This window comes from Vigna angularis, chromosome 8 (assembly GCF_016808095.1).
Source record: "Vigna angularis cultivar LongXiaoDou No.4 chromosome 8, ASM1680809v1, whole genome shotgun sequence".
Lineage (NCBI taxonomy): Eukaryota > Viridiplantae > Streptophyta > Magnoliopsida > Fabales > Fabaceae > Vigna > Vigna angularis.
In genome coordinates this window covers 12,180,888-12,314,564 of record NC_068977.1, presented here as the reverse complement: position 1 = coordinate 12,314,564, position 133,677 = coordinate 12,180,888, and the positions used below count along the sequence as shown (strand labels likewise).

Below are 133,677 nucleotides of genomic sequence, written 5' to 3'. Positions count from 1 at the left end.
TTTATTAGATTCATCAAATATCAGTATTTGCTTAACGGTGGCAAAACTGCAAGTTTTTAACCGATTACATTATGTGGATAATCGATTAAAACTCGTGTCTTTGCCTATACTTATTTGCTGAGTGCATTGATGAGTTTTGGAATGAAAAAATTTTCAAATTTGCTTAAGTGTTGTACTTAACTGATTACACTCTTTTCGTAATCGATTAAAATGCACAGTAATTGAAAACTTATTTTTTGATAAGTCATAACTACCTTAACGGCCGGTCATATTTTTAAATGCTATGACTTGCATTCATTACTTAATCGATTACATGTTATGCTTAATTTGTTAAATGCATTAAATGTAATTTTGTTAGAACAGTATTAATTGCTTAGCTGATTACATTAATAACGTAATCGATTAAATTGCGTTAGTACTGTCATATCTATAAATTGACGCATAGCTCTTTGCATAAAAACAACTTTTTGAATATATCTTTCATATCTGATAAAGTTTGTTGATTTTATAATTGCAGGACCGTCTGTTCTCCAAGAATCAAGAACCATTTCATTTGGAAAGAAATCAAATCCAGGATTCTTGAAGAGTTGTTGAAATTTCAAAGTCTGATCAATCTACACTGTGAGGTGTTCTACTGGAAGATCAGAATCGTTTGCAATCAACTGTGATTGTGGGTTCCCTGTTGCTGCTGACCAGGAAGAGAACTTGTGAAGTTCTAGTTACCTTTTTTTGTTTTTCTTTTATTAAAAAAACATATAATCATTTTTTTTGCTAGCTTATTCTTGTTTGTTTGTGTTTGTGTGATGATTGTATAACTCGTGATGTTATACAAGAGCGAATATTGTTATAGATGATGCTACAAATGCTTAAAGTGAGGATGCGCGCTGGGAAATCTTTTGACGAGTTTTGAAAAGTTATTTGGAACCACAATTTATTTTAAATTTTAATATTCGATCAATATCTTAAGTTTTAAAATTGGAATAAGGTTTTTGTTTCCAAATGGTTTTAATTTCATTTATGATGATTAAATAAAGTTTTTCTAGGTTCACTATTTCGTGATGGTATCAAAGATTGTGTTTCTTTAAGTTAATGGATGTTTGATAAACTACACGTGACATCTTGAAAGGGATGTTACAGTAGAGCACTGAGTGATGATTACATATTTATGCCATCATTTAGCCTTTAATATTTAATTCTTAATTGGGTTTTGTACTTTAAATAATATTTTAATTAGGATTTATTATTATTGGGTTTATTAAGAAACGAGATACAAAAATAAGATAAAATTAGTTTTTAGTTACACAAATGTTCTTTGGATATTTTGAGTTCTGTTAATATAGCTATAGCTAAGTTGAGCTCATCGAGGTGTAGAAATAATTTGGTTAAATTTTTATGACACCTTAAAGATAAATCCAAGAATAAAAAATAATCAAAACCACAAGAAGTCAAGTCAAGCATTGCATGAAGAAGCCATAAATGTATGAAAAAAAAGAGTGAAGAAATTTGGCTAAAACAAGAACAGGAACAGGCAACAAAAATTAGATCTTGTATTTTTCTCTATTTTTCTACAAAAAGGACTTTGATAATTAATAAATTTTTATGATAAAAGATAATTTAGGAAAATATATCTTAAGATATTTTATTTGATATTGTTAAATAATTATATTATTTAACTATATCAGTAAATATCAAAAGATAATATTTGACAAATCATTTTAATCTAGGAAATATTTTCTTAAATATTTTAAGATCTCCACAACAATCAAATATAGTTTGAAGATATGGAATTATTTACAAGATAATTGAAGGAGAGTACATTACCATACAACTCAATCTAATCTCTATATAAAGAAACTTAGGGAAACACATTAGGGGAGCTTAGGAACCCATTAGGGGGCCTAATTTTGTCCTCTCTCTCTTCTCTCATGTTCTTCACCCTCTCTTCTATTTTCATGTTATTTTTACATTCCATGGAGTGTTAATCCTCTAGCTTGATGTTGCTACAATTTTCTAACTAGATTATGAGGTTAGATGAATAAATTTGTTTGTTCTTTTGATTATTGTTAAATCTACAAAACATATCAATTATATGAGTCAAAGGATTTTTAATATTAATTGAGAATTTACTTTGATTAACGTCAGAAACTTTCATGTGATTGAATGACTTTTTGTCAATAATTGAGAATATATTGTTGGAAGTCCCACATCGACTAGAGATAAGGCCAATTTACAATATATAAGTGAGGTGCAAATTTCACCTTACAAGCCGGTTTTGTGGGGTTGAGTTAGGCTTAAAAATCACTTTCTAATATATACTTTGATTAAAGCTGAAAACTTTAACAAAAGTTAATCAAGAATGCACTTTGGTTAATTAGTTTTTTATTCGATATAAGAGCTAAAAGAATAAACATCATTAGGCATATAATAATATTTAATTTAGAATGTACTTTGGTTAAATTTACTATGATTAATCTACAATTTTATTGATTTTAATTGAGAATGTACTTTAGTTAATAGTTAGAACACCAACAAATTAATTGATAATTTACATTGATTAATTTGAAAATCTAAGACAATAATTAATTGAACAATAATCTTTAAATAACCAATGATGAATCCTATTTTGAAAAGGCAATGAATTCAACTTATTTTCTTTATCATTGTTTGTATATTTCTAAATATTTTTATAAATTTATTTATTTCTATCTGTTGTTATTTTGTTCTTTAATCTTTTATTTATCTTTATCTTCTTTATTATTTTTATTTTACTAACCCTTTTGTATAGTTTTTATAAGAACTAATTTGTTAAGAATCAATTTCGTGTTTGTTGGGAGACAATTTAAGGTTGAATTTACCTTTTCTATTTTGTTGGCTACTATCTTAACAATACTAAAGTTGCTATAGTTTAGTAGTATTAATTTGATTGCGTCAACGATAACGTTATCACTGAGATAGTTTTATTTTTTCATAAAAGTTATGTGATCATCAATTATCACTATTGATAAGCGATTATCAAATTAAAATCAAGTTTTTCATAAGAGTCTCTATGATAATCGATTATCATTGTTGGTAATCGATTATCACATTGGAAAAAAATTGAGAAAAGTTTCTATGATAATCGATTATCACTTAAGATAATCTACTATTACCAATAGTTGCGACTTGACTCTTCAGTTTCTTGACCTAATTTTGAAATGTAAGAGTCTATATATTTTGGCTAAACCTAGTTTCTAAAACTATTTTTCACTTAGAGGTTTAGAGTTGTCACTACTAGAGAAACTCTCTGTTTTTTGTGTAAAGGAACTTTGAAAAACTTAGTGTGGGTAGAGCGATAACTTTCATCAAGTGGGTTCTTGGATAATTGAATGATGGTGGTGTTGTTATTTGAAGTTGTTCATCTTTTTGTATGATTTAAAGGAGGTCTTTTCCAAACCAAAATTGTCTTTTAGATGATTGTATGTTCTGGTTTATTTTTAGTGATTGGTTAATCCCTTTCTAGATAGATTAATAATTGGATGTAAAGTTTTTTTATTCGAACTAATATAAAATTACCTGTGTAAAACTCTTTTTTCCAATACTCTTTATTTATTTGATATTATTTTAAAAGGAATCAAGTTTAATTGTAAAGACAATTTATAAAAGGGAAATTTTTTTAAAAGCATAGTTTTATTAAAGAAACTAATTTATTCCTCCTCATGATTTTTATCCAAACACAACTATTTGGCTACACAATTCTACCCTATGAGTCTAAATTAGTTAAAAATACCAATTTATTAATTTGATATCCTATACTTAGATTGAGACTCTTACCCAATCTCATTTCTATCAAATAGTTTAATCAAACAAACATACATGTCTACTATACAAAGGAGTTAACTTCCCACTCATTTATCACACTTTTATCATCTTTGTGATTAATTTGATTCAACAATAAAACTTACTTTATAAACAATTTAATATCGCAAACACTTATCACATTCTTATCATCACCATAAATTAGAATAATAGTATTCTAAATTTTTACTATCTTTCGTTACTTTAAACAGTTTTCCCTAAAACTAAAACTCCAAAACTAAATAGATTGGCCTTAGACATAGCACATAATATCCGAAAAAGACATAAATTTAGTATAAGGTAAATTGAGCTTAGAGAACCACTTTTCTCAATTATTTTGAATAAAATTGATGACTAAAACATTGTAAAAAAAAATAATTTTATTTTTATAAAAAATATAAATTTACTCTATTTTAAAATCTAATGTATTTAAATGGTTTCTTAGTTCTTCTCAATGTTAAGCGATCAATTTCTGAAAAAAAAAATGAAAAATTAAAGAAGAATTTAAAAGAATGAAGGAAGAATGAGATGAGCTATTACAGGGTGAGAAAAAAAAGTTGAACATGAAACTAATTGTTATTTTTATAAATTTTTTGTGTTTATATCTCCTTTTTTATGTGATGGGAAGCTAATACTTCCTCATTTTCAAAATTTGAAAATTTTATTTTCTATAGATGAGATTATACCAACTAATTCACTAGTTAAATTTTTTTCATATTTTTTCATCAATTTTGATAATATTTTAATGCAATTTATCTCGACAATTTTATTCAAACCATCTAAAATTAACGAAAAATGTATTGAAGTTATAGGATTACTGATATATACCATAAATTTTCTCTCTACTCATTTGTTTAGGTCCTCTTTGCCATCATTCCAATTTGCGCTTAGCCATTAGCCATTCCTGCACTGCTGCCACCATTCACGTGAACCATTTCATCCTTGTCAGCATTGTCCCATTTCACCGCCGTTACTGTCAAATAAAAAAGGTACGTCTTTTTCATCTGGAAAATGATACTTCAACAACTATTTTTGACAACATTTTGACACGGAACAGGTGTCAAAATGCTATTGGTCTAGATGGAAAATGGTTTCAGATTTTTTAATGACGTGGAAAGAGATTTCAGTCGCAGAGAGGTTTCAAATTTGAGGGTTTCATTTTCAGTTTTGAAATTTGAATTTGGGGCATTGGTAGAGAGAGAAGAGAAGCTTGAGAGAGAGCGGGAACCCTAGAGTGAGAGTGCCGCCGGAGTCCGTCTTCCTCCGACCAGCCACGATTGCCGCCGAAGTTCGTGTTCCTCCGACCAGCCACGAGTGCCGCCGGAGTCCGTCTTCGTCGGACCAGCCACGAGTGTCGTCGTTCTGCCCGAAGGTTCCGCCATTTCGAAGCACCGTTCAGCGCCGAAACCACCATTGACATGGGTTTTAAAGCTTCCCGTCGTTTGTTTCGCTACAACCTCCGTTTGAAAGCACTGTCGTAGGTGAAAACCACCATTGAAGACGAAAAAACATAGTTTGTAAGTTTCCGTGGTTCGTTTTGATTTTCTTTTCTTGTTGTTGTTCGGTGATTTTCACTTATTTTAATTATTTGAATTTTTTTATCATTTCGGGATTGTTGTATTTTTTGGGTGCAAAGTTACAAAAATTTTACACGCGAAATACTTTTAATTGTTATGCAGGTGATGTCAATGAAACATATTTTATAGGAAATGTTGAAGAAGATTCTCGCCAAGTAGTAAAATACACTTATGAGTTCTTAGAGAAGGAAATATTCATTGGTATATATCCATTTGATATCAATTATAGCAGTGATAAATTTCTTGCTTGTTATGTCTGATGTGTATCATAAATTTTCTTATTCATAAATAAAAACTACATATGATCTTAAAATTGTTGATTTGGCCATTCTCTTCAATCCCAAATTTTAAGGTAATAAAGCACCCTGTCACTAACATAATAAATTAGGACATAAGAACATGTTGAGTAAGTAGTGAATCATACCATATGAGCTACTCGGTATGTTGTAGATAAGCATGTATTGAAGCTATTAATAGTTGATGTTTATGGATGACCATACAAGTATGCATTTTGCATTCGGATTATATTGTGCTTAATTGGTTTGAAATACTTTATAATTAAAATGTATATATATTCACTTCAAATTGAAGCTCAAGTGAAGAGGAAGAAAAGGAAATATCAAAAAGTTTGAGGCACAATGGAAGCCACAAAGCTGATTCTGACTACATAGCTGCTTCTTGGGAAGAAGAGCAGAAGACCAAGTGTTGTTTAAGGTAACACACACAACCTTTCTGTATATTGTATCTCTAACACATTCTTTGTAAACCATTTTCCAAATTATAAACAAGTGAACTGAATATTGAAATGCATAAGTAAATTTGTGATTTCTAATAAATTTGTTAATATTATCTTTATGTTGTTTACATCTGATAATGTGTGTGTAGGTATCATATAGAAGAAGCAAAAATCTGAGCTTGAGTAAACCTCCAAAGTGCTAAAGCAGAGGCCAGGTCAAGAAAGCTCGAGGTATTTCATTGTCATTGATAAACTATACTTTGTGTAACAAATTTGTACAGTTTCTTGCACAATAAAAGAAATAGGTAGAAAAGAGGAATGTGATATAAAATTAATGGATAATAAAAAAGGATGAAGAGAAAAAAATACTATAAAAAGTGTTTAATTAATAAATAACTAGTATGAAAATGATATTCTAAGCCATAGATGTACTACTACCATAATATAAGTAGTATGAAAAAGGTATCTTAAGTCATAGCTGTAATAGCCGTAATTGTTGAATCCTAAACCAAATGAGTTTAATTCCACTCCTCCTAAACTTTATCGGCTGTTGTTACATGGATTAATGAAGAAGCACATGAGCAAACTTTATCTACTGCTGTTACATGCACGATATTGGCAACTGCAGGACCTCGACGATCTCGTGTTCTTCCTACTCTATACAAGGTGATTGCTTCACTCATTAAATATTTTAAAAGTCATGTTTGCAAAGGTCAAATTTCATCAACAATGCTCAAAGTTGAAGATTTATCCAATATTGCAGAAGGTATTTGTTGGAAGTTGGACTACTACTTCAACAACAATGAAGAATGAAACAAGCAGAAGCCATTTTCATGTTCAAGGATGTGCTTACCTGTTGCATGTAGATGTTTGTTATGTAATTGTTAATGAAAGACAATGATTTGTTATTGTTTTTTTTTATCATTTTTTATGTGAATGTTGTATGAATTTAAACTTGCAAGTTTGGTTTTGTCACCATTTTGTGACATCAAACTCAACGTACAACACCCGGGTAACAAAATTCTCAAAGTTGTTGAATTGGATTGATATCAATATCGGGAGAAGTTCATCAGAAGTGCTTTGGCTAAGGCATCGGTGAGTTGTTGGTGATTTGATGAATGTGTTAGTGCCATGTATTTTATATTTGGTGTTTTATGTAATGAAATTTGTTAATGACATTGCAGGTTGTTGTTGATGTTGATGTGTCCAAAGAAGAGCTTTGTTATGGTATGGTGACAGACGTTGTTTAGAAATATGGTGTTCCATTTAACAAACAAAATAAAGGAGTTAAGGAGAAATTAATTCGTGTTGTAGAAGAACAAACACGGGTTATTTCGGACATGCAAAGTAGTATTCATGATTTAAGAAAGTTGGTTGAAGAGGGTGAAGATTTTATGGAGGAACCGTTTTGGGGAAGTGAAGATCCTTGTCAAAGCACAATGTACCATCGTATGAAGGCTGAACCACAAAGACAGATTAAGAGTCATGCAAAAAGAACTCCATTTACTATAGATGGTAGAAGAAAAAAATGAGTAGTTCAAAAAATTGTTGTCGAATAGGAAATGTAAATGTTAGTTAATATCATGATGTTTGGTATCCTGTTGAAAAATTTAGTTGATTTGAAAACATTGGTAAAATATTATGAAGGTCATAATGTGACTTAAGGTGTATGTTATTGTTGATGATAGAGCAAGGTTGTTGAAATGACGTTTGTATGGACATGATACATACTTATTTGATAGCTATGTCCGGATGGTGGATTTGAAACATGTTTTGTTGATCTTAGAGAATGGTTGTTGAAATGAATAGATTGTCGATTTGGTACTTCATTTTTGAAGAGCGCAATTGATTACAAAGGCATTAAATTGGATTAAATTATTCGTGATACAACATCATTGCATGACCAAGGAACAATATTTAGTAAAACTCATGGTGAAAAAACAACAAAGGTAGAAAAGGGAAAATAAGTGGGTACTTCAAGCAAAGATTTTGTACAAGGAGGTCAACTACGAAGATGACACTCACTTTGAAGTGCCTAATTCATTTCTAATCATTTTTTTCAACTTAAAACTGATGCAGAACAAATTCCTATGCCATTTAAACAGAGTTGCATGGCCAAGGAACAATATTTATTAAAACTTATGCTGCAAAAACAACAATGGTAGCAAAGGAAAAATAAGTGGGTACTTCAAACAAATATTTTGCACTAGGAAATCAACTACAAAGATGACACTCACTTTGGAATGCCTAATTCATTTCTAATAATCTTTTCAACTTAAAACTGATGTGGAACCAATTACTATACCATTTATGTAGAGTTGCATGGCCAAGGAACAATATTTATTAAAACTCATGCTGTAGAAACAATAATGGTAGCAAAGACAAAATAAGTGGGTACTTCAGGGAAAGATTTTGTACAAGGAGGTCAACTACGAAGATGACACTCACTTTGGAGTGCCTAATTCATTTCTAATAATCTTTTCAACTTAAAACTGATGTGGAACCAATTACCATACCATTTATGTAGAGTTGCATGGCCAAGGAACAATATTTATTAAAACTCATGTTGCAGAAACAACAATGGTAGCAAAGACAAAATAAGTGGGTACTTCAGGCAAAGATTTTGCACAAGGAGATCGACTCTGAAGATGACACTCACTTTGGAGTGCCTAATTCATTTCTAATCATCTTTTCAACTTAAAACTGATGTGAAACCAATTACTATACCATTTATGTAGAGTTGCATGGCCAAGGAACAATATTTATTAAAACTCATGCTGCAGAAACAACAATGGTAGCGAAGACAAAATAAGTGGGTACTTCAGGCAAAGATTTTGCACAAAGAGATCAACTACGAAGATGACACTCACTTTGGAGTGCCTAATTCATTTCTAATAATCTTTTCAACTTAAAACTGATGTAGAACAAATTACTATGTCATTTATATAGAGTTTCATGGCCAAGGAACAATATTTATTAAAACTCATGGTGCAAAAACAACAATGGTAGCAAAGGCAAAATAAGTGGGTACTTCTAACAAATATTTTGCATAAGGAGATCAACTCTGAAGATGACACTCACTTTGGAGTGCCTAATTCATTTCTAATAATCTTTTCAACTTAAAACTGATGTGGAACCAATTACTATACCATTTATATAGAGTTGCATGGCTAAGGAAAAATATTTATTAAAACTCATGGTGTAGAAACAACAATGGGAGCAAAGGCAAAATAAGTGGGTACTTCAGACAAATATTTTGCACAGGGAGGTGAACTATGAAGATGACACTCATTTTGGAGTGCCTAATTTATATCTAATCATTTTTGCAACTTAAAACTGATGTGGAATCAATTATTATTTCAGGCAAAGGTTTATTCTTCAAACTTAATGGACATCCAACTCATGTTAATGCATTCATTGACATTTAACCCAATTTATTTTCATCATTTTTTTCTACATAAAACCTGTGCATAAAAGATTTCATAAATATTCACATCCAAATTTAGTGGGGATTACAATACAAACATTTAAAACATTGATCATTTTGATCTTCAAATTTCATGAACAATAAATGTAAGCACTCATTTTCTTTCAACATTTTTAACAACAAATATGTACATTCAATCCTCATTAATACATATCGAAAAAGTTCTAAACAAACCATTAATAAAGTTGCAAAAATCCCTATTCAACAACATCTACTCAATGCCTAAATCCTGCAACACTTCATCCCTCCGCACATTGTGCACACCCAAAATCTAATCACAAACATATTTCTCCCTAACCTGTTATAGTTCCTCCTGTAAAGAAAAAAATGCACAACATATCAATAAAATGCACAATTTCAATCAAAGCTCCAAAACATTATCATTTTTAAAATGTGATCCATCACTGCCAAACCAAACATAATACAAAACCATAGTAAAATTAACCCAACAACAACTCAAAAAACCAAACATAATACAAAACCATAGTCTAAATAACCCAATATCAACGACAAACCCAATGAATTCCTACTTTCCAACAAAAAACCGCATCAACCATTAAATGGTCTATACACCTTCATGTCACACTAAACCATACGAGGAAAAACACTCAAATAATACAACAATCCATAAATGCCCAAAATAATTTAAACACCAAACACAAAAAATGCATTACCCAAAAGAACAGAGCCAACCTTCAAAAAACACCTCCAATGGCGGTTTCCAACTTTGATGGTTCCTTGACGCGTAAAGGCGGCGCCTACAAAGTTGCCTTCACCAATTACAGTCCGACCACACTTCAATGAAGACGAACGCTTCTAGGTGGCTGAGACAGAAAACGCTACAACAAACACGTGAACAATGACACTCCGACAAACAAAGGACTGTGACACTTCATTGAAGGTTGCTCTAAAGCAATAGAACAGACAAATGAATTAAACAATATGGTCCTCAAAGATACAATAGCAAGAAACTATACAAATTTACACAAAAATATAGTTTATTAATGACAATTAAATACCTCGAGCTTTCTTGATCTGGCCTCTACTTTAGCACTTTGGAGGTTTACTCAAGTTCGAATTTTTGCTTCTTCTGTCTAATACCTACAAACACATTATCATATGTAAACAACATAAAGAAAATATTAACAAATTTATTAGAAATAAAAAAATTTACTTATGCATTTCAATATTTAGTTCACTTGTTCATAATTTGCTCCCAAAAAATACAACAATCCCGAAATGATAAAAAAAATTCAAATAATTAAAATAAGTGAAAATCACCGAACAACAACAAGAAAAGAAAATCAAAACGAACCACGGAAACTTACAAACTATGTTTTTTCGTCTTCAGTGGTGGTTTTCACCTACGACAGTGCTTCCAAACGGAGGTTGTAGCGAAACAAACGACGAGAAGCTTTAAAACCCATGTCAATGGTGGTTTCGGCGCTGAACGGTGCTTCGAAATGGCGGAACCTTCGGGCAGAACAACGACACTCGTGGCTGGTCCGACGAAGACGAACTCCGGCGGCACTCGTGGCTGGTCGGAGGAACACGAACTCCGACGGCAATCGTGGCTGGTCGGAGGAAGACGGACTCCGACGGCACTCTCACTCTAGGGTTCCCGCTCTCTCTCAAGCTTCTCTTCTCTCTCTCTACCAATGCCCCAAATTCAAATTCCAAAACTGAAAATAAAACCCTCAAATTTGAAACCTCTCTACGACTGAAATCTCTTTCCACGTCATTAAAAAATCTGAAACCATTTTCCATCTGGACCAATAGCATTTTGACACCTGTTCCATGTCAAAATGTTGTCAAAAATGGTTGTTGAAGTATCATTTTCCTTTTCATTTCGTCACACCAGTGTTTTCTAATTTTTTATATTTTATTTATATATATTGTGCTAATTTAACGAAATATTATAATTATAAATTTTATAACTTTGTATTATAACATGTTAAATTTAATTTTAGAATTTTAGTTCTCAAGTAATTTTCAAATTATTACATAGTAAGATATATATTATAGAAAATATTAATAACTTTTTATAAAATATTACAAAATTATATTTGTGCTAAAGACGTAATCCCATTTTAAATGGTCATGGGAATTCTGAACATAGAGCTCTCAAGTTAGAATTCGTGTGTCATCCAGTCCATCATGAGTTCGAGTTGATTGTATTTTTTTTTATGTGGGTCAGATTTTAATCTGGCTCATTTAAACTCGATTCATGCGGGTTAAATCTGTAGTTGATCAGATTAACCCATCTACCTGATTTTATTTTATTAAAATTTAATTTTAATTTTATAAAAAAATATTTATTCTTTTTTTTGTTTGAAAAAATTATTTAAATTTTTTATTTTCAAAGTTAATTAAAACTCATGTTAGGAGTAAAATTTGGAAGTGAAATTTGTTTAGATTTGAATTATAGAAAGTTTGTAAACTTTTTTTATTTAAAAAAAGTTGTAATTAAGTGAGTCAACCCGTTTATTCATCAGTCTGTAGTGGATTGGACCGTGTTTAAATTTTTTTGACTCGCTAATAAATAAATCGGATTGAATTGACTCATTAAATAACCAACCCAGAATCGAATCGGACCGAATAACCTTTTTGATGTTTTGAGAGCTCTATCCGAAGTGAATAGATCTTTGAGCTTCAGATATTATATTCCAGGTAACACATGACATCTAAAGCAGTGACTGTTTATTGTGCAACATACCTATTTATTTACAAGGTAATGCTATATTTAAATAAGTAGGGACCCCTTCATTATCGTGGAATTATCAAGGCCACAGATGTTCCAGGATCAATCTTTATATTTACGGGATATGGTATTTGAAATAATGACTAAACGACGCACCTAATTATTGCATGTACACCTGTATCTATCACTATAGCCCAATTTTATTGGAAAGAAATCATTAATAAAATAAATTTTCCAAATGCATTTTAAGTTTTAGTTAAAATCCTCTTTTCGTACCGATTTTCATTTTAATTATTTAATTTAATTCTTTTTACTTTTTTATTAGTGTTAACGTGGTCTTTATACATTTTATACATGTATGTGTCAAATGGTTATGTTATCAATTTTTTTATTTTAATTGATTTTTCTTAAAAAGTATTGTTATGTAATAGACTGTATGCATCATGTGATAGTGTTAATATCATACTATATTATTAGTTATACATGTTAATATGAGTGTCATACATTAACCTTTTCGTATGAGAGTACTTTGAATTTAATTTAGTTTTTATATTTGAAATTTTAATTCAACGAGTCTTAAATTTTTTAAAATGGAAAATGTTGTTATTTTCAAAAGAGGACCAAATTAGTAATTGAATCTAATCACAATGTTAAAATATTTTTTATAATTTATATATCAAATCACTCCTTCTATGAAATTAATTTATTCATTAATTTAAATTTAAAAGATATCTATTTCAAATTTGTATTTTTTTAAATATTAAAAATGTAAATATAAAATGATACTAGTAATTTTTAAATTTTCATATTTGAAATAATTTAAAAAATATTTTTTTTTCTTAGCTTATTTATAAATTTAATGTGGCAAATACATTTACATCTTTTAACTTAATATATTTTACATTTCTTAACTTATAAATTACATGGGTCATTTTTCATTTTTGATATTTTAAAAACATTATATGTTTATAACTAGAGCTATCAAAATGGGTCACAACCCGCGGGTCAACCCTGCCCACTACGGGTTCGGGTCGGGTTGGGTTTGAAAAAATTGTATTTTTTTTATGCAGGTCAGATTTCAACCCGGCTCATGCGGGTTGAACCCGTGGTAGGTCGGGTTGGCCCACCAACCCACCTACCTAATTTAAATTTATTAAAATTTAATTTTAATTTTATAAAAAAATATTTATTATTTTTTTTGCTTGAAAAAATTATTTAAGTTCCTTATTTTTAAAATTAATTAAATACCCATGTTAGTGAAATTTGTTTAGATTTAAATTATAGAAAGTTTGTAATTTCTTTTAATTAAAAAAAATTATAATTAAGTGAGCTAGTGAGCCAACCCGTGGTGGGTCGGGTCGGGTTCGAATTTTTCTGACTCGCTAATAAATAAGCCGGATTGGGTTGGCTCACTAAGTGACCAACCCGTGGTGGGCCGGGTCGGACCGGGTGACCCGTTTTAACAGCTCTATTTAAAACATGTATTTTATTAAATTTAAATTAAAAAATAAAATTAATTTCAATATGTAGGTAGAGTGATTTGATGTATCAAGAGGATTTTTCAAAGGTTGTAATGTGGCTAAAACAAATGTAGAAAAAATTAAGGATATAAAAACTTAAAAAGGTTCAGAAAAACCAATTAAGTAGCAAAAATTTTGAAAAACAAATATATTATTTTCTCTGTGTTTTTTCATACATTTTGTTTTCCACTTTTACTTTTTCTTATTTTTTTCCCTTTCATCCTATTTTGTTTTCCACTTTTACTTTTTCTTATCTTTTTTTCCTTTCACCCTCTTTTTCCATGAAATTTTTTTCTTCCTTTTGTCATTTTTATTATTTTTTTTGGATGAGTACTCACCCATACACTTTTTTCATTACTCATTCCTAACAGAATCTATCAATTCCTTCTTTCATCCTATGGTAAGGGGAAACATGGTTTTTTTTCTTTTTAAGGTTTTGTAGTGGCTTAAAACAAGAAAAAGAAGTTTAAGGCTCAATGGGGCTACCAATGAATTAATATAAAGGTGGACTTATTTGGTCAAGTAGCTAAAAACAATAAATGTCTATTTCATATCAAATAATGAATATCTACCTAAATTGCAAAACAAAAGAATTAAGATAAATATTATAACATAAACAAAACATGAACAAGTTAGTCAAGAAAGATAAGAATGACACATGGTGGTTCATCCATCACAATTAGAGTCAAAACTCACAAGGCTAAAAACTCATTCACAAAAGACTCAACAAGTAATTCTCAAATTAACTCAATTAATAATTTATAATTATGAATTAATTAGGCTAGCTTATAATTAATTCAACACTCCATTCAACATAAAACATTAATATTATTTCAAGATTATAATCGTTCCAATCAATAAATCAAATCCTAAAATCCAATGTCAATATATTTTATTGAAAACAAGAAAATATTTTTGGGTGAACTTCTTACTAGACATATTGTGTAAAAGTTTTACCAAGTAGAAAGTTAATACTTTTACAATTTTCTAAAAAGGAAATCATAATTTTTTTTATGGAAATAAAACAAAATCTGAAAAACAGAAAGCAAAAAGAAAAAAGAATCCTAATTACTAGTCATCTCTGTTATACTTATTTCAAAATTTGTTTTTTATAGACTTATTTTAGGAAGGAGACAATATTTTGTGACATTTGGCTCAATATGCTCATATGTCAAAATTTATTTACTTTAATTTTATGAAGTACATGTCACCTTGTAAAAGTTTATTAATTTTTAAATTTTTCGTTTTAATAAAAACAAATATTTTTAAAATTTTAATAAATTATTTTCTATATATGCTAAAAATAGAATATAAAAATGCATACAATTTAATTCTTTTATCAACAATGATATCAAACGAATTGAAATCTAACTTATTTTTGTATTGTAAAAACTTTTCTTTTTTTCCACAACTAAGTCAACAAATATGAACACTAGAAATTTCTTTTCATTGTTCACATCAACAAACTTGATGTGTGGAGCATGAATCTTAAACTCAATTTTATCACCATCAAGTGCATTAGGATGGTTAACAAGATCATCAATAATCTTCATAATCTCATCTTGTGAGCAAACATCTACACTTGAAGTAGTTAACTCTATTGCTACATCATTAAGAGGTTTAATAACACCTTTAGTAAAATGTCCATTAATAGACATATAAGCGTGGTGTGATTCTATAGTTGATTATTGATTTGATATTTTTTAATCTTGATGTCATTCACATCAACTATCTGATTCTGCAATTTATGATCCATGTCCTCTCTCATTTTCTTAATTTCAATATTTTGTTCAACCATTATCTTCAAAAAAGTTTCTAACTTGGACTCCTTAACTTTGTCATTCATTAGTTAACTTAAATCATCAGACATTTGTTATGCTTTAATAGCCAACTTTAAAAGCATATCTTCTATGTCACGACGAAGTATTTTAATTTTGTAGTTTCAGAAAATCAATTGAATGGTGGAATTAACATTTAGAAGTAATTCTAAAAAGTTGTTGTTACCTACACCCTCCATCATGTTACATAATATTCTGTCATTTTCATACCACTTATGCACAATATTTTTTCATCGTTGATCAGCTCGCAACCCTTTCATTTATAACTTTTAGTTTCTCTCTCATTCCATCTATTAATAAATCAACTCCCTATAGGATGGTCCATTGGTTGTTTCAACTTGTTGTGGCAGTGCATGTCATTACTCTTGAAAACCAAATGGAACAAATGATGATTGGCGATATAGAATATGCTTGTTGCTCATATTTAATAAAAGTTGATATAGGATATAGATAATTTTGTTGACATATACTTAACTTACTTATATTAGGTGCAGTAGTAGGTGTGACAACTTGTTATTGAAAACCATATGAATCATGTGGTTGTTGTGGATAGTAATCATAATTAATTTGAAAATCACATTGTTGATTATTTTAATACAAAAAATTATTTTGTATTTTTGAAAGAGGATTTCTAAAAAGAAATAAGTTGAAAGCTTGTTTAGTAGACTTCCAAGAAAGAGAGATGTGTCTCAATGGAAAACCTAAGTATCTTATCTTTCCTCAGCCAAAGTGTTCTCCAACTAGTTTCACAAATTTCTCAACAAAAGTCCTGAAACAAAAATTATGATAAAAAGTCTAAAAAGCCTAAATTAAAATAACTAGATAAAATAAAATAAATGATAGAAAAAAATAAAGAAAAAGAAAATGTTAGTGATTCTAGAATCAAAATAAAAAAATAAAGTAAGAACCAAAATGATAAAAATTATAACCGTGTTCCTGGGAAACGACACACAATTTGATTATGTTGTCATTGACGCGATCAAATTAATACTACTAAGATAGTAGCCAACAAAGTAGAAAAGGTAAATTCAACCTTAAGTCATCTCTCAACAAACATGATGGAATAAGCTTTGAGAAGATCACCAAGCGAACACGAATAAAGCTCCTCGAAGCTTCCTTCAATGAATATGACGCAACAGAATGATGAGGAATTCGAGATCAAGAGAGATTTTGCAAAAACCTAAGTGTGATAACTTTTGCAGAATCCCTAGGCTCTAACGGAAGAGAGAATCCGAAAAAGAACGAACCAAATCTGAGAGAGAACTCATAGAAACCCTAGGAAAGGGGAGAAACTCTAAAAACGGAGAAGATTCGACACGAATAACCCTAGAACCCTAGGAGGTCCGAAAGAAGCGAACACAAACGGTGAAAATCCCTAAACCAAGAAGAAACCCTAGAGGAACCGAATAATCAGTGGAAACATGAGTTTAATCAGTGAGAATGGTGAATTTAAAGAAGGGTGATATAGGTGTGGATGACATTATTTAAATTAATAAATAATAATTTATACCAAAGTAAAGCATAGCATAACTAGTTAGAGCTCTATCTTATGGGTTGGAGGTCATTGAGTGGTGAAATGTAGCTTAGGGTTTTCGTGGTAATGGTTAGATTTGGAATGTGCAATTTGAAAAAAAAAAAAGAAAGAAATAAGGCACTAGGTAGAGGAAACTAACATAAGAGTGGAAAAACAAAGCATGGTCCTGTGTTGTAGTGTTTCTTTTATACTAAGACAGTTTTGAAGTGGAAAAATAAACATGAGAGCATTAGTAGTGTACTCCTTTAGTAGAGTTTTTTTTTTTGTGGGTGAATTAATGGAGAAGCTTTGTAGAAGGAAAGTGATTAAGAGCAAGGCCAAAACATAATTTGTCACATGAAATTAAGGTAAGGAGAGCTAACCTTTCTCTTTTTACGTGATTCTTTGTAGAGAAAAGTTTGATATCTTATTTGAATGGTAAAACTTGTTTTGGTGGTTCTTTTAAGATGATAATTTGTTTAATTATTGAATTCATGGAGGAAGCGTGACAGACATTTTTGGTTAAAAATTGATGTTGTGTATGTAACGCTCCAATTTCAGGTGTTAAATGAATCCAAATTCATAGTTAATACTACATTGCCTAAAAAGATATTATTAAAAAAAAATTAACAAAATTCCTTTTTTAATCTTCCCCATCCTCTCATCACTCCTACATAACATCCTCTCGTCACTCCTACATAACACTTGTAATATCTGATCATAGCGAAATAAAAACACGCAAACAAAATAATAAAGTAATAACTCCTCCAATAACAATTAGTGACTAAAACAGGATCACTACCGGTAGTCTGCCCTGAGTGGGCTATCCTTAACTTTTTTAAACCCCACTAATACCTCCAACAGGATGGTCGAGTCGTCCCACCATCGTAGTAGGATCTGTCTTCCCTATTTTTCAATGATTTACACGTAAAAACTTCGGTGAATCTCATACTGAATACTATACTCAGCAACAAGTTAAAATTATAGGTCGAAACATCTTTCCTCTTTCCAATGCATCACATAAGCTAGAGGATACGACACTTGAAACTATCATCCTCCACTGTCTCTTGCACAGGCAAGAGGACCTTTTTTTCACTACGAAAGTAACACACTCAAGATATATTGCGGTTCAAAAATCACTCACCCCAACCAATTATATTGACACAAAAAAATAACCTTGAACACGGACAACTCCTACTACCATTCACCATGCATAAGTAGACCAAACCGAAACTATCAATTAATTTTACAATCTCAACCAGTCAATAATAGTACAACAACGTCAAATTGAAGATATCATTGATCCATACATACAAGGCAGCAACATAAGCTATTCAGACCAAGGACAAGACAATAAAACATCATATAATTATACAACAAGATCAATGATGAACTCATTTTAACGTGTAACAGTGCAGCAACTTTTTAAATTTAAAACAGCACTAACAACATGCCCAACATGGTTTAACAAAATCCATGTTTCTTATACATACATGTGCCTATTAATGCTTAAAGACTCACAATAAGTAACACCAATCACCATGTGAATAATTTGATATAAGTGAACCGGTCCTCGAACATCAACGAATCGAATCGAGCACACATACAACCAACCGTAACCACTAGGCTATCTCATTTGTTTTTATTACTATGTCATTTAATATGTACTTAATTAATACTTTAAAGCATATGTAAAAAATAAAACCTTCATAACACAAATCCAACATTAGTCGCACCATTTAGGATTAAAATCCGTGACCACTCACCACCACAATCTTTTACCAATTAAATCACATATTATTTGTGAAAAAAAAATATTTTTTTATAAAAATATCCAAAAACTACCTCTAATTCTTATATTTATAATACATATTTTCCCCCTATGTGTGAATAGAGATATCTTTATTAGAGTTTTGTTAGTTGTTTTTTTTATATATACACGTATTGTGGATATGTGGAACAGTTCAATCATAGTTTTAATGGTGTTTGTGGAAATCAAATCAGTGTTATCTTCTCCTTGATTTGTATCTCTTTTGTTTACTGTTTTTTACATGTGTTTTTCTTGCATAATTGAAAAAAAAGCATAAATGGAAAAACATAAAAGCCATATAACAGAAAAGTCAAATTGTAATCTTAAATAAGACGATAATAGTTCGAACATGGTAGCTGAGGAAAATATGATGCTTGCAATTCTCAAACAAGCAATTATTCAAATCATCTCACCAACAATTTGCAGGGAAAGAAAACTAAGAAGCTTTCAACCATAAGCAACCGTCCCTGATTACCCCTTAGAACAACTCATCCATGGCACCACAGTAAGGAAAAAGGAGAATCGAATTTTCTCTTTTTCTCTCTTTCCCTCACTCAACCACCATAACAAAACTGTTGAACCAAAATCCCGAATAAACTCATTTTCCAACTAAAAGAATCTTTCTCTGATATACTAAACATCATTGTCTGGTTTGTTGAACCAAAAAATAAGGTAAAGAAAAGAAAAGCTGTGATGGGGATTTGGGCTGATTCAAAAGGGGGTGGTGGAAACGGAGGAAAGAATCCATGGAGTTTTGTAACCAGGAGGAAAAGGGTGGATTCTGCAGTTGAGAGCAATTCCCACGGTCAACTTGCCAAGGAGTTAACCGTGCCACATCTCATGGCAATTGGTAGTTCAAAACCTTTTCTTCTCTTCTCTTTCTTTCTGGTGTTTTATTTTATTTTCAATCACTTTTTTCATCTGGGTATGGATGTGACAAGGTTTTAGATTGACGATCTTTCATATTCTGAGAAATTGGTTCTTTTGAGGGTGCCAGATACCCAAAAACCTTAAAGTTGCAGCTGAAATCAGACTTTCCAACAGTTTTTCATAACTTGCGGCTGTGGATCCGCTCATGTCTTAGTTTCAAGATTCGAGTTTCAACTTCACAATTCCAGAATTTTAGTGTTTTCTTTTTTAACTCTGGCTGAGTGCTTTTTTCACAGAAAAAGAGAGTATAAATGAACAGTTTTTTTTCAATTTTTTAATCTTCCAATACATATATGCTATTGTTATTTAATTTGGCCATAAACTGCTCTTGCAATATTTAATTTCTTTGGCGGTTTGACTCAGGTGTTGGTGCAACAATTGGTGCTGGTGTTTATGTGCTGGTTGGAACTGTGGCTCGAGAACACTCTGGACCTGCTTTGCCACTCTCTTTTCTGGTGGCTGGTTTTGCTGCTGCGCTTTCTGCTCTTTGCTATGCAGAGTTGGCTAGCCGTTGTCCTTCTGCTGGAAGTGCATATCACTACTCATACATATGTGTTGGAGAAGGGTATTCATTAAGTCACCTTATTAGTGGTTTTGTCTTCCTATTTATTTCCTTGGACCTTCCAATACACTCACTAAGAAGAATATTGGAGAATTCTCCATGCTCCCTTGCAGAAAAATAAATGAGTCCTGAACTAAGTGAGAGGGTTTCTAGTTTATCTATAACTTAGTTTTAAATTATAAAACAATTTATTGATTTTTCTCCTAAAAATGTTTTTGAAAAAGCTTGTTCAATTCAAACATCTCCTAGACATATTGAAGATTGAGAAGTGACTTTAGTCATTATGATAATGGGTTGGCTTATGATAAAACTGTTTTTCTGAAATACTCAAGGGGGTTTGATACTGTCCAGTGAAATCTCAACCGTTTAATATAGAATAAGAGGGATAAAATTTGAGTTATAAACAAGAAAGGAAAAATAAGGATGTGTTTTTGTTCTGTTTTCAATATTGAACATGGAGCATTCTAGTTAGAATTGATATTGTCTAAGCTCTTGTGACATGTGTTCTTCTATACACAGAACTTGAGATAGTTTAAGGTTCTCTTATTAGACTAAGTAAAAAGTTACATGAGTGCCGATTGAGGGTCTAGTGTATGTTGATTAATAGAGAATGATTACTTTGTTTTGAAGAGTTGCTTGGTTGATTGGTTGGGCCTTGATATTAGAATACACAATTGGTGGAGCTGCAGTTGCTCGTGGCATAACGCCCAATTTGGTATGGTGTTGTTTCATCTTTTTGTTCAGTATTTGTTTCTTTAAGAGGGTGTTGATTATACCATTTGTTTCACTTTTAACCTTTTAAAAAAATTATGTTACAATTTATGTTTTTGAGTGACTTAGTGCACATGAATAAGGCTTTTGTTATGAGATATTAGTTCAAATAGTATTTTCTCTTGATGATTTCTTTGTAATGGTGTATGAATCATGTGAAGCAATTGTTGATTCAAAGTGGGTATTTCTCTGATTAGGCTGCACTTATTGGAGGAATGGAAAATTTGCCAAGCTTTCTGTCGTGGCATAGCATTCCTGGGACTAATATCGTTGTTGACCCTTGTTCAGCAATTGTAGTATTCATTGTAACTGGACTTCTTTGTGCTGGGATCAGAGAGGTATATTTCCACCTAAAAGATCTCCAATAGTTTAGGAGTGTAGCTGAATGATATTATAAACACATTTCTTTATTGAAAAATATACTTTTGACACACATAATTCTTTTACATTCATTTTACACTACCCTCCTTACTTTTTACTTTTTACTTTCTTCTTTTTCAAAAAACTACAAAATTTTACTCTTTTAAAACTATTTTACAGATGTGTTAAATGAATGTCAGTGTGTGTGATATTACTCTTACTCTTTCTTTCTTACCAAAACTTTTCTTTTAAAATGAATAAATGAATGATTGATGTATGCAGAGCACAGTGGTGCAAAGTGTAGTGACAACAGTGAACATATTTGCATTGATTTTTGTCATAATTGGTGGAGGTTACTTAGGGTTCAAATCTGGATGGGTTGGATATCAGCTTCCCACAGGGTATACTATAAATAAATAGAACCATGATTTTCATTTCCTTTGATCTATTCTAGTTACTGAATTAGTGATGAATAAATTGGTGTTGATTTAATAGGTACTTTCCCTTTGGGGTAGATGGGATGCTAGCTGGTTCTGCAACGGTGTTTTTCGCATATATAGGTTTCGATGCAGTTGCAAGCACAGCTGAAGAGGTATAATTTTGTTGTTAGTCTATATGTAGTTCTATCACTGTAAAACTTACAAAGTGTTTGATATAAAATGATTTTAATGGGGTTGGAAAAATAGGTTAGTTAAGCTTTTAATGGATTACGAAAAGTGGTTAGTTATGTTTGATTCTTAGTTTTATTTTTAAAAACTAACATTTGCTAAAATAAGATTATACAATCTAAAATACAAAAGTATTTTGTTATGTATAATCCAAAATATAAATTTTGTATTTCAAAATGTGCGTTTTGGAATTTAAAATGAAAATCTAAACTAAAGGTAAAAGTGGAATTTTCAAATGTATGGGGTGCAGCTTGAAACTGTAGAGGTGCAACAAGAAGCTATCAAAAGTGGAAAGCTAAAATAAAAATTTTACTGAATTTATTTTATCTTTTTTTATTAAATTATTTAATTTGGTAATAAATGACATATTTTAATAAATATAACGAATTTCTTCATTTCTAAAAAGGTTATGTGAATACTTCATGAAATACTTTTCACCCATAAAAAAACTCAGTCATTCTTAAAAAATTTATTATTTCAAGAATCATATTTCTAAAAAAGGAAATTTCTACCAAACGTTGTCTTAAGTTAAAACGTATGACATGAATGTTGCTGAAATTTGTGTCAAGGTTCTGAATATGTATAAAACATAAGAGATTTTATTAAGAACATTTTCAATGAATGAATTCTTATCGATTTGTTTGAATGAATTTTTAGTAAGGTTGTACTTCATTTGAAGTTTGATTGTTTTTATTATTATTTTTCTCTATATAAGCATTTAACAAGTTGTTTAGAATAGTTTCATCCACACATCTCAATAATAATGTTAAATTTAACAATATTTTGTTTATTGTTTAAGATTGATTTAAGACTGGTTATGTAAGCATTATCGTATCATAGACTTCAATAAAAAAAAAATATCATTGAACACTTATTTTTAAATGAATGATAATTATAAAAGAGTGGCACAAGTGTTTGATAAAATTCTAAAACTACCTTTTGCAGTTCAGAAAGTCCTACACCCCACACATTTTGTGATTTATCGTATTCCGAAATTTGATGAAGGATTTTTTATCTTTTTTATTAGATTTTGAAATCTGATTAAAGAAAAATATAACTCCTAAGGCTATTTTTAGAAATTGGAGATACATGTTTAAATGTTTAGAGGTTCAGGGTGAAACAGTCATGTTCAGTTAGTCTTTATTTTTAGACAAACTTATTTTTTATTGTTCAATTTCTTAAACATGGTAAACTTACATTTTAAATAATTTAATTAAAGGTTATGTATGTTTATAGTCGTTAAATTTTGACATAAAATTATAATTTATTTTAAATTTTAAAAATAAATAGATATATTCTTCTTAATCTAATAGTATTAAAAAAAAAATTTATGTGTCAAACGGTGTTTCAGGTTGGTATTTGAGTTGTTCACATTATCTAACTTAAATGTTAGTCTGAAACATCATTTAACACATAGAAAAAGTTAATGTTGTTAAGTTAAGAAGACTAAATTTATTTATTTTTTAAATTCAAGAACCAAAATGTCTCAATAAAAAAGAATTATAATTTTGCATCCAAAACTACAAGTTTAATCCTTTAATTAAACAATTAAACATCTAAAATATAATATTATCTATCAAAGTTCTAAATATTTTGAGCAAATTTTTCAAAATTAAACTTGTTTCAATCAATGTGATTTTTATTTACTTTTATCTGTTCCTTAACTTCTTTAAATCAACATTCCATTTACACATACCAAAATTCTTTCTTTTACCGTACAAATTATTTATTATTCAAAATAGCAGTTCATATCTTCATAATCTTAAACAATGGACATATATATTTCTCTTCTAAAATGATTTCCAAAGTAGTACTACTTATACTTGATTAAGAAACTTAGTCTCTTTCCACTTGTTGAAGTTACTCTAAATATTATCTAAATGTTTATTGTTATCAAAGCATAATTGTTACTTTATTCATTATTACATCTTTAATAAATGCTTAATTATGAACAGGTGAAAAATCCTCAAAGAGATTTGCCACTTGGAATTGGTGCTTCTTTGTTTCTATGTTGTGGATTGTACATGTTGGTATCCATTGTTATAGTGGGTTTAGTGCCTTATTATGCTATCAATGCTGACACCCCAATATCATCAGCATTTGCAGACAATGGAATGCAATGGGCAGCGTAAGTATTTCAAGTTTAAGCAACTCAACATGATTATGAGACTTTTTCATCTAGCACCTATGCTGATAAAAATTTTCCTAAAAAAAAGAAAAAAGGAGTGTTCCTTCAATCATATTTAATTGAATTAGGTTGGATTTCATTTACTATTAATCTCAATCCAATTTAAATTAACCCACTCTTATATGAATTAGGTCATATTGTTGGATACCAGAGATAAAGCCAATTTAAAATATGTGCAATTTTCATCTTATAAGTCGATTTTGTAAGATTGAATTAAGTTTAAAGTTTATTTATTAATATTTAGTCTCACATTTAACATATATATACATTGACGTGAAGGGGTGAGGTAGGCTTAAAGTCCAATTTTTAACACATATATTTAGTGTAGGTGATTCAAGAGTCACTTTTATGTTAGTATAATGAGTAAATTAGTTTGATCTAAGTTATTATGTCATAATTTATTATCTTACTTGAAGTTTTAAATTAATTTTTATAAATGTTATATTATATTTTTAATTAGATGGATATTTAAAAATTATAATTATTAATAAAAAAATGTATTTTGAAATCTTGATCCAATTAACTCCATCTAACCCCGTTTCATAGAGAGTTGTTGGATTGAGTTTCACATGAAAAAAATATAGAAACTTAATCTAATCCAACTTAATAATATTTTGGTGGATTAGATTAAATAGTAAATTTGTTTCAAATCCTATCTAACTATCACACTCATACCAAAAAACACTTTTATTTTTATTTACCACAACATCACATTCTTATTTTTATTTACCCCAATAATACCATTTACTATTTAAAATTTACTTTTTCTTTTCAAGAAACCAAATGCTGACAATTATTTTGATTATGCTCGATTGGAGAAAAAGGTCAGACTTTTTTTAGAAATTAAATTATGACATTTTTGTTAGCTATTGTGATGAATAATTTTTATTAGCATACGTGTTTCTTGAAAAAAAAGAAAATATATATATATATATATATATATATATATATATATATATATATATATATATATATATATATATATATATATGCACTTTTCACGTTGAAGAATATTATTATGCAGCTGGTAGAAGTAATGCTTAAGAAATTTAAGTTAAAAGGATGGAAAATGTCTAATGTATATGTTTTATTTTTTAGCAGAAGAAAAATGGAGACAAAATATAGATGTGATGAGAGATAAAACTGAAATTGTTTAGCTTATTTGAAATATAATAGAATTAGACGGTCTCATAAAAGTAAATTTATGTAATTAGAAAACATTATAGTAACGATTTAAAAATATATAATTGTATCATTTCACACGTTTTTGAAATTGTGGTTTGCAGGTATGTTATAAACGCTGGGGCTTTCACAGCTTTATGTGCATCTTTATTGGGTGCAATATTACCTCAGGTAAACAAGTTTATTTATGCTTGTATTAACAGTGACATAAAATATCCATTATCTTTGTTAGAGATTTTTTTTAATTAATTTTAATTTTATTATTTTTCTTGTAAAATAATATTATTATATAGGAATGGTAAAAAAATCGTAGGACCCATTTAGTTTCATCTTTCAAAAATAAGTAGGTAGGACTAACCCATAAATTGAAAATTTTAATTTATTCTGTCAAATTATTTTAATTTATTTATAGATGTAAATATTAAAAATATATTTAATAATATAAATGTTTTAAAATTTTAATTAATAATCCATCACATCTATACTTTTATTTCGATATCTTAATAAAAAATTCAACCTCAATTTTCAAAATGCATTTTCCCTTACTTTTTATTAGATGAAAATGACCTATTATCAAGTTGTCGGTAACAAAAAGTTAAAAATCGCAGGCAACAAAACTCAGTTTGTTAGGCAGAGTGGTCCCACATTTATATATGATTGGAGAAAACTGAATATTTGAAAAATAAAAAGATTCTTTCTGTATATTACATTATCTAAATTGACAAAATAAATATTTTTTAAAATTCTGAAGTTAATAAGATATAATTTTTTATTTTTTGACTTTTCTAAAATTGAAAATAGTTGCATTTAATCTATACTATTATATGATTTCTTCTTCAGTTGGATCTTTTACTTTCCTCTTCATTCTCTTTCTCTTCGCCATTATTTTTTTTCTCTCTGACCACTTTTTTATAAGATTTTGAATGTCTGAGTTGGCTTAATTATTATCCTTTTGCATTTTTAATGAAAAAATGGGAATAACAAAACACCCAGATACAAATTTATCCATAACTCTGCTAGAACGTAATAGGTTAGGTTCGTATTTTTCTATATAAATATGTTCATGTTGTCATATCTCAGCCTGCTAAGAGGTGGTGGTGTGTTGGTATACCTGTTTTCGTTTTTTTTTTTCAAATTAAAAGTAAAAATAAAATAATTTAAAAAATTAAATTTTTTATATTATATTACTGAAAATATATAAATTCAAAATAAAATTATATTTAAATTATTAACTCTGGTAAGAAATGGATTTAAGCTTAATTTAACTTTAACAAAACAAACTTATAAGGTGAAGTTTGCACTCATTTATATATTACAACAAGGCTTTACAAAGACCAACTGTCAAAATGTAAATATATTCTCTAACTCAACAATCTAATATAGGAAACACGCAATATAGAAGAACAATCATCTTCACTACAGTAATACTTTGAGACCCTTCTCAAAGTACCAAGAACCCCACGTTCTTCTTCCTGGCAACACGCACAAGGAAAAAACAATCCTTTAATTGCAAAACAAAGTCTAATCAGTAAAGAATACACCTTAATTGTGCAGAAAAAGATCAGTCAGTAAACGTTCATATTTGTCCTTCAAGAATCCTTAAAGAATATCAACTTCTTAGTATCTTGATTCTTGAAGCAATTAAGCACACCTGCAAATACTTTCTAAACTCTCTCATATCATATATGAAAATTCTCAAATGATCAAAGTCTTTAAAATCTTGTGCAACGTGTCATTATATAGATTTTCTCATATCAGACACACTTTAATCGATTACGAAAATAATGTAATCGGTTACGCTTATAATAGAGTTATATCAGGATTACATCAAAACAACTTTAATTGATTAAGAAATTGATGTAATCAATTGCATGTTAACAGTAAGTCAAAATATTTAAAAATATGATCGTTATTACAGTTAGACTTAGCTTGAAAACAGTTTTCAAAGTATACCAGACTTAACTGTAATCGGTTAAGTTATACACTTATACATTTTTGAAAACTTTTTCTTCTCAAACACATCACTGCACATTTCAAATAGGTGTATGCAAAGGCACAAGTTTTAATCGATTAAATATTTAATGTAATCGGTTAAAACTTTGTTGTTTGCTACAATTTTAAGTATAAGCTATCTGATGAACGTAATTGATTACTAAACAGTGTAATCGATTACTTCCTACATATATGTACAATGCAAGTGGTTTTAACATATGAAAACATGAGAATGCATACAATGGATGTAAACACAATTATGATCATATTAAGTATGCAAACCAATCATGTAGCAACATATGTTCAAAAACATTTAAGAAATATTTATGTTGTTTGTCATGAAAACATATATGTGTTGTCATCATCAAATTTTGTTACCATGGAAACATGTATATGTTGTCATCATAAAAAACCAAACACATAAGGGATTGGATTTAACATTTATACTGCTCCCCTTATAACCAACTATCTTCATAACTATATCAATCATTTCAACTACAGACACATATATCAATTCAGATTTGAAATTTACAACAGTTTTATAAACAAATATATAGTTTCCCTTACCTATTGAGAATTCTAACCGTTCTACTAGACCAAAATTACTCCTCCAGCTTAGGGAACTCAATTATGTACCTATATACCACAGAAACACGATCAGGGTATGTGGTTAAAACGACTGATCAACAAGAAACATACCAGAAGACTGAGAAGGCACATGCTACAGAGTTGTTCACATGCATGAAAAGAAACGTGCAGCTCAAAAAAAAAGTAAAAACTAACTTACTCTTTTTAAGAAACTGATCGGAGGTCAAGGGAGATCTTGCTGCCATGATCACAAAGGTACTTCTTGATCTTCAAAAGGATAACCCAGGAGTTATAACTAAAATAGAGAAAGGAGAGAATACTCGATGAACGAGTTCTAGAGAGATAGTAGGTATTCTAAGTAATAAGACCTTTTAACCAAATTTCTATTTTACCTTTGGTTTTATTTTGTTATTAAAATAACACGGTCTCATTATTTAAAACATTTTATCAACTCCTAAAACTTTATTTCTAGTTTCTTACACCTCATGATGACGATTCTTGCTGTAGTGACTCTCCTAGTGGCGTCGCTTGTGGTGACGCCTCTTGTCGTGATGCCTCTTGTTGCCTCGCTCAGCGATGAGGGAGAAGAAGTTGACATGCCTTGTGACTGCGACACCTCTTTTGGTGGCACCTTGTGGTGGCAACTAGCACGACATCAACGTTCCTAAGGTGGCAGACCTTGAAGGTAGTCTTGTGCATATGAAAGATAGGAGATCATTTCTCCCTACATCTCCAATTTTTTTTTAAATTCCAAATTATCTTCTACAATTCAAAAAACCTTACACTCTCATCTTTTTTCTTCAACGAATTTCAAAGTTCGTTGAAATTTTTTTTCTTTAACAGATTTCGAAATTCATTAAAGGATTTTTCCAAGGCTTCAATGAATTTCAAAATTCATTTTGAATTTTTTTTTCTCTAACGAATTTCAAAATTTTTTGAAGGATTTTTTCTTCAACAAATTTCAAAATTCGTTAAATAATTTTTCTAAAGCTTAAACGGATTTCGAAGTCTCTTAAAGGATTTTTTCTCCAATGGATTTTGAAATCTGTTGAAAGATTTTTTCTTCAATAGATTTTGAAATCCCTTAAAGAAAAACGTAATCTCAAATTATTTTTGGAAACATTTGGAGGTGTAGAAAGAAACATTTGGAGGTAAGGGAGAAACAACCAAGATAGGAAACCATAGGGTTTTCAGTGGGTTAAAATTGGGCTCATTTTAACAAATTGTGGAAGTTACTCCCTTCATCACCCCATCTTCTCCCTACACCTTCCCAATTTCTTTTTAAATTTTAATTTTACCTTTTTTATTTTTATCTGTGCCTATTTTACTTTTTATTTTTTAAAACCCTAATCCCCTTTCACTTTCTCTCAGCCGCAAGCTACCCTCACTTTCACTCATTCTCCATTTCCAAAAATAATTTGAGATTACGTTTTTCTTTAAGGGATTTCAAAATTTATTGAAGAAAAAATCTTTCAACAGATTTCGAAATCCATTAGAAGAAAAATCTTTCAACAGACTTCGAAATTCGTTGAAGCTTTTGAAAAATTCTTTAACAAATTTTGAAATTTGTTGAAGAAAAAATCCTTCAAAAAATTATGAAATTCGTTAGAGAAAAAAAATTCAAAATGGATTTTAAAATTTATTGAAGCCTTGGAAAAATCCTTTAATGAATTTCGAAATCTTTTAAAGAAAAAAATTTCAACGAACTTTGAAATTTGTTGAAGAAAAGAGACGAGAGCGTAAGGTTTTTTGGATTCCAGAAAATAATTTGGAATTTTAAAAAAATTTGGAAATGCAGGAAGAAATGATCTCCTATCTTTCATATGCACAAGAATACCTTCAAGGTCGTTTCCATTCTATTTTAACACAAGACTACCTTCAAGGTCGTTTCCTTTAAGGTCTCCTATTTTAACACACCATTATCCATTTCCGTCGTTTCTTCTTTCTTTCTTCTCTGTGTTGGTAGTGTGTCGTTCATGGTGGCGGTGGTTCGTGGCGGTTTGTGGCGGTTCATGACAGTTTGTGGCGGTGATGGTTCGATCCAGTGGTGGTTCGTGTGTTTGCTTCCTTTTCTATCTATATTTCATCTGCAACTATCAGGAAAATTTTCACTGCATATAAGTATATTATGTTGGTGACAAGGGTTTCACTGCAAAAGATCCAACTGTTTGTGTTTAGGTTTCAAATGACCATGCTCTAATCAATTTGGAAAAGTACTGAAGCATTCTATTAAGGAAACGTTGGTAGTGTGCAGTGAAGGCGGACTTAAATCGTTTGTCTTTATGTTTATCAAAAAGGGATTTTACCAATATTAGTACACTTGTGGCAATGTTGTTTTGGTGTGCAGGAACAAATATTTAAGATGTATTTATTAAAATAATCAATCTTTAATTTGACTTGATGTGTTGGTGAACTTTGCAAAAAAAAATTGTTGATTCCCTCGAATTTGGAGTTTAAGATCTTAAGAATAGTGACAATCTGGGAAGCATATGAAAGGTTAGATCACATTAACAGAAGCATCAAACACTGGTTCAGTATCTTTAGTATTTTTATATATTATTGAGCATCAAGCCTATGTCAAAAGGATACCAGGAATGATGTGTGGTTGATGCAACGGATGTGAGTATCCACGGACGTGGGTATTCGTCTATGGATATTCACATCATTTTAAGAAAGTTAAAACCAGAAATTAAATATTATTGAAGGACAAAAAAGAAAAGAAGAAATGTAGGGAGACGGTGGAGGAAGTAACTCTCGTAAATTTTAGCCCATTTGTTTAAAACATTTTAAAATCCAATAAGTAATTGGTAACTTCCACTCAAGTCATTGCACCCTTGAAACAAAGTCACTAGAGTTACTGTTCCAACCAAGAAAAAAAAACTCTAAAATCTGTCAAAATATTGATGAACAATTCAAGATAAATCATGTCTCCGATACGTGATACAATTTACGATTCAACTACCTTAGTATTAAACTGTATTAAAATTTGAGGTAGGAATGAATTGTAATTGGGTGTTAAAAGTTTAGGAGTTAAAGCATGTTTAACCTTAAAATAACCAATAGAAAAACTGATGTTAAAACCTCATTAACATATGCCTACACTTAAAATGTTTGGGCAGCATAAGAACAAGATGGTGTAAGTTCAATTCAAATTGATGATAGTGTTCCAATTACTGTGATTGTGCATTGGAGTTATCATAGCTTTCCCCTTTTTTTCTTGAAGTTTTCTTTCTGTGAGGGAAAATTATGAATGTGTTTTGTTTAATGTGTCTCAGCCAAGAATATTGATGGCTATGGCTAGGGATGGGTTGCTGCCTCCTTTTTTTTCTGACATAAACAGCCATAGCCAGGTTCCTGTCAAGAGCACAATAGTTACTGGCCTTGTTGCTGCACTCTTGGCTTTTTTAATGGAAGTTTCTGAATTGGCTGGAATGGTAAGTCTACTTTTGCAACATAAAGGAATGAAAAACTTTAAAAAAAAATTAAAATTTAAGAATATTTAGAAAGTATTTTAAATAAAAAAATATAATAAAATTTGAAATTTGGCTGGTGTAGGTGAGTGTTGGTACACTTCTTGCATTCACAGTGGTGGCAATATCAGTGTTAATACTGAGATATATCCCACCAAATGAAATTCCATTGGCTCCCTCTGTCATGGAACCCTTTGTTTCAGCATCAACAGGGTATAGTTGGAGCAGGTTGGAAGCAAATGAAGATACAAAGGCTCATGCTGGTACTTCTCACACCACAATACCTCCAACTGTTAAAGAGGATGTACCAAATGATCCTCTTATTGCTAAAGATACTATCATAGCCAAATGTAAGTCAAATTCTATCTACCATCATACAAATTCTCCACATATTTATGTCAAATTGCTTGAAATAAGGAACAATATTCTCAAGATACTTTTTTCTTAATTAATATAAAAAGAAAGAATTAAATATATTTTTTTTCAAATTATTATAAAAATTTGTTGCGTTTTTAAACTAAATTTTAATGAAGTTAATTCATGTACTTTATTAAAGTAAAGTAATGTAAAACATCTTTTTCAACGAATTGTAAATGGAGATTATATTATACTTTACTATAAAACTCTATTTGCCACATGAAAAAACATTATGCATGTTGTTTGTTACCATTTATTGAAAATGATATTTTACTAACTACCTAGGAATGAAACACTTTTTTTAGAGTAATTTAAAATTAAAATCTATATTTAATTCCTATAAAAATTATTTTTTTTATTCTAATAACTTGTTTTTGCAACAAAATCAATGCTTCTTAAGTAACTTGCACCAGGAGACTAATATTATAATTTTGAGTAATGATAGAGTGATATAAATAAATATAAAAAAATTATGTGTGCTAAAATATATACTTTTATAATTTTTTTTCTTTTGACTTTCCTTTTACATCTACAGTTTTTTTCCTTGCTCGTATTTGTTTGTGATGCAGATGTACATGAAGGTAATAGGAGAAAACTTATTGGATGGGCAATAGCAGTCACATGCTTGGGGGTGTTTATCCTCACATTTGCAGCTTCAAATAACACTATAATCAGGTTGGTTTTAAATGTTTCAGTTTTCATGCACATGTACATCTGAAATTGTTAGAAGTCCTACAACAATTAAAAGTAAGACAAATTTATAGTATATAAGTGGATATAATTCATTTTATAAACTAATTTTGTGAGGTTGAGTTAAGCTTAAAATCTATTCTTAAAATCACTAGTTAAGTTGAGTTTATTTGAGTAACCTTCTTTTGCAAACTCTTTTAGCCTAACACAAAAAGTAAACTAAGCATTTCATGTTTTGCATTAGCAGTTCTATTCGTTTTGCACTATGTGGAGTTGGTGGCACTCTTCTTCTGTCTGGTTTTGTCTTCCTAAACTTCATGGATCAAGATGATGCAAGGCACAACTTTGGCCATTCTGGAGGTATGGTTAACAATATAAGCATCTCACGGTAATAAACTTTAGGTCTTGTGTGAGTTATTATCTTGTTCCTATGCAACTAACCTATATGTCTATGGATTTTCAGGAATGCAAGAATATATTTAAACTTAACTTTCAACTGTATTACAGAAAAATAAGTTATCATAAATATTTATTACGATTCTAGTTGGTCTCACATTATAAATGAATGAATTTGAAAAGGAGTATATAGGAAGGAAGATTCACACATCTATTAATACTATCTTGAGGTTTTCTTATATTATCTCTTGATTTTCTTTATATAAGAAAAAGATTCATACATCTAATATTATCTTAAGGATTTCTTATATTATTATCTCTTGATTTTTTTTTATATGGAATTCTTGTAGTTTATTAGTGTCCAATTTTTCTGACGTTTCCATTATGAAAAACCAAACCGTAAGGAAGTGTATGGTTTAAATACCACACCAATTAATTTATCATATTTTATATGGAATTCATAACCTTTTCTTCTAAATATGTCCTGAACGACTTTATTCTATCACACTCATGGTAGCCCAATACAAGAGAAAAAGGCAACCCAAAAGACTAGTCATTAATAATTTATCTTAGAACTCTTAATAGAAAGTTGTAGGAAGTTTCTATTGGAAGAAATCTATTTAATGAATGTCTACTTTGAATTAAAATAAAAAAAATTGAATTTTTTTAACATTTTTATTTAGTTAGCTAACATGTGTTGTGGTCCATTTTCAGGTTTCATTTGCCCATTTGTGCCTTTGTTGCCGATAGCTTGCATTCTTATCAACTCCTATTTACTAATTAATCTTGGGTAAGTATTTTATTTAGTTATGGAAATACGCATAACTTTTTCTTTAAATTGTTTAAAATTTAATGTTATTAAAATACTCAATTGCCCAAACTTTATCATTTAGTGTGAATTAGTTTACCCAACTTTCATCATAGATGTTACCAATATAGAATACACTTTTAATAATGATTAAAAGTTCTATTTAACGGGTTCAAAATCCATCGTTCTTACAAGTGTAGTTAAAAAATAGAGTTTTTAACAATGTTATGAATCATTGTTAAAAGTAGTTTTTCACGATTACATTTGCAACTATTGTTGTATGTGCAAGAAAATCCACGAAGATTATAGATTTAATCGTCGTTGTATGTACACACACCTGACCAATTAAAAACTCATTTAGGTGGTTTTCTAATAACAAATATTGACCTAACCTTCCTATGCCTATTTTCTAAAACTAAATATGCTTTCAAGATTTACCCTAAACCTACATTATTTCATAATTCCAAAACCAAAATGGTCAAACTATAATAGATAATAGAATGTTCCAAAACCCTTATATATATATATCGATTTATGGGATCGAAGTTAAGTGTGTTTATATAAATAATCTCCAAATTCTAAGCTTAAGTTAAAGTCTCAGTCTTCAGTCCTCTCTCTCCAATGTTCGGTCTGATTAGGTGAGGCAGATGCTATCTACAGGAAGCACTCCAATACTAAAGTTAATATTTGTCAGAATATTCTGATAATAAATGCGTAGTAAAAGTAATCAACTATCTGGATATCAAACCTATATTTATAGACTTTGGGATGAGCTTTTGATTATTGTCGGCCTAATTTGATAATGATTGGAATTTATGATTAACATGATTATTCTTATTATTAATCTTGTTTGTGATTCGATCGTCCGACAGAACAGAACCTTTCGTATTGAATCAAGAAGTATTGACTGTTCGGTCTGTGACTGATCGGATGGTCATATTGTACAATATATATATATATATATATATATATATATATATATATATATATATATATATATATATATATATATATATATATATATATATATATATATATATATATATATATATAATAGTTTAAGAAAAATCAGAGTCAACTAATTTCAACTGAAATTATTACAAACCTAGGCTTATTCAAAGTCATTGATGTAATTCTTTGAATGTGGATGGATGTATCAACAAAAAAAGTGTTGGAAAAACCTTGTTAATTAAAACTTGTTAAACAACATAGAATTGAAGCTGGGTTTTTGAGAGTTATATAATTGTTTCGTATTGTTGTTCCAGGGCTGCTACTTGGGCACGTGTTTCTATATGGCTGGCAATAGGAATTGTTGTTTATGTATTTTATGGCCGAAGCCATAGCACTCTGAAAGAAGCAGTTTATGTGCCAGCAACTCAAGTGGCTGATACTTAGTCTCCAGCAGCTTCAAATGGACCTTGCCTGCAACTATAACACTGCTCATTTACTAGGTGATTCAGTCACTAGGTATTTGTTACCACAGGCATGTACATATTGTATGAAAAACAAAATTATTAGGAGATACAATCCTTGAATTTAAAAGGTAAATTACGATCAAATAATATATATATATATATATATACATGTAATATTAAATTATTAAAATTTAATCTTACATTAAAAAGATGTTGTATTTGTTAAATTTTTTTTTCATTATAAAGCTTGTATAGAAATGTGACTTTTGTGTTGGATGGCTCGAATTGAAGCTCAAGTTTTACTTTGGTTGGAATGAGTGGATGTCACATCACAATGGATGTGTTATAGTTAAAAGTCTTCGTGATTACTCATTGGAAAATGTATTTTAACAATTTTTTTATAACAATATAAGTAGTAGTTTGTGTTTGGTCTGTTTTAAATATACGGATCAATGAAATAGTGATATATAATCTATTGTTAAAAAGTTATTAACATATTATAATTCTTACTAATTATATAATTTTTCTAAATAATTTGCTTTTATATCATTTTAATTTTTTAGTCTCTTATCTAATAAGATGAAAGAGATTAGAAAAAGTTTGGTATAGATTTTATATTGGGAGATAAAAGGTAAAATTTATTTATCTATAAAGATAAAATTAGTAATTTAATTTTGAGTATATAAATACAATGAGAAATTTGATGTTACATTTGCTTTAATAGTTCCAAAATAAGCTCTTTTCTTTTGACATAGAATTCATATTATTTAGACTTCATTGTAAAAAAATGAATATTGTAGAACTGGTCACTAGTTATCAATAATTATGTGATAAAAAATAAAAAATAAAAATTGAATTATAAATTTTAGCAAAAAAATTTGAGATTGAAAATTTTAGTAAAAAAAATTGAAATTTATAAATTTTAACAAGAAAAAGAAATTTATAATTTATAATGCAATTGACTTAACTTTATCTAACCTGGAATGAGTTAGATTGAGTCTAAATAAAAATAATGGAAAAACTCAACTCAACATTATTTTTCTTATTTCTTATTGGAAAAATTAAATGGTTAATTATATAGAAAAATTACTATAATATATTTAAATATTTTAATAAAACTTTTTAGAAAATTTTTAGTTAAATATATTTTGAAATTTTACCCTTTTATATAAAATTTATGTTATACATTGCTATCAACCATGGTATGTCAACTACGTTAATATCCAACATTCATTTATTATTTTCCATCACAAACATATAATTAAAAAGAAAAGAAAAAGTACAAAGAGACCAAACAACTCGTTCAAAAAATACATAACAAACTCCTTAAAAAGGAATTAAATAATTCAAAATATAAGAAGTTGACACATATTATAAAACAATTTAAACTAATAATGAGTCGAAGAGAGCTAAGCCACTTGAATTTTGAGTGTGTTCTTTGAGTTTAGCTATATATGGTTATTGTTCTTAAATATGTTTGTTGATAAAAAACCATCTAAAGGAATTGTATTGTCTAACCATCCATGTTTTGAAGTTTATCAAACAATATTTAACAAAATACTGATAACATATACAAAAGCATAATATTGAATGAAATATTTGTCTATCAGACATATCTAGTGTATTAAACAAGATAATCATGTAGAATGCAATGCTTGAAGTAAATTCTGTCTAAATAAAACAATATCTAATATAATAGAAACATAATCTATGCAAACCACTAGAAGAAAAATGCTTACTACCTATAGAAAAAATTCATAGATAAGACTAAAATTTCACAGGTAATATAATGTTACCTACGGATTATCTACAGACAAAAATCTGTAGGTAAAACAATTGTAGGTAACTATGGATAAATCCATAGATAATTACATACAAATTTATCTGTAAGTAATTACATACAGATTTATCCGTAAGTAATTACATACTGATTTATCCGTGAGTAATTACGTATAGATAAATATGTAGTTAATTACATTCAGATAAATTCGTAGTTAATTATATACAGATTTATCCTTATATCATTATTTGTGGATAAATCTGTATATAATTACCACGAATTTATCTATATATAACTCCTTTGATAAGATTGATCTTTCTTAGTAGTTATATGATTAATATAAAATCTTACACATAAAAATTTCTAATAAAGTTTTACATAACTACAACAAGGATACAAATGTAAGCAAATTATAATATATAATTATGCTTAAAACAAACAATTAAAATATGAAAATTTTATTAGATTGCTCGATAAATAAAAATCATAAAAACAAATACAACTCTTATTCTTTATCAAACTTTTAAACAAATACATTAGATACAAAAAATAATAAACATCTTACAATGTGTTACCTATTCAACAACTATAATTTTAATATATACTAGTAAACAAACTTAAGAATTTGAATTGGCACTATGCTAAAACCATTTATAGTGAAAGAGATAAAGGATTTTTCAAACTCAACCAACTCCAATGTCATGCAGGTAGCTACAAAAATTATAATAATAAATTGTGCTTAGTACTATTAACCATGAATACACATTTGATTCAGGCACCACTGCAAAAAAAAATTTTGACGTCTGTTATTTTGGACATTCAACGTCCAACCTAACCCCGACTTCATATTGGGAGACGTCAATTTGACGTAGGATTCCTCATTGAATGAGAAAATGGACATCGGACCACCTGAACCAACGTTGAGTTGCACTAAGCGCGCCTCTACCTTGCTGAACGAGAAAATCCTGGGGTGAGTCACTGGAAGCATTTAGACATCATATGTGCACTAATAGACCTCACTTGATGTCAGTTTTGACACTAACAGACATCCAACTTGTTTTTTCTTTAAATAAATTTTGTTTTTATAATAAAACCACACCTGAAATATAGAAAATGATCCCATCACATCACAAAATTATACATATTATGTGTTTGAAGTGATTATACTACTAAACAATCTAAAAAGAAATCCAAAACTTAAACTATCAAAATTAAGTTAATTAATGTATTCAACAATAATAAAATTGTTCCTAAAGGGATGACCATGGGTCCTAAGTCCATCTTTGCAGAAGATAAGCTGCTCACTCTTGTCGTATCTTCTTAATTGTGTCCTCTGATAAATGTGATGTATTCTTGAAGTGTTGCAAAATTAAGTCAAATTCGTTATGTTTGCATACAAATGTTCAAAGCTGAATTTGATTTATAATGTATGGAAGGTAAGTATCATTATCTCAATCCAGTCATCTGTAATGCCTACTCGAATGATGGTTTTAATCTGAGACATGACATATTACCCACATTCCCATGAATCTAGTTGCTTGTTACACTAAAATGACAAACTAAATAGTCACACATGTATGTGGTTTCCATTTCTCGTTTAAGGGTATGTGGTTTCCATTTTCAACTATATCCTACATGCCGATATGACAAGATTCAAGGAATGCAATCATTCTTTGTTTGCAATAATTAAATTTCTCTCCCTTAAAAAGATGAGGGTGGTTAAGTGCATAACCTTTGTTTTCCATCTACATGTAGGATCTTGTCCTCACATCCTATTAAGAACTAACCCTTAAGGTTAGCTCTAATACCAATTGAAACACAGGAAACACTAGAAAGGGGGTTGAATATTATTTTCAAAACTTTTCACAAATAGTGTTTAATACTACTTTGCAAGGGTTAGACGGTCTACAACAATAGTTAAAAACTTAGGTTTAAAGAAAGCGTTGAATGGAAAACTTGCTTAAACACAAAGGCAGTAAAGTATACTTTGATTTTATATTCGTTCGTTCCAAACTGAGCTACGTCCATTTTTCCCTTAAAATCCTTTAAAGGGTTCCAATAAAAACGAGTTTAACCACTCCTGGTTTACAAACTAATCAAACTAGTTAGACGAGTTTCACCACTCTTGGTATCAACACTAGATATATTGTCTAGAACGTTTAACTCTAGTAGTTAAACTTTAAAATTGTTTGAATTCACTTCTTAATCTAATACAACAAAGTGTTTTTGAAATATTACAAGACAGAAGATTACTCTCATAGAGAGGATATAAAACCAATACAATGAACTTTTAAAAACTTGTAAAAAGATCTTTTTGAAGATGAGTCTTAAGAGCTTAAAGAAAGATGCAGAAGACGTATATATATAATTTTGATAGCAAAAGTTCTTCTTACTCTTCATGCAAACTCCTTTATATAGACGTCTTCGAAAAATATTTGTTACTCAAAGCTTTTGACTTTCTTCTAGGGATGTCACCTTTAAGGTAAAGTTAGAAGCTATGTTGCATCTTGGTAGAGCAACTATGTTGATCGTACAAAAAGAGTAGGCAGAAAACATGTATGAGACATTCTTTGAATATCCTCTTATCTTTTAACGTTGTTCTGATTCTAAGCAAGCTTTTTGATAATGTTGATAATCTACACAGGAAAAGAGATCACAACAAAACAGACAAAAGAGTACTAGAACATACATGCATTAAAGCGTTAGACGACCTAGGCGTTTAGGCATGATATGTGTACTATCGTTTAGCGCTTATCTATTTTGAGTAACTTCTAAAGCGTTTAGGATATATATCATTTAGTATTGGGTTATATGTATCCTAGACTGTCTAACTTTTTATTAGACACTTTCACGATTAGACATTTTGTTATGAACTCTATAGTGTTTTATGTTTATCAAGCATACGTTAAACGCTCTTATGTTATTATATGCTCTTGTATCGTTTAAGCACTTAAAGAGTAGCGTTTAGTGCTTTCAATAAATTGTCCCAGACAATTAAGCACTATTTCTTTTTAGACATTATGTTAAACTTCAAAATAAGGTTTGCTTAGACGATCTTGTCTTAACAAACCTTTTGAAAGTGCAAGGAAAAACCTCCTTAATTCCATTTGACAATAACTAAGCCTTGTTCATTAATGTCACAACTCCATATAAAAATTCTAACCCATTTATCCACCTCTTTAAGAAGAATTCTAAAAACTATAGAAAATGACACCAACAATAACAAAATTTATCAGTTGGATTCCCATAATAGTTAGAGGAAGTTTTAAGCAGAGGAATATCTACATATGTCATCTCAGAAAATGCTTCCTATGATTGCTCCCTAAGGTTATTCTTCTCCTTCTCATGTTTTGTATTTTTGCAAAACTAATTAATGCACTCTCGATAGTCTTATGAATTTTCTTCCATATTAAAGTAATGACTCTTAGCAAAATTAAGTCATTGACTAGAAGCCAAACCATAAGATGGAAGAAAATTCATAAGACTATCGAGAGTGCACTAATTAACTCTTAAAAAAGCAAAGACATTATCATCATACAAAACATGAGAAGGAGAAGAATAACCTTATGGACCAACCATAAGAAGCATTCTGATATTGCATATATTCCTCTACTTAAAACTTCTTCAGCAATAAAAAAAATAACCAAGTTGTGATTCACCCTTATAGAGAGATATGAGTAGATTGCAGAATTTGAAAAATCCATGAGTTGAAAGTTTGATAAAAACTAAACTGTTGGAGCTCCTAAATTAAAAAAATCTCGTGTTAAAAGTTTTCTAGATATCAATTTTAAGCAACATTAACACCATTCACTATTTTAGATAACATAGATAATAAAAGGTAATACAAATACAAGTCTAGAAATAATTTTATTAACAACGAAAACAACTTTATCAGCAACTGCAATAGGACTAAAACTATTAACAAAGTGAACTCCAGGTAATTACGAATAAGAGAAACCACATTGTAATTCATCCGAAACAGACCAAGGCAGTTCCTGGCAGTGGCTCTCGAACCAAAATCACGAGTAGGAGTTTTTCATTAAAGATAGAAGTGCCATTTAACTATCCAATGGAGTGCAGATTGAAATCATGAGGGTGCATTAAGAAATGCCCTTAACTCAATGAAAGCCACTTCAAAATTATACAATTTAAAAAGAAAAATCTTTTAATTACAAAGTCATTTTTTTTCAAATAATACCTTGGAATTGTGTAATTCAAAATTGATTCTTGAAAATAATAACTTCTAGATTATACAACCTAAAAATGATTTAAAAATTCAAAACTCTATTCTAAATTTATTAATCTAGAAGTAACTTAAAAAAAAACTTTGAACCGAAAAATTTAGAAATGATTTCAGATTATATAATCCAAAAGTGATTTCTTGAAAGCCCATTTCAGATTGTACAAGTAGATTTCAACAATAGCGCAGAATGAAAGGAAAGGATATGAAAAGAAATTCCGGAAAAGAAAAACAAAACTCAGATTCCAACAATGAAAAATGATTGAGAACTTCTGAGAAAAACGATCATATCGATCCAATGTTAAAAAACGCTCAGTCCACACCGGACGACGACCTTGATAACCTAAACCATAACCATGCCTTTATCATAATTTTTATGTCAATAAATTAAAATATGCAATTCATCAAATCAAAGATTTAACTATCAAAAGATCACAGATTGGAGTCATTTCCATCTTAGTACTTTTCAGAAACGTTAAATCCCATAAAAATGAAATAAAATAGAAGAATGGCCTTTCAGATAAAAGTTACAAGCTTGAAAGACACGTAATCAAAGTTAGGGTTGTCTAATCTTAAAACAATGTTGTTTAGAACAACGTTAGATTGATTATATGATGCAACCAGAATTCCCTTCAAAGAAACCCTCATCAGAATTGGTTCCGAGTAGTCACAAAAGATGGAGACTATTTGTTCCAAAGCACTACTACTAAGATTCTATATACAAGGCAGCCACACAATCATATCACAGTACATTTTATAAAGTAGTCTAATTCTGCCCCTATCAGAATAGTTCAACATGATTCCATGTTCCCCATGCTTCTTATATCTTAGTTAGTACTATATGAGTTACTAACCCCTAGCCTTTTCCAAGTCAGGAAGATCTGCAAATGATAATTATTCATGTCAGGAGGGGAAGAGCACAATAAATATGGAAAATGATTATAAATAATTAAATATCAAATAAATAAAACCAAATGAAGTAGTTTTTAATTTACTACTAACAAATTGTCAATTGAGGAAATATAGACATTCATTTTACGGACTGATAGGGAGATATAGAGCTCGTGCCATGCATGTGCACACTATAACAGTAACCATATATTATGACTGTTGGGATAAATTTTTCAAGTAGTCATAGAAGAGAATGAGATAAAATGAACTGTGGAGTGTCAGTCTAACTAAGATATCATAGTTCATAGTGATGCATAACATGAGTTTTAATAAAAAGAAAAGTCAACTTATGTTGCATGCACTTCAACCTCAACAGAAATCTTCTCATCTAATTTCCCTATAAGTTGAGGTACACATGCTGATTTTACCTCTCCTACAAGTGTTTATTGAGAAGCTTTTCTTAAGTCTAAAGGATCTCATTATGCATATATTCCATACAGATATTAATATTACAACAAAGACATGTCACTAAGCAATTGAAAGAATCACTAAAATTTAATTAGAGATACAAGGGTATCGATCACTCACACAACATTCCATCATCATCACTGCTTCCCTCATCTTGACCAACAAACTGCAAAAGAACAAGATGCCATTGATTGAGATTAGGTACCGAGTTACTAAATTTTGTAACTATTACATTTGGCTCGTGAAAAAAATTATTTTACCCGAGAATCATCATCAGATACCAATTCAGCTGCAAAAGTCCCAACAAAAGCTTAATCAGATTACAGCAATTCTCACAAAAAGTAATAAACTCTATCGTAATCCTCAAGCAACTTAAACAAAGATCAGGATGCTACAATGGTGTGAAATGTGAATTGAGAATTGAGAATAAAAAATGATTTTGTAGAACTAGGTAAATCAGGATAAAATGAATAAGATAGGCAGCATCTTAAGAAAAAAGGAATTTTAGGAGGTTAATCAGGATGCCTGAAAGCAGTGGTACCGTAGCAATCACAACAGCTTACTTGTTCCCACCTAACATGGTGGTTGGGGAAAGGGGAAGACCAGACGAACACACAGGAAAAGTATAATATGTAAAGTACTGATGAAGCAGTAGAGGAAGGTATAGGTAAGTTGTCATCATGATTACTTCTGGTCAAGGGGGTAGAATGATGTAAAATACTGATCACATACTCAAACTTCTATCAATATACCAAGTTGAATAGAACTAATACAAACCCATCTCAGTAACAGTGCTATCATAATTAGATTCGAAACAATGTATTTCTAATACAACATAAGTACTTTATTTATATTGAGAAAAAATTAATAAAATAAAGATATGATTCGGGAATAAAAACAACAACATTCCAAATAATACATATATAATTTAGATATTCTTAGCTAAAAAGGATCTAAGCCTTATTTCTATAATTGTACTGCTTCTCTTAGTAACTTGCAGTAAATATGATTGATTATTGGTCCTCTTAGTGACTTAGGTGAATATGTCGGCCAACTGTTCACTAAAGTTGACAAATCTAGGAGTGACACTTCTAGACTCTACCTCTTCTCTTACAAAATGACAATCTACTTTAGTATGTTTGGTCTTCTCATGAAAGACAAAATTAAAGGCAATGTATAATGCTGTCTAGTTGTCACTGCATTTGGGAACTTGCTTCAAAATTTAAGCTCATTGAGGAGTTGTGCCATATGTGCTCACAACTAATAATATCATTACCCTTTATTGTGCTTTTGCACTTGATCTTTCCATAAAATTTATTTTTTACTTTTCCAAGATATTAACTTGATTCCAGCAAGTACACAGTACCTTGAAATAAAATGTCTATCGCTAATTGACCTTGAAATGAAACGTCTATTGCTTTGTGACCCTATCTAGGCTAGGCAGAGTCAAAATACCCAACAATTTCAGTACTTCCCTTGTCTTCATAAATGAAGCCTTTGCTAGGAGCATTCTAAATATACTTTAGGATCCGTATGACTACATCCCGATAATCTTGATAAAGAGAGTTTAAAAATTGACTTATTATGTTCACTGCAAATGTAATGGTAAAATGAGACCTAGTAAGGTACTCTCAAGGTTAGAATATGGTTCTTCTTTGTCAAGTACTAGTTTGACACCTAGATCCATTGGTGTGTCCACAAGTTTAGCATTTAATATTCATGTTTCTCTCATAATGCCTAGAGCATATTTTCTGAGATATGACCAAGCCATCCTTGGATTGTGCAACTTTTATAGCAAGGAAATATCTCATGTATCAAAGATTTTTTTGTCCAGAATTGTCCAAGATGTTGTTTTGTAAGGCCAATCAATATGTACTCTCTAGACGATACATAGCAATGACACATGGCAATCCTATCATTTACCATCCTTCCAGCCCTCTGAAGCCTTTCTTGCCTTCCACAAGGTACCATCATTATGGATGACCCACTTTCATGAGAAAGACCAGTTTACCCCAATCTTAGTAGGTTACCCGGAACCTTCCTACCCCATCTAGCTGCACAAAGGTTGATAAAGAATGAAATCTTAAATCTTTCTCTCAAGACATGGCGTGTTTGGACAAGAGAGTACTTTTGTCACTTGTTGCACCGAGTTTTTATGTCCCTTGGAGGGATATCTCATAGGGAATAGGCAACATCTTTGCACAACAATTCATTAAGGATCATACAATTGCTACCCCTTTCTCCATGTGAAACACTCCTCAAACGGTCTTCAAAACTCATTCGGACATTGTCTACCCGAGGTTGCCTACCCTCAATAATAGAAAGCTCAAAGAAGTTGCTCTACCTGCACCTTAAAGGTTTAAAGCTTCTACCTCCAAGATCATTTGTCGGGATGGGAGTTCGGAATTTCATAAGAAGAAAGGGTTTGCAAGAACCCTAGATGAAAAGGTTGTAGTAACTACAAACGAGAAAATGATGAACGATTTTGACATCTCTTATGTTAGATATATTGCATTTTATGTTAATTAGGAAATCATGTCGCTATGTTAATTATGTTATTTTTATATATTCATTTATATTTGGGCTTAGTCCACATTCTCTTTATTATATACATTACCCTATGTGTATTTTCTACACAAGGGAGATTAATCCTATACCTAGTTCTTCACTATATTCAATATGATATCTAGAGCTCAAGGTTTTTTAGGCAATTTTTTTCTATCGCCTCTACCACTACAACCATTGCCACCATTGTCACCATCAGTAGCCATCACAGTTGCCAGAGTTTCAGTTCAGACCAGCGACCACACGGTTTTGATTGTATCGGCCAGGCGACCTCCACGCTGCAAGAATCACCACCATCGGAGCAGCCACAATCCCTCACACACTGCTCAAAGTCGTGCCTCTGTCTATTTTGCCACCTTGCTTGGCAGCACATCGTGACCCCTCTCCGACAACCAACACCTGCGTCAAGATCACCTCTTCATCCTCTTTCTAGATCTGGTCTCATTGATCCAGTTGGACCTCTTTGGTGTTTTAGGGTTTCTCTCTCTTCCTCCATGGCATCTTCCACTACCTCTTCCTCTTCCAATCTCTCTTCTGTCACTAGTGTGTATGACCTGTCAGTCTTTACTAACTATGTCAATGTGCACTTGCACATTGATAAGTTAAATGACACTAATTATGTGACTTGGACATCAGACATTAAACTTTAGCTTGAGTGTTCAGGACATCTTGATTATCTTACTCAAAAAGTGACTGATATTACTCCCGATGACTTTTCCCGTTGGAAGAGAATTGATGCTCAGTTATGTATGGTTATGACACATGTTCTGAAGTCTAAGAATAAGCCAAATTATTATACACCAATGATACTTTGCATCTTTATGGTGTTTATCACGATCTTTTCAATGTTGTTGTTCCTCAAAATCAAGACTCTATAATTGATTATTTGGATAAGATTCATGCTCTTTTTTTATGAATTTAATGAGTTATTACCTCCTACCTCTACTCTTGCCCAAGAAATAAAGCAACAGTCAAAGTTTTTCATGGTATTAACTTTACACGGACTTGCTGATAAATATTCACATGTTTGTGTTTAGATTTGGGTTACCCTGTTATACCCAATTTTACTTCTACTTGTTGCACCCTTTTACGTAAGCCAAGTAAACTTATCAATGATACACCTTTTATGCTGATGATTCCTCTGCTTTGACATCTCAACGTAATGATCACATCCACTCTCGCAAGCCAGGAAAAGGGTGTCACAAGTGTGACCATTGTGGCAAACTAGGCCACAAGATTGACAGGTGTTATGCATTAGATGGTTGTCCTCCTCAATATGTTGTTGTCGTTGCTCAGACTGATTCTCCCTCACCATCATCTATTGTGGACCCTCTTCCATTTGATATCGCCAATAAATCTTAGTGCCGTCAAAATGGGTTGAAACCCGTGAACCAACCCGGCTCACCACGGGTTTGAGCCGGGTTGGGTTGGAAAAAAATACAAAATTTTTTATGCGAGCCAATTTTGACCTGGCTCACTAAGAACTCGGCTCACACGGGTTGAACCCGTGGTGGGTCGGGTTGGCTCACCAACCCACCTATTTTTTTTAATTAAATTAAATTAATTAAATGAATTATTCAAATCCTATATTTTTTTTATTGAAATCAAATTAATTAAATTAATTATTCAAAATGCACAACCTTTACTTAGCAATAGAGCCTTTCGCGCTGCTATCTTTCCAAAAGTTCCCCTCTGCAAATAAAACTCTAAGATTATAGATTGGATAATATTATAGATGGAGATAAAGAAGAAGATGCTTCAAGAGAGCATAATACCGTGGATTTATCCATTCAGGACTCCAATTTAATAGATGGATAATATTATAGATTGGATAATTCAGGAATATATCATTTGTTTTATCTTGTTTTTAGACCTATCTACAAGCATGACAGTTTTATCTTGTGCTATATATTTTTGTTAACAGCTATATGTAGTTTCTTGGTCAAACGGTTGTGTATGTCTCATTAAACTAAATTGGCCAAATTTTATGCCTGATAGCTTAGAATATATATAACAATATATTTCTTTTGTTTCATTTTCTTTTATATCAATTGGTCCAATTATTACTGTTTCAATTTGATCAATCAAAGTAACATATTATAAGAATATGAGAATTAGAGGGTGAAAAAAAAGTTAATTAAGTATGCCAATGAGCCAACCCGTTTAACCCACCAACCCGTGGTGGATTGGGTCGGGTTCGAATTTTTTCGGCTTGCTAATAAATGAGCCGGGTTGGGTTGGCTCACTAAGTGGCTAACCTATGGTGGGTCGGGTCGGGTCGGGCCGGGTTACCCGTTTTGACAACTCTAATAAATCTGCTCTCTTCAATGATTTTTTAAATTGTGTAAGGATCGTCGGCCCTCCAGTTCCACTACTTTTGTTGCACACACAGGTACATTTTTTGTTGGTCTAACTCAATCTTCGTCTATTAGTCCTTGGGTTCTCGATTAGGAGCCACAGCTCACATTACTGGTAACAAATCTTTGTTTTACTCTTTATCCTCTCCGGATAATTACCTTCTATTACAGTGGCTAATGGGTCTAGGGTTTCAACTCATGGTGTTAGTATTGTTTACCTTTTTCCTTTTCTATCCATTGATAATGTTTCGTATGTCCTTGGGTCTCATTTTAACTTATTATCCATTAGTTGTCTAACTCATTTCTTGATTGTGTTATTTCTTTCACCAAAACCTTTGTTTGTTTACATGACTTAAGTGATTGGCACCGAATGTGAGTCTCATGTTTTATCATCTCTACCCTTCTGCACATGTTAGCATAGTTATGGAGTCTCCATCTCTCCTTCATGCTCAGCTAGATCATCCCCGTCTAGCCAAATTGCATTAGCTTGTTCCCAGTTTGTCCAAGTTGTCTCATTTGGTGTGTGAATCATATCAATTAGGGAAAATAGTTGTAGTTTCTTCTCTAGTAGTGTCTCACAACATACTTCGTCCCCTTTTGCCTTAGTTCACTATGACATTTGGGGACTTGGTCGTGTTAAGTCTAATTTAGGTTTTCAATATTTTGTTACTTTTATTGATGCTTATTCCAAATGTACTTGGTTATTTTTAATGCAAAAATCATTCTGATTTATTTTATATCTTTCAAACCTTTTATAATGAAATTAAAACTCAGTTTGGTGTTTCAATTCAAACTTTGCAAAGTGATAATGGTCGTGAATATCTTTCAAGTTCTTTTAAGCAATTTATGACTTGTCATGGCATTCTCCATCAAACTTCATGCGCTCATACACCTCAACAAAATGGGGTGGCTAAGTGCAAGAATAGACATCTTATTGAAATAACTTATACTCTTTTAAATCATGGTGAGGTTCCTCAACATTTTTGGAGTGATGTTATTCTTAATGCATGTTATCTTATTAATCGTATGCCATCTTCGATTTTAGATAACAAAATTCCTCTTTCTATTTTATTCCTTATGAACCTCTCCATCTTTTGCCTTTGAAAATTTTTGGTCTACATGTTTTGTTCATAATTTTGGTCCTAGACTTGATAAGTTATCTCCTAGATTACACAAATGCGTTTTTCTAGGATTTACTCAATCACAAAAAGGGTGTTTTACTCCTTCTTTTAACCGTTATTTTGTTTCTGTAGATATCACCTTCAATGAGTTTTCTTTTTACTTTAAGGGTCTTTCTTCTTGTTAGGATATTTATCCTATTTTATCATCATTATAGTGTGTCAAGGGTTACCCTATTTATCATGATTATATTATGTCTAGGATTACCCTATTTATCATGTATTTGTGTATCAATTTATTCTTATAAATAGAAGATTGTGAGAGGGATCAATCAAGCCCTCTAGAATTATTTTACAGTTTCAATCTTAAGTTGGTATCAGAGCGGGTCGATCCCGCTCTGGTTTCTGTCTCGTAATATATATTTGTCCGGCGCCACAGTTCTTTGTCGCCCGCCGCTGCCCGCCGCCGGCCACCGTCAACCGTCGGCCACCGTCGGCCGTCGCCGGCCACCGTCTCCGGCCACCGTCTCCGGCCACCGTCCGGCCACCGTCACCGCCGGCCACCGTCGTCCATCACTGTCAAAGTTTCCTTCGTCTAAACCCTTAGGGTTTTCTTGTTCTTCGTTAGTACTATTCGTCTTCTTCAGAAATGGCGTCTGGCAGTACTCTTTCCTTCTCTGGAAGTCCATCAATTACCTCCGAGAAGCTAAATGGAAAAAATTATCTATCATGGTCTGCTGCTGTTGAAATGTGGTTCCTTGGCCAAGGGCATTATGACCACCTTGAGCGAGATGGAAGCCATGTGCCTACTGAAAAAGCTGATCAGTGGAAACAAGCAGATTTCCAGTTGTGTGCCCTGTTATGGCAATCAGTGGAACCCAAACTTTTTGTATCTTTGAGGGCTTTCAAAACTTGTCACTCCTTTTGGAAGAAAGCCCAAAACATTTATGCCAACGATATTCAACGTCTCTATGACACTACGAATAAACTTGCATCTCTTAAAATGGCAGACCATGATATGGTGTCCTTCATGACTGAAGCCCAATCTGCTGTCGAAGAACTTAGGATGTTTTTGGAAGTAGATCCATTAGAGGATATAAAAAAGAAACTAGACAAATTCTACATGGTGTTGATCCTTCGTGCCCTACATCCCGATTTTGATCATCTCAGAGATCAACTTCTAACTAGTCATGAGGTCCCCTCTATGGAAACATTGACCACTCGCCTTCTGCGTGTCCCGGTATCTCAAACTCAAGAAGCGCATGAACTAGTGGAACCATCTGTCATGGTTGCCACACGAGGAAGAGGAGGACGTGGCACTAGAGGAGGAGGACGAGGAGGTCGGGGACGTACTCAATGCACATATTGTAAAAGGATGGGTCATACTCAAGAGAATTGCTACTCCTTACATGGTTTCCCTTCCAAAACCGCCAATATTTCGAAGACTGAAACTTCCACTTTGAAAACTGAAACCTCTACTTCTATGTTTTCTGAGGATGAATATCAAGAGTATTTAAGGTTAAAGTCTAACAGCTTGGCACAACCATCTCAATCTCCCAATACATCAACAGCCTGCGTTTCTCAATCTATGGAATGTCAAAATTCATGGGTAATTGACTCAGGTGCTTCTGATCACATTTCTGGTAATACCTCTTTGTTCTCATCTATTTCCTTTCGAGAAAAACCTCATTTCATAACTCTTGCAAATGGATCTAAAACTTCTTCCAAAGGAGTCGGTCATGTTTCTTTGTCTCCCTCCCTCAATCTCAACTCAGTCCTTTTTGTCCCTAATTGTCCTTTTAATTTAATTTCCTTAAGCCAGTTGACTAAAATGTTAAATTGTTCAATAACCTTTGATCATAAATCTTTTGTTATACAGGAGCGTGGTTCGGGGAGACAGATTGGAGAAGGATATGAAGCTGGCGGATTATACCATTTTGGATCTCGTCCAAGGGTGTCTTGTGTTGCTGCTCTTAATCCTAAAGTGCTACATGATCGACTTGGCCATCCTCATTTGTCCAAATTAAAAAAGATGTGTCCTGAACTTAGTGGTCTCCAAACCTTAGAATGTGAGTCATGTCAATTAGGAAAACATGTTAGATCTTCCTTTCCTAAAAGGTCTCAATCAATATGTAATTCTAGTTTTTCCATCATCCATTCTGATATATGGGGACCTAGTCGTATCTCCTCCTTTGGTTATAGATATTTTGTTACCTTTATTGATGAATATTCAAGATGTACTTGGGTTTATCTTATGAAAAATCGTTCTGAATTGTTAGCTATCTTTACATCCTTTTTGAATGAAATCAAGAATCAATTTGGTCAAGTAATCAAAATATTAAGAAGTGATAATGCCAAAGAGTATTTTTCATCCTCCTTTTCTGCCATCTTGAGTTCCCATGGTATCTTACATCAGTCTACTTGTCCTCATACACCACAGCAAAATGGTATAGCAGAACGAAAAAATAGACACTTGGTTGAAACTGCTCGTACCCTTTTGCTTGGTGCCCATATTCCTGTCCATCACTGGGGGGATGCCATCTTAACTGCATGTTATCTTATTAATAGGATGCCCTCCTCCTCTCTTGATAATAAAGTCCCTTTCTCCATTTTGTTTCCTAATGATCCTCTCTTTCATACATCTCCCCGAGTGTTTGGCTGTGTATGTTTTGTTCATGACATGTCTCCAGGTCTAGACAAACTCTCCGCTCGCGCTCTCAAATGTGTCTTCTTAGGCTATTCTCGACTTCAAAAAGGATATCGGTGTTACTCTCCTGAAACTAAGAAGTATTACATGTCTGCCAATGTCACATTCTTTGAACAGACTCCTTACTTCTCTCCATCTGTTCAGGATGTTTCTATCCTCCAGCAGGTCCTTCCTATTCCAATGGTTGAGTCAAATAGCTCCACTGTTTCTGTCATTCCCAGTCATGATCACAATCCTTCTACACCTGTTTCTCCACATACTGAGATCATCCCACACAGGGCCCCAATGGATAGTCCACCTCCCCAAGACAATGGTGAATCTCCTACTTCAGATTCTTCTCCCTCGTCACCTCCTCCCACGCCTCCTGGTGCAAATGATTCAGCATGGCCTATTGCCCTCAGAAAAGGTACTCGTTCCACTCGGAACCCTCATCCCATTTATAATTTTCTAAGCTATCATCGATTGTCGCCCTCCTATTTTTCTCTTTTATCCTCAATGTCCTCTGTTGTTATACCCAAGAATGTGAAAGAAGCACTTGATCATCCTGGATGGCGACAAGCTATGATTGCAGAAATGCAGGCTCTTGACCACAGTAATACTTGGGAGCTGGTGCCCCTTCCCCCAGGAAAAAAGGCGGTTGGTTGTCGATGGGTGTATGCAGTTAAAGTTGGCCCTGATGGTGAAATTGATCGGCTCAAAGCTCGGCTTGTTGCAAAAGGTTACACTCAGGTTTATGGTCTTGATTATTGTGACACTTTCTCTCCTGTAGCCAAGATGACTACTATTCGTCTCTTCTTTGCCATGGCAGCCATTCGTCACTGGCCACTTCATCAATTGGATATCAAGAATGCCTTCCTACATGGTGATCTTGAGGAAGAAGTTTATATGGAGCAACCTCCAGGGTTTGTTGCTCAGGGGGAGTCTGGTATGGTATGCAAATTGCATCGATCTCTATATGGCCTCAAGCAATCCCCACGTGCTTGGTTTGGAAAGTTTAGCTCCATTGTTCAAAAATTTGGGCTAAAACGCAGTGAAGCAGACCATTCAGTTTTTTATTGTCATTCTTCTCTCGGGAAATGTGTTTACTTAATAGTATATGTTGATGATATTGTCATTACAGGAAATGATGCTGTTGGAATATCTCAACTAAAAGAGTACTTGTGTAGACATTTTCAAACCAAGGATCTTGGAAGTCTCAAATATTTCTTAGGCATTGAAGTAGCGCAATCAAAAGATGGAGTTGTAATCTCCCAAAGGAAGTATGCTCTTGATATATTACAAGAAACAGGCATGATTGATTGTAGACCGGTAGACAGTCCCATGGACCCAAACCAGAAATTAAGGATAGAAGAAGGTGAATTATTCTCCGATCCAGAGAGGTATAGGAGGCTGGTTGGCAAACTGATTTATCTCACTATTACAAGGCCAGATCTATCCTTTGCAGTTGGAGTGGTTAGTCAGTTCATGCAGGCTCCATGTATTGACCATTGGAATGCTCTCATTCGCATTCTAAGGTATGTAAAGAAGGCTCCCGGGCAAGGATTGTTATATGAAGATAAAGGAAGCATTCATGTCTCTGGGTATTGTGATGCAGATTGGGCAGGTTCACCTATTGATAGACGGTCTACAACAGGATATTGTGTTTTTCTGGGAGGAAACATTATTTCATGGAAAAGTAAGAAACAGAATGTAGTAGCTCGATCAACCGCGGAAGCCGAGTATAGGGCAATGGCATCACTAACATGTGAACTTATATGGGTGAAACAATTCCTTCAAGAGGTTAAATTTTGTGACATCCATACTATGAAGATGTATTGCGACAATCAAGCTGCTCTCCACATTGCATCAAATCCAGTGTTTCACGAGAGGACTAAACATATAGAAATTGATTGTCATTTTGTTCGTGAAAAGTTGTTGACCAAAGAAATATGTACTGAGTTTATTGGGTCAAACGATCAACTCGCAGATGTATTGACCAAGTCATTAAGGGGTCCTCGGATTGAGTTTATTTGTTCCAAGCTTGGTACATACAATTTGTATGCTCCAGCTTGAGGGGGAGTGTTAGGATATTTATCCTATTTTATCATCATTATAGTGTGTCAAGGGTTACCCTATTTATCATGATTATATTATGTCTAGGATTACCCTATTTATCATGTATTTGTGTATCAATTTATTCTTATAAATAGAAGATTGTGAGAGGGATCAATCAAGCCCTCTAGAATTATTTTACAGTTTCAATCTTAAGTCTTTTGATGTGTCTCTGCCTACTATAGTTAATATCCCTATTACTTGTGATCCTCCTGTTGTGCATAGTCCACCGTCAAATTCTCCTCCTCCACCACCCCTTTAGGTTTATAGTCAAAGACATCATTTCCAACAACCACCAAATGACTTACATCAATTACAAACTATTTTGTATCCTTCGACTCCGACAACTGAGTCTGACCTTACAATTGCCCTTCATAAAGGTATATGTTCTACTTGTAATCCCTCTCCACATTATATTGTTTTTAGTTACCATAGATTATCTTCACCTTTTTATACCTGTCTTTCATACATTTCTTTTGTGTCCATTCCTAAATCTGTCAGTGATGCCTTAGCTTATCTTGGTTGGCGGCCATGCTAGATAAACTAAGTGTTCTTCAAAATAGTGGAACTTGGGAGTTCGTCCCATTACCATTTGGAAAATCTTGTAGTTTTGCTATCAAAGTTGGTCCTGATGGTACTATTGATCGTCTCAAAGCTCAACTTGTAGCGAAAGGCTACACAAATTTTTGAATTGGATTATGGTGATTTTTTCTCTCCATTCGAAAAGATGGCTTCTGTTTATTTCTAGTCATGGTTGCTCTTCAACAATGGTCTCTTTATCAAATAGATGTAAAATATGTTTCTCTCAATGGAGATTTGCAAGAAGAAATTTATATAGAACAACCTCCTGCATTTGTTGCTCAAGGAGAGTCGTCTGGATTGGTATGTTGTCTTCGCAAATCTTTATATGGCCTAAAACACTATCCTAAGGCATGGTTTGGAAAATTTGGCAGCATTGTTCAACAATTTGGTATGACTCAAAGTGAGGCAGATCATTCAGTCTTTACTAGACACTCAAGTGTTGGATGTGTTTATTTGATAGCATATGTTGATTACATTGTTCTTACATGTAGTGACCACCATGGCATCTGCTAGATGAAACAACAACTTTGCCATCATTTTCAAACCAAAGATCTTGACAAACTCAGATATTTCTTGGGTATTGAGATAGCACAATCCAACGATGGTATTGTAATATCTCAAAAGAAAGTATGCATTAGATATTTTGGAGGAAATTGGGTTGATGAATTCAAAACCTGTTAACACACCCATGGATCCTAATACCAAACTCCTACCAAATCAAAGGGAGCATATTTCAAATCTTGAGTAGTTAGACTCATCCATCTTCTCAATATTAAAAATATGGTTAGAAAAATGGGTGAATATGTTATTAATGTTGATGAGGTGTTGGAAGACATTCTCTTTCTCAAAATATAGAAAAATAGTAATAAAATAATCTGAGAGAAAAAATTAGATCAAACCACTAGATGAACTGTCATGGAGCCGTCACTACACATGTAGGGTCGTACATGAGACACAACAAACTACATTAGGATTGTTGTAATTAGAGAAGATATCTTTAGAATCTTCCTAATTAGAGAAAATAGATATATAATCTTCTATTTTATTTTGTTTACCTAGTTTCCTATTTCCCTTTTTAGGAGAATTAGATTGTTACACATAGAGGATATGAGAATGTATTTTTTATGATTCAGAATATATTAAAATCAGTCCTTTTTTTCAACTAGGATTATACTGAAAAATGCCTTCTACTGAACACGAATTTAATCCATAGGATTACATAAGCATAAAGGTTAACATCTAAGAAAGAGAGAATATGAGCAAAAAAAAAACAACTCAATGAAACAAGATAGAAGGATGTGACATCTCAAGAAAATAAGAACTAAAGAATAGAAAAGAAAAGAGAAAGTGTAGATGACTTAGATGGAAGGAAGAGCACTAGTAGAGGATGAAGCTCCATGAAAAATTACCACTTGCCTCCTAAGAATTCAAGTTAAGATCCAAAGCAAGAATTCACTATCATAAATAGAGGTGACAAAGTGGGCTAGCCCAACCCATTTTTGCCCAACTTGCTGTTGGCCCACCAAAAATGGGGCGGGCCACTAACCTTCCATGGCAAAACAGGTCAAAAGTCTTGGTGGGTTGTGCCCCCCAGCCCACCAACTATGTTTCTAAATTTTTTTTTTCATATACATACATATATACAATATATATATATATATATATATATATATATATATATATATATATATATATATATATATTAAAAGCATAATCATATAAATGTTTTTTAAGTTTTTAATTGATTAATTGATGTCTCTAATCAGATAAATGAAAATAATTATTACCTTTATAATTATTCTATTCTATTATAATTAATAATTTGAAGTTAAATTGTAATAGTTAATAATTTAACTTACAATACTATTAGATATATGCATCCTTCAAGTAATATAATACAGAAAGATTAATCTTTTAAAAAAAAAAATCATTTTGACAGACAAGCAGGCCAGCCTTCAAGTAATATATGCATCCTTCAAGTAATATAATACAGAAAAATTCAACCCAACCTGCCAAAATTTGGCAGACAAGCAGGCCAGCCTACTATCCAGAGCCCACTTTGACACCCCTAATCACAAGTGTTCTCACAAGTCTAATTTCATTCAAAATTCAAGGTAAACATTACAAGACAAGGTATGGCTATTTATAACCAAATAGAATTGGAAATTTAAATGAAATTCAATCCCTAATTCTAGTGAAATGAAACGCAAATGTGACTTCTCAAGCACATTTGGCAATGCCTAAAAATTCAAATGGAAATGGACAGAAGAATTTAAATTTAAAATTAAAAAATTAAATCCTTGAAAATCCTTAATTGGTTGGATTTGAAGGAGGCATTTTCCATGCATTGTTTATGCATCTTGAATACATGTTTTCCTTGCTTGCTTTGAATCCTTGGATTACCAAATTTAACTCCAAGAATTGAATTCACATAGGCTTCAATTTGGGCCTGTTTTACCTCATGGCACACCTTGTTTGCTTATGTTGCGTTTGTCTTCATTATTGTACAGTAATTACATATATGCAAGTGGGCTTAGAAAAGATGCATCTAAACCTATTTACTAGAATTAAATTCACCACTTTTTTATAATTCAAGATACAAGCTTGGTTGCTATCTAGGTTTTTATGGATCTTTAATTATTGTGAAGGTTATCTTATCGGTAATATAAGAGATAGAAAAGCTAAGGATTCTGGATTGATAGCTATTCAAACTCTTAACCTATTATTCAAATCCCCTCTTACTCTGATAGCAACAATAGTCAAATTTAGTTTATATTTTATCTTTACCGGGGACCATGTTTCCAAATATTTTACCCAAAAATTGGTATAAGAAACAATAAAATTTCAAGTCTAAAGAACTTAGAACTGGAAGCTGTACAATGTACTAAGAAAGAAAAAATTAACAGAAGATGCTACAATCGCAATTATTGAACCGTTCATGCAAATATCCTTTCATAAAGAGGAAGATCCAGGAAAATAAAGTTTGCAATATCAAGATGATGAAGATGATGATGAAAATGATGATGAATAAAAGATTATGTCAATCACTCTTGTGGCATAAAGCTGAAAACAAAACTATCATCATTTTGTACAATTTGTGATTTTAACTCTTAAGTATAAACATGGCGAAAAGGTTTCTCTTCCAAATGAAAGCTAGAGCAAAATTGCAAGATGGTTCATTCTTGACACTAAATGCATTGATGGCCACGAAAATATGAATTCTCACATTTAATTTCAGAATAAAAATTTTAAATATAAAAATCTAGCTTCCAAGGGAAATTATGATTTATAGAAGCTTACAAGTTGACTCTTCATCTTCATCACACCATTTGTTCCAATCAACCTTCAGGTATGGAGCAGGTTTCTCTTCAGACTTCAATAGCCTCTTCCACCAACCTTTTTCTCCTTTCTGAATTGAGCATAGTATGTTTCTTAAACCAGATTTAGTTTTACAACCCTACACACCATAATAAAAAATTTAAGGATTTGACCATCAAACCTTTTCTTTTAAAAAGTTTGACATGGAAAAGAAAAAAATAAGAGGCAAAAAACTGTTGAGTCAAATTCTCTTGAGAAATTTATTTCACCACCAGGTCTCTAACTTTTAGCATAATATTTAAGTAGTTTCATATTTATTCAACTTCAATAGAACCTTAAACAAAACCGGTATTTATGTAAACATAAAAACATTGCATGCTTCATATATGCATATGAAGAAAAATCCACAAGCTGTTCCATATAGCATGACAATTTTTCTTGAGAGTGATAAAAGACTCAACAAAAGAAAAGACAATGGGACAGGTATGAAACAGCAGGTAAAAGAAACAAAGCAACAATGTGATGTAGGAGACGATTAGGGACAACACAAGGTGGCAATGATTGGTTTCAGTTGGAAGCATTGACCAAATTTTGGGAGATATTGGAGTATAATGAAGTCATAACAGTGAATCAATGACAAAGTACTGACTTCTCAAAAAAATAAATTGCCCACACTTCAGATGTAAATAATTCTTCCTATGTATCAAGGTTAAATGCTTAAGTTATTAGGTGAAGAAACGGAAATAGTTTAACATCTCTTATACTGTATATAATTATGTTAACTGAAAAGTGTACTAATACACAAGTTGCATGCATTGATGCTGCAGAAATATTCAAATCTCGCCAATGAAGGCAAGGCAAGGCTTGACAGACCATATTTCTTGCTAAAAATAATAATAGTAAACCCAAACAGACACACATACAAACATACATATGGAATAGTATTCAGGATTTACAAGCTTTCCACAATGCCTTAACCACAAATGACCATTGTCGACCAAATTACCAGAGATTTTGTACAGCTCAAGATGGGATTAGACAATAGGGAAACCCCAAACCCAAAGGTTGGAACAGTTTCAATATAACATAATTAAAAGGAATCATTTCATCAAATATTTCTTTTGAAAGCACAGCATCAGTTTCAAACCATAATATGTCCAACAATCCCAAAAGCTAAGAAGGGTACTTTCAGTCCAAGAGGTATTCAATGGACAAAAAGAAAATGAGAGATCAAATTCAAATGGAAGCACCAGAGAATTATATTTAGAAAACATATAGCCAGCCCCATATCCTTCAAAAATCATTATACACATCACTACAATCACAGTTATCATTACACAGTCACAAAACACGATTTCACACAAAACATGCACAAAATAAAGTAACAGTGTGGCATTTTTCTAATGCCAAGAATGTGATAAAACAAAAACATAATATCCCTCACCTCAGGTTCAATGGATCCATAAAGTTCCAAGCTAAAGCTGTAGGATTCATCTTGAACCCCCGAAGCAGAGAAACTAAACCAACCCTGAGGCTCACACTTCACAGAAACATCCTTGGCATCAGGTAGAGCAACAGTAAGGTAAACCTTATCAGAACGTTGAGCCCACAGAACTTCAGGATGGCGACTAAGCTCACAAAAAAAAAAAAAAGACACAATTTTTCAATGACATTACAAATAAATGGGTAAATTGCTCAGAATATTAAAATGTTACAAGTTACAGCTAAATGGGTCAACTGTATTACAATGTCTTTCCCACAAAAAGATGTGAAACAGAAGCGGCAAAGACAATATAGAAATGGAGTACTGGTAAAAATTAAGTTATCTTAAGAGTGATAAAGTTTTCTTTCTTGGCAGCAGAAACTAAAAAAAGCTTTAGAAAATTAATAGTAAGTGAAAGAATGAGATGAGAACAAAAAAAGAAGCAAACAAAGAACCTCATTTGTTGAGTGAGGAAGACGAATGCGAGATAAGAGTCTCCAAAAGAGAAATAAATTTGGTTATGATTACGATATTGTAATGACTTCAACACAACCTCAAGCTTCTTTCTTGATTCTTTGATCTCACCTTCCTTGTCAAGGTTACTCAACTGCAACCTACAAATATTCCTTAGTAGAGTTAACTTTTTATTCTTTTAATAGAGATATTTGCCTTCTATTTTTTAATAAATATTAATCATTTTTCATTTTTCAATCAATGTTTAAGATTAATAAATAAATATAGTTTTCAAATAAATTTAGAAATTTTGAATTTAACTACTGCCGTCAGTCTTCAAAAATTTAAATACACGATTTATAACAAAGTGATATAAGATTGTTATTTGTCCTATCATCTTTCTTAGTTTTCTATCTAATTTGACAACTTTATAATTTTATTATTTATTTATAATTTAGTTTTAAATTTTATAATTTATTATATAATTTTAAAATTTTTTATTTAATTATAAAATCTATAATTTTATAATATTATAATTTTATAATTTTATCATTTTATAATTTTAAATTATAAACTTTTATAATTTTAATATTTTTAAATTTTATACCATTATAGTTTTATAATTTTATATTCTATAATTTTATAATTTTATAATTTTTATCATTTTATAATTTTTAATTTTTAATTTTTTAATTGATTTAATTAAGTTTTAAGTCTTAAGTTGAAAACTTCCAATTGTGTTCCGCTAAAAAATTTATGATTATTGGGTCTTTCCAAATTTAAAACTTTTTAATTAAGTTTTTAATGTTAGATTTTTATGTTAATATGGTTCTAATCTTATCCGTCACTAATTTTGCACTACATTTAGTTGTAAAATTTATAATTTTATAATTTGTAATTTTATATATTTATAATTTATAGTTTATAATTTTATAACTTATAATTTTATATATTTATATTTTATAATTTAAAAATTCTATAATTTTATAATTATACTGTATAATTTATAATTTATAATTTTTTAATTTTTATAATTCTATAATTTTGTGATATTATAAATTTAGGATTTTATAAGTTTATGATTTTACAATTTTATAATGTTGTCATTTTATATTTTTATAGCTTTATAATTTTGGTCTTTTTTTCATTTTTTAATTTTCTAATTTAAAATTTTCATTATTTTATAATTTTATAACTTTACAATTTTAAAACTTTATAATTTTATAATCCTATGATTTTATATTTTATAATTTTTTAGTCTATAATTTTTTAATTTTTTGCATTTTGTAATTTTATATCTTTACAATTTTACAGTTTTATATTTTATAATTTTGTGATATGCTTAATTAAGTTTCAAGTTCCTAATAAACTTAAGATTTTGAATTAAGTTCTTTTTAAATTTTTATGATATATTGAGTTTTTGTTAGTTAGATAATATATATATATATATATATATATATATATATATATATATATATATTAAGTAATATGATTGTTATCATATTCTATATCACTAGTTTGTCTTGTATGTAATTTTGTAATTTTGTAATTTTATAAGATATTCAAATACAAAAAAATTATTATTTACATTTATTTAAAAGTAAATGAAACAATTAAAAGTATTTCTTAATTACAACTAAAGTAAATTCTATCCTACAAACAAGCATTTTATTAAAAGTAATAAACATTTCCTCTCTCACTGCAATAATTAGTATATCATTCAAAAGACTAATTTATTGATTAAGTCATTGTTCTTAAGAAATAAGATTCATCCTGATATAGACTTTTATATAACATACATTGAAGAAAAACACAAAACAAAGACATCACAATAAGAACCTATTTGACAAAAGAATCAACAAACTAAAATGAGATGTTTGACTATTGTACTTGAATAACATGGACATTCATTATGAGAAGTAGATGAGTTCTCTCACATCGTGAAGTTTTTTTTGTCTTGTCAAAAATAAATTTAGGAAAAAAAAATCTGAAGTTTAACTATAGTACTAAATATATGAATAACGAATTCTTTGAAATTTTGTTTCGTAACAGTATTATTCCTAAACTAACGTGTAAACTCCAAATCTAGGTTGTAGAAAGGAAAAATCATCATTTTCTAGAACTAGTTAAAGTTCTACTTTTTTTAGATGTTTATTCTAAAACCTATTGAGGAAAAATTTTGTTAACTCCCACTTACTTCATCAATAAAATACTCACTTGTATTTGTAAGTCAACTTCACACAATCAATTTATAAGTGAGTTTTACACTTAATTATAATTAGGTGGAAGTAGATATTTGTAAATGGTATGAGATATAATAGCAAGTAACATAATAAACTCAATAAATCTCACTAAAATGAATGTAAAGTGAAATTTACACCTAATTTTATATATTTTTACAAATAAAAATAATATTTAGTTTATTTTAATCTTGATATAAAAGCACTTTGTAAGTAAGTTTATGTATAACTCAACCTTGCAAAATCAACTTTAAGCTGAGGTTTGTACCCTACTTATATATTCTAACTTAACTTTATAACTTAGCTTTATAATTTAGCTTTATTCCTAGGTAATCAGGGGATCTTCAATCATATTCCTATGACATACTCCCTAGCCATGGTCAAACATATTCAAAAAGAGTTGGAGTTATTTGTGAAAGGTGAGCTCAAACTCTTATCATCATGGGTCATCAATGAGTTCTTAGTAAATTAGGTTTATTTTAGACCTTATATAATAGGTTAAGTAATCAAGGTTTTCTTTTTGGCCTTGCATTTGGTTTTAGGGTTGTAGTGTAAGGTTTTAGGCCTAGAAGAGATGAGCCTTAAGAAGACCATTGGATCTAAGGTAAAAAAGTTCTAACTTAGAAAGCAAACCTTCTAAAAGCTTGTGAATCCTTAGCTAAAATGATCTCCTAGTTACTCTCTTTTTGAGACACATGCTATTGCCATGTGGCATGCTCCCGATGGAGAAGATTTCTCCTAGTAGTAGTCATGTGTCATCCTCCTAATCCAGAAGATTTTTCCTTGGTCTCCAAGTTAGAGTATTAGGGTTTTCCTTCTAATTTGGAGATACCTTTATGTTACCTGAGCATATAAATAAGGGTGTCTCCCCCATGCTATTCAACTTAGATCACCAAGACCAAAGCACCCCTTATAAGTTTTCTCTAACACTCTTCCTTAAAAGTTGATCCAACTTTTCTTGAGAACATTTAAACACCACCATAGTCTCTCTTCCTTGCTTGAGTTATATAGCTTGGAGGAGGAATCATCATCTTATCACATCCAAACCACCATACACACATTATATTCTCACTACCATTAAACTTTCGCAATCACCAACCTATTTGAAAGTCTCCACCTTACTTAAGTCATATAACTTACTTAGAGGAACTTATTCCATCAATTCTCACTCCAATAAAATGAAAAACAATAAACTATAAATAGTTTTTACACCATTTCAATAAATAAATTTACATCTAACTCAATTTTACAAAATTAACTTAATAAAATAATATGTACATCCACTAATATATTATGATTTAGTCGTATTACTAATTTATGTGGAATCTCCAACCCACGCACTTATATTGAAGAATTAACATTTTTAATGTAAAATTCGATATTTGTGATAGTTTAATAAAAGTCCAGTAAAAAATAACACAGCAATCTAATAAATTTGACTAAAACAAATTACAATCATTATAGTATTATATTAATATTAAGAAAGTAAAATTTAAACATAATTTAACTTTAATTTATAAATAAGATTTACGTCATATTTATATATTATAAGTTAACTTAATTCTTACATCGTATTTATATATTATAAGTTAACTTAATTCTTACATCGTATTTATATATTATAAGTTAACTTAATTCTTACATCGTATTTATATATTATAAGTTAACTTAATTCTTACATCGTATTTATATATTATAAGTTAACTTAATTCTTACATCATATTTATATATTATAAGTTAACTTAATTCTTAGTTTATATTAGATTTTCATCACCCTCTTTCATGTCGAAAAAAGAATATAGCAAAACAAATGAACATCTTAAGCTTGCAAATAAATATTTGTGAGTAATTCAAAAGAGCTTGGTAAGAGTGACAATATAATCTCAATAAACTTGAATATGATATAATACCATCTTACCACAAATAAGTTTATCTAACTCAACCTTACACGTAAGATGAGATCTATCTAACTATATATTATGATTTACCAAGCCTCCTTTTAAGGAGATCTAAATAATCTTTCCCGAGCAAAGAAGACTAAAAGACAACATAGTAAACTGTTTAACCAATAAATATATATATATATATATATATATATATATATATATATATATATACATATATATATACATATATATATATATATACATATATATATATATATATATATATATATATATATATATATATATATCTATCTTTTGGGGTCATTGCATACCAAATAGCCGTGTAGATACTAAAAAATTGCCCCAGTACAGACTAGGCGATTCTTTTAGGGTCTACTTTAAAATTTTAACTTCAAAAGCTTAAATCCATAGTTGTAAGAATAGTAAATGTGATAAACACTTTATTTTACTAAAATAATTAATGGTTGATGATTTCTATCCAGGAAACTTGTATTTAACTTTTGTTAGTTATGGATGTCATTAATTTTCTGCACACCGATTATATGGGATTTAAAACATTAACATATACGAATAATGCTATAATGTAAAAGAACACACTGCTCAATCAATCTAACATTCAGGATTAGATCAATTATTCAACTCAATCTACTTCAGTCTTTTGTAATATAACCAACAGGTCACTTGATGTGAAATCAAACTGTATTTTAAGAAAATGGAACAAAAAATGTTTACTTGGTCTTCATATGAAACCATTTTTAGCCAAGCTTTCTACCTTAGCCACCATCTTTGAATTGCAGTTACAGGAGCCTTCAAGAATGGTACGTGGCGTTGGATGACAGGATTAACCGTCCTCCCAATTTGAGCCCAGACACTTTGATGGTAAGGGGCGGTAACAGGAACATGATACATAAGCTTCAAAAGCTGCGGGAAGATAGGGAAAACATGAGAATTAATACATGTCTGTCAGTAATAACATTTTATTTCATTTCTTTCTTTGCAGATTTTGTTCAATGCAATACTTGTTACAAAAGAACCGGAGAAAGAAGAGGGTTGATTCAAAAGTACCACAACCCCATTTCTTCTTTTTTTCTTTTCCAATCCTTTTCTGTTGAGAAAAGAATGCTAACTGTACAACTTTTCTCTATAATGTTGTATCTTTTAGTAAATTAGTCATTAATCAGATCACAGATATCTTTTGCCTCAGATGATAAACACATTAAATAGTGTTTGGTTATACACAGTTCCCTTCTTTGATATAGAGGAGGCGCTGCCGGCTAAAGGCGACGGTAGGTGGCAGAGCAGTTTAGGATAGCAGATCTAGTGGAATAGAAGTGCTATTTGGTATGATTCAAAAAAACCCCTTTGAATAGAGACATTAGGGCTATTCTGGAGTGCTATTTTCGGGTTTTAATTTCTAAGATTGAAAATAGAGAAAATGAATAGCAAGACTGGGCTTTAGAAGACGATGATTGGTAATTCCTATTTAGCAAACTTGTATTTGACTTCTTTTGGAATTTACTTGTATATTTTATTTAAGACAGCTATGACTTTAAATTATTGGTTATGAAAGGTAATAATTTGGAGTAAATTTAATCATTTCTTATAATTAATATGCATATAGTATACATTATAAACTAAATAAAAACAACGGTTATGCTATAGCTGTTACCGAGTCTTCCACTACATGCTGCTATCTAGGATTTAAAACATTGGCTCAAACTAACATTTTCCCCAAAAATGTTCAAGACTATAGCAATGTTTCAGTAAACCCCTCATCAAAAAAGTTTACAGCAAGAGGAAAAGTAGTAACAAAATTATAGCAACATGGAGTTATTAATAACAGTGATCCGGTGAATAATTAATTAAGACAGTGCAATACGTGAGGTAATTCAAATTTTGATTGGAAAGGAGGGTCCAAGTAACTTGAATGCCTAAGAGTTGTGTCTTATCCTGAATTCATCATCTCTAACTCAAATATATTTAACAATTTTTCCCATTTATTCTGAACCAGTGCTATGACAGAAAACAAACCTGCCAGTACATGAATGTTTGTATTATGTTCCGCTGCCACCTGCATGTGTGGGTAAGAAATACAGTGGAGTGAGTCAAATAATAATTTGTATGGAGAAGGGATAGTGCCACAGAAATATTAGGGGGAAGAAAGAAAAAGCTTCAGAAACTGACGAGAACAATGAGATGATAAGCAGGAATCCAAGTCCAATCTCAGCATGCGATGTCAGTATATTGAGGGTAGTGTTGTTTGACTCCACCCAAACACAAGGCTCTTCCAAGTACTTCCTATATAAACAAAATTGCAAAAGAAAAAAAATATATAACTTATATGTCAATGTAAATAAAAAAAATAGTTCTTAAGTGAGAATTTAGCGATTCATTATGCATACAATAAAAAATTATGCATACAGATGTTAAGATAATTATTCAGACAATGGTATAAAGAAAGTACTCGTTTAGGCCTTTCAAAGATCAAATCTAATTCTAGAAAAATGATTCAGACAGTTCAAACAGAAATATCACAATAACATTGAAATTATATAAGAAATTCCACGCTTGGCTTTACAACAATAAAGAGTAACAATTAAGTTCTTTGTGCAAAAGGCCAAACTGTTCATTTAAACAATGCACAGCAGGGAAGGCAGAGTATTGAAGCTCTTGGGTCTGACAGTAATTTAATGAAAATATGAGATGAGAACAGGATCAGTTCCTTGCTTACTGAGCAATGCTGTCCCATTTAGGAACATTATTTTCTATGTTACTAGTAAAATATTTTCAAAGATAATTTACCTGTACAACATCGAGCGACTGAAATTCCGTCTCAGGAACTTGGCAACATGTTCAAGTGACCAACATAAGATAGGTATTAAAGCAACTGCAGCATAATAAAAGCAGATTATAAAGAGAAGGACATGAAAGTGGCATAAAGGAATGGTAACATCAATTCCTTCAAGAAGAAGCAAAGAAGAGCAACATGGGATTAGCCGACAAAGGAATACCCACATTTAAGGCAAAGATGAGATGTAACAAATGTAAGGCAGAAGATGAAGTATATAAAATCGTTTGAAGCAGTTATTGATTGAAAGTAAACTTGCAAGGCCTGCATATTCCACGCTCTTGGCTTCTGCAATGGTACAATTACAAAGTAACAACAAATTAGAGACAGAAGAATAAGAACATTCAGAAGATAATGCTAACTGTAACATCACAGCAAAAACTTACTCCATATTGCGAGTACAAAGAGTACAGAGATGAGCAAGTAGTGCCCAGAAAAGAAAGTCGATAAGCCCTATGAGAAAGATGCTTCGGTACCAGTGGAATGGTTGCTAGGAAACCAACAACAAACACCTACAGAAAATATATAAACTAAAGGATCAGCAACAGAACTCATGCAGATACGCAAGTATACAGTTTAGGGTACATAAAGAGTTAGCCATTGTATAACTTGGCAAGTTCACAATTTCAATGCATCTATTCCTAATTCAATACCCTTTTGTCTTTTCTTGACAGATGTTCAAGACAAAATTTGAAATAGTGATTAAAGCAATTTTTATCACCATTAGTATACTAAAATTTAATTCATAATTGTGTATAATTCTTAAAAGAAAGATCCATTAGAATATAACCAGTTCCTCTAGACTCAAATATAAGCAAAAAAAACTGCTCATGTCTAGTGACTTAATATAAGCATATTCCAACTAACTCAATCTTATTTAATACTATTACTTAAAAAATACCCTTATATCCAAACTTGAGCACCATCTCATATGAGAACCCAAGGGAGGCTTGCTTGAGTTGGAGGATCTTTCCACTTCCAGAAAGAAACTCTTGGTTGAATCTTGAATCAAATATTTGAAGGGTTTTTAGTTGAAAAGTGATCTACAATTTTGTGGGAAAAAAAATTAAAAAAAATTGAGAATATACAAAAAATGAAGTTAGTGTTAGGGATTGGGAAAGCCTTGCACCACCCAATCCTATGAGATAGATAAGCAAGTATGAAGAATCGTGACATCTGACATGGTTCACAAGATAAGAAACCCTAAGAGAAAAAATCCTCTACTTCCCCAAACTTTGATTAAACCACCAACGAGTCACACTAAGAGAAAAGCAAAGAAACGTCACTATAGGATGAGCAAAGGGGGGATGGCTCATCACTTGAGTTAGACACACTCAAAATAAGAACTCAAATGTGTATTTAATCAAAGTTATCAAAAGGAGTATCTTCCTTACATAGAGACAATGGTGGGAAGGGATTACGAAAACACTTCTCTTCCCTAGCCCTATGTCCAAACAAATCATAAAAATAGACTAGTATTGGGTATAACTAACTTATTCAAGTTAGGCTAAACAAACAAAATTACACATTTTTTTATGTTTATGATCACATTATCTTCCCCTTGATCAAGAAAATTTTCTCAAATTTTGAATCCTCTACCTGCGTCAAATCTTCATGGAAAAAAATTCTCCTCACACCCCCTTGCCTTCTTGATGGCATGCCTCCTAGCCATGGCCAAGCATACTCAAGAAGAGTTGGAGTCGTATGTGGAAAGTGGGTCCAAGCTCTTATCATCATGGGTCATCAATGAGTTCTTAGTAGATTAGGTTTATTTTAGGCTTTGTATAATGGGCCAAGTAGTCTAGGGTTTCTTTTGGGCCTTGTATTTGGGCCTCAGGTTGTAGTGTAAGGTTTTGGGCATCGAGAAGATGGGCCCTAAGGAGGCAACATGGATCTAGGGTAAAAACCCTAGCTTGGAGAGCAAACCTTCTAGAAGCTTGTGGGCCCTTGGCTAGAGTGGTCTTAAGTTGCTCTCTTTTTGTGAGACACATGCTCTTGCCATGTGACATGCTCCTAATGGAGAAGATTTCTCCTTAGCAGTGGTCATGTGTCAGGCTCCTAATGGAAAGGATTTCTCCTTAGTAGTGACCATGTGTCATCCTCCTAATTGAGAGGATTTTACCTTGGTCTCCAAGTTAGAGTATTAAGGTTTTGCTCCTACCATTTGGAGACACTGTTAGGGTTACCTAAGCTTATAAATAGAGGTGTCTCCTCTCATGTAAATTCACCTTTGAAGTGAGTATTGTTATGAAGCCAAATTTGTGCCATACTACTCAACTTAGGTCACCAAGGCTAGAGCATCCCATCTAGGTTTCCTCTAGCCACCCTTCCTTAAGAGTTGGTCCAACCTCTCTTGAAAGCACCCAAACACCACCATAATCTCTCCCCCTTGCTTGAGTCATATAGCTTGGAGGAGGAGCCACCATCTCACCACATCAAACCCACCACATATGCACAATATTCCCACAACCATCAAGCTTTTGCAACCACCGACCCATTTGGAAGTCTCCACCTTGCTTGAGTCATATAGCTTGGAGAACTTATTCCATCACTTCTTGAATTACTCCAGATGATGTTCACCAAGTTAAAATAATTCTTCAATCAACCACGTTGCTTATGATTCATACTTTGATTCACAAGCACTGAAAAAACCCATTACTAAATCCCTAAACACATTTGAAACTCATTCCAACTCTCCAATTTTATCACACTATTGCCAGCTGCTAGAAATTAATAAATCCTCTTTCAATTTATAATTCAAAGGCCACCAATAATATTAATTCTCCAAATTTAATCAACAAAACCTGCACTGCAATGCTTTATTCACGTGAATTCAAAGTCACCCAAATTGTTTGATGAAGCGCTTCACTCAATTTCCATTGCCAATGCCAAATTCAAAATCACTAACTAAATTCTCATTGAATTGAAAACAAAATAAACAGTGTGCTAGTGTAGCTGCTTTGAATTACACCATGTTGATTCTCCTATTCAATCTACTTTGATGAGCCCCTAACCCCTACTAAAGATGAAGGAGAGTGCTTATGAAAAATAAACATCTCACATTTCTTCTTCTAATTTGCTTTTTCCATTATATCTTAATAAATTATAGACTCATTTTTATTTCTTTGTTTTGTAGAATTGCTCTTGGACACTCTCCTTTTCATGTTGAGACCCTTTTTGGGGGAAAGGAGCTTTGGGACTCATAGCCCAATACCTTGTTTGCTCTTGGACACCTCCTTTCTCATGTTAAAACCCTTTTGGGAGGGTGGACCAAGAAGACAAGAGAGGTCATCCTTTGACCTTCTAGAAGACGGTGTGCGGCTCCTTGCTTTCCAAGCCAAGGTACTGCCCTCTCTTGGACTGACCTAGTTTCTAGAATGTGTAGGGCTAACCTAGCTTTTAGAAAATGCATTACAATTCCATCTAGGTCCCTTATCTATGCCTATATAAGGGTATCTCTCCACCGCTTGTAAAGGATTGATCATATTATGTAGTGTTCAGCTGTTTGAGTGCCCTTTATCAGAATGTTTTGTTTTCTTTAGTCTTACCTTGAACCTTGGTTCAAGTGGCGATAACCACCACTCATCTTGGGTTAGTCCATCCCCCAAGTGGCGTGCCTCCTTCCCATTCCCTATCCTCTTCTCTTCTCTTCATCTTTTTACATTTTTCATGCTCTTGTTTATGCTTCTATATCCACACCCTTCATTCCTATATTCTTGTTCTATTCTTATTTTGTCAATTGAATCCTCTTCTTCCTTCTCTTGAACTCTTGTGAAGTGAATCTTCATACTTAAATAACTTAAGGGATTATCTTCGTATCCAATGGAGATCTTGCATTTTCTTAATAGAGATCTTCCTTGAGTTTTCTTAATCACTTAAACACAAATACCGTATGTGCTAATTGTAATATAAACCCTTATCATGCTTGCACTATTTCAAAGCTTCCAAGCACCATAATCAGGTTAAATTCTGAACCCCTTCAAAGATTCATACTGCATCACCTCTATGAAAATGACACTTGATTCAATAGCATCTACCACCTTTGATTGATTCTCCAAAGAAATTACACCAATTAGAAAAAAAATGAATCACTGCTTGCCACAATTGTACACCTTGTGCTTTTGAAATTTAAATATAGTTCCGCATAGAACCAAATTTTGATTTCACCACAGCTTGAATCAATACTCGAGCTACTTGTGGATTTGCTTTTCCATTTCTACTATTTGAAAATGTTTCATAAATGATAGTGGACCAATTGTCTATGAATCACAATTTTATTGAACTGCTTGGATTGAATCAATACGAACAAAAGCACAATTTGCTTTGCTTATCAAATGATCCAACAATTTTGCACTGAATTGGATTTCATCAAGTTCATATGTTGCTTCTTCACTCCAATTGAAACAGCTTGCAGAAGTTGAATCATGTTTGCTTGCACCACAAATTGAAATTACATCACCAAAGCATTGAATGAAGCAGATCAAGAAAGCGTGACTCAAAAGCTACTTACACTACTAATTTGAAGCTTTGCGGAAAATTTCCTAAAGTGTTACGAAATTCAGGAGCTGTCACGAAGATGCCAGATCTAAGACCTAATACCCAATGACGAGAGGACCCAGGTGAGGCTTGCTTGGGTTGGAGGATCTCTCCACTCAACCTTCAGGGAAGAGTGCTAGATTGGATTTTGAATAAAATCTTTGAAAGATTCTTCTAGAGTATAAAGTGATCTTGAATTTTGCAGAAACCATAAAACAAGAAAAAAATTCAAGAATAAACAAAAATTTAGTACTAGGAATTTGGAAGAACGAGATAAGTATGGAGAATAGTCATTTCTGACACACTCAATATAAAAATTCATGCATATTTGTATTCAGTCAAAGTTATCAAAATGTAACACATGAGCTCTCCTTATATAAAGAGTGTGGTGGGAAGGGATTATGCTCCCTTTCCTAACCCTATGTCCAAACAAAGCATAGAAATAAACTAATAATAGGAACATTCAAGCCAGGCTAAAAACCAAAAGAAAAAGATACACATTTTTTTATGCATAGGATCATCGTATCAGTCTCCAATAAATATAATAAAGGGCAATTTAGGAAATGTACTTTTCATAAAATCAATAAATTGAATGAAACGAACTAACTTAATCAATGTAAATTGGGTCTTTTTTGCTTATATTTAAGTCTGGAAGTAGTTTAACATAAACTATTCAGAGACAAGTAAGAAAGAGAACTAAGTTAATCAAACAGTCAAACGTGGTATCACAATGGTCAACAGTCATACAAAAGTGGAGGATGGATTAATGCCTTGACCGATGAAGAGAGCATACCCAAGCATTGACAGAAAACATAATAGTCTGCCGATCCCAGCGCAAAGGTGCTGCACCTGCAGTTGAGGATGTAGTCCCCGATGTTCTATTAGTTGATGCTGCAGAAAAATCCAACACATACAATAAGACTTGGGCAGGCGTGCAATAAAGAACTAAAAAACACAAAACCAAGACAAGCATCACTGTGTTAGGTATTCTAATATTCACCAGAACTTCTTGCACGAGGTTGATTATTTGTTGGGGGCGTCGTTGATGAGGTTGCTGATGAACGAGCAGGCTGGGATGAACTGGCACCGACTGACATTGGTTCCACCATCAGATCAGAATCCTGTTCGAAATCAAACAGTTACAACAATTTACTAAATCAATTAAAATACCGAAAATTCTACTGATACAACAACATGATGGCGCACACGCACAACACACACATATATATTAGCTAACAGAAAGGATTGTCCTCACTTATATGCACTATTTTGACTATATTAGTATATTAGGATAGTAGTCAATATGAGATTTCCATCACACTTCAAAATCCTACAATCACAACCGATTTACCAAGTCAATGAAAATAACGCACATTCTAAAGGCCCACACAGATATATACACATTAGAGTTTGGATTTAAGTCTCACTCAACTCCAAAAAATAACTCATGTATGAGAGCAGCCCCTCAGTTAGATACACTATTTTGGTCATATTACTAGTCAATACAAGCTATTCAACCATCACTCACAACTACAAATGGCTCAGTAACATCCAGATAAGAATTACCAAATAGACTCAACCACAATTACTATGATAGACTATACATGTAACCCTCCCCGCCACCCCCCCTTCCCCCCTCCCCACCTAAAACTAAAAAAGAACAATTGACAAATAAACACAAAAGAACACAATCTGATGAATATTGTGAACTTAAACAAATTCCAAGGCCTAAACACTCATCAATGGTAAAGTAAGAATTTAAAAAAGGCATGAAGTATTTTATTTTGCAGAAACCCCAAAACCCCTATTGGAAGAAAGGAGAACGACCCAATTGGCCAAAGGGCTTAAAAATCGAAACTTGATGGCAAATTAGGGAATCAAAGAAATTGGGTACGGAGGTAAAGAAGAATAAAAGGAGAAAAGAAAACGCACAACGTAGCGCTGGTAGAACTTGCGCTTGAAGTGGGAAACAACGTCGTTACGAGAGGCCATGTGCGGAGGGATGAGGACGTTGCTCCAGTAATCAGGCCATCGAGAGTCATTGTCGTAGTCGTACGAATCCGCCGCTATTCGCTTCAGCCTCTGTGTATCTTCTCTCTCTTCTCCCATTTTTCCACACTCTTCTTCCGCTGATTCTGTTTCAACACCACACAGTCTGTAATTCCTTAGATATATTTGGTCATTTTCTTATGGTAAACGCACACAGCAGTGTCATATAGTCTGGGTTTCATTTAAAATGTACACTAATACATAGACCCATAATTATAAATTATATTTTATTTAGTCTAATTTTTCACCAAAATGAATTAAGGTGTATTTTAATCTCCATTAATAATTAAAATAATATTATTTTAACAATATTGTAATAGGTATATTTAATTTTAAAAGCAGACTTTATTATTTGCCAATTATTATTATAATTTAGAAATTATTAGTGAAAATTATTTATTTTATATTTAATGTAATGATTTAGAAAATTATATTTTAGAATTCATAATAGTTCAAAAATAATGATTCGATTATTTTAATAATAAAATGGGTTATATAAATAAATTTTTTTATAAATTAAGTTTTATTATTTTAAAATACATTTCTCTAAATTATTTTTATTAAAGTTTTTGTCTTTTTTTTAAATTTTCCCACCATTCGTTCGTCTTATTAAAGATCCAAAATTATGGCATTGATCTCCCGATGAGTTGTTTAATTTGAATTTATAGTTTTTCATTTGAGTAAATTGGTTTTATGTTTATTTCTTGAATCGAATTTATTTTTTCTTGTATGTGTCATGTTAGTCTTCTATTCGACTTTATATTCAATAATGATATAATGGTAGACCCTCATTATTTTTACTATGTTTCTTTGTGTAGATAGAGTATCTTATGAGTTTTGAGATATTGAGCTATCTTATAACTGTTTAAACAATTTAGTCAGGTGAGGGGAGCTAAACTTGTGGTTTTTATATGTTGTTCTATGTTGTAATTATTAGTTGTAATTTGCATGTGTTGCTAGAATGAATTGGGGATAAAATTGGCTTTTTCTGCGAAATTTGGTTTGGTATGTAAAATTAATGTGAATTGGATGAAAACTATATGTTTGAGTGGTTGTGATTGATTGTAACATCTGACGGGTTTTCAAAAGATTAACAAATAAAATATAAGTTCAGATGAAGATGTTTTAAAAAGGATTTTGTGAAAGCGTTTGAGGAAGGAAAGCAATAAACATGACTTTTATACGGGTTCACTCAATCTTGAGCTACATCTAGTTTTGCCTTAAGAACTCTTAAAGGGTTCTACTAATCTTTTCAAAGATTACACGTGTTTTACCTCTACAGATTTACAACAAATATTCTTACCACTTTTGGTTCACCTAGTCAGCATGACTAGTCCGAGTTTAATTACTCCTAGTTTACAAGTATTTTAATTTTAACCACTTTTGATCTCAAGTATTCTAACCACTTTTGGTCTCAAGTATTCTAACCATTTTTGGTCTCAAGTATGCTAAGATTTTTCTCTCAAAAGAAATATACAACGTCAGATGATATATGAGCACATAGAGCTTGAGTTCATTATCTTTCTTACTTTATGCTTCTTGTTATCATTCTTGTCTTATCTTCAAGTTTTCATCTATATATAGCTTCTCTTGAAAGATGATCGTTAGATATATAAGTTAACTTCAGGGGAGCAAGTAGGAAGTTAAACTTTAGTCTTTTTTGTAGGGGTCAAAGCTTCATCGTAGCCTTTAGCAAAACTAAGCTTGTACGATGTGACAAAGTAGAAGGTTTCAAGAGAAACATTCCTAAAATATTCTTCTTCTCTAACAATGTTTTTTTATTGGGTGCAATGATTTTGATAATATCTTTCTACTATGCACAAATATGAAGAACAAAGTATACAAACATTGAAGCACTTTATCATACATGTATTAAATGTTTTAAACGTTAATAAGTGTTAGACTGTATTGCGTGTTCAAATCATCTTATTATTTGTCATGTCATTCATAAATGCATAGTTTGATAAAACCTATAATATGTGTAATCATCAGATGATATAATTATTAGATGTTTCTTCAAAGGCTATAGCATTTAGCTACAATTCATTAGATGATGTATTCTTAAGACGTTTTGCTTGATATAACACTAGTATAAAAAATTGTTTTAGCTTTAGTGTTATAAAAATATAGACTTTCTCATTCATAAGACGTTAGCTTGTTACTCATATAGTCTCTTAGATAATTCTGAAGAGAGATGCTTTCTTTTCTTAGACGTTGTTCATTACTTTGGTTCATTAGATAATTTGGTCTAGAAAGCGTTATTTAAACGATACCAAATATTTCTTTCTTTAAACACCATTTCTTTTAAACAACTTTTCATGGACATCAATATTTCGTTTAAAACTTTTTATTAAACTTCAAAACTTGGGTTGATTAGATGGTCGATTCTCTAGACGATATTGTCTTAACACAATAGAGTAAGTTGGTACATGCTCGATTGTATGTAAACATATTTTTAAACCAAAGCACTAAGGGGAAAGTATCAAATTGATAAATTAAACATGTCAAATTCTCTTTATCACAACATTCTTTTTCAAGTTTTTGATATAGTGTTAAGCTATAGCAGAATGGCTTTGAATGCCAGTTCTTTTAGTTAGGTTTGGGAGCATTTTAGCTCCAGAATGCTGAGTGCCAGAATGTACCACTGAGTGCCGCGTTTTGCAAATGCTTTGGTGTTGAGCGTAGAAAGGTTTTGTTGAGCGCCAGTGAAAACATAATTGAACAATGTAGCAAGAGATAACAATTATAGAAATAAAAGGAAACATGTGAAACATTAAATTGAATTAATAAAAAATGTAATACAACGCGTTCAACTGCTTCCCATACTTGGTCCACATTCATTCCTCATCAAATTCACCATTTTCACAAAAATACATTGTGATAATTGATTATCACTTTTGATAATCGATTATCTCAGTGAAAATTACCCAAAAACATCACGCAAGATGGAATAGTTGATTATCACTTAAGATAATAGATTATTCCAACAACCAGACTCAACATTGAGGCGTAGATACATAAACCCTAATGTCCAAGTCTCAAAATCACATCTAATCATTAAACATCAATTACCAAACAATAAATGTTCAAATCTCAGAACTACATTAATTCCTAATTACCTCATTTTCTTAGGGTCTTACAATGTAAGTGTTTTGTATTCAATTCAGTTCCAATTTTCGTTAATTTTGTTCAATTTAGTAAAATATTTCGTTAATTTTATTTAGTTTAGTCCCAATTTTAAATTTTAGAAGGAAAATTCTTCATTTCTTTAAAATTAAACAAACAAATTCTTTATTATTTTTAAAATTAAAAAAAAAATTCTTCATTATTTTTAAAATTAGAAGGAAAATTTTTCATTATTTTTAAAATTAGAAGGAAAATTCTTCGTTATTTTTAAAATTAGAAGGAAAATTCTTCATTATTTTTAAAATTAGAAGGAAAATTCTACATTATTTTTAAAATTCAAAGAAAAATTCTTCATTATTTTTAAAATTAGAAGGAAAATTCTACATTACTTTTAAAATTCAAAGGAAAATTATTTTTGAAATTAGAAGGAAAGTTCTTCATTACTTTTAAAATTATAAGAAAAATTCTTCATTATTAGAAGAAGAATTCTAATTTATTTCTAAAATTTGAAGGAAAATTGTACTTTATTTTTCAAATTAGGAGGACAATTCTCTACTATTTTTAAAATTAGAAGAAATTTTTTTCAATATTTTTAAACCAACTATATTTTAATTTTTACCTGTAAAAAAATAAAATATAAATATAATAATCATATTTCAATGTTATAGTGAGAGTTGGTTTAAAATAATGAAAAAATATTCAATAAAAATGTGAATTTTAATAAAACTTAAATTTAATCACAATAAAGAAACAAAATTGAAGTAAATGAAATCAAATTAATAAAAATTGAAACTAAATGAATAAAGTTAATGAAAATTAAAATCCAATATAAAACACGTAAGAATGACTTGGCACGTGACTTAATATTAAACATTCGAAAAACAAATTTTACATTTAAAAATAGAGAATAAAATAACATTTAAGTCTTAAATTTTATAAAAGTAAAAGATCCTAGAAACTAAAATGAAAAACAAACTAGTTCAAGAAGAATAGATCGAAGTCTTCAAAATAGTATAATTTTGTCATAAGTTTCACGACAGCATGGAGGGGCGAGTACATAAAATCCGATTCCTATTATCTGAATCAGACCATTACAAAAGAAAGCGTGAAAATCCAGTTGCTTTGAATCCATTTCCGTGTCCATCTGCACCACCCGCTATATATAAACACACACACACACACACACACACACATATATATATATATATATATATATATATATATATATATTTATTATAGATATATTTGCTTATGTAACAAAATCAACGTTGGCGCTTCATAACATACAAAACCAATGCAATAATTTACTCTTTTCCGATCCGATACACCCTCCGATTTCTCAGCCTACGCCGGCGATGGCCACCCTCTCCAGTCGCCGCCGCACGCTCCCGCCGGATGACATTGACGCCCAGGTGATAACTGCAGACTCCGTTTCCACCAACTACCGCACGATGCCCTGCCTTGTCACCGGAAAAACCGTGCTCCAGCCTCACCTAGCTCGGCAAGAATCTTTACGCCGAAACATTGGCCACGTCGCTGCAGAAACCTACTTGATTACTCGCCTCGCCATCACGCTTCTTCGCTACCTCGGGTGAGTGCGTCAAATTTCAGTAATCTCTTCGCTTATTTGTTATTTGTTTTTTCCTATAATCTCTCGAATTATTATTTGCATATAATATGACTTTCTTTTATTATTGTAATTTCGCTTCAGCTATTGTCTGTTTTACGCAATTACAAATTGTCGTTCAAGAACTGCGAATAATTAGTTCTCAAACATCCCCTATAGTTCTTTGTGCCTTGTGGCATGTCTGATTTTCTGTTGATACATTGTTCAGGATTGGTTACCGTTGGATTACACAATTACTTGCTCTTGGATGTTATGCCTTGCTACTCATGCCCGGTTTTTTACAAGGTTTGCTTAATATAATTGTGATTTTCTCTTTTCTTATCATCAATAATGAAAATGTTAAGCTCTGAATTTACTTTGGAAGCTTCCAACAATGGATAGATCATCATAAATATTCTTATGCATTAAATGATAATCTGACTGCCATTCCTGACACTTGGCTCTTTTATATTACATGTTACTGTTTTTCCTTCCACTTGGGGAGGTGTGCGAAATTTCACACACATATTATGTATCCAGCAATATTAGTAGAAGGAAAATGTTTTTTTAACAACTTTTTTTTTTTATAACCTCTTTTTATAAAGTTTATGTGGTAGCTCGTGATTGGTTTGTTTTTAAATATACAAATCAATAAAATAGAGACACATAATCTATTGTAAAAAAGTTGTTAACATGATCTTTAATAGAAAATGTATCTTTTTATTTTTGTTTTCTTTCTCTTACTTTTGACTTTCTGCAGTTGCATATTACTATTTCTCCTCACCCAAGGTAAAGCGAAGCCTTGTTTATGGAGATCAGCCTAGAAACAGGTAAATTAAAACACTGGTAATACATGTTGTGAGGTTGGTCATTTAATGTATTGTTGCTTGATAGTCATGTAAATTGTGGTTTTTTAGGTTCGTTCTATATCTACCAGCCGATATCTTGGGATGTTGATCATTTAATGTATTGTGTGCCTGATAGTCATGTAAATTGTGGTTTTTCAGGTTCGATCTGTATCTACCATCTGATATTGGTGAACCTAACCCAGTTTTGATATTTGTAACTGGGGGAGCATGGATTATTGGGTGAGTAGTTTGAAATGTCTACATGGCTTTGCTTTCATGTTTTAATTTTCTCTTTGTATAGCGTTGATTCTTATTCAGTACATGCAACAGTAATTCATTTTCAAGTCACAAGCAGTTTTATCTATGGGTGAAGTCTTAGCAAAAAGCAACTGCAAGCTGTTGATGATGCTTTGAAACATACTACGACATTATTCGGTTATGGGGGTATTATGATATATTGGAGTAAAGAATATATTCTTTTCTCTCTTTGTAATGTTCCGTTACACTAGCACAATATTCCCCAGAGTTTGCTATTTCTAGCTGTCTCTTTTTAGTGATCCTGTTTTGCTGTTTTGGTCTTTTTTCTTTCAAGGCTAGCTACTATAAATACTCCCTTTGTACTATGCTTTACCTGTTCCAGAAATAATAAAACATTATGTTGAATATTACGGTTTTAACTTTTCTCTAAGTTGGTATCTTAGCATTTCATCCTCACGGCAACATTTAACTTTTTTTAACCTTGGCTATTTCTTTTCGGTCGTGGCTACTGCTAATCCCACTGCTTCTGCACCTTATTCCTTTTCCAATTCCCTTGCTGAAAACCTTGATGACTCCAACTATCTTCGTTGGCCTCCACAAGTTGAACCCATTATTAAATCACATTGAGTTCACCATTCATTGCTTGTCTTAGAATTCCTCCACTATATCTCTCTAATCAAGATATTGATCTTGTGAATCCACCATATGAAGTTTGGGAAGTTTAGTATCAAATGCTTTTTACATGGCTTCAATCAACATTATTAAATTCTCTTTTGCGTTAATATTTTGAGACAATCCTACCATTTGGGACATGATTCATGAGTACTTTCATCTTTAGACAAAAACTTGTGCTTGACAACTTCGTCCTGATACTGTGTATCTCTTGATGGCAAGATGATGCGAGATTTTTTATCTCACATCAAAACCATTGTTAATAACTTGAGGGTATACTCTGTTCTGCTTGAAGAGAATGTTGATGCCATATCCTTGGAGATTTACCACCTGAGTGTGCACCACTCATTTCTATTATTAAAAGCAAGTTCATTACTACTTTTGTTACTAAAGTGGACACTCTTCTTGCTCATGAATCTTGTGCCACCCGATTTAACAAGAAATCTTTCTTTCCTGCTCTTAACTACACTCAAGGATATGTACCAACTACTTCACTAATAGTGGTTATGCTCATGCTAGTGGAGGCCAAGGCGACACCATCGGTGGGGATGGTGGTTGTCTTACTCGAGGTCATGGTGAACACTTTGCAAATATTCCATGCCAAATCTGTTTGATAATGGCCATACTGCTAACATTTGCTTCTATAGGTATGATGCAACTTATCAACCACTTGTATCTCTTCTTTTCTATGATCATTCCACATTGCATCATGTCTAGCTCAATCCTTCTCAGGCTAACACCAAAATACCTAACAATTGGGTGAATCCTAATTTAAAGAATTTCAATCAAGATAACATTATGTTTGACTTTCTGTTTGTGGCACCATTTACATTTCCATAAGATGTCATTTTCAATGAACAACAGTTTCCGTACTGTGTTCTTTTTGAGCTAAGTCCTGCCAAGAATAGTTTGTGGTCTGACTATTTTCATAATACTCCAGATTTATCGTCTCTTGTTCTTCCTGTGGCACCGTCACAACATCCTTTTTTCTTCTGATGCTAGTCATCATCTTGGTGACCATCATCCTTGATCTGTGTCACCCACTAATCCTCCTGTCCTTGACCTGTTAATGTTTAACCCATGCAAGCCAAGTCCAAGTTTGTATTACTTAATCCGTGTCTTCATCCCTTGTTGTTTCCACCTTGATTCTCACTACAGTATCTTAAAAGGAACCACCTTGCATGGTCTTCTCATGAAATCTGCTGCAGTAGGTAGACCTCTTTCTGTCACTGCACTATGTGATGCTGATTGGGCCTCTAACATTGATGACAGCAGATCCACCTCTGGCCCCATATTTTTTTAAAGTCTAATTTAATCTCTTGGTGATCCTGTACACAATAAGTTATAGCTAGGTCTAGTATGGAAGCTCTGAAACCACAGCTGAGTTAACTTGGATTCAAGCTTTGCTACAAGAACTGTGTGTTCCCTTTTCTACTCCGATCTTACTCTGTGACAATCAAAGTACAGCGGTCATTGATCAAAACCTTGTTTTCACAGTCACGCTAAACATTTGGAAGTTGATGTCTTCTTTGTTCATGATAAATTTCTCTCCAAACAAATTCAGGTTTATCATATTCTAGCCTTGGATCAACGGGCAGATTTTCTGATGAAGCCATTTTCTCCAACTAGATTTACTTTGGTCAAAGACAAACTCAATGTGACTGATATTTCTCATGCAATTGGACTTTGAGTTTGAGGGGGGCTATTAGGATATATCAGAGTAAAGAATATAAAAGATATTTTTTTTCTCTCTCCGTACCTTTCCATTACATTAGCACAATATTCCCCTTTATTTTGTTATTTCCTGTCCCTTTTTGGTGATTCTCTTTTGGCTTTTCGGTCTTTCTGCTTTCAGGGGTAGCTACTCTCCCTCTGTATTTTTCTTTACGTGTTACATAACTAATAAAATGTTAAATCTTTTTATTATGGTTTTATCCTTTTTCTAAGAGGGGGTCGACAAAATACTACAAGTGGTTATGATGAATTGTTGCTTCAATTTTGAAATTGAATTTTAGAAATTTACTGACTTGAATGATTTGGTTCATGTCACACTTTGTGATGCCATAATATAGTTGGTCTCCTGCACCATGGCATAGCTAGAATTTTAGTTTATGCGTGTATGTAAACCTATTCAGCAATCTTTTATCTCTTAAAAGTTGAAATAATTGCGTTGGGTTTTGATTTAGGTATAAAGCATGGGGTGCCCTTTTAGGACTACAGTTGGCAGAACGAGGCATTATAGTGGCATGCTTAGATTACAGGTACCTGGTCTCAGTTCAGCAGTGCAAGATTGAGTCTACAATTTACATTTGGTCTGACTTGCTCTATGTTTGAGGTATTTTTATGGACAAATTGGGTTTTTTTATGTCTATTTCTAGGACATTTAGTCCGGGAAATTCATAAATGATAACTACAAGGGTGCTTGTATCACACAATGTCCTGAACTTAATAGTTTTGACTATGCACATTTTAATTCATAATTTGTTTTTAAGTTAGAAATATAGTACATCACATTTACTATTAGCATTTCGGTAATTGAAATCTTAATCTTATAGTTGTTCCAAAGGACGAGATTTCTTTTACGCAATGTTACAACTTAGTTATATAATAAAGGGTACAAACAAGATAATTGTTACATCTAGTTTTCGAATAAAATGCTATGTTTAGCATTTAATAGATTTTTTTTTTTTTTTTTGAGTGTAGAAATTTTCCTCAAGGGACTATCAGTGACATGATAAATGATACTTGTCAGGGAATTTCCTTTATCATCAACAACATAGCTAAATATGGAGGTGACCCTAATAGGTGGAGTGCTACTATGATACAAGATTCCTTTTCGTCATATATTTGGACATTCAACAATGAGATTGATCTATTAATTTTTTTTTTAAATAACTATATAACAGAGTTTATCTAATGGGACAATCTGCCGGTGCTCATATTTCCTCTTGCGCTTTACTGGAGCAAGCAGCCAGAGAATCAAATAAAGGAGAGAATGTTTCTTGGAGCATTTCGCAGATCAAAGCTTATTTTGGTTTATCTGGAGGGTAAGACACTTTGGTTAGTGTTTCATCTATATCTTGAATTTTGTTGAAATGGTGAATTTCAACAAGTATATGTTCATTCTAGATTGTCTAGAACATATTGATGCATTTCCTTCGTAGAATTTTTGTCCTTTAATTTCGAAGTTATTTTTTATACTAAGATGCGCCTTAAGAAAAGTGGAAAACTTAACTTCTCATTCACATGATCACTGTTGCTTAACGGTTATGAATATTGGACAACAAAGGGCTAGAATGTTGCACAATGGAAATGTTGTATTCCATGAGTGGTCAAACCAGAAAGATAAGAAGAGAAAAGAACGTGTTTTTGAAAAATTAGGAAACTCTTATGCAGGAAAAGTGTAGAACCACTCCCTAAATATTTAACACAAGAAAGTAATACCAATAGAAGCCCAAATTAGAAGAGTTTGACCGAGAATCTCCCAATTAAAAGGTAAAATATGAAAATCTCCCAAGTGAAAACCCTTGACAAGGATCCAAAAATAAATGGTGCTTCGTGCATGGTTTGCTCTCATTGCGTCGTTGTAAGCTGCTCTCTTGTGGCTAAGGTGTTTTGATCTGTTCTACACTTTGTTCTAGTTTAAATTATATAAACTATTTTTCTTTTTAATTTTTAATTGAAAATTAGAATTAGGAATTAAGAAATAGGAATTAAGAAATAGTAATACTTTAATTATTTAATAATTATAGAATATGTTTTTAAATTTTGTAATAGAAAATTGAAATTAGGGAGCAATTTAAGGCATCTCTGGGGTGGATCAAATTCTATTGAGATATTTAAGGAAGTTTCAGATTTAGTTCCTGTTAGTTTTAATTTTGTATGACTTGTATCTTGGTTTTATTACTAGCATTTCAATCCCACAATCTCAGATTTATTTCCTAGAATGGGCTGTGCTTGTGTCCTAATTATCCAATCAATGTATGTATATATATCATATATATGTTGGCACCAAATAAGAAAAATTATTTTCTTCTAATTTTGAGATGGTATCAGAAATGCACCTTATGTTTGTTCCTGTGCTTACATATGATTGGAACAATGCGAAATTAGTGAGATCGTCTTATAGGACTATGAAGGTCTATTTTAGGAGGAAGGTTGTTAAAAATAAAACATAGGTTTTTAGGTGGTTTGGGTTGCTATAGTCTCCTTAGTGGGAAGACTATATATGGGTAGGGGCGTGTCTTTTAGAGGACACTTTTTTGTTAATTTAAGAGGCTGGACAGGATTAGTGACCTCCTATGTGAAGGGAAACATTTCCCTCGGTTGTATTTGTGTACTTTGCTGGTGTTGGAATAATAGCTTTGTTTCCAGTGCTGAGTATTGACAAAATTGGTGTTTGTGGGTGTAAAACTGAACGTTATCGGTTCCTTGTAATCAAGAAACCTAACATTGTCAGTGGTGTTTACCCGTCGGCCTTTGAACAACCTTGTCCTCAAGGTGGAAATCTGGGAATTGGACTCTCATGGTCGGCTTATCCTCCCATGTAGCAGCTTCCGATCCCTCTCCCTGCCACTCAATGAGCACCTGTGGCACTGCCTCTCCGTGCAACTGAATGGTCCTTCTTTCCAACATTTTGAGGGGATTACATTCTGGTCTTCCTTCTTGTAAATCTTCCGGTAGCTTCCTCTCAACTTGGTGGGTCCCCACCGCCAGTTTGAGTTGAGATACATGGAAAACAGGGTGTATACGGGCTGTCTTTGGCAGCTGTAACCTGAACGCCACTGGTCCCACCTATTTTATCACTTGGAAAGGGCTGTAATACCTTGCTGACAGCTTGGGATGTAATCTGGTAGGCATGGAGGCTTGCCTATGGGTCTGATCTTCAAGTAAACCCAGTCCCCCTCCTTCATCACTGATGGGCTGCATTTTCTGTTGGAAAATTTGGCCATGGTCTTACGCCCTTTCTAGATGATACTGCAACTGCTTAAGGGCTTCATCCCTATGTTGTAGCTCTTGTGCCACTACTTCCACTTCTGTTTCACCTGGCACAAAGCTAGGGACGGAGGAGCTCTCCTATACACTATTTCAAAGGGAGTGCACTTGGCCACACTTTGGTAGCTGGTGTTATACCAGTATTCTGCCCATGAGAGCACATAGCTCCAGTTTTTGGGCTTTCCGAACTAAAACACCTTAAATAGGTCTCCAAAGTCCTATTTAAAACTTTTGTCTGGCCATCTGTTTCAGGGTGGTAGGCAGTACTCATCAACAACTTTGTGCCCTGTAATCTAAACAACTCCTTCTAGAGCAGACAAAGGAAGGTTGGATCCCTGTCACTAACTATCGAGGAGGGTATTCCATGTAGTTTTACTATGTCCCTCACGAAAGCCTCTGCAATAGTCTTGGCTGAATAAGGGTGCTTGATCCATGATGAAGATCCTAATATTCTTTTCTGGACACTTGTGGCCTGGCTAGAAGGATCACCACAGTGAAAACATCTTCCCTCTTCCCTTCTCTGGATATATTTTGGGTATGGAAGATTCCTTATCCCCCTGCTTCTATTATCTCCTACTGAATTACTTCTTATCTTGGAACTCACTGTGGTATTAACACCTTCTTTCCTTGCGGAGCTTATGTTACTCTTAGTGCCCTGTCCACTTTTTGCCCTTCTGTGCGTCTCTGTTCTGGACACAGCCCCAATCCCTCCTTGATATCTTCTAAAAGATTGAGTTCCCCTATTGGTCCCTCCCTTGTCCTGTCTGGGATCTTCTGTAACCTCCTCTACATCCTTGGCTATCTCCATAGCCCTTAGCAATTCTCTGGGTTGTGGGCCCTAATTTGGCTCCTAATATTCCCTTGCAAACCCGCATAGAAGTGTCCCAATAGCTGCTCCTCTGTCAACTCAGTGGCTTGCGCCACTAGCCTCTCAAATTCTTGAATATAATCCTCCATAAACCCATTTTGCCTTATTGCTGCCAGTTTTTCAAAAGCAGTGGACCTCTCTCTTCCTCCAAACCTTATCAGAGCCTCTGTTAGATCCTCCCAAGAAGGATTCTTGGTCTTCTTTTTCCAGAATTGGAACCAATAGCTGGCTCCTCCCTCCATACTAATGAAGGCCAACCTTATCTTTTCTTTTGCTGAAATGTTTTGAATTTCGAAAAAGTTCTCTGCTCTAGATATCCAGCCCACTGGATGAGCCCCTTCAAATATAGGTAATTCTATTCTCTTCATCCAGCATTTCTTTAATTCCACTTTTTCTTCTTCCATCTCCTCCTCCAACTCATCCCATCTTCCCCTTCTTTCCCCATTAACCGACCCCTGACTGCCCTTCGAATTCCCTTCCGAGTTCTTTGTTTTTTTCATGAGAACCTTGATCGTATCCATGAGTTCTTGATGTCTTTCTCTGGTCTCCTCCCGTAAATCGTCCAAGGACCTTCCTTGTTTGCTGACCATTCTTTCTAGTGTGGTCATTCTCCCTTCCATGACTGCCCCCTTCAGAGATTCGGTAGGTTGGACCACTTTGATAGGTTTCTTGGCAGTAAGAAACCCAAGATACCCTTGGTTAGCACTCAACACACATAATTCCCAAAAACAGTAAACTGTATTGATTTCTGAAGAACAAAAGACAATGTTCAATAGCTACCAAGGAAGCAATCCTTCCTTCACACAGGATGTATTATTCCTGTCAAACACTTACAAACAAAATGTGTCCCCCTTGAGACACTCTCCCCCCCCCCCCCCCCCCCCCCCCCCCCCCAAACAACCTAACTAACTTTCCCTCCTCCTAACCATCATGTCTTGTTTATAATTCTCTTCCTCCTTTCATATACCCTTAGGGTCCTATCAAATACTCATTACTACTTAGGGTCCTATCAAATACTTCCTCCTCTCATATACCCTTGAGACGGTCCTGTCTTATAGATAATCTTGTCTTAACATAATGTTGTCATCATCAATGATGTAGGTGAGGGTAACAATCCTTTATTATCCAACACGTTTTCAATAAAAGCAATAAAAGTCATTTGTTATTTTAAATTCAGTGCAATATTGTTTTATATTAGCCATATCACCTCACATTTCTTAACACATGAAGACAAAAAAGCAAGATGATGGAACAGGAGAATAGTCATATCATCCAATTAACACAAAAATGACAGCAACTCTATTAAAAGATATTAAATGTTTTAGTACTCAATAGTCCAATAAAATTTAATAGGGATTCGATTAAAATTACTCAAATTTATGAGGGATTTAGAACTTAATTAAGCATTTTTTTTACCTATTTTTCTTAATTACAATATTAAAATATTAAATTAGTATGTTATTTTATAATTTTTTTCTTATGAAGGAAACTCTTACAAGTCAAGTTGACGGAGCTTCAACAAGTTTATGTATACTTTGAAGTCTGATAATCTTGGTGGATGCAGTAAAATATTATTCCATATGCTTATGGTGATGTGAACTTTATGGTTTATTGGTGCAATGTTTAATCCCTTGCATGTTTCCATGGTACATTTTCATTTTACTTATGTGAAAAAGAGTGAAACAGATTTCTGTTTTTCTTTTTTGTGTGAAGAGATCATTTATGACTGCTTCTGAATTATGCACCCCGATAAATTGGTTTAGACCTGTTAAGGATATGCTATTAACAGTTTCAACACATATATGCAGATACAACTTATTGGATTTAGTGGATCACTTCGACAATCGAGGCTTGTATCGTCAGATCTTTTTGAGGTATGTCCTGAAAAACCAAGTTTCATTATGAGGCTATCTTTTTCCGTTTTTATAACTGATTATCATTTCAGCATAATGGAAGGTGAAGAGTCTTTGACGGTATATTCACCTGAAATTAAAATTCAAGATCCATGTCTCAAAAGTGCCATTCCTCACTTCCCACCAGTATATCTGGTCCATGGAACTGCAGATTATTCCATACCATCAGTAGCTAGGTTAGTCTATGAATTGAAATTCACTGGTTATTATATTTTGTTCATAAAAAGATTGGTTATCATATACTTTTTTTCTGTTCAAGGAAACTTCTGAAGGTCTCAATTGTATTCTTCTGCGGTGTATTGCCACACTATAAATAAGACCTGATCATTGTTGCAACGTAAAGATTGAAAGGGTTACTTGACTGTCATGTACCTAACTTAACCCTCTTTAGATCTTGGCTTGTACTAATAACAGCACAGGAAGAGTTTGATGATCTCTGGTTATCATAGAACTAAATAACTTTTATGACTTTGTGGGTTCTTCTTTCTTTTCTATGGTACTTGTGTTATCTCTGTGGATTATTAAACACAAAGATGGAATGCTATTGTTTACTAAGAAATGAAACATCCACTGTGGTAATTTTCTTTGCTAGACTTACAAACATTAATGTCAAAAAGTCGGTTGCCTTTGTGTGAGGGGCTATTAATAAGTGATTTTTGCAGTGAACGGTTTGCTGATGCTCTAAAGAAGGCAGGGGCAAGAGCTGAGTTGATTTTGTGTGAGGGGAAGAGTCATACAGATTTGTTTCTACAGGTAAGTTAAACGTGAAGCGATTTCAAATTTTTGGGTACTAAATAAAATATAAAACTTTATATTATGCAACATGTTTTAAGTTATCGTTTTGACTATCTTTTTAATCATAGAGCTGAAAAAGGAATCATGTGCCATATACGTAGTGCTCTAAACGTTTTGTCTAATAAACTTGAATTGATTCCTTTTCAACCTTGTTAGATGTAACAAACTTAGGCCTATCTCTTTGTATTTTCCTATTTATAAACACATAATTGTATATGCTATATACACATTAGGGATTCAACCTAAGCTTCTCTCTTTTATAGTAACATTCTATGAGAGCCTGGTTAATCCTCTATCTCTTTCTGGATCTATAACTTTCATTGTGATAAGGACTCGTTGGAATTTTTTCACTATTTTTAGGTTGTTTCTCTCTCTTGGTAATTATTTTCTATCTCTACAATCATCTATGGTCTTTTTTGTTGCTCGAAAGTTTGATTCATCCATCTATACTCTTAAGAAGTGGACTTTAAGCCTTTCTCAACCTTAAAAATCGGTTAATAAGATGTGATTTGCATCAATTTATATACTATAAATTTGTCTTATCTTTAATTAACAATGGATCGCCAACAAACCTCCTCATGTATATGGGAGTAGACATTTATAATGGTCTCATAATGAGTGGCAAGATAGGTTCAACAAACAACAAATCTCGTTAGGATAGATTTCGGGTTGCTTTGATACTATTTTAAGAAGTGAACTTTAAATCTAACTCAATCTTACAAAACTGAATTGTAAGGTGAGATTTCCCCCACTTATATATTATAAATTTGATTTATCTTTAGTCAATGTGAAATCTCTAACATATACCAATTATCTTAATGTGCATCTATCCACTGATAAATTGGATGGAACTAATTATGATAATTGGACATCATACATTAGACTTTGGCTTAAGAGTTAAGGTTATGTTGATCATCTTAATGAGTGTGGCTACTATTACTGAAAATGAGCTTTCTTGTTGGTTAAAAAATGATGCTCAATTATGAATTGTATTCAACTTTATTATTCATTCATCACTGAAACAAATTCTTCGTGCTTATTTATGAGACATGTTCAGAAGTTTGGGAATTGGTCAAATTGTTATACACCAATGATACTCAATACTTTTATGGTATTTTGTCAAAATATCCTAAGTAATGTTGGTCCTAGATGTTTTGATGGTACAATGGCTGAATACTTGGGTAGCGTTCATGCTTTTCTCCATGACTTCAATGAGTTATTATCTCCTGCCTTCACTCCTTCTCAAGAACTAAAGTAACAATCGAAGTTTTTTATGTTGTGGCCCATCTCTTTGTATTTTTCCTATTTATAAAAGCATAATCCTATGTGTTCAATATACATTAAGGATTCAGCCTATGTCTCTCATGTCTCTTATTTTAATAGAAACCATGTCTTTGGTATGGTTTTTGGTGTTGTCCTTTCCCAAAATGGCCATCTCATTACCTTTTTCAGCAAGAAGTCGTGTGCATGTACGCAAGTCACCTCTATCTATGCCCGTGGATTGTTGGTTATCATAGAAGTGGTCAAATAGTGGAGTCAATATTTGATAGAAACCTCGCAGTTGGTCCTTTACTTTTCTGTTGAGATTTCCAAGTTGCATGGTCTTCTGAAGTGAATCATATCATAACATGATTTGCTATTCCTTAGTAATTTTTGGAATGAGCCCTTTCACTTACAAAGCGACCAACTCATTTAGTATTCGCATACCATCTCCGAACGGATGACCAATCACAGGTGATTAACAAAAGTTTACCAGGTTTACCTGATTTGTTTTCCAGTGACAACCTTCACACATGTTACAATTCCTTCATCTGGCCAAATTTTGGTATAACACTTCGCACGATTTCATCATCAACATCACCCTGTTCCTAGCTTTCTATGACCGCCCGCCATTGTCCATACTAGACTATGTCAACGATATCACTACAGTCCTGTCCTTGGCCACTCCCTACAAGAACATACCAAAATGCTCTACCAACTACGACAAAACTTGAATTGCACTTGTCAACGAATGACCATTGTGGCCTCTAAAACATGCTGCCATCATGTCTTCCACCCAGGTGACAAGGCCCTCTGTCTCTGCATCATATCATCAAGGCTCGTGTTTCTCCACGTCCCTCCAACAAACTTGCCATGAAATTGTGTACTTTTCATGGTGATCTGCCGATCGACAAAGTCACCTACAAACTAACTCTGCCTCCTTCCTCATGAATCCACCTTCATCTTTTTCATCTCTCTTCTTTGATCGTATCATGAATCCTCTCCCCCTACCTTCATACATCAGCCACCTGAACTAACCTCTCAAACCAACCCAGTAAACCTGAGACTCACTCTCTTCCCCAACTCCACACTCATTTCTTCTCTACTTCCCAAACCACTTTAATATAGAGAAAACGAGGTATTGTTGCCTTTGCTACACCCACTTTGTCCTCATCTAATCAAACCCCACACGACCCTTAATTCTGCCAAACTTATCCCCTCATATAACGCCGAACCCTTTAACCAATTCCACTCACACAACATGTTCTCCTTAAGCTCAGCAGTCTCCCAACACTAACAATTTGAACTGGCATCTACTAATCAATCATTAGTGCACCTAAAAACATTTTGAATTGTATGATTTAGAATATATTTTGAAATGTACAATTCCAAAATACATTAAGTGTACAGTGTTGTAATTTAAGATAATATCTTTAGAATCTTCCTAATTAGAGGAAATAAATATATAATCTTTTATTTTATTTTACTTTCCTAGTTTCCCTATTTTCCTTTTTAGGAGAATTAGATTATTACAAATAGAGAGTATCATAATGAATTTTTTATGATTGAGAATAATAAATTAGTCTTATTTTCCACTTGGTATCAGAGCTTGTCTGATCTACTTCTGCCGTCTTTGCTGTCCGCCAGTGGCCGGCCGCCATGGCCGCCGGCTGCCCCCTAAAAATCTCTTTTTTAACCAGTAGCTTTGTACCTTCAATGGACAATCCTACTCCAGTTTCCGTAGCCAAGTTTATGCTTATGATCCTTAGATCAATTGAGTGTCTTTCACAAGAGCCACCTAGAATCTTCATGACCAACAACAAGTTGGTTTCCTCCGATAACAGCTAAAGAAGTCGTTCTTCCATACTTTGGCCCAGTAAAATTAGAATGGGTCCTTCTTTAATGCCCAAACGTTGGCATTCTCATTGGCTTCCATTCATATGCACCCAGAATCAAAGAGACATAACCCTAGAAAGGCAACTGCCTCCACTGAACCAGCCGTCGCCAGCTGCAACCCAATCGATCTCCACTGTCGATCATAGCCTGCCACCGCCGACCACCGTCCACCGCTGGCCATCGTCCGCTGCTGTCACAGTCAGTTGTCATTCCTACCTCTACTGCTTCCGCTATTTTCTTCTCCATCCTGAAAGCTGCCATCCAGTTGCACCTGGAAATTGATTCGCTGAAAAATTGTGAAGAAGGCCTCCGATTCCAAATTTGTAGGGGGGCCTTAGCCTTCCATTTTCCCTCATTGTCCGTTTCCCGAACGTTCTCAAAAACCACTTAGCTCCAGAATTTACTTCCTGACGTCCTCGGGCAATGGGCCACTGCTAACTCCATCGTAGTCGTTGTAGTCACCAGTAGCATCGTTGAAGCCGACATCTTCAGCGTCGGGGAAGGAAACGGGGTTGTTGTCAACGCGGACGAAGATGTAGTTGGATTGGGAAAAAATGGGTCAGAGGCGTCGCGAGCGATGAGCTGGAAAGTGGCAGAGTTCTTCTTGTCAATGAACTTCTTCTTCCTCCCTCCCATTCTGCCTTCCAATTGTTTGACGAAAGGAAAGACACTAACAATTGCGAAGTGTGTAAATGTTTCGGTAACTTCTTGGGCGACAATGTTTGTTGTGTTTCTTCCGTCATCTTCTTCTCCATTGAGAAGGGTTCTCTGCCTTCACGGGCTTTCTGCCACCACCAATGGATTTCTTCTTCCTCTTTCTTGTGCGGCACTGAGTGGTGCTTCTTGCCGACGTCTCTGCCACTTGTGCCGCTGAATGCCCTAACACCTGTGGCCAAGCTTGTCTCCACAATTCTGTGATTCTCTCTTGCAAGTGTGATGTCCTCGTTGGCCTGTGGCATGAAGGGGAATCTATTTCTGTAGCTGTAATGTTTCAGTCAAGAATTCATCAGCCTTGTTGGCGGGTGCTTTAATGCCGTTGTCGTTGTAATGTTTCAGTCAAGAATTCATCAGCCTTGAAGGTTTGTTATTGTTTATGGTAGTTAAGTCCCTACAGTTTGTTGTTGCTCGCTATTGGAGGCCCTTCATCTGTTCTTGTTGTTTGTTGTTGTTTGCTGCTGCAAGTCATCATCCATTTTTTATGGAAATCTCCCTCGTCCATGCTGTCTAAGTTGAAGTTTCATGGTGCTAGTTCGCCCTCGTCCATTGCTGTCCAAGTTGAAGTTTCATGGTGCTAGTTCATCCTCATCCATTGCTGTCAAATTTGGTTTATTGATGTTCTCTACAATTGAGTTTAACTATTTCAAGCTTGGTTCATACAATCTTGTATGATTCAGCTTGAGGGGGGAAGTGTTGTAATTTGAGATAATATCTTTAGAATCTTCCTAATTGGAGGAATTAGATATATAATCTTTTATTTTATTTTACTTTCCTAGTTTTCCTATTTTCCTTTTTAGGAGAATTAAATTATTACAAATAGAGAGTATCATAATGTATTTTTTATGATTGAGAATAATAAATTAGTCTTATTTTTCACTTACAGTTTGGAAATACATTCTATACTGTAGAATCCAAAATAATTTTTTTTCTAGATTGTAAAATCTCAAATTCCAAATATTTTGGGAATCTTCGAAAATTGTATGGAGGGACATTTTTTACGTTTCCAAAATCTATGGAAGATGTAAGGAGAAATCATAGAACTGCAAGAAGAAATTGGCTGATAACAGTGTTCCTCTACATGATATGCAGTAATTGACAATGAGCCTTCTATCAATAACATGCCCCCTAGAAATATTAGAATCCTGTGATGTTTAGATTCTTGGTCATATAGGAATCTTTCCGGTAGAAAACTAGTACTCTTTTTTGTTAGAATACTATACGGATGTCATGTTTGGATTTAACTTATAATATACGTAGGTCTTTATACCATTATGGTAATGAAATATAGAGAAAAGTTTGTTTTGTATAAATTGTGTTTTCTTTCTTTTTCCTCTGCTGTACGTACGATCACGCATCAGAGTTCCACAATGTGTATGGAATTTCTAATTCTGAACCATGCTGTGCAGGATCCACTCCGAGGTGATTACCTATTCGAGCATGCAGTTGCCGTTATACACTCCAATGATAGTGATGCTCTTACAAAGGACCCCTTTGCACCCCGAAGAAAACGCCTTGTTCCTGAGATTTTATTAAAGTTGGCCACCAAGATAAGTCCCTTCTAAGTATAAGCTTGTGATCGTAGTGATTACAATCTTACTGTATGCTATTCGATTCCATAATTCAATAGTATTCGGCCACCTACCCATTCATGTTTTAAGATGAATCTCGTGATAGATAAATGAACGGGTCTGTAAAATTTCGTACCATCCATAAAATTCACGTAAATCAACAATTCCTTAATTTTAATTTTCACCAATACTCATGAAAAGAATTGAAATAAATTTAATTGATCAATGAAAGAATTAGAAGTGCTTTATTCTTTTCCTATTTAGTTATTTCACTGTTTTATTTGTTAGTAGCTTATTCAATACATGCATTATATATATATATATATATATATATATATATATATATATATATATATATATATATATATATAATTTTGCTATTTCATTGTTTCACTTTCATCTTCCTAAAATAAAGGCTTCACTGATATGTAACTAATAATTTTATTTTATAAGACTTATGGTTGGATTCTTTTATCTATGTTCAGTTTAAAATTGTTATATTTAACATTATATATCATGATATATTTGAAGTAATGTTTTATGGTGAATGAATTTTATGATTCGGATTCCAAAGTTAGTTCGTTTATGTACGATTTGATTTTTTATTGGACAATCTTGCCTGTAAGTGTAGTAATCACAAACTTCTGATGATAATGTATGACACTATCCATGCATGAAATAACAGTCATTCATAAAAAAAAATGCATTACTTGACATTTTTGTTTTAAAATTGAGTTATAAAAGGAAAATGGTTTGACGGTAACCTAAGATGATCTAAGCTTTTTTTTATTTGAGGATTAAATATTCTTTTTGTCTTTTAACTTTAATATAAAATTAAAATTATTTTGAAATTTTGGATTAATTTAGTCTTTCATTTTCAAAACTGCGTGAATTTAGTCATTTTAACCAAATTTTATCAAGATTATTGAAGGTTTTAAATATGTTTTTCAATTAACATTGAAGTAAAATTATGTCAAATAGGATAAACAATTCAATATTATTATGGAATAAGTTTGAAATATTAAATAAATCTGACAAAATTTGGTTAAAATAACTAACTTTATACATTTTTTAAGTTAATGGATTAAATTGGATTAAAGTTTTAAAGAGAAATTAATTTTAATGTTCATTTAAAATTAAGAAACGAGAAACATGTTTACTCCTTTATTTAACATGAGAGGATCACTTTTCTCATGTTTCTTCCAAAAAAAAAGGTTGAGATTCCTTATGTAGAAGTAAAATAAGAAGGTTTCCTAACTCTTCCATCTTAGTCGTGCTTTGAGTATTATTTTTCTTTCATTTGTGTCAACAATAACTAGGGTCGACTTAGTGTTGAAAGTGTTTGGATAAAATAAATTAGGTTATTTTAATCTTACTATGATTATTTTACACAATAAAAACAGCAGTAGTGTAATTTGTTTTAATATGATTGTTTTCCCTCGTTACATTCTAGTTTTCTTATAACTGACACCAAAATCATTTGTCCATGGTTTAATAACCAGTAATACTACTCGAACAGAAGACAAGTGCTAGTGTTCCTTTTTGAAACTTTTGCAATGAAACTGTACAGTACCATACACATTCACTAGAAGTGTCCTTGCATTGGTTTCCGTTGGGTTTAAAGCATAACAGACAAAAGAATGAAAAAGAAATTGATGTATTTTATTGAGCATTAGTAAATATTTATATACAGAATTTGTAACCGATATTGAGAAATATCTACTAAAACTTAATTAATTAAATAATATATAAAATCTTTCAAAAAAAATAGAATAAGAATATATTTTTATTTAACTTATTTGACTCATTCAACCAAATGTTGTTTGAGTCACAAAATTTCAATAATCTCCTCTTTGACTCAAAGTTAGCATACACTAAGTTTTTTCGTCCTTGACCGTATCATCTAAAGTTCCTTCACTTTTGGAAGTTACAATCACAATTTCTTGCTTAGTCTTCATGTCCTTACATCATAACTTTCTCATCTACTTGTAGTTGTTCTTTTGGCTTTTCCGCATTTTCAGCTTTTGCTTCAGGAAGAGTTGTCTTAGCCTGCTCTTCTTCCTCTAATTTTTCTGGTTCATTTTGACTTTCACCAACTTTAACACCCATTAGCTCTAATTTCTTGCCATTCAAAGATGAGTTTTTTTAGGTCCTCTGACATCCGTATGTACTAACTACAGTTTGTTTGTTGCTCTTCAAGATTTTTCTTTTGAAAAAGGCAACCTCGTTTGTTTTCCATATTGCAAAGCTACACATTCGAGTGATTTCTCTTCCAATTCAGGTAGCCCTTGTACCTGCATGTTGTCTTCAACCTTGTGCACATCAATATGCTCTTCATTAATCCAATTCAATGCAAAGCTTTTGCCTTTCATTTGAACTTTGAATAATTCTTTATTATCTGAATCTTTAATCATGCAGGTTTTATCTTCGAATAGAACTTTATAGCCTTTCTCTAGAAGTTGGCCAACACTCAACAAATTTTGGTCAATTTTAGGAATGTATAGAATATCAGTAATTAATTTCAAACCTGTGCAACCTTTGATCGCGATTGTTCCTTTGGCCTTCATTGTTATTTTTGCTCCGTTTCTAATTCTGACATTTGTGTTGTATGTTGCATCAAGATCTTTGAATAATTGTTGATCGTAAGTCATGTGGTTTGTGCAACCACTATCAATTAGCCAACTTTCTATTGATCTTGCAGTAGCAAAGCAAGAAACAACAAAAAGTTCTTCTTCTTCACCCTCTTCAACAACAACTTGTACATTATCTTGTGTTTTTGATGACTTGCAGATTTTCTCCACATGCCTAATTGTCCACATTTATGACATTTCACATCTAGTCTCCACCAACACTTTGTATGTGGATGAGTGTTTTTCTTACAAAAAGGATATGATGAAAAAACATGAGAGGATTAATTACTATCATTTTTGTGGTTGAAACTTACTGACTTACCCTTTTTTTTTCAGAAATTTAGTTGCCAAAGCCCCTTCAATATGACCTTCTTCTCTCATGAGTCTTCTTTGTTCTGGAGCCTAAAGTGCAGTCAAAAGTTCTGCCAAGGTAATAGTAGAAAGATCTTTTGAGTTCTCCAAGGAAGTCAATGTGGCTTCATATCTTTCTGGAATTGTTACAAGTATTTTTTGAACAATTCGAGAATCAGGAATCTCAGTACCAAGAAGACGTATTTTGTTTGCAATGTCGAGAAGCTTGTCCGCATAATCTTTGATTGTCTCCGAATCTTTCATCCTCTGCATCTCAAGTTCTCGAACCAGATTCAAAGCTTGCATTTCCTTTGATTCTCTCACTACCTTCATACTCTTCCTTCAAAAACTTCTAGATTTCATATGTCGTTTTCATTGTCATTATTCTGTTGAAAATGACTGGAGATACGACTGTGAACAAAATTGATTTGGCTTTGGATTTTCGAAGCCTCCTTTCTTTGTGACTTTTCATTTGAGCAACCGTAAGATTATTTGGCAAGGGAGGTACTTCGTAATCCTCTTCTACTGCTTCCCATACATCATTAGCATCTAGATATGCTTCCATTTTGACAACCCACATTTGATAGTTTTGTCCATCAAATACAGGTACAGAAACGGTAGTAAAGGATGTTTGAGATTCCATCTTATGTGTGGTGGCTATTTTGTGGTTGTAGGTGTTTGTGGGTTATATCACAGATCCCATAAGATTCTTTATGCTCTTGATACCAATTGTTGGGTTTTAAAATATAAGAGACAAATGAATGAAAAGAAACTCATGTATTTTATTGAACATAAGTAGTAATATTTATATACAAAATTTGTAATCGATCTTGAGAAATATTTACTAAACTTAATTAATTAAATAATGCATAAAATCCTCAAAAAAAAATAAGATAGAAATATATTTTTATTTAATTTATTTGACTCCTTCTACCAAACGTTGTTTGAGTCACAAAATTCCAATAAGGCGTCTACTATTATTAATGAGTCCGAGTCTTTAATCGGGCAGTCTCTCCTTCAGTGCTGCTTTCACTGGAAGATGTATAACTTAGCGTTGCCAAAAAATAGCTGGTTGGCAGTTGCAAATCGGTGTGTTGAATCATTTCTACTCCCAACAAACTTAAGTTTTTTCATTAATGTGGTAAAGGAAAAACTTCAGAATCAATATGTGGATTCGATTTTTGTTAAGTTTTGGAATATAGAGTTAAATTATAATATTTACTAATCATTATTAATTAAAACAAGGTGGAAAATTAATGAAATAAATTTAAAAAAAGAAACTAACTAAGAATGCAAATGCATGATTTTAATTAAAATTAATTCTAAACATGCATGTTACCTAATATAAAATGATGAAAAAAAAGTAGAAATATGAATATGTTTTTTGCTAAAGAAAGAAGAATTGTAACAATTGGAAATACAGATTTTCTATTTTAGATTTATGAATGCAATGAATGAACTAAGTGCTTGAGAATTCAGAAATGAACGATTGAATGACATGTAGTTATACGTATCGATTTAGCTAAAGTGGACTAAAATGCAATGCAAATGAAGGAATGAATGAAACCTTTTTAAATCTGAAACAAAATCTATAAATGTTATGTCTAAACTTAGATATGCAAATTGATGATGCATGAAAAGAATGATGAACCAAAGAATCTGCTAACTATATACATGATCTGGACATTTACACTTCAATAGAAGGACTAGTATATTCACGTAAGCAGAGCCAGATAAATGGAAAGAGAAAATCACAATCTAAACTACAACGACCCTATAATCAATTAAGCAGAAATACCAAAAGTAATATGAACAAACAAGAATATTGGTAAAAGCAAAGTTTCAAGAAATGGACTATCATGTAACAAAACCAAAAACCTGAAAATAAGGGAATCACAATCTAGACTAAAGTGAAATTGAATCAAACAACTACCTTGAGTTTATTACAATAGAAAAATTAGAATTAAAGGAGAAGAAAACAAAGAACATTGGCCAAAAACAAATCTGAGAATCAGATGTGCAATGGATAGGTGAGAAACGTGAAAAAATAAGCTCTCTTTAAGGTCTTTTAGTTCATATTTCAAAACTTGAAATTAGTAATTCCCACTTAATTCTCCATGAAATCTACCTCAAAATTATGCTTTCAACTAACATCATAATCTATTCTAAGACAAATGAAATATTACATGTGCTATATTCACTATTCTCGCAATATGAAATCAAAACTAACAAAGGATAAAACCAGAAAATTAATCCTAATCTATTAGACATCATAAAACCTAAAAAAAAAACAAAAAATGGACAAAATCATAACCTATTTATCTACAATGCATGACCAAAGTGAAAACATCATATATCTAAACTACTTTCAACCAAACCAATGGAAACAAGCAAAACTAAATTTGCAGATCGAAACACAAAGCAAAACTCAAAAAAACACTTAAAATTGAAAAGAATAAAGGCAAGAAACATAAAGGAAACTTAAAAAGCACGTGAAATTGAAAATAATAAATGCAAGAAACATAAAGGAAAGGGACAAGAATCCAAAAGTAACATCATAGTTCAACAATAGAATGTAGAATCAATGAATAAATGTGCTCGAAAAGTAAATTCATATGCAAGAAATCAAATAACTATCAAAAAATAAAATTAGCACAGGAACACTAAGTTGGAAATGTAAAAATTCATTAAGAATTGAAAAAAAAAAGTACAATTGATACCCAAATCATCATAAAATTGTTCCCAATAAGATAAATTGAAGTCTTGAGAGATTTTGATAATGATACACTTAAAGACGTGAAGAACAAATTACATGACTGGAAAAACTTATGTTAAAGCTTCTTGTTCTATATCTCATTGTATTAGGTTTAGATTTTCACTTGTAAACTAAAGAAGTCTTGTATTTACTTTTTAGTTTACCTTAAGTCAATATAAGAAGCCTTGTCTTCCAAGGTAAAGAGAGTGAAAATCATCTTCCTTTAGGAGAATAGTAGTCATAGGGCATACTCTTAATGGAGAGGATTTCTCCTTAGTAGTGACGACATGACATGCTCTTAATGGAGATGATTTATCCCTAGTAGTGGTCATATGTCGTTTTTCTAACGAAGAGGATTTTACCTTGGTCTCCAAGTTGGTGGATTAAGGTTTTGTTTCTACAATTTGGAAATACATTTGGAGTTATCTATGCTTATAAAATATATGTATTCCACCATGTAAATTCCTTTGAATTGAGTATTATTATGCTACCAAATTTGTGTCATACTACTCAACTTAGGTCAACAAGGCTAAAGCACCACTTCTAGATTCTCTCTAGCCATCCTTTTTTTAAAAGTTAGTCCAACCTCTATTGAGAACACCAAAACACCACCATAATCTCTTTCCCTTCCTAGAGTTATATATCTTAGAGGAGGAGTCATCTCATCACATCAAAACCACCACATGTGCACTATATTTCCACCACCATCAAGCTTCTACAAACCACTACCCATTTTGGAGTCTCTCTCTGGCTTGAGTCATATAACTTGGAAGAGCGTATCTCACATTTGGTAATTGGAGCTTAGGTTATTGTGTTTGTCTTTGTGGTTTTCTAGCCTTGTCTTGTTGTAGTTACCCTAAAATGGTCCAAATCAACCTTCCTTACTCAAAATAATGCTGGCAATAAACATTTATGATTTTTAAAACTAAACTACATCGAACTCAGAGGTCCAAAAATTATGTGGCTGTAGTAAAATGAAAGCCCTTTGAGTCTGGTTTACAAAAAAAAAAAAAACTCATTTAAAGTTTTGGGAAGAAAGTTGTGAACAAAATAGTTATTAAAGTTCAAAGTTGCTAAAATATTGTCATCAACATTTTTAAGGTTCTGTTTGTTTTGGCTATTGTTTTGTGCCTTCTAAATGCTCCTAAATGTGTTGGATAACATGTTTACATGTGCATATCTTTTTTTGAGTCCTTATTGTTTGACATTTGGTCATCTTATGTTGTTGGGTCATTTTTATTTTCAAATCAATTCATATTGTTAAGAGCCATATGTAATCATTTTTTTTCATTTTCTCTTAGTTTAGCTTTTGGAAAAATCTCAAAAATATGTGTTCTTGTGTGTTTTCAAAATTGCACCGTACATGTCATTTTGAGTCATACTTTTTATTAGATCATTTAACTAGTTTATATAGTTAAGTTTCTATTATGTTTTGTTGAGTTTCATATTTTTTTTATTCTAGTAGGTTCTTTCCATTTTGAGTTACTTCTTGTTCAAGTGCAAAATATATATATATATTGAAAATATGTTGTAGTGGTTTTGTGTTGGTGAATTATTGAGGAAAATAGCAAAGAAGTTCATAAAAAAGATCAAAAGAAAAATCAATAAAAAGTAATCAAAACAAGTCAGCTGCTACTACTTTTTTAAGATGTTTTTTTCTTGCATTTGAAAATATTTTGGGACTGTAAACTGAACTTTCCAACAGCTATTAGTCTCGGGTTTGGGCTAAAAGAGTGACTATATGTACCATTAACCATCAACCAAAGAGAATAAGAAGCATACCCCTCTTTATTTTATTTGTTTTAGGCTTTATTCTTCCATTCTAATGCCTTTCTTTAGGTGATTCTCTTTGTCAGCTTAACCTTGTTTGTAGTTATTTGTTTTCTTGTTTTTCCTTCTTGGTACTCTTGTTTTTGTTACATAAACTCTCCTTTTGAAGTTAACCTTCTTTGTTTTTAAGCCTTTTGTTTATTTCTCTTCTTTGGCATCCTTTTAGCTTTTTCTTGTTTTGGTGTGTAAACTTTTTTTTTAGGTGAACTAACCCTTAACATAGCATCTTGAGAGGTGGAAACCTTAAGTGGACTTGAACCCTTGGTAAATAAACAAGAAGAAAAGGAGAAAAACACTTGGAGAGGACGAGAAACACATTGGTTGTATGCACAATTTTCATTTGTTTTAGTTAACTTTTACTTGTTTTGCTTATCGTAATCTTGATCTAATTGGTGTCTTGGAGGAGCCATTGGTCTTCAATCTCATCTCCTACCTAATTATAACCTTAATTTCTTGTAGTGAAATGCATCTTAATTAATAAATGCTTTGAAGGTTTTAAATGTCTTCTAGTTTTACCATTAGACCATATAGTTTAGATTAATTACTTTCTTTATTTATTTATAGTTTAGAATGTGTCTAGTTTTTTCTCAAACTTAATTCTCTTTTCAGATGTTTAATGCAAGAAGGCTTGAGCTAAACTTTAGTTAGAAAAGACTTAATTATCAAATAATCTTTTATGACTCACTTCTCTTCCTAGAAATGAACTTGAACTCCTTAAATATCTTAAAGAATTCTTTGCAAAATAACAAGTATTTTAGTGCATAAACATATCATAAAACCAAATAATGTTTAAAGATCTTTCTTACCAATGATTCTAGTGAGGCCTTACTAAATTTAAACCATTTGATCAAGAAATAAAACACTAAAAAATCAAAGGAATCAAGAGGCTATATTAAAAGAAAAAGAAAAGATTAAAAAAAAGATCCAAGTTATCATTTTAGAGGAAGAACATAATATTTCAAAACTAAAATATGAGAATATAAGAGAAGATTAAGAAAAGAAAAAAGAAAGACAAGAAAAGGAAAGAAAAACAGAGAGAAAGGGAACAAGAAAAAAAAAGAAAAAGAGGAGGAAAGAAGAGAAAAAGAGAAGATAGAGGAATGAAAAAGAAATGATAAAAAAAAAGAAAAAATTGAGAGAAAAGAAGAAAAGAACAGGACATTCCACTCCCTCGATAACAATTGAAACCAAAATGATAAAAGAAGTTTTTCTATCTTTAAACTTTTCTTAATTTATCCTTTAAATCATCTTTCATAATTCTAAACTTTACTTTTGAAAAAAATTTCAACTTTATTTTCACTGCACATTGTTTTAATATCCCTAAAATCACACTTTGAGTTGATACTATGTTCCAGATTACAATTAATTCAAAATAGATAAAAAAAAAAAAAACTTGTGTGAAATGAGCCTTGAAAGATCTCAGAAATTCTTCTAAAATTAGAATAAAGTTTTCTTCCAATTTTTCATTTAGATATATATTTTTTCTGCAATACATAAATTTATTGAAATTACTGTAATACGCAATCTGCATAAATATATTTAACTTGGATGTTGACAACAAAAAGAACATTTATGCATATTGATGCTATACATATGTCTAATAAGGTAAAATCAATTCATATTGACCAGATTTAAATTCCTAGATTGAAATACAGATGAGAAATAAACAATGAAAAATGTAAGTAGCCTTAAATTTAGGGTTTGCATTTACAATGCCTACCAGATTTTCGTCTCCCAGAAACATTTTTCAACTTCCGTACTATCAGCTACACAAGGATAAATGTTGCTGCTAATGACCAAAATGTAAAAATTATAATTTTAAGATGTAAACTTAAATGCATAAATTTCTATATCTTACCAATCTTAGATTCAACACTATAAATTTCTATATTGAACATCTTGCTTTCTCATTATTGTACCATTTTCATTTATCAGCGAAATGTCGCACTACGATTCCCAGAAGCAGGAAAAGCCTGACGTCTTTTACCTTGTTGCAATTGTTTAGTCGAATTACTAGCTTGTTCCTGTCCAATTGTCGAACGTTGCTTGCTATCTGAGACCTCTACCTCGCCACAATCCCGGGAAGATGCATGCTTTGTATGTTCTCCAAACTCGACATGCTTCCTTGCAGCTTCATAATCAAATGCCTTCAGCTGCACCACGCCACTGGACTGTTCAGTTTTCCCGTGCTGTCTGGTTTTATTATTTTGGTCATTAGAGTGAAAGCATTTCTTAAAATTTGATGATAATTCCATGAGAGACACTGGTTCTTTGTCCTCTTTTTCCGATGTGAACACACCAGAATTTTTCTCCATGCGCACATTGTAGTTTTCTAGGTTATTCAGCTCCATACTCTCTGCACCCGTATCAGATTCTAGCATTATAATCTCATCAAGAGGAGAGGCAGAAACTATATCAGAAACAGGTTTTGTTGGCTCTAACATTTCAGACGCTACACTGGGAGTTTCTACTGTAGGTTCTGACTTCTCGCTGCTACCCAAAAATGAATGGAAAGGAAGACTAACGGAAGATCTAATATGCTCTAACTTGATATCTTCCTTTCCCTGAGAAGTCAAAAATATGGGTATCAAAATAGTAGTCAACAGACAAGAAGCTACATATTAGCATCACATGTAATATAGACATCTATTGAGTTTGACCAGAGGATACCTTATCAGGACCAAGCTTCCTCTTTGAAGCTGAATTCCCCAGAAATGCCCCAAAAGCACCAGGAGGTTTTTTAAGCACCTGAACAGTCGTTCTATTTCCCTATCAACAGATTAACAGATATATTTCAAAACAATGTTCATCACTTGGTGGATAAAAAATACTGAAACATTTTTCAACCTTTTCCGGAGAAAGTGCACCAACATTTGCATCCCTGTCCTGCTCTGAAACTGTGACACTGACCCTTGCTGGCTCAGATGTAAGACTGCTGGACTTGATTTTTATTTGTACATTTGTATCTTGATGCAGAGAAGTTTCCTATTTGGGATCAAAAGAATAAATCGTGACTTCTCAAGGATAATATTACTACAGCTAGTATTTTCAATTTCAACACTCTAGTTGGACTTCCAACCTTAGAATCTTGTTTATGGAATTGGGGGACTTCAGTTCCATCAATAACTGGTACCACATCTAATGCCTGTTAAGCAATCATACAACTCAATCAACAAAAAATAGAAATGAAGACTGAAAAAAATAAAAATAAAACCCATTATGCTGGTAGAAAAAGCATTAATTCTTTAAAGTATTATCAGTAATTATACACACCAGGTTGCTTAATTTTATTTGTTTTGAAACTTAGCTGGCATTCATAATGGGTCCAAAAGACAATGGAGCAATTTACCATAATCCCAGTTAAAGAGGGTGCCTTTTCAAATATATATATTTAAAAATACCTTACATCTATATTACTTTAAAAATACCTTACAATATTATGCAGAACATCAAACTGAAATGACCAATTAATAATTATTAAATTGTAACACATTTAAATTTAAATTTGTTAGAAGTGGAGTTTAAACCTTGGTCAACCTTATAAAATCATTTGGAAAGATGAGCTTTACACCCGCTTACATATAGTAATTTGGTCTTTCAACACATCCCCCCACACTAAAAGTGATGGCATACCCCTAGATGGCCAAAGCAAAATCCAGAAGAGTTGGAGTCATATGTGGAAGATAGGCTTAGACTCTCTCTCTTAGGCCATCTCTAGCCATCATGAAACTTCTAGTAGAGTAAGAATAATTTTGGATCTTGTATTTTGGACCAAGTAGTCTAGGATTTATTTGGGCTTTGTATTATGGGCCTAGTAGTGTAGATTTATTTTAGGCCTTGTATTTTGGGTCAAGTAGAATAGGGTTTTGACCACTCAAGTCAACAAAAGGCCAAGGCCCAATGTTGACCAAAGTGGGACATGATTTTGGGCTTGTTGACCAAGGGGTCAAAGTTTCATCTAACTTGGTAGACAAGGAGGGGTGGGTCATCCATGCCAAGTATCACCCTCCCTTTGGAGAGTTTTTCCTCTTAGTTAGTAGCCACATGTCACTATAGGAATGGGGAGGACTCTCCATAGCTAATGGCCACATGTCCCCCTCTCATTGGAGAGGATTTTTGCCACTTGTCCTTCTCCTAAAGGAGAGGATTTTCTACTTGTTCTCCAAGCTAACTAAGGTGACTCTATTAGGTTTAAGTTTCTACCCATTTTGTGACACCTTAGCTTATAAATAAAAGTGTCTCTCCTTCATGTAATTACCTTTGATTTAGAGTAAAGTTATGCTGCCATTTTTGTGTCTTACTACTCTTATTAGGTCACCCTAGGCTAAAGCAACCCAAGTGGCCTCCTCTGGCCACCTTCCTCCAAGATTTGGCCCAACCTCTCTTAGAGTATCACTAAACACCACCTCCATCACCATAAAACAGTCCATGACCAAGAGCCTTAGTCTCTTTTCCACCATATTTCTGCAACCATCCCAACCTTCAACCATCACCATGGCTTTCCTTCTAGTTTTAGCCCAACCTAGTTAGGAGATTGCCATCAAAAAGGGACATCTAGAGTGTGAAAAATAAAAGTCCTAAAATGAATAAAACATATAAAAGATTACAAACAAAATATATGTTAAGAGTTTATGATAATTATACTTTCCTTAAAATTTTGTGGAAACATAAAATATTCTCATTCCACAATATAAAAAATATGGTTTACAGTAATTGTTTTCGTTTTAACAAGCTAAAACATTAGTAAGATGTATCATGAGTATAACTGTTAAATAATTAGGGTGAGTTGGGAATATAATTAGAATAATAATCTAATATTAGGCTGGAATTGTGCCAGCTGCACCAAACAAATAGATCTTAAGTGTTAGAACATTATAAATACAAGGTTACCATGTTCAGAACCAATAATTGAAAAGGAAAGACAAGGATTGAATAAGATGAAAAGAGAGAGAAATAAGAGAGTACACCCTAAAAAAGATTATAATCAAATTATTGACGTGATTAAAAGTCTTAAAACAAATAAAACCTATAGATGATTATAACAAAAAGATAGGTCAAGAGTTCCAAGAATTATATTTTCTTTAACATTTTGTGGAAACATAAAATAATTTCTTGTCACAATATAACAAAATGAGGTGCCAACCATTGTTTCTATGTAACAAGAAAATCCATTAGTAAGATGTATAATGAGGAGAACTGATACATGATCAGTGTAGCTGGTGAGTTGGGAATCTACTATTAGCCTGGAATATTACTAGCCTACACCAAACAAATAGATCTTATGTGTTGGAACATTATATATACCAATGTTGTAAAATCGCAAGTAAAATCCTTTGAATATGGAGCACACTGAGTTGATGCAAGCACTGGATCACAGAGGGACTGAATCGCTGTGGATCACGATGGACCTCATCAAATTCTGGGATAATGACTCACTTCAATCCTTCCGGCCTTGTGAAGCTAAAGATTGAGATGCTCACTATTGTATTTTAGTAAGTTTTTTATTTTATCCTTGCTATAATTTTATTCTTTATAACAATAGTATCCCGCTATTAATACTAGGATCATGTATTTATACAGATCCCATAATTACTGGGATTTGTTTCTTTAAAATTAGCTCTCTATATTTCCTAAAATAACCATCAAGCTCATGGATCATAGGTCCAATGGCCTCATTATTGTAATACCAAAAAACATATTCTTTCTAATTTGAGAATATGTGTGTATATATATGTATAGTGTTTGTGTATGTGTATAAATATATGTGTGTGTGTGTGTATATATATTGTTGAAATGTATTATGCATATGTTACTGTGTAGCTACGTAGCTACTGTGTAGCCCAACTTTGATGGTTGGGATTAATTCCCACCTACTACATACTCTATTTATAGAGTATCACACATTGTAATATATCATCTAAGAAATAAAAACTACTTATGTAGTTATTTTACATGGTATCAAGAGCGGGACAAAATCTGGCTTCTGTCATCTCCGTCACCATCGCCGCCGTCAACGCCGCCCTCACTGCCGCCGTCGCCACCGCCACCGCCGCTGTCCACCGTCGCCTTTCCTCCGGCGAAGTCAAGGGTTAGGTTCGCCCTGAGAAGCGCGACCCAACCCTGGTGGTCGCCGTCTCATTCGTCGCCGCACGCTCCCACACGCGCCACCTTTCTCCGACGACTCTCAGGCGCGTGCATCTCACGCGCCACCCTCCCGGTGTCAGAGCGACACCGCGTCTCCACCAGTCGTCTCGCCTGAGCTCCCTGAGCGTGTTTAGGCACTTCGTTTTGTGTTCTGGTGTTTTTGTTCAAGACCTAGGGTTTTTCTCCCTAAAGCTATTTGTCTCTGTTTCAGTTTTTTTTTCAGATCTGGAATGGCTTCTTCTGGAATTAATTCTTCCTTCTCTGCAACTCCTATCATTACATCTGCAAAGTTGAATTGGAAAAATTATTTGTCATGGTCTTCTGCGGTGGAATTATGGTTTCTTGGTCAAGGACACCATAATCACCTTGAACAAGATGCATCTATGGTCTCGGAGGAAGAAAAACCCCAATGGCAGAAACTAGACTTCCAGTTATGTGCTGTGTTGTGGCAATCGGTTGAACAAGAAGTTCTAGATATAATGAGACCTTACAAGACTTGTTTCTCTTTTTGGAAAAGAGCTCAAGATATTTTTGCTAATGATATACAAAGACTTTTTGATGCAACCGAAAAAGTATCCTCTCTCAAACAAGTCAATCACGATATGATTTCTCATATAGCAAAGGCTAGAGCTGCAGTAGAAGAATTAAAAACATTCTTCGTAGCTGATTCATTAGAAAGTATTAACAAAAGACTTGACAAGTATTACATGGTCTTAATCCTTAGAAGTTTGCACTCTGATTTTGATCATGTCCGTGATCAAGTTTTAGCAGGAGATCAAATCCCGTCAATGGATAATTTGGTTACTGGACTCCTTCGAGTACCTACTTTAGTGAAAGAAGGGAATTCAACTGATGTTATTGAAACTGCAGCAATGGTAGTTCCACAAGGAAGAGGAAGAGGTAGGAGTACTCGAGGAGGTCGTGGAGGTCGAAGTGGGCGTGTGCAATGCTCATACTGTAAGAAAATTGGCCATACCCAGGAAAGATGTTATTCTTTACATGGTTTTCCTGATAAAACTGTGCAGGTGTTTAGATCTGATAATCCAGAATCTAAAATTTCCGACGAAGAATATCGAGAATTTTTAAGGTACAAATCTGAAAAATCTACCAATCTTGATCAATCATCCTTAATGTCAACGGCATGCATTTCTCAAACTAGAGAAAGTCAAAATTCATGGATACTTGATTCAGGTGCTTCAGATCATCTCTCTGGTAACCTTCCTTCATTTTACTCCATTTCCTCTCAAAAAATTCCTAATTTAATTACTGTTGCCAATGGATCCAAAGTAGCATCTCAAGGAATTGGCAAAGTTTCATTATCTCCTTCCTTAAATTTAAATTCTGTTTTGTACATTCCTCATTGTCCTTATAATTTAATCTCTTTAAGTCAATTGACTCGTTCACTAAATTGTTCCGTAACTTTTACTGCAAATTCCTTTGTTATACAGGAACATGGAACGGGACATCTGATTGGGGAAGGACGTGAGTCACGGGGACTTTATTATCTAAAGCCTAGTTCATCTGTTTCCTGTCTTTCAACTTTATCTCCTAAACTTTTGCATGATCGTTTAGGTCACCCAAGTTTGTCTAAATTAAAAATGATGGTTCCAAATCTTAAAAACATTAGTGTCTTAGATTGTGAGTCTTGTCAGTTAGGGAAACACGTTCGATCTTCCTATCCAAAGACATCTGAGACACGATGTAATTCTGCTTTTTCCACTATTCACTCTGATATTTGGGGACCAAGTCGTGTTACTTCCTTTGGTTTTAACTATTTTGTTACCTTTATTGATGAGTTCTCTAGATGTACCTGGGTTTATCTAATGAAAGAGAGATCTGAACTTTTAGACATATTTATGTCCTTTTTTAATGAAATTCAGAACCAATTTGGAAAGACAATTAAAATTCTCAGGAGTGATAATGCCAAAGAATATTTTTCTAGTAAACTCTCATCCTTTTTATCATCTAAAGGAATCTTACATAGGTCAACATGTCCTCATACTCCACAACAAAATGGTATAGCTGAAAGAAAGAATAGACATCTCATTGAAACTGCACGTTCCCTGATGTTAAATACTAATGTTCCTATTCATCATTGGGGGGATGCTGTCCTCACTGCCTGTGTTTTGATAAATAGGATGCCTTCTTCTTCTCTTGATAATAAGATTCCTTACTCCATAATTTTTCCACACGATCCTCTATATCATGTCTCTCCACGTGTGTTTGGGAGTACCTGTTTTGTTCATAATGTCTCTCCTGGTCTTGATAAACTTTCTCCAAAGTCTATTAAGTGTGTCTTTTTAGGATATTCTCGTCTTCAAAAAGGATATAAATGTTATTCTCCCTCAACAAAAAGATACTATATGTCTTCTGATGTCACATTTTTTGAAGATACACCCTTCTTCACATCCTCTAAGCAAGAATGTTCATCTGTTCAAAACATGCTTCCTATCCCATCATGTGATCCCTTAGTCATTCCTACTTCTCCAGTTCCCAATCACACTCAAAATGCAGATGACATTATTCAACCACCTCCTCCTTTGCCTGAAGATCCTCGAGACTCAGCTCCTTCTTCACCAGATTCCCAGACCATGGATCCTTCACCCTCTGTTGAATCTGATCAGGCTTGGCCTATTGCTCTTCGGAAAGGTATTCGATCAACTCGTAATCCTTATCCTGTTTATAACTTTTTAAGTTACCATCGTTTGTCTCCTACCTATTTCTCCTTTGTTTCCTCTCTTTCTAACATCAAAGTTCCTAATAATGTTCGTGAGGCACTTGATCACCCTGGATGGCGACAAGCCATGATTGATGAAATGCAGGCACTTGACAATAGTGGTACTTGGGAACTTGTATCTCTTCCTCCTGGTAAGAAACCTGTGGGATGTAGATGGGTTTATGCTATTAAAGTTGGTCCTACTGGTGCAATTGATCGGCTAAAAGCTCGTCTAGTAGCAAAGGGATATACTCAGATTTATGGTCTCGATTATTGTGATACATTTTCTCCTGTAGCCAAAATCAGTAGTGTTCGTCTTTTTCTTGCCATGGCTGCCATTCGACAGTGGCCACTTCATCAACTGGACATTAAAAATGCCTTTCTTCATGGTGATCTGGAAGAGGAGATATACATGGAGCAACCTCCTGGATTTCGTCGTGCTGCTCAGGGGGAGTCTAATTTAGTTTGTAAATTACGTCGTTCACTTTATGGTTTGAAACAATCACCTCGAGCTTGGTTTGGTAAATTTAGTCGTGTTGTGCAACAATTTGGATTGACACGATGTGAAGCCGATCATTCAGTATTTTATGGGCATTCTACTCCTAACAAATGTGTTTATCTTATGGTCTATGTTGACGATATTGTGATTACAGGAAATGATGTTGCAAGAATTGCTCAATTAAAAGATCACTTGTTCAACCACTTCCAAACCAAAGACCTAGGTTGGTTGAAATACTTCCTTGGTATTGAAGTGGCACAATCAAAAGAAGGAGTCGTCATTTCACAAAGAAAATATGCCCTTGATATTTTGGAGGAAACAGGTCTTACAGATTGCAAGCCTATTGATAGTCCTATGGACTCAAATCAAAAGTTAATGAGAGACCATGGTGAACTTTTCTCAGATCCAGAAAGATACAGAAGGTTGGTGGGAAAACTAATATATCTTACTATAACAAGACCTGACCTTTCCTATCCAGTGGGAGTTGTGAGCCAATTTATGCAAAATCCACATATTGATCATTGGAATGCTGTAATACGCATCCTTAGATATGTAAAAGGGAATCCAGGACAAGGAGTGTTATATGAAAATAAGGGAAGTTCTGAGGTAGAAGGATATTGTGATGCAGATTGGGCTGGTTGTCCAAATGATCGGAGATCTACCACAGGATATTGTATACTCCTTGGAGGCAATCTTGTATCTTGGAAAAGCAAGAAACAAAGTGTTATTGCTCGATCTAGTGCAGAAGCAGAATATCGTTCTATGGCCTTGGCTACCTGTGAACTCATGTGGATCAAACAATTCCTTCAGGAATTAAAATTCTGTGAAAATAAGACTATGAAGTTGTATTGTGACAATCAAGCAGCTCTTCACATTGCCTCCAATCCAGTGTTTCACGAAAGAACAAAACACATAGAAGTTGATTGTCATTTCATCAGAGAAAAGCTATTGTCCAAGGATCTCATTACAGAATTTGTCAGTTCTAATGAACAACTTGCAGATATTTTGACTAAGTCTTTAAGAGGGCCCAGAATTCAGTTTATATGTTCCAAGCTTGGTGCATATGATCTATATGCTCCAGCTTGAGGGGGAGTGTTGAAATGTATTATGCATATGTTACTGTGTAGCTACTGTGTAGCCCAACTTTGATGGTTGGGATTAATTCCCACCTACTACATACTCTATTTATAGAGTATCACACATTGTAATATATCATCTAAGAAATAAAAACTACTTATGTAGTTATTTTACATATATATATAATACATAATTGTAAATATGTTACTTACAGCGGCAGCTTGTGCTTCTTTCAACAGTTGAGATGCTTCCTCAAATGCAGCAGCATTTTGAATAGAATGTCTAATGATGCTGACTACTGTATCAAGATTGTGTTCAACATAAGGGTGCTTTGACTTCACTAATCGCCTTAGTTTGCTTGTAGTAAGAGGAATCTGCTTAGCTTTTAAAAAAGTAAATACAAATTAAGCTATGAAAGTAAAGCCAAATTGATAACATTAAGATACCCAGAACTTGCACATGTTTCATACCGATTTCAAGAACAGATTTATTTGGCAATACATATCCTGTACTCTCATCCTCTGCTCGGGCTACAATGTCTCTCCATTCACACAGTCCCTGCAAGCCACGAAAACAGAGTATAAAACCTTCAATGCATGTTAAATACAGAGAGCAACGAAATCCAAAACGAATGCAAATTATGCAATATGTAACATTCCACATTCTACTAGTTTTACAAGTAGGACATTCTTCTATCACAAAATCTTTACATTGTTCCAGCACTGGAATCTATTTGGATTGTTCTAAAAAAACTTGAATATAGATACAAGAATCATGCTTGTAGAGCTACTAGTATTATTTCCCGGTGTCCAACCTAAGCTGTTTCATGATAGAACCAACATGAAAGAGCAAGATAACTATTCCAGAAGTGGCTAGTGATGATTGAGATGATAACAGGGGAACTGCACTGTCATTATTTAAGTAACTGAAATAAAGATGGCAAAGACATTTATGGTGGTAAGAAATGGTATCCATAGCTAAGTTAATATTTTCATGATCACATTGAAATTGGTTATTGTATAAGATAAAGAAAATTAACGAAGAGATTGATCTATAAAATAAAGGAAATAAGTTCATGAACTCATAAATCAAATTTGTTTATCCTAAGGCATTGTAGGAGGTTTTTTCTTTTAATTTTACTTTGTATTTTTATAGTTTGAATAGGTTTTATACATTTATGAAAAATAGGACTAATTCACTCTTCAACATTCAACCGGTTTCTGGGCATCATTATATAGGAGAGATGGCCAAGCGGTTCAAGGCATAGCATTGGAACCACTATGTAGGCCTTTTGTTTACCAAGGGTTCAAATCCCTCTCTTTCCAAATGTTTACCAAATTCATCGATATTATTCATCCCAATGCATACCATTATTTCAAATTTGTTTGTTGATATTAGTATTGGTTGACACTGCTATATAAGTCATGTTATTGAATAACAAGTCCTCAAATTCTCACATTATAGAGAATTTTTGTGCTTGGGAAGTCCCTAATGATTAAATGAACCAAGATTTTAACATTACTGCAATTTTAGAGAGACACAAGAGCAAAAGCCTATGGCGCCGCTTCTGTTTTGATGGTTTGGTTTGGTTTACATTGGATGGTTTGGTGTTTTGATGATTCCTACTTTATTAACGCCAACTTCTGTATTTAGTATTGTTGCCCCATCAGTAGATATTGATAGTATTCATAAGTCTCTTTCTGGATCTCTACTTTATGGAAACAATATCATTTGTGGTGCAAATAGTCCTTACGTATGTAACTGTAGGTTTGCATTTTTATCCAACCTAGGAAGCAGCTTCTGTTGATGAATGGTGGTTATGCAACGGTGGTCCTTATGAACTAATTGTTCTACACTTCTTATTTGGTGTAGCTTACTACATGGGTCGTGAGTGGTATGTTAAACATTCGAGAAAATAATGGCATGTAGATTAAGACACTGAATTGCCCACAATACTTAAAATATGGGATAGCAATAATTCAGTAAAAGATTGCTTAGTGGAACAATTGAGAATATTTTTCATGCTGATAATTGGTGCCACAAATAATTTAAAAAATAGTAACTCACAGAAACGATGGCAAGCTGCTGAGCATTGAAACCAGCTCCTTGCAACCTATCAAGAAACAGTAACTAAGCTTTACTTTAGATTTCTTGGCATGCATTACATGCAACACAACTTTAAACACTCCCTTTACGTAAAAGTCATTGATGTAATCAAGATATACAAAAAGATATTAGTGAACAATTGCTACTTGTATACTACACAAAATTCATGAAACAGCTATTATAAAAGTAACGAACCCATATATATGAAGATAGGAGTTCTCTGTCAAAAGTTCTTTCTCATAGAGCTGCATGCAGACATCATAACTTCGCTTGTAGACCTGTTCGTTTTTGAGTAATTACATTAGAAACCCAAAAATGAAAATTCATCGAGCCAACCATTAAGCCAAGTTGTATCTCAATTTAATTAACATTTATAATTAAAACATTGCCAAAAATCCTTTTTGCATAGAAAGCAAAGGTCAAACGAGTCTAATCAAACCATTATTGTAAAATGTATAGAAGTTCAAATAACTGATTGAGAAGCTTGTGAATATAAAAGAGAACCCTATGGTTTTTCGTAATGACTGTTTGATGGTTCACATGCTCATCCAGTTAGTTTGATATCAGGTATGCAACAATGAAATATAGAAGAGAGAAGCAACTAAAACAACAACTATATATGGTTGTATGGACTAGCTAATTTTGGGATGTAAAAATAAAATCTTCTATGTCAGCTTTCTAAGATCCCTTCCGAACAGAGGAAAAAAATTATTATTTCTGTGAGAATACCTTTGTTAAACATGCATATAACACAACAAATTTCATACAGAAAAAAGTAGGAAGAACTGATAAACAGTAATGTCACCTTTACTATGAAAAATTAGTAAGGTTTAACGCACAACTTGAAGCAATCATAGTTAAACACACCTTGTAAACTTGTTCAAGGTAGAAATATCATTAAAAAAAGTTTAACAACACAAATTTCTACACTCAGTAAATCATCTGTAGGACATTCAACCAACTAAATCAAATTCATCCACGGAAAGAGATTCCTTTAGTGTAGAAGATAGTTACCTCCACCAGAGGAGTATCAGTAGACTCAGAACTTTCAGACTCCTTAGACAAGGCAAATAACTTAATCCTCATTAAATCATATATATATAACAGATAGTGTGTATCTTCCCTAGCATATCTGTCATCAGAAAACAGTTAATTAGGTTGTAACAATTAGATTGTTCATGGCATTATACCAGTAATCATCAAGCTGAAACCAAGACAAAAAAAGTAAATTATTTTCTTTTTGTGGAAGGGGGAGGGAGGAACTAAACACAATATTTGTCATAGCAAAAAATTAGCATTGTGGTGACAATTTAATTTCCCTGTTATGGGCAGATCAGAGAGAACTTAATTATCTCTTAGCTGATCCATTCATTTATATGATTTCTTACATCAGTAAACTACAACAATATATGATAATCCACACTTAAGTATCAAATAGGTAATACAAAAGATAGGTTAACCTACTTGAGATAAAAATATGTTCTTGAGGGCTTAAAAGACACTTCTCATGTTCTGTTATTTATATAGATAAAGAGTTGATACAATAGAGAGATAGAAGGTCAAGTCACTGTCCTAGACTGCTAGGTACAATGATTAGAGATAACCCAACACACTACCCCCTATTTTAGTCCTACTGACTACACTAACAAGTAGACTTAGTAATTATTCTAACAAACCTATTCTAAAAGGATAACTCCTTCATATAAGTTAAGCAATTTTGACACTCAACCTATATGGATTCTTACATCAGTAAACTACAACAATATAAGAAGATCCGCACTTAAGTACCAAATAGGTAATACAGAAGATAGATTAACCTATTTTAAAACGTTCACCCCTTCACATAAGTTTGTTTTCTTATTATTTTTTATAGGATTGGAGTTCGTGACGGATTAAACGGGAATTAAATGTAACAAGGAAAGAAAATGAAGAATCAAGGAAGTGTTAAACGTGACAAGTTAAAATATATACCTTAGCATCTCATCAGGAAGTGGACGTAGCCTCCACTCTGCATTCTGGTAACTGCAAGGAGTTGTTAATATAAACCTTCCAAAATTTATGCGAGAAAAAATTTGGACAAATCAAGCCCAAAAGAAAAAAGTATAGCAGATGGGCTCAATCAGTTGATTCAAAATTGAAGCAAAAAATTAAGGACAACATACTCTTTGTTTGCAGTAACTTCACAAAAATGGTACAGAATATACTCCAAACTATTTCTCTCCAAGCCTAACAACTTTGAAGCCTAAGCAATGTCATAAAAATAGATTAGTCTAGGGCCAAATATTCTTCAACTAAAACATTATAAATACATGAAGACCTAGTTACAAAATCACAAAATTTCTTACATGATTACTATTACAAACCAAATACGTGGTATTGACTTTAGCATCTCAATCGATTATAAAGAAAATAGTTTCAATCAATAGTCAGAGCATTTAAACAAACCTGGTGAGTGTCAAACAAGTTACAAACGTAAATTCCAAAGTCTCGTTGAAGCCATAAAATATCACGATCCGCACCATGCATGACCTAATTAGTAGTAAACAATGTTCATAGAATGAGGACAAAAATGTTAAATTAAGAGAAAAAACAATCATGTGCAACTAACCTTTTTCTTGGAAGGGTCCTTGAAAACATCCCTGAGATAGGGTCCTATATGAATGCGAAGTTTCAATGTGTCAACAACAAAATCTTCAGCCCTTGTCGAGATTTGCATAAGGCAAGTCAAACCTTGAAAAGACCGATATTGATTATGTTCCAAATCAACCTATATATTTCAACTTCAAGTCATTACAAAAAATAAGTCAAAAGAATGCAATGAATGAGAATCATAGTGATTGCAAGAGAGGAGAAATATTATTCCAACAATCAAATGCAATTTAAAATGGGTGCATCTAATGATGAAGACACATTCAAGGACAAAGCACTTGAAGGAATTGGAAGGCCCACATGACTAGGTCAAGAACTAGGAAAGCTAAGTAAGCCCGGGAACCTAAGGTGAATCCCTACTTTAAGATATTCAATCTCAAAGCCCATAGGAGCCAAAATTAGGGAATTGTCTAAAGTCTATTGAAGATTCATGAGCCTTCAAGACAAGAAGAAATTTCTAATCAGTTTACATTTTGTTTTCTTTAAAATTTGCAAAAATGGGCCACCAACTTTTGGCATTATTTTTTCTTGAATTTTCTTCTGGGAGTTTTGAGAGTTTTAATTGTGAAGTGGGGTGCATGTGGCACCCTTATGATCTGACCAAAATCTGTTATGAACACCTCAAGGCGTTTTCATGTTCTCTTAGTGGAAATTTAAGGCAGTGTGTAGTGGAAATTAAAACTCCACATGGGAGGGTTCAATGAAATGTTTAGTCGAGCAATTAGAAGCTTCTAGTGGACTTTTATGAAGCCTTTAGGGCTATCCACAGGGAATTAAAGTTCACTTCTTAAGAGTCACAATAGAAACAAAAATCAAAACACAAACAAGAACTCTCTAGTCAAGTGTAAAACCAGAAAAAATGGTAGTGATAGTTTACCTCAACGACCAAATCTAAAAGTTCAAGTCCAAAATATACAATTAAGATCCACTAATGTAACACAACAAAATTTCATTTGTGACATGAGTCAGATTGGATGGCTAGAACTTAATGGTCCATAAAATTGTACTCCTTATCATGTGTTATTGCAATTACACTTTTCAGGTACAATAATCAAACTATGTAATTAGTCATGAGCTAATTTGTAGATAGAATTTTATGAATAGTGATCATGTTTACCGAAAATTCATTCACAGAACGCAGCCTAGCAGCCAACTCCTTTAAATCTTTTACTTCTTCCACAAGCTTGAAAGGAGTGTTATCTATTGAGGGAGGCTTCATTGGCACAACATCCCCAGGATTTCTATCAACAAAATCCAAAACAGAGAGCATTTCCTGGATTTAAAAATAATGATAGATTAACACGAAAAAGATACAAAAAATGACAAAAACATCTAAGACAATAAAAAATTATGAAAATTGTCCTTCAGTTCATCTAAGACACACAAGGTTGGAGATTACTGATGCAAAACAAAGTACAACTACCAATAGCTACTCTGCGATACATACATGCTAGAAAAGCAATATCTAAACGTAGAATAATCAGACAAATAAAAGTTGTTTTTAAAAGATTTCAATGCATAAAAAGAATTTAACCCTTCCAAATTATTCCCTCGTGCATCAAAAGACTTTCAACAAGGCTCATTGAATCAATATCCCTCGTTCATGCAAATATTAGAAAAGTGAAAGGGTATGAACATGACACAGAGAAATATCATTGAACACAAGCAATTGGTTTAAAGTACACCATACCAACATATAAATAGTCAGCAAGATTTACCTCGAGAATACTATTTAACAACCCCATGAAATTAGCACTATTATTACTTCTTGATTGAAGAGAGTCTGTAACTACACATTGCAGTTCACAAAAGGGGACAGAATTGAGTTTAACTACAGACATTCTTGAATGAGATTTGTATCTTCTCCCATTGTTAATTAACAAGATATGGCCAAGTAGGAGAAAGAAAGACATAAATAGTCAGCAAGATTGATCTTGAGAATACTATTTAACAAACCATTGAAACTGGCATTATTGCCACTTCTTAATTGAAGAGACTCTGCAACTTTTCATCACAGTTTACAGAGGGGATACAATTGAGTTTAACTAAAGACATTCTAGAATGGAATTTGCATCTTCTCCCATTGTTAATTAACAAGATATGGTCAGAAAAAAAACACAAGATATGGTCAGGTCAGAGAAAGAAAGACATAATAAAAAAAATATATGGGTTGTGATCCTACGACCAATCATTGTGTAATTGTTTAATAAAACTTATTTCTCTCCCACATATCTTGTTTCTTAACAAGAGAAGAAAAACCAAATTTCTTCTCTTACCTGGCCATGTTAGATCCCAGTTTTTAGAACTCTCCCCTTATAAAGGAAATGGAGTTGTGATATATTTTTAACATTATGATTCAATCTTATTGTTTCAGGGGGTTCAGAACCATTTATTATGCTAAATTAGCAAGATGCATCAATGAGATAACATTAATATCAACAAGACCACATAACAACTTTAAACAAGTTATCACATGCCAAACGAAAAATTGATATACACGCCAGCCTAAGTCAAACATAACCTTAATGGAAAGAAAGTAAAAAACCACACGCCTGCCAAAACTAGCTTTTTCAACATAAGCAAACATGAGAAGCAGTCATACAATCATATTTTACAAAGACTACAATCAGAGACAATTGAAATAATTTCCTTCATATAAGTTTGTTAGAAAAATAAAACATGAGGGAAAATAACAAATACAACAAAAGATTATGTTCATTCTAATAACTAGCCGCTAAATTGTTAAAAAAAAAATCCATCCATCACAACCACATCCTATAATGTCCAACTGATCTTCTACAAACTTTAACTTACATAATTTCATATCATGTTCCCTTCTTGTTCTCTACTTTTAAGAGTATTCACATAGGAACTTAATCTAAACATACTCACGCAAACTAATAAGCAAAACATAAACAAAAATACTAAATAACGAAATACTAAATAACGAACCAGCGGATGAATGAACCTTGTCCCATCGTCACTACTCTGCAACCACACATGCTCAAAAGGCATGTTTGCATTATTAACCACTATACTATACTCATCCTGCGGTCTCCTTATAGTTGGAATATGAAACGGAACCTTGGGCTTGGATCCCATCGTCTTCTTATCCTTAGTCGCCACAGTGACTCCAGGTGTCGCCGGACTCGCCTCAGAACCCGTCCCTGGAATCACATTCCCTCTTACCCCTTTCTTCTTCCTAGAAACCAGCTGAAACCCATCCTCCTCCATTGGGTGCTTCGCCGAATGCCCAGTTTTATCCTCCTCCCGATGCCTCCGGAACTCGTCCATGGATGCATCAAACCGCTCCAGAACATCATCGTTCACGTTCACAAGCCAGTCATAGGCGTCGTCGACGTCGGCAGGAAACGCTGCGTGCGCCGCTGCTCCGATGGCCTCCAGCATCGACCGCGACTCCCGCGCGATTTCCTCGACAGGGACCTTAAACTCCTCGAAGTTTCGGTAGAAGTGGAAGTCCTTGTTGGAAGGGAGGCAGCGCGAGGACGCGGCGAGCTTTGCCACCGATGAGGAGAGAGGACCCGCTGCTAGGGTCTGCAGCGCCTGGGCCTTCGCCGCCGCGGCGGAAGGTTGATCGTTGTCCACGTCCATGGCGTCGCAAAGATCGATCAATAGAATTTTCGTCAAGATTCCCAAATTTTGTTGGTTTTTCTTAGGGTTAGGGTTTAGGATTCTACCAGCGTCGCCACCGTTGTCAACCACTGCGTTTCCCTTGGAAGTGAAAAAAGAGTGAGAAGACCGAACATTTACATATGTTCACCTCACGTGTTTTGGGTGTGAGAGTCCAATTATTTTGACGACCCCCACCAAACAGGATTATTTATTTTGCCTATAAGATTCGTTTATACTTGTTATACAACGATATTCTTTCACATTTATTTTTTAAATTTATCTTTTAAATAAAAGGTTTTTATTTAAAATAAATCAAAACACGTGTAGTGACTTATTTTTATAATAATAAAAAATAATTTTTATAATTTTGTTTTAAATACGAATTCTTTAAAAAGAAATTAAAAATTTTTAATTTTTTAGTTTGTTTTATAATTAAATGTACAAATTTAGTCAAAATGAAAAAAATAGTTAAAGAAACATGTACAAATTTAGTCATAATGATAAAATAGTTAAAGAAACTTTTTATTTAATAAATAAAATTGGAAAATAAATATAGATACAAAAAATACATACAGATAAATAATTATTTTAATTTAAAAAAATATTTAAAAGGTAAAATTAGCAAACAAATAGACACTAAATAAGAATCGTAGGTATTACCTTAAAATCATACCTCATCTATTTATGTGCACATTTTTAAAAGTCTAAAAAATATTTAAATTTTAAAAATAATAATTAAAAGGATAAAATTGAAAAGAAAAAAAAAATATATATATATATATACTTCTAAATATAAATATAAATAAAATAAACTTTAGGTATTGAAATAAAAATATTATAAATAATATTACGTAAATATTTTTTTATGATCAATTGTTTAAATTTAAAAAAGTACTTGATAACAGAATAAATTATATTTTTTACAATGAGCAATTATTTAAATTTAAAAAAAAAACTAATTACTAAAATGACAAAACTAAAAAATAGTTTTTATTAGGAATTATTATTAAAATTTAAAAAATAGTTATAAAGAGGATAAAATTGAAAAAACAAAGGAGAAAAAAATGTGTATCTTCTTTATTTATATATATATATATATAGTTATAAATATATAATATATTATACATAAAATTCTTTTTGTGTTCCCTTTTTTTTCAAATTTACTTTTCAAATGACATTTTTTTAAAAATTTAATCATTTTTTAATTTAACTTTTTTAAAAATTTAATAATTTTTTAATTAAATAAATTAAAATATCTACAAAAATAAATAAAAAATTGAAAGATCCTAGTGATTTTAAAAATAAAGCACTTTTGAAACTTTAGATTTTTGTTTGAAAATTAGTGTTCTTTGAGTGTATATTTTTGTTAGAACATAATTGTTATGTTATTTCTTTATTTTTATATTTTTGCTAGGAAAAAAAGGTCTTTTATCTTTTAATTGGTGTAAAAATTAATTAGGAGAGGTGTAGAATGGAAAAACATGCAAATTAAATAATCTCGATATTTAATAAAATGATATTATGTAAATCTTTTTGAAGATTTAGGTGTTGTTTTTTAAAAATTAGTTAAATAAAAATAGGAGATATAATATTTGAGGGTTTAAATATTACAAGAGATATTATTATTTGATAAAATCATTATTAGATATTGCTAGATATTTTAAAAGATTACATGGATTTTAAAAAGATTTGGTGGTTGATGATATTTTAAGTACTAGTTAAGAGATAAATTTCTTTAGAGATAAACTGAGAGATCTTATTAAAACTAAAAAGATAAAGATAGAATGTAATATCCCAATTTTTGAGATGTCACAGGTAGAGCTATCGAGATGAGTAATTTGACTCAATCCGACCCGGCCCATTAAGGGTTGGTCACTTAGTAAGTCAATCCAACCCGGCTTATTTATTAGCGAGCTGAAAAAATTCGAACCACGATCCACAAGTTGGTTGGTTAAATGGGTTGGCTCACGGGCTCATTTAATTATAAGTTATTTTTAAAATAAAAAATTACAATTTTTTTAATTCAAATCTAAACAAGCGTCACACTAAAATGATTTTAAACTCCAAATACAATTCAAAATAAATAAAAAAGTATCATACAATCTCCAAGCGTAATCCAAAAATATCTACAAAAGGTGAACAAATAAGTTTTTAATATTGATAATTTTCGAATCACTTGTCCATTTATAATATTAGAGTGTTGAATAGATAAATCTATAATATATAATATTTTTCTCTCTTGAAACATCTTCCTTATCATCATCTACGATATAATAAAAAAATACTAATGAGTTAACCTGACTCACCACAACCTGGTGAGTCGAGCTCTAAATGAGCCGGGTTGAAAACTAGTCTACATAAAAAAATTACATTTTATTCAAACCCAACTAGAGTAAAACCCGTGGTGAGCCAGATTGGCTCGTGGGTTACAACCCATTTTGAAAGCACTAGTCACGGGTTATTAAAAATCGGTAAAATTCAAAATTTATCATAGTGCAAACGTACTTAAAAGAAAACATTATCCAATTACATTATTTCGAGTAATAAAATAAAAGGAATTACTCCAATTATATTATCTTAACTTATAGAACAAAATAGCTTTAAAATGAATCCCAAGGTTATTTCTCATCCTCTCTCGAGTTAATCACGCCTCTAGAACATTTGTAACATTATCTACTCATGTATAACACATTATACGATTATCGTCGATAATTTCATTTACAAACATACAACACAAACATGTATGAGTAAGTTACCGATAAAACAATCATAACAACAAGATACATACATACTGATGATTATATCAACCATAATCAAACACACAACAAGATACATATCTTTTGATTATACCAACCATAATAAAACACAAACAAGGTACATACATTTTGATTATATCAATCATAATCAAACACCATATACTGGTAGTAACAATATGATTCTTAATCCTTTAACATAAACAATTCAATCATACTGAATTACTCAATCATCGATCCCCGATCCTTGAATTTCAATCACTGAACCTTGATCTCAACACCTTAACATCTCATACATAGTGTAAGATCTGGATAAAATAAAAATATCTTTTATTTTTATTTTTAAATTTTATAATAATAAATATTTATTTATGGTATAATATTAGATGATAAAATGTCTAGAAGTTATATAAAAAATTAATTAATAATTATTTTTATTTAAATTCTGAAATAAGTTAAAGAAATGTTTATATACAAATATTTACACTAACATGCCAGCGAGTTATTATTGGTTTAATGGTCATTGTATTGGTTTCTCCTACACCTTTCAATTTTCATCGTGCACGTCCAAAACATCAAAGTGTTTATACTGTAGTCCAAAAGGTTAAAAAATTTATTTAACCCACGTCCGAACCGTTAAGGTTTTATTAATTTACTTTTTTGTTTTTAATTAATAATAATAACAAGAACAAACAATTATTAAATTTAACATTTTCATATAATTTAATATATACTAATATTTTAATTTATAAAATGTTAATTACTAAAAATAAATAATATGATAAAATTAAAAACAAAATAGTTTGGGACAGATTTAAAAATACAGTTAACATATTTAATTTGAATTATTCTATATGTTAATCGTATTTTCAATTACGATTAAGGTTTTTTTATAGTTTATTTTTGTTTTTAATTAATAATAATAATAATAATTAATTTAATATTTTTTATAGAATTAAATATATACTAATATTTTAATTTATAAAATATTTATTATCAAAAAATAAATAATATTATAAATTAAAAGCAAAAAATTTGAAAAAAATATGTTAACTGTATTTGGAAATACGGTTAACATATTTAATTTGAATTATTCAATATTAATCGTATTACCAATTACGGTTAAGGATTTTTTTATAGTTTATTTTTTGTTTTTAATTAATTAATAATAATAATAAACAATTAATTAATTTAATATTTTTTATAAATTAAATATATACTAATATTTTAATTTATAAAATATTAATTATTAAAATAATAAATAATATTATAAAGTTAAATACAAAAGTTGAAAAAATATGTTAACCGTATTTGGAAATACGGTTAACATATTTAATTTGAATTATTATTTTTATTATTAAATAAAAAATAAATAAACATATTTGTTTTAACTGGTTTTCGAAAGTCGGTTAAGAAAATTTTATAACTAGAGCATTTTTTTAATCTATCTTTTTTTATGTGTATTTTTGGATTCTAAGGAAGTAGTTAGTCAATAGAAAATAATTTTTTTTTTCTCTCTCTTTGCATGAAGTGGTGCAATTTTTTATGTTGAGTGTGGGTTTTGAGTGAGGGAAAGAGGCTTGTTGCTCGGTTGGCTCGTGAGCTTGATCCAAGGGAAGAAACCCATTAGTTTTCTTTTCCCTTAGTATAGGTTTATGGGCATTATAGGGAATTATCATTAGTAGGCTGAGAGAATGTTTCAAATGAGATTTTAGGGTTATTTCGGGGAAATAAATATATTTTGGGATAGAGTCTTAGCCTGAGTTTAAAGATAGATTATGAGGTTGTGATAGAAGGATTAAAATAGAAAAGATTTGGAGATATTTGGAGGATTTTAAAGTTTGTTTAGGGTTGGTATTATATTAGGGTATATTAAGGTGTTTTAAGAGGAGGTTTTTAGGTGAAGTTTAGAAGAAAAATACACCTAGAAATCGAGAGAGTGGAGAGTCAACCTAAGGCTTCGAATTAGAGTGTTGGTGAAAAAGTGTGAGGACTCCCATCTCCTCCAGGGGACGAGTGGTTGCTTGCAAGGGGAGGGGATATTCTCGATCCCATTTAGAGCCTTTGAAACACTCTGGAAACCATAAGGTAAGGAGAGTGGCTAGAGATTTTGTGTATATAGGATTTTAGGGTTGAATGGTTGTTTTTGCATGTTGCACTGGGGTTACTAAATATATATATATATATATATATATATATATATATATATATATATATATATATATATATATATATATATGCTTGTACGTAGTAAGGACTGGCTATATTTTCCATATGATGTAGGAGTGTGGACATAACCTTGTTTTATGTTTTCTCATAACTGAAAGTCACGTGATTGGGTGAACGATGATGATATTGTTGGAAACTGGTATTACGCAGCAGAAATGTTTTAAAGAGCGTGTTATGGTCAAAAGCCAAGAGGGAAAGGATGAATTGGTTCTTCTAAAATTATGATTTTGTTTTAGAACTTCTATCAAACAATTGGTAAACTAAAAGTGCAGAGATAGAGAAAATCACACAAAATGCACTACAAGAAAAAAGTGTATTACATACAACAAAAATCCGTATATAAGACCCAAAATCCGTATATATTTTGTGTTTATATACGGATTACATACAGACCAAAATCCATATATAATACCATCGTAGCTAAGTTTACATACGGATTTATCCGTATATAACTTATATACGAAAATTATATACGGATTTTTTCGTATATAATTTATATACGGAAAAATCCGTATATAAATTATATACGGAAATTATATACGGATAAATCCGTATATAAATTATATACGGATTTTTTCGTATATAATTTCCGTATATAAGTTATATACGGATATTTTCGTATATAACTTATATACGGATAAATCTGTATATAACTTATATACGGAAATTATATAGGATTTTTCCGTATATAATGGTTTAACGAGAGCTAAATAAATTCTCTGTATATAGCAGTTCTCCATGCACAATATACAAGCAAACCTGGACATTGTAGTGAACATTCAGCATTGTTACAAGCAAACCTGGACATTATACATTGCACATTGACATATAAATTTAATAAGGTTTTCAGATACATTTAATCCACAAAGAAAACATTGTATATGAATACATAAATATTGTATAGTGTAAATATAACTGCAACATTTGGAGTTCATAAACAGATTGTAGTTGTGGTTCTAAATAAGTTCAACACTAATGGAAATAAGTTCTATAAAATTCCTAATAATGCATGTAATCATCATTTCCATCTTCTGGTTGTTCATGTGGTGGTTGCTGTTCTGGAGGTTGCTGTTCTGGTTGGACTATATTGGGTACGTCATTTTGAACTTGAGGATTTTGAAGGTTTAAAAATTGTTGTGCAGCCGCGGCTGCTGAAGGCGGAAGGAACGGCAGGAGGACGCCAATAAAGCCTTCAAACTTTTGAAGCTGCTGACCATATTGTTGTAACTGCGATTTCAGGTTAAGAATTTCTTCTGAATTTTGAGGTTGAGCAGTAGAAGATGCCTGTGTCTGTTGGATGTAACTATCAACACAGTCATCTTGGGAAGTGACATTTCCAATGCCGTATACGCGTCCCTTGTATTTTCCACCAGCAGCCTCTAACCAACATCTATTTCTCAATCTTTCCTCCTCCGCAGGGTCTAGAGGAGAAGATGTTAAGACACCAACATATACAGTCTCAGATCTAATTTGAGAAAATTTTGCAACAAATTGTTCCTGTTAAATGAATAAATATTATCATTACACATGAGGTTTAAAAAACGAAAATTTATAATGTGATAGAGTTAGTATAAACTTACATGGGTCCGCCTAGACCTTTCGTCCACAAATTCTCGTGTTGATTGACGAATATGTGTCTGCTGAAATATTTCATCAACATGCACAGACCGACCAAGCTCTTGTGACTGCAAACAAAAGGAGTTGTTAATAAATATTTGTAAAGTTTATGATTACAAATATAAGAAAAAAATGTACAAGTTATATACCAAACGAATAGCATGCTCATGCACGCTTATAAATAGTACAATCAGAGATAAATGCAAATTTAACCAAATCATGGTTTTACATATATAATAAATTTCAAAGCATAATATGGTACAGAGTACACTACTAGCATACCTCAACAAAAGACAGGGTGGATCAAATTTTCAATAATTTAATGAACAACAATACGATGTACTTGCATTTCATATCAATGTATATCTTTTAAAGAGCACACTTTTAGAATAGGGAAGTACAAAGGGTTACTTGATATCGATAAAACAGATTTTTTTAGTGAAATATTCCTTCCATTCCTCTGCATAGAAGTCATATACAATTAATTAATCACCAATAGATTCAGTGTGCTTAGCTGTTAAGTTACGTATAACACAAGATCATGTGACATATAGGCCTTTTGCTAGAGTTTGTCTTTGATTTTTTTAAGAAAATAAAAACCAAATTTTGTATAAGTTAAAAATAAAAATTGAAAAAGCTGGTGAAAACTTCATCATAAGTAATGTTCAATGAACAGAATACTTTAACAAACCAGGAAAGAAAGTGACAGAGGAAAAAACAAAGTGAGAGAGGAAAAAAAAAAGCAGACATCATGGCATAACATATTATAATATAGAAATAGAAAAAACACAAAACTAAGGATAGATATTGTCATAAATGAATTATAAATCTAACTCAATCTATAAAACCCACTTCTAAAACTACTTAAATATTCTAAATTGGTCTTATAGATAAGAGATCCAACATATATATATATCCTTAGCAGTGAGAAGGTAGCCATAATAATGAGTAGTAAACATTGAAGTATTTACGTTTTTGCTTGGGAAAAGTACGCACACAATCACAATCACAATCACAGATAGCAGAATACAAATGATGTGGTCGTGGTCTTGCATGGAAACGATTCCCAAGGAGAATCGAATCAGCCCACTTCCCTTCCTCTTTATTCTTCTTTACAGTTTGCCTCTACTTCCCTTTACCCTTCCCCAAGAGAATGGAGGCCAGATCTTCTTTCTAGGTAAGTAATATATGTTAAGTGGAATAAAGAAAAACACATGGCCCCGCTAGCTTGGAAAAAAGAAGCCTTTCATTTTGGAGAAAGAAGCAACACGTAAGGAAATTAAATTGTCAAGGAACGCAAAGACCCACTGAATGAGACACATAACACATCAACAGAGGAAGTTAATACAATTGAATTTTCCAGAACTTCCATTTCCAAATATTCTGGGCAACAGGAATGTTTATATGGTTGAATTCTAATACATCCAAATAAAGAACATTAAACTAAATTATTCCATTTGTTTAAATTGGGCAGAACTTTTCCCTTCCACGCATCTCAATTTCTTATCAAAATCACAATCCATGCCATCGGTTCCAAGACAAACTTCAAATTCAAAGAGACAAATTTTAAAAAACCAATAACTCTCAGGAAAAACTGCAAACAAAAGATTTCATATTGGAGAGACAAGAACTCACTTGTAACTCCACAGTGATAGCAAGGCCCTTGCTTGCCCATGTCTCAAACTTTTCCTCAAGTAAAGGGGAAAATATGTAGAAAAACTCAGAACACACAGAAAATATGTACAAAGGCAGCAGAAGCCAATACACCCAGAAGAGTTTATGTTTTACTGTCCTTAAAAAATTGGAAAGGTGTTTTGGATAATATCAAAAGCAAAAAAGCACATAATGTAGGAGTACTTTAGCAATTAGAGGGGTATATTTAGTAGTTATCTTCAAGATTTTAACTCACCTTCTTTTAGTTTTACACCAAACAAAACCCAAGCAAATAAGAAAAGGTGAGCTACATTCACAAGTCACATAATAATGAAAATCATTATAAAACAATTAAATAAATGTTAGGAATAGAGAGCCAAAATATAATTTAGATTTTTATGGTGCTTTATCTATAAGGCTTAAAACCTTTGTTCTATGGTGCTTTATTGATAAAATAAGACAAAGCAGAAAATAAGGTATGTGTACAGTAAGGAAAGCCACAAAGTTGCCTCATGACTTTCAATAAAGCAGCTTAAGTAAATTTAAATTTTTATTCTGGTACGTAATTGTGCAGTTTAATTACGATTAACAGCTGCAAAAATCATTACGTTGTGGAAGCAGAAAACAACCTGAAAATTCTTCAATTAAAGATGTTTGTTACATGTCTATGTTTCATTCCTGAGAATACTGAGGATGGGAATAAGTATTCTCACTATTGGTAAAAGTTAGGGAAATATATTCTGGGATATCTTTATTACCAGCAAAACCCACCATCATGAAAATGATCTGGTATCTTTTATATTGCCCTAGATATGAAAGTCATTGTCCACAATAACTACTTATTCCCACCGATTTCTTCTAGTTTTCCTTTTATTTTTCAATTTTTAACAAAACTAATTTTAACTTTTATCTTAAATGTTAATGGGAACGTCATTCTTGGGTATAATATTACAGAGGATACGATTCCTAAGAGTACAAAATCATATCAGGAAACAAAACTAGCCCCAGATTTTCAGAACTATTAATATAGTTCTATATTAAATGACCCCAATCAGATACAGATTGCCAAAAGAAGAATAGCAACTATCCAATAGAACCCCAGAACAAAACAGAATATGAGCTCTATATTTTACAATTATCATTATAGGCTGGGCATATGACGCTGAAAAATGAAATAGACTATACAAAAGAAATATTGCAACAAATTAGGGAGCATAAGATGAGAATTGTCAATGCAAAAATAAAAGATGAAAGACCACACTTTGAGTTGGAAATTGAAAAGAAATTTGCAGATGAGTGACTGAATAGCTGCAGAATGAACTTACTGTTTGACCTCTTTATATGCCTGCATAATTTACTGCCACAACTGCACTGGAACACCTTGATAGGATGATCATGATCATCAAAGTCAATGCCATAATCCTGCAGTAACACAATAGGCTTTACAGTGAAAATTTGATTCCAGGATTAATATTAAATGGTTTTGCATTAAGTGAACTCCAGAAAATGAGAAGACAAGTCAGTACAAGTTACAACCATTCTCAATGGACTTTCAACTACCCAATTAATTTAATAGCCATAAACAACTACCAAATAATTTCTGCAATGAATAAATCAAATTATCTTGACTTCGATAGTCATTGCCACCATCATGCTTCCTAGTTAAAAAGGGAAATTAATATGCATTACAAAGAATTGAAGATGTTTATATTACAGTAACAAGCTTGCTCACCCATGTTAACTCCTCAAGTGCTGCTATTGTTCTGGAAGTAAAAAAAGCAAACTGCACATTTTAACACAAAATCATCAGTAAGAAAAATATTCAATAGTCCACCAAGGCAAAAAGAAGCTACTAAAAGATTTAATAACTTCTCACATGGTAGTAATAATGACCAGGATCCTCAACTTCAACTGGGATCTCAACCAAGTTTGCATCAAAACATCTGGAAAAAAGAAGTATAATTACTATAAACTTTTCACAAATCACAATCAAATTGATACAAGAAAAAAAAAACTATAAAACCAACTCAAATTTAGAAACAAAAATATAAATCAAATGAATAATTAAACCAAAATTTTAAAATTATAATCGCACTATTTTTTAAAAATCATTTCATAGTAAAACATATTTTAGCAAAAAATTTACTATCTCGTTTTAGTAAAAAAAAATTATATATATATATATATATAAAGTTGCTCTATTTCCTGCTAAAAGCATTTTGTTTGTTCTTTTTCTGCCAATATTGAAGGCACCCTTTCTGTCTCCCATGTTCCTTAAAACAAAAACTCAAATTCTGTCTTTTTGCATGGTTTCAGTGACTCATCATATAAAGTATCTTAGTTCATTTGATTTTGTCTGCATGATCTCTTTAGCTCAAACTGCCTTCTGTTCTCCTATGTACCTTAACATAAACAGTACTATTATGTCTCCTATAGTGTCTTGACTCAAGCTTGGCAGCAGTTTTTAACACAAACTGGCATTTTCTATCTCGAGAATCAAGACATGTCAAAATTTAAAATTTGGACATTACCCCATTAATTGTGCATGATTTTGCCAATATATTATTTGAGAGTTCTGTGTAAGTTTATCTGGCTTCATGGATCAATTATTTCAGATCACTTACAGCGTTCCATATGCCTTAGTTTCCACACATATTCAGTCATTGGGGCTTGGCCAAGGTGAGCAGGGTTGATAGCTTATTCTTTCTTGTGAGTATATTATTGTATTTTATGGCTACTTATATTAACTGTTAGTATTTCCAGGATTGTCAATGGGGGTCCTAAATCTTGCAATAGTGTTCCCACAAGTATTACTTTTCGAATTATCCCCTATTTCTTGTTTCTTTTGTTGGATGGGGTGAGGTGGGAGGTTGAGATTTCTAACAAAAAAAAAATCAAACCTAGACAATCAACAAAGACAAATTAAGAAATGTGGTTGAATTATTATAGAGTATTATTATAAAAGTCAGTGAACCTCTATTGCAGAACACATGGTTATAAAGACAGAGGAGCACTACATTACATTACGTTATTCATTTGAACAAACTACAGCTGTCAGCTGTTTACTTTGTGTTTAGCCTTTGGATGTAAAACATGATTGTGCATTGAATTTCCATCACTGAGTGATCGCATTAAATAATCAGAGTGGCACAAGGGATTGCTTGCTAAGTGAGTCGAGTTTGAATCCATAATAGAGCAGTAGTAGCAGAAGCAAGAATCACATTTATAAAAGCTAATTTCCATTACAAGAGAGGAAATTAAAAACACCTTTTTGTGGTTCCTTCGGCCTTCGCAGCACCAAGTTCTACGTCTCAGCTTATACCGCAACACAGCAGCCTCAATCGATGCCTCGTCAAAATCCAACTACGTCTTCCCAGACGAACCAAAAATGGGGCAATGAAAATCAAATCAACACAGATTAGGTTTCAATTTTAAAGATTTCTAACCATTACAGATTACCATAAACATGAACGAAAAGAAGAATCACTTACCAGATTTAGGGCTCCAGAGAAGAATGATTTACAGCTGCAGAGAAGAGACGATCCAGAGGGGACGTGACTGAAGGTTTCAGACGAAGGCTCGACACGAGAGCTGACTGAAGGTTGGAGAGGAGAGGTGAATGAATGGTTGATGAAGGATTGATGAAGAGGAGAGTTCGAGAGAGAGAACAAGAGTTCTAGAGTTCGAGAACAGAGTTAGGGTTCGAGAAAGAGGGGAAAACGCTTCTTCAGAGTGTGATATGAAGCTCAGCATCCAATTATTCAGAAATTTTTTTTTTTTAAAAAATAATTTCCCACATCGTATATAATATCCGCAGTTAATAACTTCGTTCTAACTACATACGGATACTACGGATTATATACGGATATATCCCCGAATAATTTTCCCGCCACCACGCGCAAACTTTATATACGGAATTTATATACGGAATTTTCCGTATATAAATATCCGTATATAATATCCATATATAAAGCTTTTTCTGGTATCCGTACATAAATTTCGTACATAATGCCTCATTTATATATGGATATGATTCCGTATATAATTATCCGTATGTAATTTCATTATTTCTTGTAGTGATGTTTTATCCTGGTTCGAATCAAAAGAATCTATGTCCAATCTTTAATCACTATAAAGAGTGATTAACCTTTTTCACTAAATAATGTAATTTCATTGTACAATCAGATTAAGCAAGTATTAAAGAACAAAGAACATCTTCCTTCGACAAATGAACGAAAGAACTTCAACTCAATCAATTTGAAGATAATCGCTTCGACCTTAGACACACTAAGCGCAAGCTTTTCCTATTCACAAGACTTGATTCGAGCATATTAACACTTGAGAACTTCCTCACACTTTTTCTGTATTCTCAAATGGCTTAGTTTCCTTTTCACACATAGAAAGTTCCCCTTAGGCACACAACTCTAATACTCTCAAATAAAAAGTTAAGTTCTAAGAGTTGTGGAGAACTCTATTTATAAGTCAAGGTTCGTGCAAGGTTAGAAACTGAAAAAGTATCTCCCAATTGCCAATGATAATAGATTATCATAAGTGATAATCGATTATTTGTGACCGTTATGGGGTTTTCAAAAAAGTGATAACCGATTATCCTGAGAAATAATTGATTATTTGCGCGACGTAGGCAATATTAAATTAGACAGTGATAATCAATTATTCTGTGAAATAATCAATTATTTGCGCGACGTAGGCAATATTAAATTAGACAGTGATAATCGATTATTCTGTGAAATAATCAATTATTTGCGCGAGTAATCTCTTTCTATTTTGTCTCATGATAATCGATTAGCACACGAATTAATTGATTATCTGCGTAAGGTTTGTCTAAAATCAAAAACTTCTATAAATGCTTTTACATCATCAAAGTTATGCCTACACAATTATTTCTACAAAATGCTTTTAATGTAAATACAACGAGAGTCTTCAATTCTTCAGCTTGTAACATCATCAAAACTTCAATAGCTTCAAGATATCAGGGGTCCTCATTGGTAACAATTATGTTTGCACTTGTTTTCCGTTATCATGTTGTTGGCTTGTAGAGTGTTCCCTTTTAGCATTTGGCAAAATAACCCATTGTGTATTTGTGATGATTGAGGAACAAATCGTGGGTTGGGGAAGGTGGAGGTTTAGCTGTAGTGTTTAAAATGAAGAGAAAGAAGAGGTAGGGAGATGGGTGCGTGAGTTTTAATTAATAACAGGGGAAGTAGTGAATGGTTTGTGTTAAAGAGCTTGTGAAAGGTTTTATCATGGGAAGGAATTCACGTATCAGTGGTGACGTTGAGAGAAAGTGAAGGGAAATAAGAGGTGCGTGTGTGTAAGAACGGAGAAAAAGGAGTTAGGTGAAGAAGGGTTGGCCGAGAGTGTTATGGGTATATGGGTAGTAAGAAGATTAAATAAAAAAAAGGAGTG

At 32.3% G+C, this 133,677-nt stretch overlaps 6 protein-coding genes across 8 annotated transcripts; 2 read left to right on the top strand and 4 right to left on the bottom strand.

Moving 5' to 3' along the window:
• The first annotated feature begins 19,343 nt into the window (after window positions 1-19,343).
• On the top strand, window positions 19,344-35,680 carry LOC108345839 (cationic amino acid transporter 2, vacuolar). 2 transcript variants are annotated; one of them, XM_017584644.2, is made up of 15 exons: window positions 19,344-19,521; window positions 19,689-19,866; window positions 20,310-20,511; window positions 21,139-21,223; window positions 21,477-21,617; window positions 21,922-22,040; window positions 22,135-22,231; window positions 24,263-24,435; window positions 25,782-25,848; window positions 31,533-31,691; window positions 31,813-32,077; window positions 32,714-32,819; window positions 33,082-33,194; window positions 33,945-34,020; window positions 35,304-35,680. In XM_017584644.2, the coding sequence occupies exons 2-15, from the start codon at window positions 19,710-19,712 to the stop codon at window positions 35,431-35,433; spliced, it is 1,890 nt and encodes a 629-aa protein (XP_017440133.1). In that variant the 5' UTR covers window positions 19,344-19,521; window positions 19,689-19,709; the 3' UTR covers window positions 35,434-35,680. The 2 variants fall into 2 exon arrangements, with proteins under 2 accessions (XP_017440133.1, XP_017440132.1); XM_017584643.2 differs by having other exon boundaries at window positions 19,344-19,866.
• A 6,268-nt stretch (window positions 35,681-41,948) lies between these two features.
• Window positions 41,949-59,674, bottom strand: LOC108344833 (co-chaperone protein p23-2). The gene is made up of 6 exons (XM_017583343.2): window positions 59,509-59,674; window positions 59,015-59,198; window positions 57,553-57,709; window positions 43,093-43,121; window positions 42,953-42,998; window positions 41,949-42,354 (listed from the first exon to the last, which is right to left on the bottom strand). Exons 1-6 carry the CDS (start codon window positions 59,511-59,513, stop codon window positions 42,323-42,325), a joined length of 453 nt encoding a protein of 150 aa, XP_017438832.1. The 5' UTR covers window positions 59,514-59,674; the 3' UTR covers window positions 41,949-42,322.
• Window positions 59,675-64,237: 4,563 nt separating this feature from the next.
• Window positions 64,238-73,226, bottom strand: LOC108343765 (uncharacterized). The gene is made up of 9 exons (XM_017582137.2): window positions 72,970-73,226; window positions 72,038-72,158; window positions 71,831-71,928; window positions 66,888-67,013; window positions 66,669-66,789; window positions 66,456-66,540; window positions 65,838-65,951; window positions 65,685-65,724; window positions 64,238-64,574 (listed from the first exon to the last, which is right to left on the bottom strand). The coding sequence occupies exons 1-9, from the start codon at window positions 73,144-73,146 to the stop codon at window positions 64,422-64,424; spliced, it is 1,035 nt and encodes a 344-aa protein (XP_017437626.1). The 5' UTR covers window positions 73,147-73,226; the 3' UTR covers window positions 64,238-64,421.
• Window positions 73,227-77,443: 4,217 nt separating this feature from the next.
• Window positions 77,444-93,839, top strand: LOC108345945 (isoprenylcysteine alpha-carbonyl methylesterase ICME). The gene is made up of 11 exons (XM_017584809.2): window positions 77,444-77,803; window positions 78,048-78,124; window positions 78,579-78,648; window positions 78,826-78,906; window positions 81,783-81,857; window positions 82,300-82,401; window positions 82,503-82,643; window positions 87,268-87,333; window positions 87,405-87,548; window positions 88,035-88,125; window positions 93,447-93,839. Exons 1-11 carry the CDS (start codon window positions 77,568-77,570, stop codon window positions 93,600-93,602), a joined length of 1,239 nt encoding a protein of 412 aa, XP_017440298.1. The 5' UTR covers window positions 77,444-77,567; the 3' UTR covers window positions 93,603-93,839.
• A 2,801-nt stretch (window positions 93,840-96,640) lies between these two features.
• LOC108344424 (uncharacterized) lies at window positions 96,641-97,232 on the bottom strand. The gene is made up of 2 exons (XM_017582870.1): window positions 96,999-97,232; window positions 96,641-96,916 (listed from the first exon to the last, which is right to left on the bottom strand). Exons 1-2 carry the CDS (start codon window positions 97,230-97,232, stop codon window positions 96,641-96,643), a joined length of 510 nt encoding a protein of 169 aa, XP_017438359.1.
• Window positions 97,233-102,837: 5,605 nt separating this feature from the next.
• LOC108345627 (protein RRP6-like 2) lies at window positions 102,838-120,165 on the bottom strand. 2 transcript variants are annotated; one of them, XM_017584258.2, is made up of 16 exons: window positions 119,318-120,165; window positions 117,483-117,638; window positions 116,325-116,483; window positions 116,162-116,245; window positions 115,879-115,958; window positions 115,688-115,738; window positions 114,731-114,848; window positions 113,912-113,994; window positions 113,678-113,723; window positions 112,081-112,168; window positions 111,823-111,992; window positions 104,254-104,319; window positions 104,022-104,159; window positions 103,845-103,943; window positions 103,617-103,738; window positions 103,379-103,530 (listed from the first exon to the last, which is right to left on the bottom strand). In XM_017584258.2, exons 1-16 carry the CDS (start codon window positions 119,975-119,977, stop codon window positions 103,512-103,514), a joined length of 2,139 nt encoding a protein of 712 aa, XP_017439747.1. In that variant the 5' UTR covers window positions 119,978-120,165; the 3' UTR covers window positions 103,379-103,511. The 2 variants fall into 2 exon arrangements, with proteins under 2 accessions (XP_017439746.1, XP_017439747.1); XM_017584257.2 differs by having other exon boundaries at window positions 102,838-103,738; window positions 119,318-120,162.
• Window positions 120,166-133,677: the final 13,512 nt, after the last annotated feature.

Bases quoted from the DNA above. Each gene is read 5' to 3' on its own strand.
- LOC108345839 (XM_017584644.2), top strand. From the start codon at position 19,710: ATGGGGATTTGGGCTGATTCAAAAGGGGGTGGTGGAAACGGAGGAAAG. The intron at 21,618-21,921 runs GTATATTTCCAC...TGATGTATGCAG, and splicing joins TTTGTGCTGGGATCAGAGAG to AGCACAGTGGTGCAAAGTGT. The intron at 33,195-33,944 runs GTATGGTTAACA...GTCCATTTTCAG, and splicing joins CAACTTTGGCCATTCTGGAG to GTTTCATTTGCCCATTTGTG.
- LOC108345627 (XM_017584257.2), bottom strand. From the start codon at position 119,977: ATGGACGTGGACAACGATCAACCTTCCGCCGCGGCGGCGAAGGCCCAG. The intron at 115,739-115,878 runs GTATGTTGTCCT...AACTCCTTGCAG, and splicing joins GAAGTTACTGCAAACAAAGA to TTACCAGAATGCAGAGTGGA. The intron at 113,995-114,730 runs GTAACTATCTTC...AAAAACGAACAG, and splicing joins CTGATACTCCTCTGGTGGAG to GTCTACAAGCGAAGTTATGA.
- LOC108343765 (XM_017582137.2), bottom strand. From the start codon at position 73,146: ATGGGAGAAGAGAGAGAAGATACACAGAGGCTGAAGCGAATAGCGGCG. The intron at 66,541-66,668 runs GTGGGTATTCCT...ATTATGCTGCAG, and splicing joins ATCTCATCTTTGCCTTAAAT to TTGCTTTAATACCTATCTTA. The intron at 64,575-65,684 runs GTTTGTTTTCTG...ATCTTCCCGCAG, and splicing joins AAACATTCATGTACTGGCAG to CTTTTGAAGCTTATGTATCA.
- LOC108345945 (XM_017584809.2), top strand. From the start codon at position 77,568: ATGGCCACCCTCTCCAGTCGCCGCCGCACGCTCCCGCCGGATGACATT. The intron at 78,649-78,825 runs GTAAATTAAAAC...GTGGTTTTTCAG, and splicing joins GGAGATCAGCCTAGAAACAG to GTTCGATCTGTATCTACCAT. The intron at 82,402-82,502 runs GTGGAGTGCTAC...ACTATATAACAG, and splicing joins TATGGAGGTGACCCTAATAG to AGTTTATCTAATGGGACAAT.
- LOC108344424 (XM_017582870.1), bottom strand. From the start codon at position 97,232: ATGGAATCTCAAACATCCTTTACTACCGTTTCTGTACCTGTATTTGAT. The intron at 96,917-96,998 runs GTATCTCCAGTC...AAGAGTATGAAG, and splicing joins AATCAATTTTGTTCACAGTC to GTAGTGAGAGAATCAAAGGA.
- LOC108344833 (XM_017583343.2), bottom strand. The intron at 57,710-59,014 runs GTGAGGGATATT...TATGGTGTGTAG, and splicing joins ATGGATCCATTGAACCTGAG to GGTTGTAAAACTAAATCTGG. The intron at 43,122-57,552 runs GTAAGCTTCTAT...GGACTTTTGCAG, and splicing joins TGAAGATGAAGAGTCAACTT to CTGAATTGGTATCTGATGAT.